The sequence below is a fragment of the Vigna unguiculata genome, chromosome 7 (genome assembly GCF_004118075.2).
Source record: "Vigna unguiculata cultivar IT97K-499-35 chromosome 7, ASM411807v1, whole genome shotgun sequence".
In the NCBI taxonomy this organism is placed as follows: Eukaryota; Viridiplantae; Streptophyta; class Magnoliopsida; order Fabales; family Fabaceae; genus Vigna; species Vigna unguiculata.
In genome coordinates, this window is record NC_040285.1 from 3,668,566 (window position 1) to 3,812,744 (window position 144,179).

The 144,179-nt window shown below is 30.8% G+C and overlaps 11 protein-coding genes and 1 long non-coding RNA gene across 14 annotated transcripts; 4 read left to right on the forward strand and 8 right to left on the reverse strand.

Moving 5' to 3' along the window:
• The first annotated feature begins 4,237 nt into the window (after positions 1–4,237).
• On the forward strand, positions 4,238–10,763 carry LOC114192471 (probable methyltransferase PMT6). Its single transcript, XM_028082204.1, has 7 exons — positions 4,238–4,619; positions 5,044–5,458; positions 6,563–6,852; positions 8,245–8,628; positions 9,480–9,726; positions 9,832–9,970; positions 10,286–10,763. Exons 1-7 carry the CDS (start codon positions 4,436–4,438, stop codon positions 10,442–10,444), a joined length of 1,818 nt encoding a protein of 605 aa, XP_027938005.1. The 5' UTR covers positions 4,238–4,435; the 3' UTR covers positions 10,445–10,763.
• A 13,161-nt stretch (positions 10,764–23,924) lies between these two features.
• Positions 23,925–28,611, reverse strand: LOC114190293 (BTB/POZ domain and ankyrin repeat-containing protein NOOT2-like). 2 transcript variants are annotated; one of them, XM_028079122.1, is made up of 3 exons: positions 27,768–28,611; positions 24,856–25,826; positions 23,925–24,487 (listed from the first exon to the last, which is right to left on the reverse strand). In XM_028079122.1, exons 1-3 carry the CDS (start codon positions 28,230–28,232, stop codon positions 24,472–24,474), a joined length of 1,452 nt encoding a protein of 483 aa, XP_027934923.1. In that variant the 5' UTR covers positions 28,233–28,611; the 3' UTR covers positions 23,925–24,471. The 2 variants fall into 2 exon arrangements, with proteins under 2 accessions (XP_027934923.1, XP_027934922.1); XM_028079121.1 differs by lacking the exon at positions 23,925–24,487 and having other exon boundaries at positions 24,494–25,826.
• Positions 28,612–43,913: 15,302 nt separating this feature from the next.
• LOC114191879 (L-galactono-1,4-lactone dehydrogenase, mitochondrial) lies at positions 43,914–49,430 on the reverse strand. Its single transcript, XM_028081324.1, has 8 exons — positions 49,353–49,430; positions 48,579–49,192; positions 47,655–47,905; positions 46,980–47,165; positions 46,054–46,468; positions 45,128–45,268; positions 44,605–44,770; positions 43,914–44,532 (listed from the first exon to the last, which is right to left on the reverse strand). Exons 2-7 carry the CDS (start codon positions 49,176–49,178, stop codon positions 44,612–44,614), a joined length of 1,752 nt encoding a protein of 583 aa, XP_027937125.1. The 5' UTR covers positions 49,179–49,192; positions 49,353–49,430; the 3' UTR covers positions 43,914–44,532; positions 44,605–44,611.
• Positions 49,431–51,357: 1,927 nt separating this feature from the next.
• LOC114189679 (condensin complex subunit 1) lies at positions 51,358–60,824 on the reverse strand. The gene is made up of 17 exons (XM_028078312.1): positions 60,607–60,824; positions 60,247–60,533; positions 59,509–59,672; positions 58,137–59,316; positions 57,691–57,882; positions 56,661–57,320; positions 56,387–56,563; positions 56,085–56,152; positions 55,775–55,997; positions 55,594–55,693; positions 55,367–55,482; positions 55,228–55,285; positions 54,476–54,627; positions 54,190–54,388; positions 53,616–53,786; positions 53,429–53,519; positions 51,358–51,765 (listed from the first exon to the last, which is right to left on the reverse strand). Exons 1-17 carry the CDS (start codon positions 60,743–60,745, stop codon positions 51,762–51,764), a joined length of 3,981 nt encoding a protein of 1,326 aa, XP_027934113.1. The 5' UTR covers positions 60,746–60,824; the 3' UTR covers positions 51,358–51,761.
• Positions 60,825–63,916: 3,092 nt separating this feature from the next.
• On the reverse strand, positions 63,917–66,425 carry LOC114190484. Its single transcript, XM_028079392.1, has 4 exons — positions 66,074–66,425; positions 65,756–65,967; positions 64,452–64,713; positions 63,917–64,369 (listed from the first exon to the last, which is right to left on the reverse strand). The coding sequence occupies exons 1-4, from the start codon at positions 66,332–66,334 to the stop codon at positions 64,079–64,081; spliced, it is 1,026 nt and encodes a 341-aa protein (XP_027935193.1). The 5' UTR covers positions 66,335–66,425; the 3' UTR covers positions 63,917–64,078.
• A 3,091-nt stretch (positions 66,426–69,516) lies between these two features.
• Positions 69,517–86,319, reverse strand: LOC114189811 (probable sodium/metabolite cotransporter BASS4, chloroplastic). The gene is made up of 14 exons (XM_028078511.1): positions 85,997–86,319; positions 85,503–85,590; positions 85,263–85,370; positions 85,098–85,165; positions 84,350–84,428; positions 82,034–82,092; positions 81,831–81,899; positions 78,223–78,336; positions 77,902–77,923; positions 75,035–75,102; positions 70,758–70,843; positions 70,075–70,204; positions 69,835–69,936; positions 69,517–69,761 (listed from the first exon to the last, which is right to left on the reverse strand). Exons 1-14 carry the CDS (start codon positions 86,207–86,209, stop codon positions 69,690–69,692), a joined length of 1,278 nt encoding a protein of 425 aa, XP_027934312.1. The 5' UTR covers positions 86,210–86,319; the 3' UTR covers positions 69,517–69,689.
• Positions 86,320–91,174: 4,855 nt separating this feature from the next.
• On the forward strand, positions 91,175–93,587 carry LOC114192602 (bZIP transcription factor 60). The gene is made up of 3 exons (XM_028082380.1): positions 91,175–91,604; positions 92,018–92,241; positions 93,110–93,587. Exons 1-3 carry the CDS (start codon positions 91,219–91,221, stop codon positions 93,352–93,354), a joined length of 855 nt encoding a protein of 284 aa, XP_027938181.1. The 5' UTR covers positions 91,175–91,218; the 3' UTR covers positions 93,355–93,587.
• A 7,166-nt stretch (positions 93,588–100,753) lies between these two features.
• Positions 100,754–103,477, forward strand: LOC114191917 (copper transport protein ATX1-like). The gene is made up of 3 exons (XM_028081372.1): positions 100,754–100,910; positions 102,218–102,293; positions 102,965–103,477. Exons 1-3 carry the CDS (start codon positions 100,899–100,901, stop codon positions 103,282–103,284), a joined length of 408 nt encoding a protein of 135 aa, XP_027937173.1. The 5' UTR covers positions 100,754–100,898; the 3' UTR covers positions 103,285–103,477.
• Positions 103,478–111,396: 7,919 nt separating this feature from the next.
• LOC114190647 lies at positions 111,397–113,160 on the reverse strand. The gene is made up of 3 exons (XR_003605835.1): positions 113,073–113,160; positions 112,888–112,983; positions 111,397–111,878 (listed from the first exon to the last, which is right to left on the reverse strand). It is a non-coding gene; the product is annotated as an uncharacterized LOC114190647 (long non-coding RNA).
• A 13,589-nt stretch (positions 113,161–126,749) lies between these two features.
• LOC114190308 (copper transport protein CCH-like) lies at positions 126,750–127,296 on the reverse strand. Its single transcript, XM_028079142.1, has one exon. The coding sequence runs from the start codon at positions 127,279–127,281 to the stop codon at positions 126,943–126,945; it is 339 nt and encodes a 112-aa protein (XP_027934943.1). The 5' UTR covers positions 127,282–127,296; the 3' UTR covers positions 126,750–126,942.
• Positions 127,297–131,268: 3,972 nt separating this feature from the next.
• Positions 131,269–135,221, reverse strand: LOC114190126. 2 transcript variants are annotated; one of them, XR_003605770.1, is made up of 7 exons: positions 135,153–135,221; positions 134,963–135,062; positions 133,988–134,035; positions 133,246–133,286; positions 133,036–133,161; positions 132,095–132,208; positions 131,269–131,531 (listed from the first exon to the last, which is right to left on the reverse strand). XR_003605770.1 is itself a non-coding variant. In XM_028078896.1 (6 exons), the coding sequence occupies exons 2-6, from the start codon at positions 135,037–135,039 to the stop codon at positions 131,416–131,418; spliced, it is 408 nt and encodes a 135-aa protein (XP_027934697.1). In that variant the 5' UTR covers positions 135,040–135,062; positions 135,153–135,221; the 3' UTR covers positions 131,269–131,415. The 2 variants fall into 2 exon arrangements, 1 of the variants encoding a protein (XP_027934697.1); XM_028078896.1 differs by lacking the exon at positions 132,095–132,208.
• A 5,091-nt stretch (positions 135,222–140,312) lies between these two features.
• Positions 140,313–144,016, forward strand: LOC114192101 (exocyst complex component SEC15A-like). Its single transcript, XM_028081684.1, has 2 exons — positions 140,313–140,540; positions 141,412–144,016. Exon 2 carries the CDS (start codon positions 141,426–141,428, stop codon positions 143,793–143,795), a length of 2,370 nt encoding a protein of 789 aa, XP_027937485.1. The 5' UTR covers positions 140,313–140,540; positions 141,412–141,425; the 3' UTR covers positions 143,796–144,016.
• The last annotated feature ends 163 nt before the right edge of the window (positions 144,017–144,179 follow it).

A 144,179-nucleotide genomic window follows, 5' to 3' on the forward strand; every position in this document is an offset into this window, starting at 1 on the left:
GTTTCTCTCATCACATATCACATTCTTCTCTACTTGATAATTGAATAGTTATTAGATCAGGATAACTTCCAATTAAATTTCTACATCGATGCATACACTATTACAATTCATCGCTAATTATTCTTGAATTAGTATCAGCAAATCTCAATTACATCTCATGTACAAATCATTTCTTAAGTAGTCATTCACAAAAATAAAATAAAAAAACATCTACAATCGACCATCTAACAACTACTTAGGTTCTCATTCACTTTCTCAGCAAATCATCTTCTCGCTAGGCGAAAAGTGCACAAATGTCCACTCGTCCAACGACTCGATGGCTCGCCCAACGAGTGTATCACTAGGATTCTAAGAGGGAAATCCCTCTAAAATTTGCTCAACGATGTGTTCTCAACCAACGACTACAAATTCAGAAAACTTTATGACTTTGGATTCGTTGAGCGAGTAAGTACTCGACTAGCAACTACTAAGTCAGTAAGCCCCTAACCTCTCAACGAATGGATTCTCGCTCAACGACTCCCAAGTCATTAAGCTTCTGACTTCAGATTCACAGAGCGAGCTCACCCTCAATCAACAAGTCTGTATAATTCTGCAGAACATGATTCAACTAGCGAGCTCACTTATTGTCTTGGTTTTTCAATCATAAAGCAAAGGAGAAGAACTTTTAAAAAGAAGTCAGAAAACTCTAGAAAAGTAGTATCTAGATAAATAATATGTTTTAAAATAATGAAACTTATTTATAACAATTATATTTATACTAAAACTTTTTAATATTAAAATAATTAAGTCTTATTATCTTTAAACCACTATCACTTCTAAAATATTTTTTAAGTCTTTACAATATTGGTTTAAACAAATATCTCCATAAGTTTTTTATTTAAAAAATAAAATAATTCTTTATATAAATTAAAATTGACTTGTATATAAATTAAAACTATTAACAAATATTTTGTCTCGTAAATAAACTTATATGAAAGTAAATATTATTTTTTTAAAATTTAACTTAAATTTCTTAAGTAGTTTGAACTTTGATCCCTCTTTTACTTGTCTTACACGCTGCAATTTCCATAAACATCTATTATAACAAAAAATTGTCCCAACACATAACGGAAAGGTAAACCTAAATCAGGGATTTGACGGAAAACTGTATTCTCTAAGTGAGAATAGGTGGATATTTTTAAGTAAAATTTATTTAGATACTAAAATATTTATAGATAATTGGATGAGTAGGATTTTACCAATTTTATTATCTAATTTATTTAAAAAAATTAGGTTGGGTTGGATTGATTTTTTTTATATTAAATTCTGTTAAACCTAATTCATTTTTAATAGGTTGGATTAAGTGAAAAATAAAAAAAAAATATTGAAATTATCATTTTTAAGTATCAACTGAATTAAAAAATATCATATTTATTAATTATAATTTAAGGTTTTAATTCGTCTATAACACAAAACATAAATATAAGAGTGAGTATCAAATTATATTAAACCTGATATCAAATACATGTAAGAGTGAGTTAGTTTGGGTTTAATACATTTTAATTCATTCATAAATGAAAGCCAATTCAATCTAATTGAATTAGATTGAGTTAGATGAATCACCATTCATGTATTACAATAGTTAATAAGTGATATTCGATTTATTAATTATATATTTATGTAAATATTTTTCTAAAAAACAATGGTAAAAATAGAGTAATTACCAAGTTTGAAATTTAATTTTATAAATTTATAAAATTAAAATTATTTTGAAAGAAAATAATTTTTTGAAATTTATATTTTATAATGTAACTTATTAAAGATTAGAAATTAAATTCATTAATACTAATATCTTATTGTTAAATTTTTATTTAAATTTATATTGTGAAAAAGTAACTCTGGAATAATTTATTCAATGTTAAAATATATTATTTATGGAGTTTTGTAAATACTCAAAAATATTTGTTTTCTAAACTAACAAAATGATAGACACGTGTTGTCATCCTGTAAGCGAACCAGGTAGACTGAAAAACGAAAGGTGTAGAGTGTAAGCATAGATCTCATCTCAACGGCCACCACCGTATACTTAAAGAATTCCAAGCTTTCACATATGTTTTAATAAATAATTTTAAAATTGAATAAAAAATAATATTGTATTTTAAAATAATTTACCAAGCCTTAAACTTAATTGTAATTATAATTAGTAGTTTTCCTTTATAATTCTTCTTTTACAAAACAAATTAAGTTATTCAAATTATTATGTTTAGCTCATCTTTTCGAACCTTTATTGCTATTAGGAAAATGTCTAATATTGGTATAAAAGAAAAACGTTTTTGGATAAAATTTCATTGTTCCTGTGAGTGCAAACTTACTCTCCTAAGTCCTCATTCCATTTAATGTCTCATTAATTCCTTGTACGTTTGAATTGGAACAAGTCTTTTTCAAACACATTTTCCCAATGTTTCTCCACCAACACTCCAGAACCCTCAATAATTAAATTCGATTATTGCTTTCCACACTCCAAAATTACTAACTGCATTTCTATCTATATTTACAAAACAGGAAAAAGACTAAAATGCCCTGTTTTACTGTACAGAAAGTTTGTTCCAAAAAAACATATTTTGTAAAACTTGTTTCAAAAGGTATTATATAAATTGTGGAAAATTTATTCCAGAAATCTGAATCTAAAAAGCTTTTTCCAAAATATTGAAAAAATTTAATTCAATAAATCATATTTCAAAATTTTTTGCAAAACTTATTCAATAAAATTTCCAAAAGATATCATCCAAAAACTACTTTTATTAAGAGTAACGTATCATTTTAAAATTGTCGAAGGTGCGTGAATAAATTATGGGAGTGCAAGAAACAAAAACCCGTATATTATTATACGTGTAAAACTCATTGTTGAGTGATGATACGACGAAGAACTTTAGATTTAAGGGTTTCTTCCTGTACCCCATTGTTTTCTTTCTGTTCCCCAACTTTACTTTTGTTGCCGTTTACATTTGACCCTACAAAATATATATTAAATAAATAAATTATTATTATATGTGTGATATGCCATGTATAAAATTCAGAATCCACACAGGATTTCAAATTCCGGTCAAACGTCAATTGTTTTTTCTATTGAATTTTAAAACCCGATTAAACTATACGCATTTATTCTCACCGTGCCGATTATAAATAAATATTAAAATATTTATTGTTGGTTACCCGTAAATAATAAATGTTATTGGATATTAATTATCTATATTAAATTTTATCTTCAAATATCTACGAAAAATCATCGTTAATATTTGTTTCATTCTTCTTCATTTACATCCCTCTCACCCATCCCTCACATCGTTTTCTTTTATTTTGTATTCTAAATTACATAGAATATGTTTTTTTTATTTTACATTTCAGATTAAACAATTCAAAATAAAAAATTTTTATTTTTAATTGTATAATTTAAAATATAAAATAAAAATGTATTTTGAATTACAAAATCTAAAATCTAAAATTTGTATTCTATATTATAGAATTGAAAATATAAAATTTATATTTCAGATTCTACTCGGAATGTAAATGAAAAATATATTCTAGATTTTATAATTTGAAATATAAAATTTATATTCTAAAATTCATAATGCAATTTTTTATGTTGTAATTCAGACTTTATCGATCTAGAATACAAATTTTATATTTTAATTATGTATTTTAGAATATTTTTGAATTGTGTATTATGAAATAGAAAATGAAAAGAAGATAAAATTAGAATTTTAAAGTGTATGAAATGTAAGAAGAAATTATGATTGTACAGAAAGAAATGTCCTTTAGAAAATATTTTTAATATTGAAAAAATATATATTTCTTATCAATTTTATTTTGAAAATTTTGGGTAAGAAATATTTACAAATTCTATTATTAAAAGTAATTTATAAGAAATTGTTATTAATTTTTTAAAATATATTTTGTATTATAGAAGATTATATAATGCACGTTTCAATATTTCCTTAATATCACAAACACATTATATTCAAATATTTTATACGATCCCAAAATTAGAGTATTAAGACAAAACTTAGAAGTATTAATGATAATAATGATATTATTATTATTATAATAATAATAATAATAATAATAATAATAATAATAATAATGTGAAACACTTTACACGATAAAAATAAACAAATTGCAAATTGCAGTACGTGGTTGTCTCGCGGCAACTGTTGTCACATAGTTAAAAATGATTAAGTGCCCACAACAAACCTTAATCAATGATTACCGAAAAATGCAAAATGAAATGAAGAAAAACAAAACAAAGCAAAGAATTTCATCCGATCTGAAGCTTCCAACAAAACAAAGTCTTTCTCTCTCCTTCTTTCATTCACCGTTTTCCATTTTCGCAAGCATTGCAAGGGAATCCAACTGAGAGGGTGAAGAAGAAGAAGGAGAAGGAGAAGGGGCAACAGCAATGGGGGGTCTTGCATTGGGTTCTGCCTTCGATTCCAAATCTGGGCAGATAATAATGGCTGCTTTGCTTTTGATGATTGTGTCCTTCTATACTGGCACGCTTTTTGGCAACAATGCTCCCCTTTACGTCTCTCAGCTTGATTCTAATTCTCCTTCTTCTTTTCCCAACAATGTCTCCTCTAACGGTAACCTCTTCAGCAACTCAACTCAGCTACGAAAATCGCTTTTCCAATGCTTCTTCTAAAGCCATATTGCCAAATTTTAAAGTTTTTCTATCTGGGTTTCTCTTGAACTTCCATTAATTTCATGTATCGGTTTTCTTTAAAATGCTTCTGTTTCGAAATTCCCAGATTTAGGAAGTTTTCAGTTCATTAATGTTGGAGCATATTTTAATAGTTATACATATACTCTAGTGAATGAGTGTTAACCCACAGTATGTTAGTTCCACATAGAATCATTTAGGTGCTATCAGATCCAAGTGGGTCCTCTACATATGGTTTGCTTTAAATGGGTGTATGAATTGAATGTACATTCGGCTTGATTGAGTTGCTTAAAGTTTTTAATTACATTTTTGTGGGGCATATCACTGAATGTTCTTAACTCTTGCAGGTACTACTAAATTCAGTAACAAAGTTGCTCTGACTTACAGGAAAACCCCTCTTGTAATTCCAGAAACCGGGGTGGATGTGTGCCCTTTGACGTTCAATGAGTATATTCCCTGCCATGATGTTTCCTATGTGGCAACTCTAGCCCCGAGCTTTGATTTTTCTAGAAAAGAAGAACTGGAGAGACACTGTCCTCCTCTTGAAAAGCGCTTATTCTGCTTGGTTCCTCCGCCAAAAGATTATAAAATACCTATCGAGTGGCCTCTTAGCAGGGATTATGTTTGGCGAAGCAATGTGAATCATACACATCTTGCAGAAGTCAAAGGAGGCCAAAATTGGGTCCATGAGAAGGACCAGCTCTGGTGGTTTCCTGGCGGTGGTACCCATTTCAAGCATGGGGCCTCTGAGTACATAGAGAGGTAGCTGCCATTGACTTATTTAAGTTCCTTGTGTTCTTTGTCTAAGAACCATATGCTGATCGTAGAAATGTTATTATGATGATTTTGTGGTTACATTGGCGACTGCTGTGATGACTTTATTTTTCTTCCACTATAGCAAATCCATGTGAGTAATTTTTTAAAATCAAATTGAGGATGACTATGTGAAGAGTACATAAAGATACATGTATTGTAATTTGATAAATTTCAAATTTATCTTAACACTGTCATGAAATATTTGACCATCATATATTGAGTATGTGGAGAGAAGAAGTAAAATATGATGTATTAATCTATAATAAAAAAAAATTCTCAACATTAATATGTATCTCATTTTATTACTGATGAATCTAGTGCTGTGATCTACAGAGAATTCTCATTTTTAACCCTTTGAAGTTCAGAAGACGATCTATCACGAATAACCATGAACTTTTGTCCTTGTGATTGTGAATTCTGATAAACAAATTTCATGTAGGCTGAAATTCTGAGACTTGTGAAAGAAATGACATTCTAATTTTGTAGTAGTAGACTGAAATTACTGGATTGAATGTCCCAACGAGGATGTGATCACTTTTGGAATGTTGTCCTAGGAGTCGATGAAATGACTAATACTTTAAAGAAACTTTCAGGCTTATGATCTTATATTGCAGATCATTCCACAAGTTAGTCTATGGTATGCAAATTGCAACATTTTCAATGCTGTAGACTTGTTAGAATTTGTGGTTCATTTGGTGTTAATGAAACCGGCAGAAACCAAATTCCTAGAAATTAGATTTAGACTTAACTCAATCCTACAAAATATATTATTGTATTTTAGTTATATCATATGGTTATATCTCTAGCATAATCAAGTCTATCTCTACAATTTAGTAATCTTCACTACCTATGGTTTGATTATGTTGGTTGATGCTCCAAAATAAATGAACATGAGTGGTTGTATGCTGTGAGTAGTTTAACAGTTTTCTGATGATAATTTTTACCACCTTTTTCTGGAACTTGTTCACTGAAGTTGGTGCTCCTGTGGAAAATTTTCTAGCTGAAAAGTGCATGACATAGTTGTTATACATTTAATTTTCATGAATGCAGGCTAGGACATATGATTACCAATGAGACTGGTGATCTGCGTTCTGCTGGGGTAGTTCAAGTTCTGGATGTGGGCTGTGGTGTGGCTAGTTTTTCAGCATATCTTCTTCCATTGGATATACGAACAATGTCCTTTGCCCCCAAGGATGGTCATGAAAATCAAATTCAATTTGCATTAGAACGAGGGATTGGTGCAATGATCGCTGCCATGTCCACAAAACAATTACCGTATCCTAGTGAGTCATTTGAAATGATTCACTGTTCACGGTGCAGAATAGACTTCCATGAAAATGGTAATTTGCTTTTGTTATTTATGATTTTACCTTTAATTCTGCAGATGATACAATAAATGAAGAAGATGCAATGTGTTGTTACCTATACTCCAATGTGAGTTCTATAGCCTTATTTGCAATTCTTCTACATGATCTGCCTCTTGCCAATAGCATAGATGGAGTGAGGTGTATGTATAAAGACCTTTAAATCTTTCAGTTGGCAAAAGGATTTGCAAGTGTCAATAAGTGAGAGGCTAGAATGAGATTATCATTCTTGGTAGGTTTGCTCCCCGTTCTATAGAGTGGAGTCGTCATAAAATAAGGAAAGTACAGTCCTACATGATTAATAAAATTGGTTCCTTTAATAACATAGGGAAAGTGGGATTTTGTATTTAGTTGATTCTCAAAAGGATTGAATCATTTAGTGTGTCTGGAAACAAGTTAAAAATGCAGTTTTCCAAGTCCAATAAAAAAAATGAATAAACAACAACTATCAACTTCTGTCAAGATGTGGCTTTTCACATCAAACATCCCATTTAAATTGTTTCCAAACATCTATATGCATAGACTATTAAAAGGCTTACCCAATGTTCTTATAAATTTGTATCGGAGCTTGCTGCAACTGTCTCAATAAAGAGCTAAGTATGAAGGGGCTGAGAGAAGTGATCTGGATATTGATTCTTAGAGGCAATTTTATGATAAGGACTTAGGTGTGATGGGGTGCCTAAGTCTATCATAATCATTGACATTGTCCTCACTTCTATTGAAGGTGCTGAAAACTTGCCCTATTAGAACTATCCAATACTTTTGTTATGAATTTAAAGTGGTTAACTAATAGAATAGTGATAAGTGCCCAAGCACTTGGGGAACCCACCCCTTAAAAGCTAGTTGTCAATGAGCTGGAATTAAACATTTAAATACTCCATTGAGCATCCCATACTGTTTATGTGGGACTTAAACTATAATATCCAATCCCCTATCACACCACTACCCTCTAGCCAAGTACCTTGTACTATTATGTAGGACTTTGGCATCCATAATACCCAAGTACTTGTCAAATAGATGCATTTAATACTTCTCAAAACTACGTAAGCTGGTGAGGTTAGCGTTATTTGAATGGACTTTGTCCAATTTAGAGGAAGAGAAATAGAGAGGGAGATAGGATGGAATTTCTCAAGTGAAAAGAATGAACTACACAGTAGTTATGTTTTGTGAAACATTTGCATTCTTCATAGACTAGGTGAGGTGGGAACTATTTCATTGACAGAGGAGTAAGTGAGTGGTATTTCCTAAACAATAATTCCTGTGGAAATTGAGTGCATTTAATGTTTGATCCATGAACTCATTTATCCGATGATTCATGAGGTGAATGTTATTCTGACTGACATTTTTTCTGTTGTGAATCTTCTGCAGATGGGATTTTACTGAATGAGTTGAACCGTCTTCTTCGCTTTAATGGGTACTTTGTTTATTCAGCTCCCCCGGCTTATAAAAAGGATAAAGAGTATCCTGTCATTTGGGATAAATTGATGAATTTGACTACAGCAATGTGTTGGAGACTCATTGCTCGAAAAGTCCAGACTGCAATATGGATTAAAGAAAATAATGAGTCATGCCTTTTGCACAATGCAGAGCAAAAGCTTATAAACATCTGTGACCCTGCTGATGATTTCAAACCTTCATGGAATATCCAGCTTAAGAATTGTGTACAAGTAAGAAATTCTAAAACAGATTCTTACAAGCTTCCTCCAAGTCATGAGCGCCATTCAGTGTTCTCTAACAACCTTAACATGATAGGTCTGTCCACTCTCTTTTGTACATGTGCAAGACTCTACTTTCTGGTTTCCATATTTAACATCTTCCTTAATCTTAAATTATACTTTCCTAACCTTTCTACTAGTGATTCCTTGTCTGTCTGCCTGTCCATGTCTCTCTCTTATACACACACACACACATGCATGTGCACTCTGAGAGCGTAGATATTCTGGCCACAGAATTTTAATAAAAGGACCTTACAGGAAGGTCCTGCTAGTTTCATGGTTTCAATATTCAGGCATATGATTTATTATCAAAAAAATTGCATTTTCAAATGGCTATTAGACTATATTCAGTCTTAGAAAGGCACAATCTGCAGCATATCAGAAATTAGCTTACTAACATCATTTTTGTTGCGTCATGAAAACTTGATCGGTTATACTATCTTAATGTTAGTATTTTGCTAGCTGTGAATAGTTCTGTTCTGGAACTTCAAGTTCAGTGGGAACATAATTAACTTGCATCAATGAAAAAAGGAAAAATAGATTTCAGGTGTAGGATCAACCTAACAAGGAGTGCACCTTACTTTTTCCTGAATAAATTTATTATATTATCAAACAGACATGTAGTTGAGCATTTTCCCAAATTATCTATAAATGAAAGTATTCTTGTAATCATTGATGTAAATATTAACAAACATAATAATGTAGACGGAAAACCTCTGGTCTGTGTGCCCTGTATTTGAATGAGATGGTTAATAGTTAATATGTTTGAAATAAAAGGACTAATATTCTTTTACCGTTCAATGGAAATTATATGTTAAAACAAGCATTGCTATGGTGCACTCAATAGCCTCTTTCGGTCTGATATCCCTTGAACCTTTTTAACAACAGGTATAAGTCAGAATGAATTTGGTTCAGATACTCTCTTCTGGCAAGAACAAATTGGTCATTACTGGAGACTGATGAATGTCAAGGAGACAGAAATTCGCAATGTGATGGATATGAATGCCTATTGTGGTGGATTTGCTGTTGCACTAAATAGCTTTCCGGTTTGGGTAATGAATGTAGTTCCTGCAAGCATGAAGAACACCTTATCTGGAATTTATGACCGAGGATTGATTGGAACTTTTCATGATTGGTAAGACTTTTGCTATTGATATCCTAAGTAGCAAACGCTTTCTCAACACCTGTGTTTAGAGACATTATTAGTTGACTGCAGCTAACATGGATTCTGAAACATTAGGTGTGAACCATTTTCAAGTTACCCTCGGACATATGATCTTTTGCATGCCAATTATCTCTTCTCGCACTACAAAACAAAAGGGGAAGGTTGTTTGTTGGAGGACATTATGCTGGAGATGGATCGACTTATACGCCCACTGGTAATCACAATTATTAACTCTCATCTTTCATGGTTGTATGCATATATGAGACCAAAGTAAAAATTCATGCAATGCATTAGTTTTGGTCAAATCTGGTTTTAGTACATATCCTAGTGTCCAAATGTGTGTTCAAGTGTTAGTAGTTCCACAATAAGTTGAACAAGCTACCTGAAACTTCAAGTTTAATTGAAAAGAATGATTGTGGTACTTTCTCTCTGAGGAGTTCCACCTCCACTACACTGAAATAAATTACTTTATGTCCATGTTTTCGTTTTGTTTTATTCCTAATTACTCGGTGCTACTTCTTATATGCAGGGATTTGTTATCATTAGGGATGAGGAAGACATTACCTCAAGAATCCAAGAGGTAGCCCCAAAATTCCTGTGGGATGTGGAATCAAAATTGTTAGAGAACAAAGAAAAGAAAATGGAAGCTGTTCTAATTTGTAGAAAAAAGTTTTGGGCAATCATCTAAAGTGACTTGATCTAGAAGTGTTTTCCACATAGAAAAGGTTCTTATAAAGCATACGGGTAATTTGTAATGTTAATGTGCTCACTGCTCCAATGCTCCCACGACCATGTTGTGTAGATGTCTAGAGAGCACTCATTTTGTATATGTTTTTGCTTTCAGCTTAGCAATTATGAATAGAAAGTAGTTGTTTTCCTTATACTTGTTAATCTAATTTATGTTATCTATTATGTTATCTGTGCTTGAATATCAGAAATAAGCATAACATATTCATCTTAGGTTTTCTTATGGCCTAATTGTTTTATTTATTTATTTATTTTGGTGATGCATTGGCTCTTATATTAGTAGTGTTTTGAAGAATGTTAAGGAATTGTAATTGGCAACTGCTACTCTATGAATACCCCTTTATTGTAAAATGAAGCATGAAGAAGAGTTATCATATCAGATTCATCTTTTATTTTTAAGTTGCATGTAACACTTCTTTCATTTCATTGTAATTGTTTTTTGCTTTTTATTCTGAGAAACTTAGGCAGTCTTTCCAATCGAACAATTTCGTTGTCATGATATGTGAGAATTTTAATCTAGTTAAACTAAATTCACAATTTGAATGAGAGTTCATTCACCATAAACATCGATCATGTTATGCATAATGTCCACATCATTCTAATATTTAAAAAATCAAGGATAGATCTAAACGAGTTAAAATATTTAGTTTGCTTCACACTTTCATGCAGGCTTACATATCGGCTATTCCCATATTGCATCAATATTTGAAATATATATTTTAGAAATTGAATTATACAATATAAAATCTATATTTTTAGATTGTTTCTACATTTTCAGACATGTAGTTCAAAACTCCATATTACAGATTAGATAATTTAAAATATTTTCTTAAAAATTTTGATTGCACAATGTATGATGTATGTTCAAATTATAATAGTCGATAATATATTTTTAGATTTTGAAACAGAATTTTAAATTACGCAATCCTTATGCATTTATGAATTTTCAAGTCATGGAAATTGAAATATACTTTTTAAGACTATATTTCTTTATTTTTGGATTACTGTTAAGAATACATTTCTATATTTCACAATTTACAAATATATTTATGTATTATACAATCTGAAATGCTATTAATTCAAGAATAATATGAAGATTCTAGAAGAAATCCACTATCACTTATATATCTCAGCCTCTATTTTATGTTCTTGCCATTGCCCACTGGGCCCATGACCCAATTTTTACACTTTTGCATGTTAAAGTAAAGGTAGTTGCTTTCTTCGTCTCAATATCTTTCTTCATAATTTTTTTTTGTTCATTTTGTCTTTTTGGATTATATAATTCGAAAACTATTTTTTAGTTTTTAAATCATGTAATTTAATTTTTTTTCGGAATTACACAATTTAAAAGTTATTTTTTTTTAATGATTTTCGGATTATAAGTTTGAAAGTTCTTTGATTTCCGAATTTCATATTCTCAAAATTTCAACTCTCAAATTATGTAATCTGAAAATGACTTCTAGCTTTTGAATTATACAACTTGAAAATCAAAAAAACAACTTTTGAATTTTATAATCCAAAAAGAATAAAATGGAAAAAAGTTTATGCGACAGAGAACAATTTATGGAGGTGTAATAAGAACTGCACAAGGTAAATTGTATTAGTATCTTGAATGAAGAGAAATTATTCACTTAATTATCTGTGTCAACGTTATATTAATACACTGGGATTACGTAAATACTACTAGAAGAGAAAATTAATCAGAAATAAAAATCAAATCAGTTTCTTTTATAAGTTAAAAGAATGTACCAAATAAAAATTATATTTTGAAGAAGTTAGTATGAAAGTTTGTACAATATTTTTTAAAGTTAAGTCAATATAATTATGGGTTTCTCATTTATTCTTTTGTAGAAGTGTTCATAGAGAAGTTCTTATAATTTATTTTTCTAAAATTTTTTATGGAGAAGTTCTTATAAAATAATGCCTTTAACATACTTTTAAGCTGGAGAAATTGATGTTATACCTAAATAAAAAATTATATTTTTAAAAATCAGTGTACAAACTCTACAAATGAGCTAATGTGAATTTTTAGTTTATGACAAAAAAGTTTCTTCCCACTTTCCTCTCATATAAGTATTTATATAAGAGAAAAATATATAATAAGTTCACAATTTATTTTAGCGTTGAATTTTCGAACAAAATTCACACAATAATTAGAAGTTGTAAGTAAAGATTTTAAAGGTAACTTTATCATATATTTTTTTTCACTTTATTAGATAGGGGTGGTCTTCTTGAGCTTAAATCCCTTCAACATTTTAAATTTGTTGAAAATATCATAATATACTCAAAGAATGTTAGAAATATACAGGCATACAAATATACATCACTCATCAAACAAAATCAATGTAGGTTCTATCTTAGATACTAGTATACTAAAGTTGGTAATACAAAATAATAATATAATAATTTTCATAACATAACAAAAATTAAATTATCTATTTTATTATATATAAAACAAAATAACATAATAAATTTTTGAAGTATAGGAATTCTTCAATAAAGTAAAGATTATATATATATGTTGACTATGAAACTAACGTTTATTATACCTACTGCTTTAGTGTACAGAGACAAAATTAAATATATTTTTAGTTTTTATATTTAGAGGTAAAATTTAAATTTTTTATTATTTTAAACTTTTATATATTTTAATTTTTAAATTTTAAAAATAAATGGATATAATTTTTTAGTTAAAGATATTAACTTTTATTAGATGTTAAATGATGTTTCATACTATAAGATGGCTTCTCTTTGGGTTAGGTTATGTTTCATTATACGAGTTTTATACATATAAAGTATTTGACATCACTTTTAATTTAAAACTTAGAGACAATTGAATTATGAGTCTTTTATTTGTAACTTTAATGTAGAACTTTAACTCACACTTGAACTATTCTCACCGTAATATTAGTGAGTTAAAAAGAATATATATATATATATATATATATATATATATATATATATTTATTTATTTATTTTTAAAATACATACGGTGAGACTCAAATATGGTGGTGATGAAGAAGTATTAAAAAAAGATGTAGTTTTTTGTGGTAAATGATGAGTGGTGAGAATTAAGAAGGGTTTGAAGGAGAAGAAGATTGAGAGAAGAGAATTATGGTGGTGTCATGTAATGTCAGCTTCATTCTACTCTCCATGTGATCTCTGCTCCCACACTTCATAACTCTTTCCCTCTTTCTTCATCATTTCACTTACCTTGTTACCCTCTATTTTCTTCTTTCTGCTTCAAATTTCTATTTAATTTTAAATTTTGTTCTCAATATTTTTCAAAATATATAATTTCAATCTTTCTTTTTTTTATTTCACGTCTTTTAATTCTTTATTATCCATACCTTTTTAGACATGATATGATGAAATTAGAAAATTACGAATTTTGTAAAATATAAGGTTAAAGTAATTTTGTTGTTGTTAACTTTGGATATTTTTAAATTTAATCTTTTAGTTTCCAAAGTTTGAAAAATGTTATTTTTGATCTCTCTTTGTAAACCATCTTAAAGGAAATGAGCATGTAACATCGTTACAATTTCACGAGCTTCTTTTACTCTTTTAAATTTAAGTCATGAAATTGAAGTAGTTCCTTCTCGGTTTTTTTATTCAATTTGGTCTCCCAATTTCATACATAAATGAATTTAGTAATTTCAACTAAATTTCGTTATATTTATTTGACATTTCAAACACATCTCACGATAGCATTTGAGTACATTTGAGTTGTTTACGTTAGTCGACACATTTTCATTTCAATGTTAGCTTGAAAACGTGTTTGAAAAAAAGACTAAATCCACACATTTCTAAAAATAAAAAATTAAATTAGTTCAAAATTTCAAATAGGGATTAATTTCAATTTTCAGTAAGAATTAGAATACCGAAAACATATTTAATCCTAAAATAAAATGTGAATTATTATTCAATACAAAAAATTAAAATCCGTGAAATTATAAAAATTAAAAATGATGAAATTATATTAAATTAAAATCGACGGAATTATTGTTATTATTATTATTATTTATTATTATTATTATCCAGTTAAACAATCTCTCGGTCCATTTATTTAGCATGTTAATTTGGGATACATCTAGTTGCAGAAAATATGTTGGATCCTTGTCCTGTAAAAGAGGATTCATTCTTTCTAATGGAGGGGAGAGAGAGGAGAATCGATTAATCCTTATAGCACATGAGAATTGATTATTCCTAATGGAGGAGAAAGGATAATCAATTTTCTTGCATTAATTTTTTTCAAAATTAGTGCAAGTGACAGATGAGAATTTATGAAGATACAAATCGATTCTCATCTACCTTTCAACTTTAAATTCTCTCATCCTCAAGCCACATTTGTTCATCTTATAGAGTATTTTAGTATTTTTCTAGTTTGATAAGTTGGCTTTCTCATATCATCTTCGTTTAATGCAAAGATTTAGAAATACATCGGAATAATACACGTTAAAAAAATAATATTTTAATTCATTTTTTTATTTACTTTTAATTTATTATTTTAATTATTACTAGATTATTTTTTTATTTTTTTTAATAATGTAATGTAGTAATGTAGTGGTAATTGAAATGGTGGATTAAAATAATCGAAAGAAATAGTCTGTGCATGCATGTATACATATTTATTTGATTTGACCTAATTTAACAGCATTGATCGATGTTTAACAGTAACAGTGGTGTGACTATTCCCTGTTCATTGGTATCATTTTTGTTGATGCGTGAGTCTGTTTCTTTGTCTCTATCTCACCGAGCCACGCGTGCACGTCCCTGACTCAATTTCAGAACCAGATCATCGCAGTGAATTGTCAATCAAATTATTGGATCCTACTACCTTCAACAATACACATTAATTCAATATCTTCAAAAACTACATCAACCCTTTTTGTCTATTTCTTTTCTCATAAATGATGCCATGTAAAGTTATCAACGTTGCTTTTGCTCAACAAATTTATTTTCACCAGATTAATGTAATAAAGCCATGAACTATGGGATTTTAGATTTGTCATGATTTTTTAACATTCTGCATACTGAAGTTTTGAAGAGATTTGAGAGAGTATGTTGCTATTTTACCACTTTGCTCCTTCTTAGTACTTCCTAAGTTTTGCATCATTTCCATTTTCATAGTTTTCTATTATTATTGTTCCCTCATGAAGATACCAATGTGATTACGAAGAAGTAATGGAATCAAATATATTGTACTTTGACGTGATTCCAACATTGACGTGATTCCTACATCGACGTGATTCCTACATTTTCAGTAGTTTTTGTTTAATGTACTCGGTTCCATTTGTTATGTATCCGATTTTAAAAGGTGTTTTAGTTCTTTATCCCATTCCGTTTTGGTGTATCTGATTCCACCATTACTATGTCCTCGATTTGTGATTTGTAATTGAAATCAAATATATTATAATATTTATTTTTTTAATTAATAAATATCATTACTATTTTTATTTATCAAGAAAAAAAATTTAAAATTAATTACAACTTATCTAATCATCATTTTATATTATTTTTAACAGGGCAATTTGATAATCTTACTTTTTTATAAATTAAATTTTATTTTTTATTAGCCACATTAGTCAAATCTTACACAAACTTTTACAAAATTTACTTTTAAATTCTTTTCACTATCAATTCTAAATCACAAATCACTTATAAAGAACAACATAAATTTCACCCTAAATCCACTCAAATCAATCATTTCTTTCTCTCTCAGATACTTTCACTCAAATGTACACACCTCGATAAGTTTCGTGTTTTACTTTTACTTTTAGTTTTAGTTACATAAGTATATTTTATTTCTTATTAATGAGAGTTCATGATAAAAGAAAAATGTTCTTATTTTTACACTTTCGGAAACAATTAAGTGTTTAAAAATAAGATGATATTTTATAGTACAAAAAATATTTTTAAAAATATACTTGCATGCACATGTCTCGTATATAAATCGCACTTAAGGGTCAGATTAGGAAATAAAACAAAAATGTGTAAATAAGGAAGTGTTTTTTTTTTAATGGAGTAATTTATGTCTCCTCAAATTTTTATAGTAATGGCTATTCCAAAAAAAAAAAAGTCAAGTTTTTCTATAATAACAGATATTGAATTTTAATGTATGAAAAATTTGCTAAAAGAGTATATTTGATTAAACTTTCAATCAGACAAAAGAAATAAGTGTATAGTCTTGAAAGTGCTTATTATGTTTTAAACGTTGGAGTCAAACGTGCTTAATTATTAAAAAAATCACTAACTAGATAATGAACACAATAAGCACTATAAGAGATGAAGGTGCGAAGAACAAAGTTCAACCTTTCTGTTATGTTAACATTGAAAAAGAAGTTAGGGAGATTCAGTTCCTCATGTTGAGCAACTAATGTGAATAACTACATGCACTGTCATCACTTACGCATTTTCTGGCTTTTCTAATAGCTATAATTATTTATATTCAATTTGATACTCTTATGTTTTTTTTAAGGTGGATCAATTTAGTACATTCTGTTATATTTCGGTCAATATTATTGATAGAGTGAAGAACTGTTACTTTGTAACAAATTAAATAATTAACTAAAATATAACGGAAGATGTTAAACCGAACCATTTTAAAAAGATACCAAATTATCCTTCCAAAAATTCGGAAATCAAATTGAACCTTTCAAATACTCGGAGACCAAATTAAATTAACTCAAAAGATCGGAAAACAAATCAATAATTATATCTTTTAATATTACGAGTGATTAATTTAATCAAAAATGCTATATCATCTTCCTATAAATGAAGGAGGCTCTTATAATATTATAATTTTAGAAAGTTCAGTTTATATTTTTAATGATTAATCGCTGAATTGTTAAAAAGAAAAGGAAAGATATTTGTCTGCAGAATATTTTTCAATGTTTAAGTAAAATAAATAAATAAAATGAGTACAAACATGAATAAGAGAATTTAGACAAAGCCCAAGAATCCCATTGGTCATATTCTTTAAAAGTTTGGTGATCAATCTTCAAATGTAGAAATTAGGTTTCTTAAAAATATCACACTTTTACCTCGCAATGGTCGCACTTGATAAGAAATTATATATTTTAACTATTTCTTGCTAATAAATAAAGAGCATTATTATATTTCATATTGCTATATAAAAAAATAGATTTACTAATCTACTCAAATTCGTTTATCAATCACAATTATCGATGATTTACCGATTTATCAATGAGTTTTATCGCATCATACTCAAAACTCAAAGCATAAATTTTTTACACTATTTTATCAATGAAATTTACGCACTAATACTTTTGTATATCTTACGACTTTTATTGACAGATATTTCTCTTGTTAGTTAAAATCCTAAAATCTATAATTTATCAATAAATTCTACTTTAATAACAAATTTTTACTCCTCAGCGAAATTTTATCAATAATATGGTATTTCTTATTATGTATACTTTTAATTATTTTCGTATAAATTGTTATTTTTAATTTATACATATCTTTTACAGCTCATAACTTGAATCGACGTAAATAATATTTTTAATTAATTCTAAAATTCATGACTAAAATATACTTTTTACTTTGGGGAATCGACATTAGTTATAACCACTATAGAATCCACTTTATAAAGAAAGTAAAAAAAAATGTAGATCTCAGTAATTTACGTACGTGTACATAAATTACATTTTTTTTTATCAGGAGTTTGTGTTTTACATGTCTAAACATCGTATTTGATTTACCAACACACAATTTGTTTAATAGTGTATTGTCGAGAATCCCATTATATATGTATGTACAATTGTTTGCATGCATGTCTTTGTGAAGGAAAAGTAAAATAAATAATGGACACCACTAACGTTGTGGAAGCTAACCATGGCATCACTTGCACTTACATAGATCATGCCCTATTCAAATTACAAAACATTTTCTAAGGAGAATAATTTAAAAATGGTGGGTGTTTGAGAGTGGGAAAACCACATATTTTTGCTTTGGAGAGAAGAAAAGTAAGATATTTTGATTATATGGCTTCAACTAGTGTTACTACTTTGGGTGACCAACCAAAGACAAGTTGTAAATAACAGACCAAAGATGTGGAAAATGCCTATGTAAGAGAGTTGTGTAATTAGGTCATTTCCTACCATGTCCACTTCATTATTATCTATAGCTATAATTAGAGATGTCAAAGTGAGTTAACCCGATTCATACGGGTTGAAAATGAGTGAACCTAATCTGACTCACTTTATGGTAAATCAAAAATTTTGCAACCCGACTCAATCCAACACAAGTTGGTGGATTAAGTGGGTTGACTCACCAACCCACATAGTAATACATGAAAGGACAATGATACTATGGCTCTCATTATTTGACTTTCATCCTTTATTTTCTGACGTGATTTAGTGTGGGTAATTGATTAATGTATCACTATCTTTTCCTTAAAAAAAAATCAATGGTCCACAATAAATCACATCATAAAATAAAAAATGAGAGTCAAAGTATAATTTTTCTACATGGAAACCACAATCATTTTTCTGTAATGAAAAGCCAGTTAAATAATTATTTAGTTTTAAAAAATTATTAAATGTTTTTTTTCCCTTTTTCTTTCTACTGAATAGACAAGACACAGAACATATCCAGTACAATTGCATGCATTAGTAGCTACATATTGTAAAAACCTAGCAGTTCATGCATCGTAGTGGGAATTATTGAATAGCAAGCATTATTGTAAATGTTTTATTTATAACCCATCTTTTTGGCTCTTTTTTATGCATTAAGAAAATTATGTTTGCAGATCTTGAAAACTTTTTTATACACGAATAAATAAACTTTAAATTCATATATCACTTGCCAGTATTTTCATTATGGTTAATAAAACTAATTTTAGCAATAATAGTGTAAAAAATTGAGTGTTTGTTGTTTATCTTTTACTAATAATTAGTGGTTTGCCACTCTAGTTGTATTATCACATGACTATTAAATATTATTTTTAATTAATTAATTTATTTATTGAAACAAACACTGCAACAAAATATATGTATTTAGTATTGGTCAAAAGTGGATACTAATAAGTAATGGTCAAAACCATAATTAACTAGTAGATCATATTTGTGTTGCATGTATGATTTTAAAAACATGGACACTAATAGGTTAATGTCAATTTTTGAAGGCTAACTCTAAATAGCATCGGATAAGTTAACACTAATTTGTTACTAGTTTTTAAATTAATTTTTAATTAAAGTATTTTATCTAATTTTTAATTAAAGTATTTTATCGTTGATCTAGGTGTCATTAATGTATACGCTAAATAAAATTCATTGTTAATATTAATCTAATTCATTGATTTGACCGATGCTAATGAAGGCAATTTAAAACAAGTTTCTTATACAACATCTCCATATTCAACAAAATAAAATACAAAAAAAAAGATAGAAAAAATAAATTATTGTAGATGAAGGAAATGAGAAAAGGTGTGTGGATGAAAGGAATAAGTGAGGATGAAGGAGATGTGTGGATATGAAAGAGTTGAATGTGAATGAAAGAAATGTGTGTAAGTGAAAGAAATAAGTATAGATGTGACAAAATTTATGAATTTGAATGAAGGAAATAAGTATAAGGAGATTTATATAAAACAATGAAAGAAAAATTGTAAGTGAAGTGATTGTTCATAGTCAAATTGAAGTCTTTAAATAAAAATTATCTAAAATTCATATTTATTCGCTCAAGACACACAAATTCATAATATAAATTAGTGTTGGGTTGTGAATACTAAAAAAATAATCTTTTTCTGGCACTGTAGTGTCATATAAGTGAACTCCATTAGCACCCAACATGAAGCGAACTCATCAACTAAGTCAACACAAGCATTTATCTATTAAAAAATTAAAATTAATTTTACAGTTTTTAGAAGAAAAAAAAATAACCTTTAGCATCACATAACATTCAATGGACTCTAATCGTATCAGTTAAGGAGACACTACAAATATTTATTTATTAAAATAATTCGCGACTAGAAAATCTTTAAACTAATTTAATAAGAAACCAAAATTAGTTAGTCACTATATTGACCAATTTAGATACCAATTTATAAAATTAAAAATTAAAATTTTTTGTTATTAAAATAGTCAAAATTGATCACTAATTAATTATAGACTAATTTAGAAACTAATTTATTTTGGTAGTCAAAACCTAAATACTAATTTGTAGTTATCAATTTTCTTTGGTAGCTAAAACAATGGTAGCTAGTTTTAATGAACAATTATAATTTTTTATTCATAATTGTGACTATTTTAGTATTCAACAACTTTTAGTTTTGTAAAATAAAATTTAAATTAATCATTGTAATTACTAATAATTATTGATCACTAAAATTAGTCACTATTTAAAAGTTTTCTTGATCGAAATTACTTTTACAATTTTTAACTTTTGTTTCAAAAAAATTAACCTGTTTTGCAAAGTTAGAATCAGTCAAGTCGCAACAAATAACAAGGCAGCTTGGTTGATAGAAATATTTTGGAAGCTATTTTTTTTTCTTGTAGAAAACTCTTTACATTTAAAAAGTATTCATGTCGTTGATGTGTATTCAATTTAGATGTAAATATCGATGTATATTCAATTTGATCATATTCAGAATTAAAAAAAAAAGACATGAAATAAACGAACATTAATTAACTAATATATAGCATCAAATTGTTGACGCACATGAAATAAACTCTAAAACTATAGACAGTAATTCACTGGGTTTTTTAAATTTCTTATAAATTACAATTAATTTATAAGATGTGTTAAGTGTTTCATATATACTATGAATTATTTTATACTTCATTCTTAATATAATATAATATATGAGCAAAGCATGTTGATATGTGACTTACTTACTAGAGAAAAAAGTTGCATTGAAGATCAAGAACAACTCTTAGTGGCAAAAGCAATATCCTTCTTAAATATAAGAGCTTTTATCTTGTGTAAATAATAATAAAAAAAAACTATGAGAAAAGTCTAATGTAAAGACATTAATATAAAAAAGTAAAAGAGAGAAATCATGAGCTCTCATTAATATAAACTAAGCTCATATGATTGAGTTTGTTAACTTGAATAAGTGTTAGCTTAATAAATGTTGACTTAAATAAATATTCATTTGTTTTTTTATAAAGTAAAACTTTATTTTAATTAAAAATTTTAAGTACAATCTCTAAATTTGACTACTAAAAATATCATATTACACAAATTTTCTTGCAAATTTGTTTAAAAAATTTGTAAGAAAAAGATTTTTCTTTTCAGTTATTGTTTCTAAGAATCTTAAATGGCAAGTAATTGCTTCGTGAATAATTATTTCATACAAAATTATAAAATTTGTAAGTATTTTTTATAAAATTTGTTGCTAAAAGTGTTTTATACACAATATTTTACAAAAACAATGACAGCAATTTCCTGCAAATTTCTTTTTTATAACAAAATTTATAAGTATTCCCTAAAAAAATTTCAAAAAAAAAATAACAGAAAATATAAGTTTTTTAGTAGTGTTTTATCAATTTAAATTGGTTAAATATATACTTAAAACATATAATAAGTTTTCTCTCAAGTTTAAATATACATCCTCACATTTTTATAAAAAATTATTGCTTTAATTTTCAATATTTTTTGAACTATATTATTGATATGAACCATTTATTTCATCATTTTTGGTGAAATCTCTTCTCCAAACTACAAATTTTCTTTTAATTTACAACATTTGAATAGGATAACTTATTTAAGGGAATTAAATCTAGTACTACTTCCCTCCCCATGAATCACTTATGAACCACCTTATCACAATGATTTCAATAAATCAAAATGAAAAAAAAAATGTATAAATTGAATTATTTAAAATTAAATCTAACTTAAAAATAATTCGAAAAAATTTCACCAAAATAATATAATAATAATAATAATGATAACATAAAAGAATTAAACTGAATTTTATCATAACAAATTAACTAAATTACTTTCACTATAATTGTTGACAAACATTTTATTTTAAAGACTATTTTTCAATCCCATAAATTATAATCCAATTTCTGATAACCCTACCATGTAAACAAACCCACCCATTCCCACCGTAATCACAACCTCCGTACCTTTCCTCTCTTCCAAACCTTCCACCTATTAACAGTGTGCATCTCACTGCATAGTTCTCTGTCACTGTTGTTCTGGAAACTCTTATATTCCAATCTCAAACTTGACTTTGGAGGACATGAAATTTGGTATTGGAGTTATTGGGTTCAATCAAAAGCCTTAACAGATGAAAAAGCATGTGACAACAGTGGTGATAGGTGGTTTTGACCATCACAATAAAGAGATAAGACTGAGATTTCAGATAAGGAAAAGATTGTACGGTAGGATGAACAAAAAGAAAACCTTATTGTTTAATTCAAACGTTAGCAGCATATGAATGACCCTTATGTTTTCTTGTTCAGTGGATACATACATGTCAAGGTTTTCCATGCTAGAAGATGCAAAAGGGTTAATTAATTTATTTACCTTTTGACATTAAAAAACACAAGCAACTAGCAGGTGAATCATGATTACACCAAAATCTCAGGCATACCAATGAGTAGTCACTTCTCTGCTTTTTTTATACAGTCCAAACTGCTAATATCAGTGATCCATTAATGCCCTAGTTTTAGTTAAAGTCATGTACTTTTCTGTCCTAGATCTCTGCCAAACCCTGTACAAGTACAGTTATACTGTTTTCCTCTCAACTCTCTAAACTATGAGTTTTATCAAACTCAAAAAAACATGTATAAACACTGGTTTTCATCAAAGTTCCCCCACTGATCATCACCAACATTACGTAAAAATAGACACACTGATGATAAATGCAACATATAAATAATGACACAGTTTATGTATAGTTAAGACTAGTATATGTTTGATAAAATTATTCTATGACCTTACCAAAGTAAATTGGACTAAGCATTTATGACGAGGAGATGCGTACACGTTTATACACTGAAGCAGTAACAGAAGTGATGGTTGAACTGTTCAAGTATATAAAATATTTTTCTAATAAGCAGAATTACTGGACAGTTGCATATAAGTTCATAGATGATCCGATATATATAAGTACAAGAAAAGTAAGTTTAGTTTTAGACATGCATCTGGTGCACAATTTTTCAAGTGTTAATTACCTGATAATTTGGGTTTGAAAAAGCTTTCAGAAGAACACGTACTAAAAACCCGGGATGCATAGGTTATTATCTATGTACATGCAGGAAATTAATTATGGAGTAAACTCAAGAATGTTCCCTGACCCACTACTAATTATGAAGTTGGACAAGGATTAGCAATGATAAAAGATATTACTACTAATGTAATTGCTTTTAGCTGTAAAGTGTTTATTTTATCCTGAAGAGGCTGCTACAAAAGGCAAGGGGACAAAAAGAGGATTACATGGAAGGAGATAGTGCCAATATTTTAACTTGACATGTGTGGTCACACTCATTGTAGCATTCATGCAAGACAACCAATCCATTTGTCCACAGCCACAACTTTTGCTCAAAAGAAAAACAATAAATCCCAATACTAATTATATACTAAAAACAAATTAAATGAATTGGTCCATAGGCCTAAATATCAGAAGAAAAGATGCCACTGCCATATGATTAATCTCTTAACTCTGATTCCATAAGCAGATAAACCTTAATTTGGAAAATAAACAAAAAGGAAATATGATGAGAGGTTGAAGCAGAAAATAGAGGAGTAAATGATTTGGGTTAGGAGAAAGTGGGACAAAGAATTGGAATCAGAAAAGCCAAATTAAAGAATTGGCCGTGATAAAAAAAAAAAGAAAAAACAAAGAGTTGACAGGTGAAGTGGGATTGAAAAGATTGACCTGCGTCTCCTCCATGCACCCTTTCGTTTTACAGCAAAATAAAATAAAATTACAGTGATTAGATTCTCCTTGTCGCGCTTATCCTCATATCTCCCATGAAATCGCACTTCACAATGCTACCATTTGAAAAGCCTACAAAAAGAAACACAGACAAACACAAGATAGGCCAGAGACCCAAAACAGAATTAAACCACCATATCAGATATCAGTGTGTAGTGAGTGAGGTGAATATTCAACACTATAACTATTTCCACTGACAACCCCAGAAAAACAAAAACCCAATCTACAGTGTCCACAGTCTCTTCTTCATTGCAGTTGAAATTAACTTCAATTATATTTCCATTTTAAGTTGAAATTTCAAGGTACCCACTAGCCAGACAGCTATATAACCAGCTACTCTAGCTCAAACATATTATATCTATATATATAAATAATAACAGTAATAGGTAGTAGTAGTAGTGGTCTAGAGCTAGAACTAGAAGTCATGAGAGTGATGGTACATTGATGGGTCACATCCACCACCTTGCGAGCCATGACGGTTCATGGCTTCCCTCTGGCTGCTGCTATCATCGTCACCTATTTGTGGCGTGGCGCCGAGGTTCAGATACACCAGTCTCGAGTCCAAATTGCTGCTGCTGCTGTGCGCTTCACTCATTGGTGGATAGATAGAAGTTGCAGAAGCAGAAGTGTTCGGGTTGTTAGTGTTGTCGTTGTTGCTGTTGTTAACGTTGTTGTTGTTGTTGTTTCCTTCTTCACGAGACAAAACGAGAGCTGCAGATTGCACCAGCTCCAAGCACAGCCTCAGCTTGTTGGGTTCAATGTGGGTGAGTCCAGGGACTGCCCCTTTGAAGAGGAAGTCCGAGGTTAGGGTTCTCAGGATGTCCAACGGGGTCACGCCGTCCACGGTTCGCACGTTCGGGTCAGCGTGGTGGTCCAGCAACACCGCCACCATCTCTGGGGATACCATCTCCGCCGCCACGTGCAGAGGAGTCTTCCCGGCCGGCCCCGCCGGGAAATTAACGTCCGCCGCGCCCAGCTCCAGCAGCGCCTTCACCACCTCCCTGCTGCAACTCTCCACGGCGTAGTGCAACGCCAGCGCCTCGTCCAGGTTCAGGCCCTCCCCCATCACCATGAGCTTCACGAGTTCCACGTCGGAGGAGTCCAGCGCGCGCCGCATCCGCCGGATTTTCTGGTCCTCCATGTCGGCGGCGCCCAGGTCGGGGTGCTGGTGCGGGTGGCGCAGCGGCAGCATGGAGCGGCGCGCGAGGGAGGATTTGAGGCGGAGCTCCTCGATCTTGGCCACCACGTCGATTGGGAGGTGCTTGGCCAGCACCTCCGGCGGAAGACCTGACTTTGCCACCAGGTGGGAGCACGTGCTCCACAGCTGCTGCATTTCCTGCTTTCGAGATGCTATCAACACTTTCATCACATCGTCGATCGAAGCTTTCTCCACCATGCTCGCAAGTTGTTTCTGTCCATCAACGAGTTCAAAGTAAGAGTTTTTATACCAAAGTTCAGATGCAAAAGTTTAACTCATTTTATTCTCAATAATTATTTAAACAAAAATTCTACTTCTCCAATTATTATGTTAATGCAAAAGTTTATTTCTTTAATCATTTTTAGATGAGAGAAACAAGAAAAATAAAAATAAATGAACTACCCTACCCGTTGAAATTAGCTTATATAAGCACAAGTTTAAAAAATAGAGAAATTGTGTGAAGAATTTCATTTCTACACATTAATTTTGTGAATACGTTAATTTCTACTTCTGAATAAATCAATTTAAATATTTGTTGCTATCTTTTAATCTAAAAATGTTTATTTAGAATTGCAGAAAATATATTATGCTAACATTAACCCATGTTTGGTAGAGTGGGGAAGATGAGAAATAATTACTTTTTGTTGTTTGTCTCAGGAAGAAGAGGAGGTTAAATGGCTGGATGCCTTCTATTGTTTATTTTAATCTTTATTTTCTCTATCAATTTTTGTTTACTCAACTTATTTCGTCCTTTATCTTCCGTCTAAATCAAACATATAATTAATGTTTATTTTATAATACAAATTATCCTCGAAGTTAACTTTAATGACATAACAATATGAAAAATATATAGTAAAAACTTTATCTGATTACTAAATCTGCCCTTAAAATGGTTGGCAGTGAAAAACTAAGAAACGAATGTCAAAGAAAATGAGGAAATCATATAATTTATTTTTTGTTTAGTTCCTTGCTTGCGAAAACTCTTGATTTAGCTAGAGCTTTAACTTGTTGAAACATTATGTAATTTGGTTCTAAAAGTAAGAAAAAATGCATTAGAACAAGTAATGTTTCAGGCATCAGGAACTAACTCGATCTATTTATAATGCCCATGCATTGAATGAATGGCAGTTATATCAGAGGAAAAATAGTGGGTTAGTGAGGTTTCTGTGAAGAGTTATGGAAATTTTCACACTGCTTTGGCTGCAAAATGAGAAAATAGAGGGAAGAGAACAAAATCCAATAATAGATATTATACTAAAGTCGTGTAGGAGCAGCAAACTCTTTTCTGTTTTAATTAGCTTGCTCTCTTTTCATCCAAATGAGGAAAGGAAATGATTTGGAGTGCTCGCTATGTGGAAGACAAGATTGATGTATATTTATTATCTTAATTTGGGAAATATTTTATATGCATCATAAAGGGTCAAGAGTGTCTCTCAAATATGCTACATGAAATCAAGAGTGTCAAGACATATCAACTCGTAAATATAACCATACATAAACCCATGTTTTTACCTTAACTTTCCCAAAAGATTTTCAGACCCTCAAACAAAAACCCAAAGAGAAAACACCATGCAATGAATTAATAAACCTTCGAATAAACAAACACACAGTCCCAGGAACAAGCAGAAGAAAAATTGATATCTATGCAGGTGCTGAATTACTCACATTTCAGAGAGGGAAGCTATCATCATGAGATCATAAAAAAAAAAAAAGCACAAATCTGACTCAAAAAATTTCACTCTCTCCATCAATCATTCATCATAAGGTAACAGTCTTGTAGAATCATCGAAAGGGGGTGTCAAAAATGAATGTGAATAAAATAAAATAAAGCAGGAAAATCAAATAAAATATAACAAAAATACCCCTTCCCAGTTTCCAAAGACCAGACGCAGTAACTGTCCGAATTCCCAAAACCCAGAAAGAGAAAAACGTAAGACTGGTATTAAAGAAGGAAACATGAACATGTTTATGGAAAGAAGCAATAATAAGAGAGAAAAAACTTTAATTTACAGATTATTTTTTTATTTTATTTTCGAAAATGTTTATACAGAAATTTCTTCTGAGGTAAACAACCTTTATTTTATCTCTATAGAAGTGTTTAGGGTGAAACATATCCTAAATCGCAGAAGCAGAGAGAGAGAGAAATGAATTAACCTGAGTGAGCAATGCAAGTTGTTCAACGCCGAAGTATCTGGCCGCGGCGAGGGTGTCGAGGGCGAGATCAACGGCGGAGGTGCAATGCGTGTGCCAGCACCCTCGCTCGCCGCAATTGGGTCTGGCCTCGTGCTTCTGCGGCACGATGGAGACTTGTCCACTGTACAGGAACTGCAGCAGCAGCAAGAAAACCTCGTAGCCGACGGAGTTCACCGGGATCACGCCGGGGGGACGCGCTGCGGAGGCGGCGCCGGCTCGCGAAGCGGCGGCGGGGTCGAGACCCGGTGGAGGGTCGGGGCCGCAGAAGAATTTGCGGAAGAAGAGGCTGCGCGCGGCCAAGATGCAGCGGTGGGCGTGAACGAGACGACCCTCGACTTGGAAAGTGACGTCGCTGAAGGCTTGGCCATTGATGAGAAGGTTGAGGTAGTCGAGAGAGAGAGATCTTAGAGAGTCTTCGAGGGACATGGCGATGGTGATGATGATGATGGTGACGATGATGGTACTGTGCGCGTGTGAGCGTGTTATGAGTAAGCAGCGTGAGTGAGTAGTGGTTGTACAGTTTAGGGTTGGTCCCTATCTATGATCTATGGCTATGAAAAGAAGTTGTGAGAGAAAAGGAGTTAGGGGAAGGAGTGATTGAGATGAAATAGTAGAGAAGAGAGTGAGGGTGTTGGGGTGTTTTGTTTGATGTTGGTGTTGTTTTTGTTGCGGTCGATGATGCTACTGTTCCAGTTGTTGTTGTTGATGTTGTTTTTATGGGATTCTCTGCTGCGGTGTTGAGTGTCTCTATTTTTCATAGATATTTCCCTTTTGGAGAGAGAGAGAGCAATTTGGGTGGCTGTTATGGGCGGCTGGGTTTTAAAAAGCATTTCCAAAATTAACTATAAATATTCTAAATTCTTTTTTTTTTATTTAATCTAATAATATGCCTAGCTACCTCCTTGTGTGCATGAATGTGTACTATGAATAAACAAAAACTAATGTGTATTATTACGTCTTCCGTATACGTACGTATCAAAGGAAATACGTACACGGGGTAGACAGGTTGCATACACTTGACTTCAAATTAAAATTAAAAATAATTTATATACACGTCCTTCCTTAAATCATTATTTAGAGAGCTAGTAGCATAATATAATCACAAAATTTAAAAACACTATATATTTATATGTAAAATAACAATTTAAAGGGACAAAGATATAAGTAGCATGAAATGATAGAAAAAGAAAAAAAGACGATCGATGCTGGTTAAGTGATTAAAAATAATGTTACTACTTCAGTTTGATAATTAAAAAAAAAACATTTGATGTCTTATTGACTGTATATATATGTATGCAGGGTTGTCAAATTTACGCTTATGCATCTTACCGCACCAAAACCAAGCACAAACTTCTAAGATAACTGCAAATTAACTTCGAGAACAAAGGTGTGTAAAAAAAATTAAAATTAAAAACATGGTCTTAGGGAACAAATGTTCATAGTTTGTATATACTTTTTTAATTGTCCAGCTTGATTTATAGAATTAGTCAACCCACTTTATCAATTGCCTACTTTATTTTTAATATTTTTATAAATAAATAGATTATATAAATTAACAAAATAAATAAATAAAAGCTTGAGACATACATGATACATTGATATTTTAATTTGGATCACGTATTAGTATCTGACACATATCTATGTCCGATACTTTATGATACTTTATCTATACTTATCAATGAAGTATCTAATTTATAAAATTATAATAGACTATAAGAAAATATTTGAACAATGACGAATTTTAGTGACAAAAAAAATTAGTCACTATATTAACTAAACATTATTGGCAACTAAAATAGTTCAAAAAATTATAATTGGTCTCTAAATTTATAACTAAAATAGTTTATAAATTGGTCACTAACATCAGCTATCAAAATTTTGACTACCAAAATAATTGGTCTTTAATTATGAAATTGGTCTCTAAAGTGGTCTGTAACATATTTTTTGTTCTTTAAATTGATCATTATTTAAGAGTTTTCTTGTAGTGATACTTTTGGGATGACAATAATTTGTATTTTTAATGTTGAAGACTTTAGTACACATGCTTTTAGTTTAGATTCACACAATAACAATCATATATTTATTATGTCTTTAAGAATTATTCTATACTTTTTACTTTTTAATATTCATATATCATGTATCTATCACGTATCGTATCCGTGCATCATAGTTTGAGAATAATTCAATTCTAAACCTATTAAAATAAAGTGAAAACCAAGCTTCTAAAAAGTCATATACATGTAATATCATTAAAAAAAATGTTTCTTTAGTAACAAATTTTAGTGATCAAAAGTTGTTAGTCATTATAGTGACTAACTTAAATACTAATTCATAAAATAAAAAAATTATTGGTTACTAAAATAGTTAATATTATGCATCATTTCTTCCTTATTATTTTTTAGTTTTATATTTTGCAACTTGTCTTATTTTCTATTGATCAAATTTTGCAAGCTTCCAAGTTCTATCAATGGAGATTTATTCTTCAACACCTCTTTAAATTGATACATATTCACCTTAAGGAGCACAAGGATTTGTGAGTCAATTGTCAATGACTCCTTACATAGTTTAACAAATTCAAAAGAGAATCCCATTTAGAGTTGTGTGTTTTCTTGTGGTGAGTTTATTGTGAGTGTTGTCTAGAAGTTGTATGAAGAGTAGACATTCCAAGACTTGATGGTTGTACAAAGACTAAACTTATTTTTTCCTTCATGATCTAATTTCTTATTTTTGTATTACACTTAGATAAAAATATTAAATATTAAAACATAATATTATTTGTTTTTATCAAAATTCTAAGGCATATTAAGACTATGTTGTCACTGAATAAATTATAGGGATCAGATTATCATCTAGGATCTTATTCAAACTTCTGGGTCTAATAATACAAACCTCCCATGTAATGGATTACCACTCAAAATAATAATTTAGATCGTCCTTGTGGACTTTCCAATTACAAACTAAAACAATATAATCAATTATCCTTAAATATAATTGATTAAACAAGTTTTATATTAATTCATATAATGGTTTCAACCACAATTTCAAAACTAACAATTTTAAATATTTTACAAACATTCTTCTAACTTTCAAGAATTCTTTAGTATTGTAAATCTAATTCTTTTCATAAATCTTTAAAGGGAGTTTATACTTAAAGACATTAGATAATGTTCATGTTTTAAATCCTCCTCTTGATCTTTTGGAATATCCATCACATCCAATTATATTTTTTCATATTTTTTTTTCTAAACTTTACTTTATGTAAATATAAGTTTGGTGTGTCCATGTAATAGGTTTCTCCGTTGTTTGGTCTGTACATGTTTTCTTGATAGATTTTCAAGAAATTTATATATTTTGTATGATTGCATTGTGGAATGTGATTGTAATAAAATTTTCAGGAGATACAAATATTGTTGGATGTTCCACGTTGACTAGAGATAAGATCAATTCATAATATATAAGTGGGTGCAATTTTCATCTTATAAGCCGATTTTGTGAGGTTAAGTTAGACTTAAAGCTCACTTCTAACATGGTATCAGAGCCAAGTTAGAGCTTATCTTAGCGAGCTTTGTTGGACATTCAGTTCTACCCGATATCGGATTGCTAACGGATCACTCATTAATTTCTAGTCCCACACGAGATGAATATACCTCGACTTAGGAATATGTTAAAAGTCGAGTTACGCTTAAAGTCTATTTCTAACAAATATTATACTATTATTATAAATTGAAATTAAGATGTTATAACTATACACTTTTATACTTAAAGAGTAGAGTGATCTAATTGCTTACAAGTGTACATACAAAAGTTAAACATTATTAAATGTACCTATTTCATCCAAAGGTGCACTAGTTTTAATGTAAGGTAAATTGGTATAAAGAGCTTCCTTCTAGGATGAACACTTTGTTTAAATTATTAAATAATTGGTGAGAGATGATAATGTGGTCTCCAACAACAACTTTCACCCGAAGAACAATCATAGTCTACAAATCTGACACATAAGATATGTCAACTTCCTTATAGTTTGAATATCACCATAGAAACTAAAATCTAAAAAAGGTAATGATAAATAGTTGATTCAATATAACAATTGATAAATTTTATTCTTAGCACAATAAAAAATTATTGTTTTAGTACAACAACTTTAACTCCAGTATTTTTGCTAATGCTAAAGGTACCTTAATATATTATTAACTTTGAAGAAACCACAGATGATTTTAAACTTATACAGTAGATAAAAAGTTGGTTAAATCATATCATTCATTTCTATTTTTGTAAAAAAAAAATTCAAATCAGTCTCTTATTTTATGTGTCTCAATTTGATTTGTATTTTAAAAAATTTGATGCAAGTTCTTTTTATTAATATTGTAATAATAACATTAAAGGTGACTCGGTTTATGATTTTTTTTAATTTTTTTATATAAATATGTTTATACATTTATTTAAATAGATTAAATATAAAATGTCTGAATTTAATTTTTTTTTACTATTTTTTTTTAAATTTGTTTGACATTTCAATTATGTTTTATGAATATTGAAGGTGAGATATGTTAAACGGTATAAAGAATATAAATTTTATATCAGATGTGTTTAAAACGTCAAATAAATTAAAAAACAAGACTAAATTTATGTTTAGGAACTAAATTGGATTAAAATTTAAAAAAAGAACGATTCTAATTTTCACTTAAATTTAAGAAAAAAAAATTTAACTCTATTTAAAATTATTACTAACAGAAAGATTTAATTTCATCAAATTTTAAAATAAAAATTAAATTGAGACATATAAAAAAATGAAACTGATTTAAAAGTTTTCTAAGAAAATAAAAACGAATGACATAATTTAGCTTAAAATATTTCAATTGAACATTAAATGATTTTTTGCAAGTTCTGATTGTGATTGAATGAAAACTTGATCACACATAATGAAGTAAAACAATTTAATAGAATGAATTTAGAATTTGAAATCTGAATAATGAATTTGACCTATTATTCTGTAAAAATGATAAGTAAATGTTGAATTCGATAATGAAATTGATATAAAAATAGTAAATAAATGTTTTTGAGTAAATGAAATTATATTTATTTAGGAATTTAAAATTATAAAATTAAATGGTTTGAATTGACCGCACATCCCAGTGGCACTGACTGTCTTATGATTTGGAAGAGCGTGGATTTGACGTTTGACTTGTCTTTTCCTTCCTTTCCTTCTCTCTTCCCAACCCACATTCACACCTTTTCCTATTCTTCCATACCCTTCATTTTTACCAACTTTTTTTGCTTTACCTTTTACAATAATTATTTAATATTTTTTCTTTAACTTTAACTAAATTTTATTAAATTAAAATTACTAATCAATTTATTTCAAAATACTTTTATTCCGATATTAGTAAATAGAATTATCAAAACTATTCCACCTCCCTAATTTAGATTTTATCAATGACAAAAATATGAATACGACAACAGACATAAACATAATCTTTGAGAAAATTAACTGAAGCTGAAAGTTTTACAAATTAAAAAACTAAGAATAAATTGAAAGCTAAACGAAATTTATCAAAAACCTCAAATTGCTGTAAGCGATACAAAATCAATACCGAATTAGTACAATATTAAACCGTTACAAAATAATTTAAAGAAAATAAATAATAAACTACAATTTTATTGTTCTTTAAAAAATAAAAATCAACCCAAAATATTAATATTTTTCTTATTCTACACATAAATTTGTTATTCTAGTAAATATTTATACATATGATTGAAATTTCATTTTAAGTACACATAATTATTTAAACTTTTATAAGCATTTGAATTATAAGAATCTATATATTTATGTTTTACTTTGTTATTTAATAAAAAATATGATATTATGCATTTTTAATATTATTTTGTATATTTTTATTTATAAAAGTAATTTTATCTTGATTTGATCTCAGTTGAAATCTATTAAATCTTGAATAGATTTGCATGCTTCCACTGCAATAAAACTTATAAACAGTGACCAATTTTAATAATTAATAATTATTAATAAACTATAATAATGATTTTAGATATAAATTTACAAAATTAAATTATTAGTTACCAAAAATAGTCACTATTATGAATAAAAATTTATAATTGGTAATTAAATTGATTTTTAAAATCAGCTACCATTGTTTTGATTAGTAAACAAAATTGGTCACTAAAAATTAACTACTAGGTTATACAACCAAAATGAAAATTAGTTTCTAATTTATTAGTGACCAATTATAATTTTTTATTTATAATGGTGACTATTTTAATAACTAATAATTTTTAATTTCATAAATCGATATCTAAATTGATTATTATAGTGACTAACTATTTTTAATTTTTAAAATTGATTTTTAATTGAGGATTTTGTTGTGTTCACTGATTTGTCTGATTATTGGTTAAAGTAGTTTATAAATATAAATGAAGAGACTGGATATGTTTATATAATATTTTTATATAAAATTCAGTTTTTTATAAATAAAATATATTTGAAAATACTTTTTAATTAATTTTAAAGTCTTATATTATTTTATTTGTGAATAAATTATATTTAATTATATTTGTTTTACTTCGGTCGTTAGTAGGAATGTCAAAAAAAATTCATACACGCGTGTATCCGTACCCATAGGTAATGGGTACGGATATTTTTTCTATCCGCATGTTAATGGGGCGAATATGAGTATCATATGGCTACCCGCACATATATGGATACGGATACATACGAATATTTATCTAGCGGGTAGGGTACGGAGAACTACTACCCGTACCCTATCCACCCATTGACATCCTTACTTGTTATATACTTTTTAGTGTATTTATTATTAATGTTTATAATATTTTTTAAAATTAGATAAAATTGAAAAACTGAAAAAAATGAAGGGTTAAATCATTTTAATTAATTACAATAGTTAAGAGAAGAGGTTCATTAATACAATGATTACTCAATAAGACTTTTCGAAAATATTAACTGTAAAAATGGAGAGGGAAAAAAATAGAATGGTGGGGAACATAGTCTCCTTCCAACCACCAATAGCACCACTATACCTTTGTATTTCAGAGCGATTTTGGAAACATTTTATGCAACTCTCCGACTAACTTTCCTAAACTTTTATTTAAATCATGCATTCTTAATTTTAAATGGAATTTTATCCTTTAAAAGAATATATAAATAAATATATATATATATATATATATATATATATATATATATAACATTTTATACACAAAGTATATGTGATTGACAAATAATCTTATTTCTTGTTTATGTGGTTAAAAATTAACCTTTGATCATATGAAAAAGAGATTACGTTCTAAATGAATGTTAATGTATAAAAATTTAGTATTTACTGATAATAAAAGGAATATTATGAATTTAAATATTATTATATTCTCACTTTTTACTATTTAATTAGTTAAATTAAAAATTATTTATTTTATCCACACAATATATATATATATATATATATTCTAAATAAATAAAGAATCATTTCATTTGTAATTAATATTCTATTTGTAGTAGGTGGTATTAAGAATTATAAGGAACGATTAATGAGGTGACAAAGTGAACTTATTACTCAAAATGTCCGTTGGTCCATTCAAAATAAGATAAGGCAAATAATCCGGTCTGTCAAATTGACAGGTCAAAAGAAGAACAGGTTAGACGAGTCTGCTTACTTTTTTTTTAAATTAAAAATTAAGATCATAATAACTTAAAAGATTATTTTTTAATGTTATATTATATTGTTTTAAGGATATAAATAGACAATTATATTGTAATTTAAATTATCAACACCTACAAATTAAGTTTCGATTATTAGTTATAAAAATAATTTAATATGTAGATGTAATAATTATTTTAATTTATATAATAAAAAACGTTAATTAATCAACTAAAATTTAAAAAATATTTATATAAATAAATATGCTTTTAATATTATATATACATATATAAATAAATTTTAAAATTAAAATATTTTAAAAAATGACCAATTAACCATTAGTCCACATTTTAACAAGATGACTTATAAATTTTGATCTGTTTTACTGTAACAAACCAGTTCGACTTTATTTTTTCTTTCAGATAAATATGTAATCTGGTTACAAAATTTCTAACTCATTAAATGATGAGTCAAGTTAAACTAATTAATTTTTAATTCAAATAGTGGGAAGCCAATCCTTACAAGTGAGGTTGACTTACTTTAAGTCTCAATCTCTAATATAAATATGTGATGAAAAATTTGACCTAATGTTTGAGTTGTGGAGGAGTGTTGAGGTGAAGAAAAAATGCAGGGACATGGAGGTAGGTATGATTGTTTTTTGAAGGAAGATGAAGTAAGGTTGAGGCAGTTTTGTGTTGTTTGTTAATGTCAAATTCCCCATCTTTTCAAGTGATGCAAAATCTTTCTCTCTTCATTCTCTTCTAACTTCTTCATCATCGACAAATCAAATTGGTAATACAGGTGGATATGCGTTCTTTGTCTCACTCTCCATGCATTTGGATGCTCATCAATCACACAATATTTATGCTCCACTCTTCACCGTCACTTCCAACAACCGTTGTCTTTTCTGCCTCAAACTAATGTCATTCACTACTTCTTCCTCATTACTTTTCTAATCAATCTTTTTTTCATCACAATTTGTTGACTCACAGAAGAGAATCATAAACAAAACACAACATTTCAGATCATAACTTTATACAAATATAAAGCAAATCTTTACTTTCTATATGAACAAGAAAAAAAACTTAGATATAAATTGTTCAGTATATATTTATTAATTCAGTATTTATTTGAATAGTCAAATACAATATGTTTTTAATGATGAAAAATATTTTAGTATTATTGTTTTGTTTGAATTGAAGGATGGAAAGTGATAGAATGAAAAAGGAAAAAAAAAAGTGCTAAGAAAGGAATGGAAATGAAAATTATTTGAATTAAAAAATAAAAAATGAGAAGAAAGTGTTTTTATTATAATATTATTTTATTTTACTTTTTACTATTTGTATATTATTATTTTATTTATCTATTATATTTTAAAAAAGTATAATTAAAATAAAAAAATTACTTTATATCAATTGATTCAGGTTTTACAGCATGTGCTCTTAACAATAAATTTCTAATATTTTACCCAAATGTATTGTAATTGAATATATATTTTATTTAGCTTCATTAAGGTTGTTGGTCCTTTGACAAATAGGGGTATCTTGATTTTAATGGTGAATATTCACGTTACAAAATATGTCATTCATTTGACGTCATTAGAAACTAAAATAGAAGAGAAATACATTGATAAGTTCCAGGGTTAAATATGTTTTTTGTCCTTAATTTTTAGTGAGAATTAGAATTAGTTTCTTTTGGTAATTTTGAATCAATTTAATTTCTTAATTTTAGAAATGTGTGAATTTAGTCTTTTAAATCAATTTTTTTTAAATTCATTTGATATTTCAAACGTGTTTCTCAGTTAACATTGAAACGAACATGTGTCAGACAGTATAAACAAACTAAAATACTATAATGAAATGTGTTTGAAACGTCACATAAGCTTAATAAAAATTTGGTTTAAAGAACTAAATTCACGTATTTACAGAATTAAAAAACTAAATTGTTGTTTCAAAGTTTTGAAAAAAAAATAATTTTAATTTTCACTAAAAATTAAAATATAAAAAATATATTTAACCTTTCAAAATATAAAATTGGCAACATATATGTAGAAAGTGAAAAAAAAATGTTATGTTAGATATTTGGTAGATGAGGATTAGATATGTACTGTGTTATTGGGAAACGATGGGAAATCCACATATGGGAAGTGGTTGAAAAATAGAAAGAAAGTTTGGTGGAGAAAAAAAGTCAAAAATATTATGGTATGTGCATGTAATGTTAGTGGTGGAATATTATTATGGTCAACTCAAAACCTTTTTACATTGACCCATTAACCAAATTCCCTCATTAATATCAGATTCCACTAATAAACTTTGTGACAGCATCACTTTCACAAAAACACCCAGATTTTAGATTTGAGGAGGAGAATTTGTGATTGGGTCAACCAGTTTTGACTTTGAAATGATGAATAATGGATGTGAGGAACAATAGGATTTGACAAGGTCACATGAACTACTCTAAGCCACAAGTTTTGTTAGTCTTTCATAAAATTATTGCCATTTCACTTATACCTAATTTCTAATGAGTTTAGTCCCATCGTCTTACTCTAAATTTTCAAACTCACATACTCATATAACAAATATCAACTAAAAATATATATACTTGATGCAAAAAATTTTAATATTGTCATCCCTTTTGAGGGCCACCATTCACTAATTTTTTATTTTGATTATTCACACTTTTCTTACTTTTTCTATACTATTTATGTGTCTTTTTTAACTCAAAAAAAATCATATTATCATAGAATTTTACTAATAAAAGAAAATATATCCATAAAATAATATTTAGTGATGAATTTTATTGACAAAAAAAATTCGTTGGTAAATATAATTTATCGAAATATTTTACCGATGAAGTTTGTGATTTTAATTATCAATGTAATATTTGCCGATAATGAATTTATTGATAAAATTTGTTGGTAAATTTTATCGATGAAATAGACACCAAAGTTTCTGTTTTAACTTTGGCCATGTCATTGTAAAATTTGTTTGTAAATTTGTTGGTAACAATTTATTTTAATATGTCGGTTAATCAATTGGTAATTGAATTCTGGGTTAAATATGTTTTTGGTTCCTAAAATTTAAGTGAAATTTGTAGTTAGTTTTTCTTTGAATCTTTTAACCAATTTAGTCATTCATCTTTAGAAATGCATGAAATAGTCATTTAACCAAAATTTGTTAAGTTTATCTGACGTTTCAAGCACAAATCATGATAGTATTTGAATTGTTTATACTGTGACACATCTTCGCTTCAATGTTAACTCAAATATTATCATAAAACGTGTTTGAAAGGTTAAATAAACTTAACAAAATTTGGTTAAAATGACTAAATTCACGCATCTCTAAAGATGAAGGACTAAATTCACACATCTCTAAAGATGAAGGACTAAATTGGTCAAAAGTTTCAAAGAGGGACTAAACATATTTAACACTTGAATCTTTTGAAATTTCGTTAGTAATTACTTTTTGAAAATCTATTGGTAAATTAGTTGGTAATTGTATTTTCTAAAATTCATCCATAATTTTGTCAATAAATTCATCTATAAAATGAGCTTCATTTTATTGTCAAATTTAACAAAATATTTATTATAAATTAAATGGATATAAGTGAGTGGAGAATCACACCAAGTTGAAATATTCACTACTAAAAATTCTCATATTACATGAGAATTTTCTTGCAAGTTTGCTAAAAAAATTTGTAAGAAAAATTTTTTTTCTGCTATTTTTTCTAAGAATTTTAATTGGCAGATAATTCTTTCGTGGGTAATTATTTCCTACAAAATTATAAAATTCACAAGTATTTCCTACAAAATTTGTTGTGAAAAGTGTTTTATACAAAATATTTTTTAAAAAAAATTGACAACAATTTTCTGTAATTTTTTTTATAACAAAATTTATAAGTATTTCTTAAAAAAATTTCAAAACAAAATTGGTAAAAAATATAAATTTTTTTATTAGTGATTATGTATAAATTGATTTTGGATATGAATATTGTTTAAGTCAAATTATTTAAGGAACTATTTAATTACTTAGCAATAAGAAAAACTAATGTGCTACCTATATACCACATAAGTTGTAATAAGAAGTGATGTTGAATATTGTAATTTAAAGCACTAAAATTTTATGTTTCTTGGCTTCTTTATTTTCATAAGTCAGCCTCCACAAGTCCCTCGTTCATCACCCCTTCCTTCGTCAACGTCACTTTTACTATCATTAATTAATAATTTATGTTTTCCTAATTATATTCCACTGTACTTTTAATTACTTTCGGATAAATTATAAAAGTTCCAACTTCAATGAATTTACAAGGATTAAATATCTTTTTTTCCTAAAAATTTAAAATTGGTTTCTTTTAAAATTTTTTAAGCAATTTAACTATTCATCTTTAAAAATATGTGAATTAACTTCGGGTTAAATTTTTTTTTGTCTCTCAAATTTCACTGAAATTTAGAATTAGTTCATTTTCACAAATTTTAACCAATTTAGTCATTTATCTTTAAAAACACGTGAATTTAGTTCTTTTAACCAAATTTTGTTAAATTTATATGATGTTTCAAACACATTTTATGATAGTATTTAAATTGTTTACTCTGTTTGACACATTTCCGTTTTAATGTTAACTCAAATATTATCATAAAATACGTTTAAAATATCAAATAAACATAACAAAATTTAATAAGAATACTAAATCCACATATTTCTAAATATAGAAGATTAAATTAGACTAATTTTAAAATTTACTAAAACTTATGAAAAAAAAAACATATTTAACCCGATTTATAACGGAGATAGTGTAAAGTGAATCTCTCTCACAAATTACCCCTTTGGAATTGTTTTGGTTTCTAACTTTTTTTCTTTAATAGTTTTGGTTTGTAGCCATTATATGAGTCAGAGCTGACAAAGAAGAACAAGAACAGTATTAGTTAAATATTTAGTTAAAGCGAGTAAATGAAGCTAAAATTTACAAAGTTAAAAGAACATGAACATCAACATCATGAAATAAAGAAAATGTGATATTTTGAGTTTGATTAAAATTTGTTGAATATGTGTGATGTGAGTGATGGTTGGTGGTAAGAAGAAGTTAGAAGTTACAGCAGTGAGTGAGAGAATGTAAAAATGATTTGACAAATGGAGAGAGAAACAAAGTTTGAAGTGACATTTTGGAAAAAGGCTAAGCCAAAGCCTTTTCACTCTCTCAAACGGTTAACAATAACCATTCCTTTCCTTCATTCTTTCTCTTTTTACCTTCCTTCCTACCATTTTCGAACCTAACATCTACAACCAAACAAAAATCATTGCCAACATCTTTTCTTAATTCGCACACATACTTCAAACAACTAAATGTCAACTTATTTTAACAATTATTTAGCCTCGAGATTAAGTAGTTGGTTTTGTGGTAAATTTATGTAAAATTTGTTAGAATTAATTTTTTAATGCATAATTAGTGTGTATTTGGCTTATAAGATCAATTAAAGATAATGATATTTTGACAACTAAATTTTAACAATTTTTTCTTACAATTTGATATGTTATTTTTTAAGTATTTTTGAAATATAGATAATTGAGAAAATAAAAAAAATGGAAGCCACTTGAAAGATAGTATGTCAAGTTGTTAAATAAAATTATCAAGATTTAGTTATTGAAAAATCATTTTTCATCACTTAAATGATAAAAAATTTATGTTGAATGAGAAACAATTAATTATTATTTTTGCGTTCGAAAATTGATTCAGACCAAATCAAACCCACAATGGCTTGATAAAAAGAGAACTCGAATAAATTTAGGTTATAATTTTTTCTACCACACATACTGTTATTTTGACATTCAACAGATTTTTACATCTATTTTATATTTATTATTTTATCTTTTAATATTTTTTTCTTTTTACAAATTAAAAAAATACTTTTTTAATAACTAAATTATTTTTTAAAGTGAGTTGTCAAGTAGATGTAAGAAAAAATCAAATGGTAAAATAGTAAATATAAAATAAATGGAAAATTTTGTTGAGTGTCAACTAATAATATCTTGTGTTTAACCTAATTCATACAGTAAAATTATCTATGATGTATTAAATTTGTTTGCTATTATATATACCTCACTTTAATTATTTATTGTAATTTATGACATTATTTTTTAAATAAAAAATATATGATATGTTTTGATCGAGTATTATTTTTAAGAGCTTACCTATCATATGTCGCATTAATCCTTTTAAGGATTTATAAAACTAATGAACGCATAAAAAAATAATTTAAGATAATAGAAAAAGAGTAAGTGAAGGTAAGATTGCATGTTGTGTTTAAATTGTTCTAAAGTATTGTTAAGAATACAAGAAAAATGCATCTTAGGATATGGTTGAACATTAATTACTTTTAAAGATTTATTTACATTGTGTTACATAAGTCTCTTACAATAACTTTTCAGATAGTATAATGATATTTTGATTAATTTTTTTTATCCATTTTTAATTCACTATTCAATCACTCTTAAATTATCATATCACATCATTAAACAAATTAAAATAAATAATTAAAAAATGATTTTGATGATGAATTAAAAATATGTCAAAATATCATTATCTTTTTAAATAATATATTGGGACTTTCAATACTAACAAGAACACAAAAAGAAATAACTCAAGATAAGATAAGAAGAACAAGTGAAGTAAATTTTAGATTAATGAAAAAATAAATAAAATATACATGAAAAAAAAAATCTAAACCTCCTTATCATACACATGACGAAAATTGACAACACTTTGAAATAAAACATATCCATAAAGTAGAAATAAAACTCAATCACATGCCTTAACTTTTTATACAAATCCATAATTCTTTAAGGTCCACTTTAAAGCTTTTAAAATATAAGATATATGCTGGTATATAAATGTTTTTTAATTATACAAAATAAAACTTTTATTCAAGAAGTTTCTCCTTTTAAGATATACTTTTTCATACATAAAAAGCTTTTTTTTTTTTTCTTTAAAGTTAACTTCTGTTATATAATAAAGTTCACCTTTTTAAATACGTTAAAGGCAAGAATAAAAGTAAGGAAAATTCTTTTTTATACTTTTTAAGACTTTGGTTGATATAACTCAAATTAGAAATTTGTATTAAGAAATGAAGCATTTATCATATAAATAATATAAAATTTATATTTCAGGTCATTAAAATTATTAATAGTGAATTTAAGTAAAAACCCTTACGTTTTTCAAGGTAATCCTCTTGTTCATATCTAATATTTATGACATTCAACTATTAAACTAAGAATTTCCATGTACTATGTTTAATGTATATGACTACGGTATAGAAGTACAGAATTTATTTTCTGATACATAAATAAAGGAAGAATTTAAGAAAAAATACTTTTTTTATACATAAACATGTACTAGTATTAATAACCAAAATCAATTTATATCCAACAAGTGAAGTAGAGATACAATTTTGTATTTCATGGAACAAAGATTCAAATATTCACTTGTCCCATGTAATTAAATAAAGACAACGTTAATGTGTTTCGAAAAAAAAAAATATTTTGACCTTTTTTTTTTAACTCACTTCTAATTTATTATTTAAATAACCCTTTAATTATTTATTATAATTTTTTTAGTGATGTGATATATTAATTTAAGAATGACTGGAGTTGTGGGTTAGAAGTGGTCAAAATTTCACAAAAATAATAAATTTTCTCATTTTAAATGTCTTTTAATATATTTGAACTCTTTTATATTAAAAATAACTTTGTTTGGGTCAATCGGCTCAGATTTCAAAACAGTTATTTTTTTGTATATAAATAATTTACTTTGTTACATATGTGGAGTTTAACTTATTGTGCAAATTGGACCACCTTCCTTTACTTCTAAAAATATAATAAACAAACTATCTATTTATTTGAGTAACATTAATAGTGATAAACAACTAGTACATATCCATGTATAAACTATTTTTTTTTATCCAGATAAGTATGATTATTTTGAATTTTTTTATTAACAAAATTACAAAAACCTATTTTGTCTTGAAAAAAGTTAGGAATACAATTTTCTTTCTAATGTACTTCTGATATAGGATTAATGAAATTCACAGGATTACAAGTTTTGATTAAGAAAGAAACCGACCAAGAGACTTACTTTCGTTTATATATATATATATATATATATATTATGAATTTAGTAATGATTCTTTTAATATTTAGTTATTGTTTTAATAATATTCTTTTATATTATGATAAATAATACATATGTTTAGAGATATCAGGGTTCACCTATCGTTTTCATCTATTTTCTGCCATTTCAAATATATTGCTTATTCTATATCTTGTGCACTGGTTTATACTTTTAGCCTTTCTTTTGTTGATTGTTGGGCTTTAGCCCTCTGATCTTTCAACTGTATCAAGACAACTGGGTGTAGAAATAAATATAGGAAGCTAGAAAAAGTAAAATCCAATCTTGGCACAGAAACCTATGGTTTTTGGGTTCTTTTTGTTGTTTTTTTTTTCCTTTCAAACATACCATAACCCTTGATGAGTGACATAAAAATATGTTTGAGAGCACTAAGTTAATAAACAGTATATGTTTGATACCTCGTTAAGGTACCAATATCTCGAGGAAAAAAATATAGACACCAATTGGAGCAATCCCCATTATTACTGCACTTTTCTAACAACCATTGCTGCTTTTTCTTCTTTGCCTTCGGTTTCTTTCGGAAGATCTTGCATCCGATATTTATCATGACAAGAAAAATGTTTTTAAAAATCTCAAACATGATGTGGCATAACAATTGAAAGCAAAAAAATGAAGTATGATGGACATGATTCATCCTTATCAGGCAGCCACTCATACAAATATATCAAAATATTTTTTTTCCCCCAGTTCCCCCCATCACCCTTTCTTTATGCTTCCTCTTTCAGATGAGATTAGTAAGAACGAAAAGCTCAATCCAGTTCCTCTATATGTACATACACCACAATTCTTTAAGCTTCCGAGTCTAATGCATCTGGCAGGCAGAATAGGCATAATAATCCATATTGTGCACCAGATATTTTGCATCTCGAAGTTCCAACATGTGACTGCAGACAAGAACTCAAGGTTGAATGTTTAATCAACGTAAAAAATATGGAGAAATTAGACAAATAACCAACCCAGAATTTATATGGTGTCTGATTGCGCGAAGAGCTTTTCCAACATGTTATTTGAAAGGATCCTATTGGGGTCCAGTTCCTTTCTTGCTTTATTGTATGAATCCACAGGAAACCTCTTTCTTAGCCTTGCTTGGAGAGCAGCAAGTTCCTCCTTATCCTTTGGAACCTAGATACAGATAATATGCACAAAAATTAAGTAGACTTCAGTGTTTAAACACTTCCCTTTCATTTTCCAAATGATAAATTTGGTGATTATCAGCTGGATGTACCTTTGCACCAAAGCTTTCAAGAATTAGGTTGTTCAATTTACAGTTCAGTAACAACCGAAACAAATATGACCAATGTTCATGTGTATGTTGAGAGGGAAGAGGGGAGGTGGGTGGGTTGGGTGGTGGTGAGAGACCTTTCTATCAGCCTAGGTTCAATGATAATGATTGAGGACAAATATCAAATTATTAAGGGTAATCATGTCCAAATACCATGTTCGATCACTTTTCATTATTTATTATGCTGAGAAGATTACCTCAATCTTAGCCCAGTGTTCAAATGCAGAGTAACGATCCCATAATTTCGCCTGAGTCAAATGCCTATAATGAAAGAATTCTTCTGTTATATCCTTCCTCTGCCGAGCATCCATGGTAGGGAGGTACATGATTATACCCACCTGAAACAACATAAAAACTATTAACAGTCAATACAATCTTTCGAACGGCATCACAATGTTGAAATTCATGGAAGGAACCACGGGGTTATGTTAGATTACAATTAATTAAGAAAGTGAAATTTAAGCATAACAACCTCGTAAACCTGATTTAGTAATATGAGGTTTGTATCATTCTATGTATTATAATTCGCAATATATCTAGTCATTGTAGGATATCCAACACATCCTCTTACGCTTAGAACTAGACATCTCGAGTGTGGAGCAAGGGAAAACCTGATTGCACATAACACAAGACCCAACAAATTTGACTAGAATAGGATCCGAATGATTTTGTTATCATTTTAGGAAAGTGAAATTTTAATTTAACTCAACCTCACAAAAGTAACTTAGTAAGGTGAGATTTGCAGCCAATAAATTCATAAACTTAAAATTAAAGATTATGAATGACATTACTGTGGGCACTTGACAAACTCAAGTAAACTATACTATATTTTCAGAAAAATAAATTCTCGTTCTCCACACCAAAAATACATATCTAGAGAAGCTGAAGTCTTTCATTTAAAAAACCTCATTTCATCTTTTCTCTAAAAGTTGCTAAAATTATTAAAATCCCAAATACACCGCCAAAAGTTTCATTATACAAAACATGAAAAGAAAGGATGTAGAATCATCGTGATAAACATGGAGCTATGATCACTTCATATGACCAAGTAATACAAGTTCACCCATCTAAAGAATTTGGAACTATCTGTATGAAACAATTATCCAGGAAAGAGATTTGTTACCCAAGAAAATATATCATCCTCAGAAGGGCTTGAAGCAGGACTCAAGGGACTCCTACTGCTCGCTGTCCAACGCTGCTCAATTGGAGCAGGTGCAGGTATCTCTTCATTCTCTATAAGTTGCTTCAGCTCTTCAATGTATTCAAGGTCTTTCATGCTTGGATTAGCTAGTTTTCCAGCAGGGAAACATGTCTCCGACACCCACTGTTGGCCTCCACAATCAAAGCCCAATATTTCATCACTCCATCCAACCCTGTAGCCTTCTGACTTTCGCCAAAACTCGGCCTCAGCTTGATTGATGCTGATGATGTGCTTTTTATTGAGAGGATCCAGGGCAATTAGTTTATCTCTTAATTCTGTGAAAGAAAGCTCATCTATATTTTGTTCTTCTGCTGATTTACCCCTAGATCCTTCTGCTCTGTATAAAATAACAAAAACTTATGCACATCTTGAAATAGAAAAGATCACAATATAGCACCAATTTCACACGGCAAATATAAAATGAAAACAGAAGTGTTTGGCAGCAAGCTATTAATAGAAAAAGTGATTAAAACGGTATCAAAATCACAAGAATACCAATTAGATCACAGCAATTTTTCAACAACTCAGATCAATATGCAAAATACATTAACATTTATCACTCCGTGCCTTACTAAATTACAATAATTAGTAGGAAATTCACAGGCCTACAAAATGGAAACAGTTCTAAATCATTGGTAATTCCTTCAATCTTCTACTTCTACCTCTGAATGTAAATTTAAATCATATTCAAGAGACAAAAATAAGAAATGCCATGTAACAGCGTCTGGTGGCTTTTATTAGGTGAAAAAAGACCCAGCAACACTTTCTTGCAATGGCTACTCCAGTACATCCAACAAACCAAAATCAATTGATTAATCTTACAATCAAAAGTGAAGGTGTAATTGTACCCATATTTCTGGAGGGACTCCCGGTAAAGGTCACGCACATGCTGTATGGCTTCATCTTGAGTATATTGTGGTTTAAACTTGGGAGGACCTTTCCACTTTGAAACAGGATTGCATCGCACAACCACAACAGTGTCGGTGTAAGGGATATAAAGGTACTTCACATGCTTATTATCAGACAGCAATTTCCTGCATAAGATAGAAAAGGGCTAACAATCAAAATCCTTGGAGGCAGATCCTTAACACCGAGTCACTCTTTTGTTCTTATTAAAATAAACATTACATTGGTCATCCCAAATTAGCTTTCATCACATCAATAATTCTGAGATTTTTTGTAAATAAATTAGTCCTTCAAAGATTGCACAAATAGTTATAAATCTGTCCTTTTATGTCACCACTATAGTGTGTAGCATTTTAGATTTTTCTGGAACTAATTTAGTGACAAAAATCTTTAAAGAATTAATATGATGACACTATAATTTATGGAGGACAAACCAAGAGATTTTCTCTCATTATCATTTTTATTATTGTTCGGAGTAAAGCAACTTTTAGATCTTAGTTCCATGTTACAGAAAGATAGCGTAACTAACGTGGTAATGATAAAATTCAACATATCCGTTATTTGATTGATGTACCAAAAATGAAAAAAATAAATAAATAAACACCAAAAATAATTACTTGTGATTTCTCTTTATCTCCTTCATGGTTGAGACAAATGTGTGCTCCACAAGCTCCTGTCGATCAACACACTGAAGGGTGACTTCAGCCACAACTCCAAGTCCTCCAAGACCACATCGAGCAAGATAAAACAGCTCAGGATCTTTATCTTTTGATATTTCTATAGTTCCTTTGGCAGGGGTGACCAATTTCATGGCAATCACTTGTTCATCAATAGGAGGCAACTTTGCACCGGTGCCATGTGCACCAACCTAAAACATGAATGCAAAGCATTTTACTTTATATGGAAGATGACAAGGTGGTCTAGTATTAAGCGACCCCAAACAGAAAAACTAAACCAGGCAGAAAACTCTGATACCCATTTTAATCACCTCTTGCATAATACACGGCACGACAAATACGTAAGAATCACATACTAAATTTGGCCTATGGGGAAAAATGTGGTAGGGTATATTTTGGTACACCATTTTTCTTAGGAAAATCTGATATGGGTTATCTTGGAATATGATGGAATTGCATCTAACTCAGTTCAACAAAATTGGCTTATAGGGTGAAGATTATTCCTATTTATGTACTATAATTTGGCCATAAAACTACTGAATCGATGTTTCTAATGCACCTCCTCACCGCCAACATTTTATATATTTGAGTATGAAGTTTATAGGATAAATTTCTGATACCATCTCACAATTCGACTTAACTCAACTTTCTAAAACTAATTTGTAAGATAAATGTGATCCAGCATATGTATTGATGTCAGAACTTCATCATTAAGCTATGTAAGATACTATTACTAATGATAGCAATTGCTTTGATAGGTCCAACAACAAACTATCTATGATACTATCTCAATTTGAGTTTATATTCTTAATTTGGTCTCAGAGCCGATCTCCGAAAAGTTGCTAAAGATAATAAAAGAAGAACCTGAATAATGCCACCAATTTGTTGCTCCCTAATGGAAGCAAAATTCTGCAAGGTAAGGCCATGGTCCTTGAGTCCATCCACGAGTCCCTGCACTCTGATCCCGGCCTGCACCCTCACAGTCTTCCTCTGCTTGTCCACTTCCAATATCCCATCCATCAGCGCCAAGTTCACCATTCCGGCCCTCGACAGCCCGATCCCGTTCGGCGACAGCCCCGACCCGACCGGCCGTATTCGGGTCCTCTTCTCGTTCGCCTCCCTCACCACGCTCTCCAGCTGCTCCACGTTCTCCGGCTGGAAGAAGTTGCGCGTCTGCACCTCGTGCGTCCCGCTCCAGTTCGACACTGTGTGCAAGTCCTCCGGCAGCGGCGCGTACCGGAAGATCTGCGCCTTCTTGTGCTTTGCATCGTCCGGCAGGGGGAAGGTGTAATAGGTGGCGGCACCGCAGAAGAGGAGCAGCGCCGCGTAGCCCGCGTACTTGCGGGTTTCTGCATCGGCGGAGGATGCGGGTTCCGGCGCCGCCGAGAATCGGCGGAGGAAGACGGAATGCGAGTGGTGGCGAGTGAGAGCGACGGTGCGCTTCAGAACTAGTGTCCTCAGCATGTCTGCGCTCAACTCTGAAGATCAAACAGAGAAGTGGTGGAATTTGAGTTAATTATCCATGTAACACTTCTACTAAAATTTTCAAAAAAAAAAAAAAGAAAATACGGCTAAAATGAAATTTCTCTTTTGTTTAGACTAAGCAATTTTACAATACAAATTGTATAATGAAAATACCTTATTATTGTGTAATTCTGTCAATTGAGTTCTATGGTGGCATAGAACGTAGTATTTGAACCCTAATTTTTTTTTAGTGTTGTTAGTGTTTTTGGTCACTATATCCTCTATGTGATTGTTTTCTTTTACCTGATTAGTTTCTTTTAACTCCAATGTCTCAAAAAATTTGACACCTTGCACTTTTTAAAGGTCTCAAACTTATTACAAATGGACATGGTTAGGGTCTCAATCTAAATTATTTGGTGTAACTTTTTTTTATCTCCTTTATTAAAGTGAGTTTATTTTTATTTTTACTGGTTTACTCTTTCTTCCTACTGTTACAAAAAAAATTATCAAGTTTTAGACTATTTGGCTAAGATAATTTCTATTTTTTGGTTTCATCATTCCTTTTGCTTGGCCAAATCTTAGGATATGAATTAAAATTAATCACGTCAATTAGTATTTATAAAAACATGATGAAAAAAAAGTACAATGACAATAAAAAGACTAAATGTGTTAAGTGATTAATAAGTCATTTTTTAACTAATATTTTTCATCTCTTTCTTAACCTAAAAGCATATACGTTTTTCTTACTTGTTGCTTATTTATTTTAGTATACTTTATGTAATGAAAAATTAAAATATTAGGATATATCATTTGTCATATTTTTTACTTTGTCTTGTTTATATAAAATTTTTCTTACAATTTTCTTTAACCAATATTTCAGTACATTTGGTAAGTTTCACGTTGTTTAGGAGTTGAGATTAAATACAGTGTAAATAATTTTTCCTCTTTACATTTATCCTGACACCCTCTAAAAATAAAATTGTGACAGAGTTACACACTGCCAATACTTCAAAAACACAATAATTATTCTTAACGATTCTGCCAAGCCAACATGGATCACGTCATAACATTAAATAATTAGAATATAATTTATTAAAAAGAATTCAACATGAAAATAAAATAGATTTTGTTTCTTACCTCATCGTTCCACAAACTCTTGGCAATGTAATCATCATAGTTTGCCAAAAAGTATATATCCACCCGTCCCCTTGAAATCCTTCATAACGAATAGGTCCTAAAAGTATATTCACCAATCAACCCATATCACACCGGCTTTGAGATAACCTTTTGTCCTAGTTATATTTTTCAAAATATCATTAAAATAAATCATTTGTTATTTTGGATTGCAGTAATAAACTAGATCATATATTCGTATTGCACAAATAAGGTTTTTCTCAGAAAAAATGTGAGAGCTTTTATAAATAAAACAACACCAATTTAACATCATATGATACAATTAGTTTAATACCAAAAAGGTATTCATTAACAAATACTTGTAAGCATTACTATTCTTCAATTTTTTTAACTTTGTAAACAAAGAATTGCATTTACTTTCAATTTATTTTAAAAAACAAATTCAATTTTCCAAATTTATTTCCTAAAAAGAAGAATATTAAACCAAATTTAAAATATAAAATTATGTTCTCAAACTAAATAGATCAATAATAGGTTTGCTTGTGATGCACTATAAACCAGTATTTTATATATAATTTGCAAAAGACAAACTTTGATTTAACAAGAAAAAAAAAATAGTTCTTAATTAAGTGTCTACATGTTCTTTGTCAAGATTGTTAGTATAACAATAAAACTAATGTATTGAAATATTTTTAATTTCCGTAGTTTATGTTGAAAAGTGAAAAAAAAAATTGAGTCAAAAATTCATTGACTCATTTCGAATTAAAATGAATAATTTTTTTTATCAAGGAGCTAATAAGTTGCTACAAGCTTTTACTTTCTTTGTTAATCATAATGCAACCTTTAAGCAAAAAATATAAATGGTTAGGAGTGCATATTTCGAATCCACATTTTCTTCTAGATTTTTTATGTTGTTCGAAAATTAAAAATACACTGTATTAATATTTTAAATATGTTTTTAATATATTTTAAAACGTTAAAATTAGTAATAATCAATATGTTTTATAAAAGTACAGCAGATAAACAACGTAAAATAATTCTGCAGGAATCCAAATTCACATATTTCCAATCATGCCTCTTAGGATAAACTGATATGTTACAAATCTGCAGTTTTACAAACTACACTTCCCTAAAATGATATATTTTAGGGATCAAACCCCTTAAATTACCACACTCCGTCATCCACACTTTAAATTGATATCGTAATACAGTATACACAATACGTCATTCTTTTGGGTATTCTACAAATTTGCCAATTGCAACAATAGTTGCATCTTCTAGAATCTGTTAAGCATGATGTATCCAAACCTTGAAAATGCAGTCATATATTGGCAGCTGGCAGAGTAGGTCTTCCAGATTCCATTGACATAAAGTTAGCTATTTGTCAATAACTACAAATCCCACGTAATACTCAAAAGTGTTTCTTCTCATCCAAAGGTGCCTCAGTATCTACCTGCAGCGAGGGACAAAGTTAATGGATAAACAACGGATTCACTGTGATATTTCCATAGAGCTATTTAGTGAACTTGCACTATTTGTGTACTAGCTATTCACACAAACATTATTCTACTAATATGCACTCCTGTCCAAAGAACATCCACCATTTACTTTATTGACAAAGTTAGGAGCCCACTCAAACTACCAGCTCCAGAGTTATTAGGATTACCGGAGCAACTTCAGCTCATTTTGGTGGCAGGTGAAAGGGCCAACTGACCAAGTTCATTAAAGTTGATAAAAAGGTTATTCCACCAAATCATAGAAGAGACAATTGGAAAATTTCATAAATACATTCAATAACATGGTTGTCCAATAAAAATGTGCAGATAAGCTATATTAATTCACTATAGATTTCGTGAATCAAGATAAAACTATAGATGTACTGAACTCGTGAAATAAGGTTATATTAGATGACGAAGATAAAGAAGGAAAATCACTAAAATTATGCCAGCGGTGAAGAGTTTGAAAACTTAAAATAGATTTCCATCTTTGACTCACTTATGCAAATCGTGAAAAGAACACTAATATGCAATCTTTACCAAGGCTTTACAGTAAAATTTTTGTCACTAATATTGACATTGGTGCAATTTATAACATGTACTAGAAACTTGGGTGTGACCATCTTTGGAAGAGTCCTCTCTCAACCACGTTTTTCATTCACATATTTACTGAAATCCAATCACATGTCGGTGCCTCCAGAATGTTTTGTTAATATGTATATTGGGGAAGCAAAAAATCGATGTCCATTGTCTTGAGAAATCATGGATGTGAGTAATTGCAACTCTTGCTTGAGAAATTAAAATCACGATGGATTTGAATGAAATATGTAACTGCCAGTTCTTTATGAATAGAGGAAAAGGAGAGACATGGGTAATAACTTGAAGTTAGTAAGGAACGACAAGGCAACATACTAGACAAGAGGACTAAGTGGCCCGAAATAGTAATGAAGAAACGGGTTAGATATTGATGTCACATTTGTGTTTCAGATTTCATATTAGAATTCAATTTTAACTAGTGTTATGTGTTTTACCATATCAACTAAACTATATAATTGCACAATACAATGCAAAACGACCCAAATTAGATGCCGTGCAAAAACATTTTCCACAGGTCTTTTATGGAGTTCTACTATAAATAGGTAGATCAATAAATAGAGGTCAAAGACAACCGATTAGCATACAGGTGACATTCGCACCACAGCCAATCAACACTGCATCTATTTGCATAATTACACTAAATAAAAATAATCAACAGGATTCAGACAAACAATTTTTGGTTTTAAAAACTAAATTGGCAAAAAAGTGAACCAATTCAATCCATTTACGGGACATAACGTGCAAGATCAGAAATGCTAGCAGTTATCTTATCACATAAATATATCGTTGAAAATAGCATATTATTAAGATAAAAATATTTTCAATATTCCATAGTAATTAGGAAAGAAATATCCATAGAATTTTTCTATTCATTTCAGCAAATCTTGATTTCCCTTTTTAAAGGATTTGGTTATTACAAACAGAGATGATAAAAATATAATTGATGTGATTGATATCAATAAAATAATTCTTTGTTTTCTTACTTAATTCAAGTTATACAAGCTAGAGAAGCATAAGATATACCTCCTTGACCGAGTATTTCTTCGGGTGACAGAGATATCATCGGCCTTTTCATCTTTAACACTGCTTTTACTAATTTTGGACCGACGAACGCCTATAATCAGCAACCTCTTGTAATTATAACAATAACAATAACAATAACAATAACAACAGAATCCAGCTGATTAGCAAAAGCTGTTTTTAAACTAACCTCTCGTCTTAACCTGGGAAGATTGGATTTCAGTATCCCCTTGATCTGACTCTGTCAACTCACTCGAAGCACCAGAATGTTCTTCTGGCACATGTTTAGATTCTGATTTCCCATTTGCTGGAAACGTTGCCTCTTCCGCGCAACCATCAATTACTTCACCTTCTGTTTCATCTGGCACAAAAATCAAGATTAAAAAAATCATACGCATAACATTCACTAAAAGTTCATCCAAACCAAGAAGCTACGTTAATGTTTTAAGAATCAGAATTTTTCCAGAGCAGACAATTGCTTATCTAGTAAAATCATATGGCGTAGTTATGCTTAAATGTTCATCCTTTTAGCCAACTTGTCAGGGGATTGACATTACCAATATATTATTAATACATCATTCCATACCATCATTCTGTAAAGATTGATCATATCAGAATAGGAGTAGGACAACATTTAACAATGAGCCTTCATGGGCTTTGAATAGTTCATTACCATCACATAATGTACATCAATAAATATACGACGTCATAAGGAAAACAACAGAAAGTAGAACACCAGGACATTATTTAGTTTAAAATTTAACCTGAAGCAGAATTAGACTCCAAGTAATCCTCAGACTTTGTAGCCACAGTAAAACCCTCCATACTGTCAATCTTCCGTTGATGGATTTCGGCATTTCGAGCAGTAACTTCCTGTTCCTTTCTATCCGAGTGAAACTTATTCAGTTTATCCTCAAACTCTTCAATGCAAGCTTTAAGTTCAACCTTCGCAAACTTCTTGCCCTGAACTCAATTAAATTATATAAAAAGAAAAACCTCAGCCATTCTTACATAAAGTATGCATGACAGCACGAGCAGAAAAATATTTACCTTGTTCAGTATGTTCCTGAAGTGGTCCATAACAGAATCCTCTGACAAGACATGCTCATATGACTTAAATAACTCTATGAGTTTTTTCATCCCTTTTTCCGTAAATGATAACTGAGAGAGACAATAAGATATATATTCCCATTGTCGGACATCTGCAGAGAAATAAACTCACGATCACAATCGGCAATAAACTACAAATAACTAACTTCTCTTAGTTTTGTAAATTATTCAAAACCCTTCACAATTACAAGAATAAAATTGAATGGGCGGGCAGTTTAAAAATTCATGTTTTAACTCATTGGCTAAACAAACGTGAAATCAGGAAATGTTTTGCGCATCCTAAATAAAGTTGGAAAACATTTTATCAGAATAGTCTGAATCATATTAGTATTTGTAAGATATAAGATATGCACAATCTTAGTGGATGTTTGATATCCCATCGCGTCAAATTGTATCCCCCTTGCAGAGAAGCTAGAATTGCTACTTAGTTCGTTTCCACTTGGCTTTTACCATTAACGCAATACGTAAAAGCAAACAGGCGGTAATCGTTTAAAAGCACAGACAAACTACCATGCTAATCAGAATTTCAAGCTGACGAAAGCAAGTGGTTCTGGATGAAAAAAAGTAATAACTATATAGGGATACACTATAAAGAACTCATTTAGACAATTTTTGGCATAAACTGGTGAAACTATTAGACTGAACTGGTTGTGTTCAGTATTTAAAAAGCTTCAAAGAATAAGAAGATATACCTGTAACACCACTAAACCGATGGCATAGCTTTTCCACCAGAGCTTCCATTTGTCTATCCTGGAGTAGTTAATGAAAACAAAGTGAGCATAGCAATCAGAATAAAATATAGAGCAATTTCAGTATTGTGATAAAACATACCTTTTTTATGGAAGTAATTAAAAATTGCATGATGTTGCAGAAAGAATCTTTGCTCAGATTTTGCTGAGATAATTTGCTTAGTATATCCGGAAGTAAGTTATATATTGGATTGTTTCCTGTAAAAATCCAGAAAACAATATCAAACAACTTTCTGCCCTTAAACATTCAAATATCAAATAATAGTAGATACTTTTCTACACAAGAAAACTCATAATACAAGTCAAAACCTTTCTTGGAAAGTTCAATAAAAAACAGCTTAGCTAGGTTTGAAATTCTCTCATCTTCATCTTCTAATCTTACAGCCATTTCATTGATGTACCCTTTCACCTGATCAAGAAATTATTGCATCAGTGTCTAAACTAAATCACTGCACAAACTGAAAAAAGAAATAATTTGAGCGACTTCTACCTTCATCATGTCATTTAGTATGAGATGTGAAAGTACCAATACAGCATTCTTCCTAACAGATATACAGGGATCCTTTAGGCGGGAATACATGTTTTCTGTCCATGGTTCTAAAAGATTGGGAAACCGTACTGCTAAATCTCCCAATGCTATTGTGCAATTAGAACGGACAGTTTCCGAATGTGCGCTTTCCACAACCGTAAAAAGGAGTTGGAGATTTGCATCACTGAAAACAATTCACTTTATTTTCACTCCGTAAATAATCAGGAATAAGTATGAGAGATAAGAGGTAAATATTTAACAAGGAACTCACCAAAAATCTGCATCAATTATCATCAATCGACACAAAGCAAGCATTGCAGATGCCTGTAATTCTGGATACTGAATAAATGGAAGTTACGTCAGCAACGATGCATCTGCTTTATGATGTTTAAAATTTTATTCAAGGCTCAGGATTAAATAATTTTAAAAATATAGTCTATTTTCACATTTCCACAATAACCGCTGGCTTCCATATATAGGCATTTAATTTGGTAGAATATAAAAAAGCTACCAAATAATGACTATAAAATGTAAAGACAGCTTAAATCTCTAGAAGTAAATTAAGGCAATCACCTTCTGCATTAGTCCAAAATTTCTACAAAGCTTTGACAAAAATGTTGCACAGACACCAATCAAATTCTTTTCATTTGAACCACCAGATATTATTTCTTTCTCTGCTTTTTCAAACAAAGCATCAAGTGCTGCATCCTCAGAGGCAGTAAATCCTAACTCTGCATTTATATCATTATCCTGCAACAGATTAACAAGCCAGACTTAAATGAGTTGATGACTGATAGTTGAAGCAATCAAGGACGGCAAGAAAGTAAGACAGAAACATTGATTGCACCTTCTGTGTAGCAGCTGACACTGTGTCATTACAGTCTTGGTTCTGATTCTCACTGTCCTTTTTCTCTTTAGCAAGCTTCTGCTTCTGAATTTTACGGGCACAGGACTCTATATATACCAGTTGATTCATGGCAATATGACTTACTATAAATAAACATCTGCTAAGTTTTGCTACTTCAACTGTGAGAGGCACACTGCCGCTAACTGTGTCAACGTCACTCTGCTCATTAACACCACCATCATTACAGACAGAACTGAGAGATTTTTTTATCATATCAACAGCTATGGTTTCTGGGGTAGGGTGAATGGCATAGATGGCAGCTATGGCTTTGTCAGCAGCAGCAAACCAAATATTTGCCGGAAGCCAAAAACCAGTGATTAAACTTTCTAAAATACCAAATATTCGAACACTACTACTAGCCAACAGTTTTTTCTTGTCTTCTTCAGACAGTCTTTGAATAGCAAGACAAGCTGTCCTTGCTAGCAAAGGATCAACTTTGGACCAACGACCGAACCCAATATCTATTATGTCCTGTAAGTGTGAGCCAAGCACACCAGGTGACTTCTTTGCAACCATGCAGAGGATTGATAAAGCACTACGGCTCTGCTCTGCCGTGGTTCCACCAATATTGAAGCAAAAGAAATCCCATAATGCTGATATCTACAGTAGCAATGACGAGATGAGGAAATCAATCAGTAGCGAGAACCAAATTTGGTATACAGGCAACAATAATTCTTGTCGGTGGGAGAAATAGAAGGAAACTACAATGCACTCCTACATGAGACTTCAAAACTTATTTATACTTATTTAAGGGCAGTGGTTATCGTCAAATGATATGCAAACATGGAAATGAAGTCAAACTCATTGTCGTCCCAAATTATGTTTAAATTTGTGAACACATACATGAACTGAAAAAGAAAGCCTTCCTTCAATATTTGGGGAATAATACATAGTTCTGGAGTCTAATCTGGAGGCATTCAAATAGTTTATGTAGCAAACATACTACTCAAGAAGGTGCATGAAAACATACCGTGCTGGAAGATATATCACCCTTAGAGACTAGGGCGCCAACTATGCACTCAAGGGCTGCTAGATCTCCTATATTGGAATCAGCGGCAAGACTCAAAAGGTTATTGGCAGTTTCGATTGGACTTTTCCTGATGTATATTGTATGGAAAGCGCTCTCCACTGCTTCAAAGATGGATTTATCCTGAGAAAATATCTACAAATGGAGCAGATGACAGAAATAAAGAATTAATTTTGTAAAAATCAAGGGTTTCATACAAATAAAATAGTACATAGCCCATAACACATAGAAATAATGTAATAAAACTATCCCAATATTTGAGATTGTGATCTGCAACTGCAACCGCAGTTGCAATCGCATTTGCCTATGATTTTTCCCCCTATTTCAACAACCACAACGAGACTGTGATTGCGACACAACATTTCATAATAAAAGAAGCAAGGACTTACAAGTGGTAACATCTTTCGGAGACATTCCTCGGAGCTGTCAATCTGAAACTGCTTACATCTCATCAATAAGAGAATTGTGTTCTCAACGTCAGTGGCAGAAGATGAAGCCATCAATTGGACAAGGGTTGGCATTGTGGCTCCTATGCATTTAGAGAACCGCAATCCAGCCTCAAGAGATGCAATCAATGCCCTAGTCTGTTCCAAGTTCCCAACATCCGGCACACTACTGTTCTGCAAAGCGATTGCATCTTCCGACTGGGACAAGCAACTATCAGTTAAACTGTCTTGTTGCTGCCCCTTCACAACAGTTTCACAATTTGAATTAACCACTTCTCCATCACCATTAAAATTATCAGCATCAGAGGAGGGTTCTGCTCCTTCTGAAGGCTCAAGCTCTTTCAACTTCATTTTGTACTGATCTAAGGTTGCTTCAAAGGAGGCTACTCGAAGCTGAGGACCAAAAGGGTTGTGCTGCAACATCATGATCAACAGATTCAGAGCAGATTTTCTGACCATTGCACTCTTGTCCTCCAACCTTCCAGCAGCAACTTCTGCAACCTCATTCCACATGCCAATTGAAATAGAGTGCTCTTCACATAACTCAGCCCACACCTGAAGAACTCGACTTCTGGTATAGGCAGAAACATCTCTACAACGCTCAAGCAAGATGTCCAACATAGCTTGTTTGGTACGCAAACGAATGGACTTTGAACTTGCTTCACTAACATCAACATCTTTAAATGCCTTGGCTATTAGCTTCCCCATCACCGCAACAAGTGCGTTCCGTATCTTATAGGACTCTCCACCAAAGTGAGGGACAAGAATGCCAATGTTAGTCGAAATCAATTTTGGCATGCGGTCAGCAAGCTCGACCAGAAAACGACCCACATTTTCAGCCCCAGCGGTGTCTTTCACGTAATCTTTGGGATTAGTCCTTCCAATCTCCCTAACAAGGGCCATAGCGAGGCTTCCATCTCCATACTTCTTCTCAGCACCAGCAACTGCATCAGCCAAGTGCGTGACCACAAAATCATACTTGTGAACCAGGTGCACGATGGATGCACACGACTGAGCGGTATAACGATACCTAGTAGAGCAGGCTCCAATTATACGGCACAGGGCCTCTTTCACATCGGAATCTTTTAAGAGCGCCGCATCCTCAAACATAGAGAAAGCATTTCTACAACAAGAGAGCGTCAGTTCAGAAAGCTTGTCAAAATACTGCTTCTAGGAATAAGGTCAGCTTACATTAATAACATCCACTTGCTTTTAAAAAAGAATTTTTTACGGCTTTGAGAATTCCATTGCCAGAGAGCAAGTGATTGTGCATTCCCAACGGTTAACAAAATGAGAAAAAACACAAACCACTCACTTTGTAATAAAAGACAAGTAGTTTTCATCCAGGTCCGGCGAACTGAAAATCAATTCAAGGTTTATCTCCAAAGAATTGGCTATGAGGTTGAGTATCCGAGCTCTCTGTGCCTCCCAATTCCATGAATTCACAGCATGTTTCTTCCTAGCACTTGGAGCGACAGCCTGAAACCAGATACAACAATACAGCACACTTGAGCAAAAATCAAACTAGGGTATGCTTGGAAAAACTATCATATAGTCTCTCTAAATCTTTATTTTTAAACTTGTAAATTGGCCAATTTTACTTTATAAAATAATTTATTTCCTTTTAGTCTTGTTTTTCTCTTCTACGAGTATTTACGAAAACACACCCTAATCCTTCATACACACACACAGACACAGATACAAAAATTGTCCCTAAACGATACATACTTTGAGCCATGAAATATATATTCAAGAGTAAATTATAGTGACATCCCTGTTTTTTCTCAGTTCGCATGCAATTCCCATCTGTTTTCTATTCCCACCCTAACTACCTTAGCTGTTTAAAGACAACACCTCAAGACTTCTCAAACATTACATCAATCAGTCCCTTAATTGTTTGAAAACCCTACATCTGAAGGAGAGACGGACGTAATTTACTCCAAATCTAAGTGTCATTTCCGCGATTGAGGAATTTCCTAGAAGGAATAATAATCCATTCGTCCGTCTTGCTGCGAAACGAAATGGAGCATTTGAAACGTGAGAGGGAACGAACCTTGGAGGTGTTGGAGTGTAGAGCGAGAAGAATGGAGAGGAGGAAGAAGGAGTATATTTTGAAAGCGTTGCGGTGCGAGGCGATGTGGACGTGGTCGTTGGAGGCTCTGGAGAGGGAATCGACGTTGGGGAGGAGGACGGCGAGGTTGGAGCGGAGAGTTTCGAGGAGGCTGAGCTTGGAGGAAGGGGAGAGAATGAGGAAGGCGCGAACCAAGGAGTAGACGCGGTCGAACACGTCCTGCTCCTCGATGCACAGAATCTCCCTGTCGGAGAGATCAAACGACACACCTGAAAGAAAACGTTGAAATTTGAATTTGAGAATGATGGAGAAGAATCGGAAGAGTGAGATTGATTGGATTACCTTTGACGAACTCTTCGAGTTTGGAGGAGACGAAGGAAGCGACATCGACAGGGTTCTGAACGCAGAGTCTGTTATCGTCTTCGAGCGCTTCGTGTTCCAGGTCTTCCAGCGCGCGAGGGAAGACGAATTGAGGAGCCATGGAAAGAGAGAGAGGTGGAAGAAAGGGGTTTTTCTCTGATCTCTGCACTCACTAATTTGAAATCAAACTGAAATTGGATAAAGGCGGCAAAATGCATCTTCGTCTAAACTTCTAACGTTACACTACAACTGTGTTTAATTTAATTTAAAAAATTGAAAAAGCAAATTAATATATATTTGAAGTTGATTTGTAAATATGTTTTTATACAAATTTGTGTGGGGTGTGATTTTAATTTTAACTAAAGGAGACTTGAATTTACAGGAACATTTATTAAGATTATTTTTCACACTTTTATTTCTATATATAAGGTATACTATATTATTGATTTAAATATATTTTTAATTCTTACATATATATATATATATATATATATATATATATTATTTCCCCTCTTTTAGTTACTATAGAAATATTTGTTCGATTTAAATTCATTGTGTTTTCTAACTTTTGTTTTTCAGTCGTTGTGATAAGATATTAAAAGTTGTTTTAAATTAAAGTAATTATATTTTTGTGTATATGTAATTTAAGTAAGTAACTATATATAGTATTTTTCATTCAATCATTTCCTTTTAATATCTAGTTTTTATTAAAAATAGTTCTACTGTCTTAATCAGGAATTGTACTTTTATATAACAAAAGTAAAAATATTTTATATTTTAGAATTATTAACTATAATATATTAAAGTTACATTACACGTAATAATATATAAATATAACCATCATCTTTTTACTTTTACACAATTTAAAACTGATACAAACTAATTTTATTCAAAATTAATATTCCTTGATAAATTAATACTGATAAACGATAAATTGTTTTCTTTTTTTCTTTTACTTCTTTCATATTACAAGGTGTGTTTTAACATTGTTTTTACTTTATTATTTTACATATTTCTTTAAAATATGTTGCCTTTTATTTCATTTTCTTTTAAATATGAACAAAAATATTGTAAAATATAGTACAAAATATATATAACTATTGAAAAAAACAAATATAATGAAAAACAAAATCCACAAATAAGAGATTATAAGAGTTATAAATTAATTGTAAGTTAAAATTAAAAATACATTTAAAATATATTTTCTCAATAAAAAAGACATTATTAATATTTGAGTTAAGACCCTTGTGTTGTGATTTGATGAATACTTATGTCAAAAATTAAACTATTACACTACTGGTATCAAAACTTAGTTTATGATATGTTCACCAAACAAATTATGGGTGTTAATGGAACGCTTTGGATAGGTGACACCCAACATAAAAAACCTTAACCCTCTGATAACTTTGTATCACATGGTCACAACCCATATGTTGAAACCATTTGTTAACATCTTATGCTAGAAACCAACATCATACTTAAACAAGTTAAGACAAAGTTTTAAAATTCATGTAATTTAAGGAAGCAAGATAAGAAATATTTTTATAAAGATCGAAAGCAATAAGAAGTAAACCATGGGATAACCTAAAGATCAATGAGGACCATAATTCTCCTGCTACACACCACTTAACACTTTTGCAATTCTGAGGGAGGTTTGCTTGAGATAAAAAAAAAAAAAAAAAAACACTTTTTGGAACTTTCTTGTCTAAATCTTAGATTCAAACTCTTTGGTTAGGAGTTTTAATACATGATCATCTTTCATTATTCAGTTTATTGTTGTGTTTAATTATTTCATTGCTTCTTTTTTCATATTTCTTCTATTACGAGTGTGTTTGATTAGAGGGATCAAGATGTTTTTATAGAGTTTCACAAGATACAATGATAAGATATTGTAGGATTCAAAATATTGAATTTACTTTTATCTGAGTGGCCAAGAAACTAGTTGTATCTCTTTTATAAGATGAAAGTTATATAAATTTTGTGGCTTTCTCTCTCTCTCTATCTCTCATTTGATATATTATTCATCATGTTCTTTTATAATTTTTTTTATATTTAAAGAATTTAACATTACATTTCAAATTGATGAAACTTATTTTACAGTCTTTATCAATTTCATTTAGTAAACATTATTTGTCTTTTTCAAAAATTATTCATAATATAATTCGATTATCTCAATCTCAAACTATAATTCTAAGAGAATACATTTTTTATTATAGGATAAGACTACTCCTTATTGCTCTCTAGAAATCTAAATCGATGGATATAGATGTTATTTAGTATGACATGTACATGTATGAGTGAAAGGTGAACACTTTGTCAATCTTTAAGGATAAGCGTGAGTGTATACTCCTCTCGTAAGACTCTTGGAGAGCAGTGGGGAGTGGTCTTTGCATGTAAGACTCCTGGAGAAAGTACAAAGGGTAACTTTACATAGTTGTACTAAGGGTTAACTTTGTCCAAACTTGCTAGGGAGTAGTAGAAAGTGGCACCTATGAGCTTTGTCCATAAGACTCCTAGGGAAAGAGGGGAAATGGAACAATTTTTGTTTGGTACGTTACGTGCTAGAGTTACAAACCTGGTGTTGAGATCACTTGCTTATACTATTGATGCGATAATATGTTCCTTTTACAGTTATGTGAGTCAAAAAAGTTTGGTGTTTGTTTGTATGATGTGTTGTTTGAGTTTATGATTTATATATATTATGATTGATATGTATGTTGGTTATGATGTTTTGATGTTTGTACGTTAGCTCGTCCTTTTACTTTGATGGTTGTAGTTTTCACTCGCGATGATCTCTTCTATATTACATGTAAATCTCTTACACAATATAGATGTCTTCTCTTCAAAGTATTTTCGAAGCATTTTCATATTCCTAGTATTCATCCTTACACATTTAACCTCTTAATTATTATTTTTTTCACTTGTAACTTAAAAAAACATTCCATATTTCTTTAGTATTTGAATATAAAGAAACATGATACAGTAAATAACCTGAAATGGGTAAAGAAATCATGCTTTTACCTCTCATACGATAATGTGCATGCTTGTTTTCATTTGCAATAACTAATTAAAATCTTTAGGAGCTTCAACATTATCCACAATTTTATTAGATAAAATCTTTAATACTAATTCGATTCTACCTTAATCTATATTCAATCAAGTAGGAGTATTTCACAATTCTTGAAAACAAATCAAGAAGAAACATACACAATTACAACAAATATTCATTAATAATTATCGATGAATAAAATGTAACGCGAAGTTTGGCTCAAAAAGTGAAATTGAGGAGATATTTAAATGAAAATAATTTTTTTATTATTAAATTTTTACAACTTTAGGTGTTTAGACGATAATACCTCATGTCGTAAATAAAAGTTGTCAAAATTTAATAATCAAAATATCATTGTCCATGTTTAGGCGAGTGTATCTCCCAGAAGAAAGATGGAATGAATTTTCATTGCTGCAATTGTGTTTTGATGATGTTGGCACTGATTTCATGCAGGTGTGGAAAGAGGTGTCCAGAACCAGGGATTTCATGGTACTGAATCCAAGGAATGTTTTGAGCAATGTAACGTTGGAGCTGAACAGGGATGAGCTTATCGTCATCACCTTGCCATAGATGAACATGGCCTGTGTTATCTGGGAAAGGATTATCAATATCAAGAGGATCAAAGTCCCATCTTCCAAACCCAACTATGGCGTCACGACAAATTGATTCAGCTTCACCTTGTTGCTGCACGTGTGACTGCATCATCCTTATATGGATTATTTACATGATTAAAGATAAAGAAAGTGAGGAGAAAATGATGATGATGATGAAGAGGTACCTGATGTTGTCGTGTTTTGATTTTGGAAAGTATTGATAAATCTTGATCGGAAAAAACCTTAGGGTTGCGATTTACAGCACTTGATGAAGGAAAGAATTTCTGAGTGAACCACCAGAATGTTAGCGATGGAAAGTAGTGAGCAACTCGCAATGCCCATTGGTCTCGTGTGGGTTGTTGGTAGTAGGACTTTGTGGTAATGTTGGAAGGAAGGTTATGCCACCAATAATTTACCACTGGTGTCAGCAGTGTTGCCCCAGCAAGTCTGATATTACAATCACAACCACACCAAATTCATTCATGGGTCTCACTTATAAAGAATATTAAAGGATTACTAGTCTGGATGATACATATTTTTTGTTCAGATTTATCAGATTGATATTTATTTTTAGAATGGTCAAAAATGGCTTGAAACTCATAAGTCAATTCGGCTCATTACCAGTTTGAATTAGATTGGGTTGAAATTTTTTTACAAATTTTAATACAGGTTGATTTTTTACCCGACTCACCTAGACCCCAGTTCACCCGGGTTGAACCCATGGTGAGCCGGGTTGGCTCATCAACCTGCAAATAAATGGTCGCATAGTATTTTTTATTAAGTTGGATTTTGCATTTGGGTTATGTTAGGTTATTTTTTTTAGTCAACACATAGATAATTTGTATTTTTGTGATTTTAGTTTGTATTTGGATTGTATTAAAATTTATTTAAATTTTAATTAGAATTATAATTTAGTTTTGACAAAAAAAAAGAAAAAAAATTATATTTTTTCTAATTAAATGAACTTGTAAGCCAACCCGTGTAGCCCACCAACCGTGGTGGACCGGACTGGGTTTGAATGTTTTTGGCTCACTCGTTAATAAGTGAGCCGGGTTGGATTGACTCACTAAGTGATCAATCCGTAGTGGGTCGAGTCGCATTAGACCGAGTTACCTGTTTTGACATCTCTATCCATTTTGTAAGGTGTTAATCGAATTTTAACTTTTGAAAAAATATTTCAATTAATAATTTATCTTGAAAGATACCTAATTTAGGTATCGTTTAAAAAATTGAGAGTCAATTGATATTCCGTTTTAAAAAGGTATATCAAACTGACAAAAAAAATATTATTCAACTAATTAAACCATTCTTGAAAGAAAAAAAAAAAAAAAACAATGATACTCTAACAAATTTGAACATCTTTCAAAATAAATTTCTATTTTTCTATTTTTTCACTCTGTATTCTAAAATTAATAAGATATCACCCTTAACCTATAAGAAAAAATTGTAAAAATATTTCTTAAAAAAAAAACAAGAAACAATAACTAACCTATGAGGAATGAACTTGAGGCAACCCCAGACAGCTTGTCCTCCCATGGAAAATCCCACAACATAGAACTTATCTCCCAATTCCAACTTATCTGCAAGCTCTTCAACATCAAGTGCCAAACTTTTCATCGTTCGATTTGGATCTGGGTCACTTTCTCCATACCCTGGTCTATCAAAAGACACAACACACACTCCAAGTTCCTCAAGAACTCCCTAATAATCATTAATTCATCATAACACACTACAATCAACCCAGATGAACACAAAACTGAAAACCAACATTGTATAAATTAACACTGATAACAGATAATGAACATACATTGGGAAGGCTTGTTGCAATAACAGCATCATGTCGACAGGAACCAAAGCCGTGTAAGTACACAATCTTGTTCTTGGCCAGTTGTGGAGGCACACCGTGTTCCTTGTAGGCTAAGTGCCTTCCATCTCTGAGCTTAATCCTTGAAGCTGTGATGGGTGGTCCATTTGGTGAACCACATGTTCTTGGGGGTGGAGGCTGAATGGCCTGATATGCCAAGGCCACAAGAACTACAAAGAACAATGCTGCAATTTTTATTGCCATTTTTCAGTGCAGAAAACCAGAAGGAAGAAGAGTTAAAAGAGAGAGCTTTCACTGATTATTTATGGTGACATTGATGACGGTGTTATGCGATTCGTTTAAGGAGAGACTTTGTTTTCAATGTTCATAGGTTGAATAGGATGACAACGTGGCTGGATACTGATCACATGTTTGTTAAAATATTGATAACAAAGAAATGATGAATGAGAGGTCAAATTTGTTTTGTTGTAATGATGTTAACATTAGTATTTTTTTAAAGCTTAATAATTGAGAATGATTACTTATTATAACTATTAACTTTTAAAAGCAATTTATTAGACAAATAATACTTTTTCAAATTATTTATGCAATAAACTTTAAATTGTGTTTTTTCATGAATTGAATACATAATTTTAACTTATTAAAAAATAAGTACAAAGGTGACATAATTAATCTAAATTAATTAATGTTATTTTAAACTTTAAAAACATTAAATAAATAGAAACAAAATAAAAATGGATCTCCCGGGTGAAAGGGAAGGTAGAAATTTTTTTATTTTTTAGAAATTTAAAGTTGAAAAACAATTATGTTTGATTTAGGTTTTGAAAAATAAAATTAATAAGAAACAATGTTTATTGGATGAATTTTGGTCAGGGGTTTTACGAAAACGTTCTAATGGAGAGGTAAAAATCTAACTTTCTCAAATTAAAAGAAATATTTTACAGAGGAAAAAAAATATACTGCATTATACCTTCCGTTCTACAATTATTGCAATTTTAATCATCTTAACAATGTTCAAAATTAAGTGGTGTTCTCACCCTCTAACGAAACATTATTACTTTTTAATTTATCCTTAAATTGATTACCCTTTGTAAGTTCAATTAATGCATTTACTAGAAAAGTATTTCAAAACAGTGATATATTTATTATTGTTTTTATTCTGTATTAAAAAACTTACATAGTCAAAAACAGAGGAAAATCTCTTACCAAATAATTTAGTGTGGTAATAAATTAAATACTTTAATAAAAATAACATATTCTTCTTTATTTTCTAGACTATCTAAATAAATACTTTTAGTTTTTAACAAACAAAACAAAATTTAGTCATTTTCGCAAATCATAATTCCCAATATTCATAATTTTAAGATTCTGTCTGGTATCAAATATCTATAACAATATATAAAGGGGATTCCACTTTTTGTGTCCACATTTCAAAATATCCATTTTACTCTTTAAATATAATAATTTATTAAATTTTTAAAAATTGACTATTACTTGTACAAGATTTTTATAAAATCGGATGTCTCTGCTTTTTCTCTTCATCTTTATTTATTAATGGTTATTCTTTCGTCTTTTTAAAATAATTTAACATGTAACTGTTATTCTACCGTTTGTTTTTCTCTGCAACAACATCATTTCATTACTGTTCGTTTCATGAAGTTGTCTTACCTTACTTATTGGTTTTGCTTTCACACTCACTTTGTTGATGCTATTTATCTTTATTGGACAAAACAAAAAAGGTATTTTCCATTGTTCCTTTTCATCTTTGATTATCTCTATTAAATCTTTATTGAATGCCCAATTATCCAATTTATGATTATTCGTTTTTCATGTTTTTTTATTGTTTCAATTTTTTTTCCTATCCTTTTTCAATTCATTATGGTGGAAAAGTAATTAACCAAGATATTCTGGGCAAGTCCAAGAAAATTCCTCTATCGCAGTGGAAACGATGACAACTTACTTAATAACCAAATATTCAGATATGTTCTTTATTCATTAAAGAGCGTCCTGCAAATCAACCATAGTATAATCTTCCAACTGCATCTTAAGTAGTAGCTGTATACGGATCCTAGACATCAATCTTTATTTGGCCTCCCAATTAAAGAAATGGTTAAGGATGTAAATATATGATACTTTCATTTACTAATTTTTTTCTACATCATGTATGTAGTAAATATATATTTCAGTTTTGTAACGAATGTATATTTATAGACACCTACTAAAATAGTTTGTATATTTATAGACAACTACCATTGACTCCATCACATATAGCTCATTAACCCAAATCTTGATCAAATGTATTAAATATTAGTTCATATGCAATCTTACGAATTAATAATTTACTGTTTTCTTATTCAACCAATTTATGTAGTATACCCATCATAAATTATCATTTATTATTCCTAATATTATACATATAGCTATATAAAAAAAAGCGAACAGGCTCGAAAGCGCCTGTGTTTTCGCTAGTTTTCTATAAAGTAAATACTCCTCCACTCTTTTTTTTTTCTCTTCTATATTTTAAACAGAAGACACGTCTTTTGCCTTTTCTTCTTAAAAATAACTATTTCTGACTAGAATTAATTGTCTTTTCAGAAATTAAAATTTCTCCCATTCCAAAATATGATTTAAAATACAACCTTATTATCAACTTTTAAAACATAACTCTATTAAAAAAAATCATATTTTAAAGCAAAACTTCAATATTATTTTAAAATATATATAAAATAAAATTGTACTTTTTTTTCCAGCATAAAACAATACAACTTGTTCACTTGAAATCATATTTTCAAACGTCACTTACTCATACTTAGTAATTTAAGAAAACTATCTAGAAGGATAGAAGAAATTAATTATGTGATTATATCTTATTTTAAGAACAATAATTTTTGTAATTTTCTCTCTTTTTTTTTGGTACAATATGAAAAAAAAACTTTTCAGCAAAATTTATCTAATAATAAAAGTAAAATGTTAAAAAATAATATTCTTAAAAATGTATAACAATCATCTCATAAAATCAAAGGAACCAACAATTAAAAATTAAGTAGACACCTAAAATTAATTTACATATCAAGTCATTATTTTACATAAACCAATAAGGGTTGTTAGCCGTAACTTCCAACATTTCATTTTTTTTCTTATAATTTACGTCAATTTGACATATTTGTATGATTATGCAATATTATCTTTTAGTAAATCAATAAGGAAAAGATATCATATATAATATATAATAACAGTATTAAAATTGTGAATATTATTTTAATTTTTTTCTTTTGTATCGAGTGTGAGACAAAAACATGTTTCATAAAGTGAATGATTGTTTTTAAGTGATCTAGATTTTCTTAATCAGTTTGAAAGTAATTCAGTTTGATAAGTTGATTTCTTTTTATTACGATAGTCATTCATTGAGTTTGACCCTATCCTTATTTTCTTTATGAAAATTATCTTTATTAAACAATGAAATTAACATAAATCAGTATAAAATTGAAAAATGTAAACAAATAATCTATGATTAAATAAATCTACCAGCAAGTGATTTCGTCTTCGATATGCTTCACGATATGCCACAAACATGGATGATGACCCACATTTCCTCTGTTTAAGCCACCTTGACATTGTTGGAATTGTCTCGGGAACGCAAGAAGTTAACGATAAAAGAGTCAACAATAATCTACAAGGATTTATAGATCAGTGTGAGGAAGGAATATTAGAAACGGGAAAAAAGAATAAAAATATCAAGTGACCTGGTTGAGGTGTGCTGCAACACAAGGAAGAACAAGTAACCCAGATTCTCCAAATGCACCTTGAAGTGGCTCTATCACTGCTACCATCACTGGTAATGTTTTCTGAAAAGGAATGAAAACTTGTTTGACAGCAAATCATAATGATAACTATTTGACAACTAACTTGTGTGAAAGTGCCTCCGAGTTGATATACTCATTTCATGGGAGATCTGAAAGAGTAAAAAGTGATGGGGTTATTACCTGGCTTGCAACAAGTACGACTGCACTGGCATTTTCTTCTCGAGAAAAAATTGAGTTTCTACCACCAGAGATAACCGAGAGACTCGAGACAGCAATGATATTGAAAACCAATAAAGACAGATGAAGAAGTCTGCAATATATCATGAAGGACAATTTTAGTTACCACATTGCCAAGAAAAAGTTAATAGTGAATAATCCTATTAAATGCACACTATTGCTCTCATACGAAGAGAGTGCCAGAAAGTATCTCTATGTTGAACAAGACTTGAAATGAACAGAAGAAGACTATATAATTTTCTATAAGGTAAAACCATGATACCGATAATATAATTTTCTAATGACAATATGCTTTTTACCAATTCAATGGATCTGGTGTTATCCATGAAATACGGACTTAAAAACAGAATCAAGATATATGGGCACTCAAAACAAAGTGTTGTATGTAAATGCTAAAAGAACGTGTCACCTAGGGATACAATACTAAATATCTACAACTTCTTGACATAGGAACTCTTTTGTTTTAACTTTTCATTTTAGAATGATATACAGAATAAGTGTTAAATTTTGACTATATATTTATGTTACAAAACAAAAACTAGTAAAGAGAAAACTACCGGTAACAGGTTCCAATTATGTCATGATAAGTACACACAAATGTAAACTAACTCATGTGCCAAACATACGTTCCCAGTCCAATAGCCATGAGAAACACATTGGGCTTCACCATTAACAGCAGTGGCCTTGACCTACTGACCTGTATCCAAGGTACCTGTATGGCAATATTCTATTAGACTAAAATTGGCTTGTAATAATAACTTGATGAATAAATAACAAACCAAATGTAATATCTCATACAAGAGAAGGAAATCAATTCCAGAGAAACCTCTAGGACAAAAGCTTCATACATGATTTGTTTGGTTGGATAACTGACCATGTATGTAAAGCCTTCATATCAAAATAAAATGCAATGAACAAAGATAAAAGTTTAGCATATGGATGCAGAATTGGAAATATTTTAGTTTTGATCAAAGGTGTTCGGTTACAGGTATTACACTTCATAAACACAAACATAACGATTCATCAGCACAATTATTTTCTGGCCCTGAATGCAAAAAGTAGGTCCCTTGACTTTATGGCTTCAATGGGAAGCACAAAAACAATTTTTCCCAGTAAACTATTCTTGTTCACAGGGAGAAAAGACAAGGGGACAAAATGACTAGAAGGACTAGTAAGTCATTAATCAACAGTCCAGTGGTCATTAACTCGACTCGTATGAGTCAAATTGAATATAATTAGAGAAGTAGAAAAATTTTATTTTTTCCCATACAAAAGAATGTCGATTGCTGACTACTGGTTTTCAAAGATGAAGATGAAGGGAAGGAAGAGTATGCATTGTGAGAAAAGAAGTCCCACATCGATGGGAACTTACTTAGGAACTTACTTTTAATGTTATAAAAGGAGTTCAATGTTTCCTTAGGAAATCATCCCAAAAGTCTTTCCTTTCTATTCCTTTTACTTTACTTGCTTGAGAGAAGAATTAAGAGAGAAGGTTAGTTTCTCCTTTAAGGTTCTCCTTGTATTAGTTTTTCCTATTTCCAAGAGAGGGGTTGTCATTGTTTTTTCCTTGGGATTAGAGAGAATGGTATGTAATTTTTCCTTTTCTTGAATAAATTATATTCATTGCCTAGTATCTATTTTTGTTCCTTTATTTTCATCTTGTATTTTAGTTGTGAGTACTTGTGCTGGTACTCTGATACCCAACAGTGGTATCAGAGCTGTTGGTTCGTTTGTGTGATTATCTTCCGCTGCTATTGTCATTAGAATAGTGCTGTGATAGTGGATAAAGTGTGGTAGTGTGAAAGTGCATGTCTAGGAAAGTTCTGGCTAGGAAAGACTTGGTACTTAAGCGTGTCCATTAGTGACCCACCTCTCTTTCCTGGGAATTACCTGGTGCACTGGTTCACGGTCTGCTTCCATTGTTCCAGTAGACAGTACTATTCATAGTGAGAAGTGCATAAGTCGGTTTTAAGGCCATGACAGTAAGATACGAGATAGAGAGGTTCAATGGGAAAAATTTCTCATTGTGGAAACTGAAGATGAAGGCAATTTTGAGAAAGGACAATTGTTTAGAAGCAATTGAAGAAAAACCTGTCGGCATTACAGATAAAAAGTGGAAGGAAATAGATAACAATGCTATAGCAAATTTGCACTTAGCATTGGCAGATGCGGTTTTATCCAGCATTGCGGAGAAGACTACAACAAAGGAGATTTGGGATACTCTCACAAGCTTGTACGAGGTTAAGTCACTTCACACAAGAATATTCTTGAAGAGAAAACTCTATACTCTTCGAATGAGTGAGTCTACATCGATGACAGACCACATCAACAATCTAAATACGTTGTTTGCCCAACTTTCAGCGGCAGATTTCAACATAATTGAAAATGAACGTGCGGAGCTTCTACTACAAAGTTTACCTGATTCATATGATCAGTTTGTCATCAACATTACAAATTACAACGTTGCTGACCTCCTGCACTTTGAGGATGTTGCCGGAGCTCTTCTTGAAGAAGAATCCAGGCGAAAGAACAAAGAGGATATGGTGGAAAGTGCAAGGCAAATAGAAGCTTTGGTGATGACGAGAGGTAGATCAACAGAACGTGGATCTAGTGGGAGTCAGTCTCATGATAGATATCAAAGTAAGAAGCATCTCAAATGCTACCATTGTGGCAAAAGAGAGCATGTGAAGAAAGATTGTTGGCATTTGAAGAATGGAGGAAAGAACTCTGAGGCATCAACCTCACAAGGTTGTATGGCAAATACCTCGGAGGACGAAGATATTCTGTGATGAAGAGGAGAGATTTGGTAAGTCATGAAAGCTCAGAAGATCATGGCAGATGTGTATGTGCTTTTGGAGATACGTTGCAGGATGCTAATGCAATGGTTGCATCGACAAGTCAAGAAGAAGCGGTGTTGACGTGACATCATAAACTTGGGTATAAGTTAGAGCGAAGTTTGCAAATCCAGGCAGAACGTAATCTCTTACTCGGGCTCAAGAAGGTTGTTTTACCTCTACGTGAGCACTGTGTGGTAAGTCAACAAACATAGTCATAGATCGCAGATGGTTAGTTTGACTACCAGGAAAAAAGAAAACACAAGAAGACTTGATTTATTATGATGTAAGGGAATCACCAGAGTTATCACTAGGAGAATCAAAGTTTACTTCAGGAGATTGTGGGTGTACTACATCAAGAGGAAGTCAAATGTGTTGTTGCCAGTTCAAGGAATCCAAAACACGAGTAGAGCTTGAAACTGGGGAAAATTAAGTGCTTGGGCTATGCTAACAATGTGAAGGGGTACCACCTGTGGGTCCCACTACCCACAAGGTTATTGTTAAGCAGAAATGAAATGATGCTCCAACCAGAAGGCGTTAAAGAACAAGAAAACTTGGTTTGCATGGTTGAACAAATCTCAGTACGGTTTAAAGAGGGCGCTCAGGTGTTTGTACCAGAGATTTGATTCCTTCATAAGCCTCAGTTACAACAGACTGGGTGTTTAGACCATTGATGTTGTATGTGGATGACATGTTGGAGGTAGGCCCCAACAAAGTTCAAATTCAGGAATTGAAGGCAAAATTGGCTAGGAAGTATGAGAAGAAGGACTTGGAACTAGCAAACAAGGATTTCAGGGATGCAAATACACCAAGACAAAAAAGATAGGAAGGTTTGGCTTTCTCAGAAGAAATACTTACTGATAATCTTGCGACGCTTCAACATGCAAGATTGCAAGCCAATTTCGGCCCCACTTTCTATCAATTGTTCCTCACGTATGAGTCCTAGTAGTGAAGCGAAGAGGATGGAGAAGTCTAGAGTACCGAGTGCATCGGTGTTGGACAACCTTATGTATGCTATGATGTGTACAAGGCCAGACATTGCACAAGCAGTGGAAGTGGTTAGTAGGTTCATGGCGGGTTTGGTGGAGAGCAGTGAAGTATTGACAAGAGGTCCTTAGAAGGAACCTCGGGTGTTGCATTACGTTTTGGAGGATCAGAATTATGTGTCAATGAAGTCTACGTGGATTCAATCCTACTGAAGTCTACCATATGAACAAGCAACATGAAGACAGAGAATAAATCATGGTGTGAAGATTTGATTAATTTCATCAAAATCTTCAAGTGGGAGATTGTGAGAAAAGAAGTCCCACATCGATGGGAACTTACTTAGGGACTTACTTTTAATGTTATAAAAGGAGTTCAATGTTTCCTTAGGAAATCATCCCAAAAGTCTTTCCTTTCTATTCCTTTTACTTTACTTGCTTGAGAGAAGAATTAAGAGAGAATGTTAGTTTCTCCTTTAAGGTTCTCCTTGTATTAGTTTTTCCTATTTCCAAGAGAGGGGTTGTCATTGTTTTCTCCTTGGGATTAGAGAGAATGGTATGTAATTTTTCCTTTTCTTGAATAAATTATATTCATTGCCTATTATCTATTTTTGTTCCTTTATTTTCATCTTGTATTTTAGTTGTGAGTACTTGTGCTGGTACTCTGATACCCAACATGCATCACAACAAATGTAAACATGTTATCAAAGGAGTCATGAGAACTCAATTGATATGTGAAGTGAACCGTGACAACATTCTAAAGGCTATATTAAGCCAAGAACAATACTACCTTGTTCAGAAACTGATGGTTATAATTGAGTTATTTATATTTAGGATGGCTCACTAGTGAACAATGATTAAATTTAATGAGCTGATTCTACTACATAGAATGCACCACTGGTCTGGTCCAACAATATAAACAATTAAAAGAAACAGCATAATGCATTTCATCATTCTTACAACTTAATATTCTGAACATGTTAAAAAGACAAGTCAAAACATATGCAATCTTTCCATCAACTTGGTGCAAGGAAAACCACCAACACAGAAAGGAAACAGGGAACACTGCAAAGGGATTGTTCTTACAATGCTAAGGAAAAGCGCACTGATTAGTGAGAAAAGCTTGCGGTTTTTGTCGACAAAGTCAGCCACACCTGTATGTTACATATAAAAATAAAAATAAAAAAATATTATTAATATATGATAATGTTATGGTGAGAAAAAAATAAGGAGAAAGTATGGAAAGGGAGAATAGCATATCCTTAAATGTGCAACAACTAAGGGCCTGATTGTTCAAGCAAAGAAAAATATATGATATGATTGCAACCAGAGATAAAACTAGGTTAGAGCATATGAAAGTGATCATAAGAAGAAAAAATGATAATAAGATAGGGTTTTGACTTTTGAAAAAGGCACTAAAACAGCCTTTTTAATTTCTATTTTTTAAAAGCTTAATTATTATAAATTTCTACAAACACATCATTTAACTTATAAAAGAAAAGTTTTATTATAAAAAGAAGCACAAATAATCATGCCCAACAGAGTTCTCCTATGCTTCTTCCTATCCACTAAAGAAAAGACAGACAGACAACAAAGGTGTACCCATAACATAAGATTGACAAAGACATTTTTTCTTAAAAGACAATATTTCTCATTTGCTCTTTTGGTTACTACAGGTCGCATTTTAGTGAAGCATGAAACTAACTAATGCTAATTAAAATTAAAACAAAGAAACTAAACCTGACCGAACAACTGCTTGACACAATACATCAAATTAATAAACTCAACAAAGCTACAATGTAGCTTATATTTGTCATATCTGTAATCAATGTGACATCCCATTGCACTCGCTCACAAAACTCATGGTTAGACATGGAGTGTGTAGATTGTAGAACTGAGCCCTTTTTAATATTGACATGGGAAGTCACAAGACTGGGTAAATTAGACTGGAGAGTGATAGACTCCTGGGAAGGCAAGGTAAGGAAGGTCTTGAAGATGAACTTATAAATTTATTGAAAGATCTTGTAATGGCATTAATAAGGGCAGCTAAATCCAAGAATTTGCATGAAATAGATAGCGAACTTGCACGTAAAGATGAAGCAAGAAGAATCAAGACTCGTCAATTGGAGAAGATTGGGGAATAAATTGAATCTGGGAAGATTTACTGTCTTTTGGGTTCCTGGGCAAAATTGGTAACATGCAGCCAGTGAAACACAGACTAGCGTGTGAGCAATGCTCAGTTTCATGGCCAAAACTACAGAAAACAGGGCAATAGAGGAGGCATTGGGCATTCATATGTTTGTGGTTACCCAGCTTCAATTAGTTGGAATGTTGGTAGGAGGACCTCATTTCAGAAGCCATAAGTCATTCACCATTACTTTGCTCTTTGTGAACTCAACTTGAACCAATCTGTAACAACTGGATTGATAAACACCTAAGAACTTAAGGAACTCAACCTCAAAAGTTAGTTACTAAAGAGGAAGAATTAAACACTTAAATATTCCAGTGAGTACTTAATACAACTCAATGTGAGATTTAGGCCCCATAATACCAGGTATCTATCAATTGACAGCCATGACTCCTCTGCTTCCTTGCACATTGTTGGTGCACTTGGGCCTCTTAGGTCTCAAGATATGACTTTCTAGGTAATTAGACTCTTAGGTTGAATCATGGGATCAGGTAGTTTTTAATATTGCACAAGGAAATCCATGGACCAATAGCTTTTTCTTTGAGACAGAGGAGGCCTTGAGGGTGACCCAATATTGAATCTGTGATACGCTATGAATAATCTTGAATTTGTTATAAACATTAGATATTCCAAATTTTTTCCTTATCATCCTATGTTCTGGACAGTTTTAGTTTTAATTCAGTATTCTACAACTCTTCCCTTAGTGATACTTAACTTTTTTGTTGGTCCAAACCTTTCACAACTTAGAAACCTCCATAGGTAACCCTTTCCAAGACACTGACAAAAACTAGCTATTGAAGGGGAGAACCAAATACTTAATTACTCCACCTGAGTATCCCATACTTCTTGATGTGAGACTTGCGCACTCTACAATACCCAAGTCTCTATTATATATATAAATCTATTGTCATTTTGTCCAAGGAAAATTTCCTTGCAAGGAAATTATCATTGAATATGCTAGCTTCAATGTTTGATAACCATCAGATTTCTTAACAAAGCCTCTTAGCCTACTTATTCACTATATTTTTCACAAAGTTGGTACATAATATTTTCTATGATTGGGGTGGAGTTCTGGTAATCACAAAGGTAATTATTAAAACTTTGGAAACAATAAACTTTATGAAACATTGGGAAATTATGAACTTTGAAGATAATTCAATCCTTTATGATTCTAGTATATACAAGTTGTATCTATTTACATATATCATATCATAATCTCAATGAAAAATTCTCCAGAAATTCACAAAAAGTATCTCCTGAAACTTCTCAGTCACTAATTTTAAGGAAGATTCCGTCGTCTTAATATTTAATTTAGGATAAGATTAGGCACGTTTCTTTACTTCGTACAACCTTTTAAGCACCAGGCTTTATCTAAAAGTTGTTGAAGAAATAGCCATTGCTGCTACTTTGACTTTGTTTTTTTGTTTTTTTTGTACCTTTTTATTTTGCTTTACATTATTTTATAGTGGATTTCTGTAAGAACAACATTTTGAAAATATTAAGTTGACCAGCCTTATCTTGACATAAAGAAATGACAAATGCGTAGAGATGATGACAAATGACATGCAAGTAAATAATCTAATAAGAAATTATCTACCCTATAACTATTAGATACCACTTTGCAACTATGACCTCCAAAGAAACTCTGCATTACAATTTCGTTCAATTGTCAGTTATTATTTCATTTAATAATGTCAATAGTTATTTTATCCATCAAAACATGTGAAAACAAGCTACTTGAATAAGCATAAACAGATGGACACACCTTTGAAAGATTCACGTAGAACCTGCCCATTCAAAGCAACAAAGAAGATTAAAATACTTTTAAGAAACTGATGTAATAAGAATTTGGGCAATCAGCTCGAAAGACCAAATAGCAAACGCCAAAAAATGTATTATACCGTCAGTAAAGTGTACATAAAGAACTAAATTCGAAGATATTTACTTCACAACCTTTTGAACATAAAGAACCCAGCAGTAAGCCCACACAGAGAAGACACGTTTTTGGTGTCCAGAATCAGATCACCTTGGAATTATTCAAACAGCATCTACAGTATCAGGTATGTGAAAAAGAAAACCCAATTACCTTTCCCAAGATAAGGGGGATTAATATGGTCAGAACTAGACTTTTAAATAATTGCTTGATAGGTAGAGCTACTCCAACTCCAGCAGCTACAAATTTTGTGATGGAAAGTGGAATCTAAAAGATAAAATATTATCATAAATATAACAAAAACTATAATTAAATTAGATGGAGAAAATGTAACAACAAAAATATTGAAATAATATGGACTTGATATGATGAAAAGCAACAAGAGATAAAATATTAATTTTATTACTTTTTGTGAGATGTGATATATGAGGCTGATGCATAATGATAATTTAATCGTGTTATTAATTGTTAGAAAAATCAAGAGAATAAAAGTAAAAAAAAATGTTGTTAATCTCCCTTGTGTCTATATTTACATTGACAAAAGTCGGTACAAGAAAGATAGACCCAGCCCATTAATACAAGATAACAAGTACAACAAAACTTATGTTAAGTGCTAATTTAATACAACCAGTACAAGTCCCGTCCAATACTACTAATATAATATGTGGGCCAACAGTATAAGAATCCCAATATTCTAACAAAACATTAAATGTGAGAAAATAGAGGATTATAGAGGGCTGGAGGATGGCCCCATTATCAAAATTGATGCTTCTCAATATGACATTTTGTTACTCTAGCTTAATATGCAATTTCCTTCAGTGTGTATTCAATTTGTTAAGATATCTTCACATATCTCTATTCCAATAATATCTCAATAAAATCTTGTAGGACCTTCAGAATATATTGTTTATAATGGAATGGCATGAAGGAAATACAACAAAATGTCATCAGGAATTTGCATATTAAAAATTGTTAATAACAAAATTACAAATAAGAATTGTTTCCAAATTATTGAAACAAAAAATTCAATAAAAACTTAATCAAGTGATATATTAATAAGTAAATTAAAATAATTTCATTTTTCAGTATTTAATTCTTAAAAGTCAACTTTCTAAAAAAGTAGTTGTATTCGATCTTTGTAAGGCCCATTAAAAATGTTTCATTTCTACCTGCCCTAAATTTAAGGGGTTGCCCTTGTGAGTGGGCCTAAGGGCTGGCCCAGTAGATAAAACCATCCTTCGTTGCCCTAAGTCACACTTTTCACTCATTTTCATAGAACCTAAGACTGCAGCCGTCAACCCCCTGCTAGAGTTTGCTTTCACTGTCACGTTGAGCTAAGAGAGCTTGTTACCCCATGTAAGTATTCCTTCTTGTTCGTGCTGGTTCCTCTTCACCTTTTCGTAATTTCAGGTAAGAGCTTCTGTTAACTCCATTTCCTGGTTCTGTTCCACCCTGTTTTCAGCCCCATAGTTCATCCTTAGAGTTGTTGTGCTCGTTGTCGTGCCGTCTGGGCCTCTACTAATCTTTTCCAGGTACGGGGAAGTTAGAGTCAGTGTCTTGATTGTTTTCTGAATGAGTTAGAGTTTGTTGGATGATTGTATGCACTGTATGATTGTGTTGAATGCGTGAACGACCATGTACTGTCTTTTGGGTGCGAGCATGTGATTGTTGCAAGAGAAGCAGTGGCGAGATCTGTCAATCTCGTCCAGGCGCGAGGAACTCGCCCAGGCGAGACTTGCAGGTGCAAACCAAGGGTTTCGCGAACCCTTGCCCAGGCGGAGGACTCTGGTTTTGAGCGAGGCCAGTCTCGCTCAGGCGAGAGCCACTCGCCTAAGCGAGGAGGAGTGAAGGCCTGGAATGCTGCTGTGGTTTAGCCCAGGTGAGAGACCTCGCTGTTGGGCGAGAGGTTGTCTCGCTCAGGCGAGCCAAGACTCGCCTGAGAGAGCCTGCGCAAAAGTCCCAGCACTAGTCGTGATCTCGCCTAAGCGAGAGTCTATGGCCTAAGCGAGAGTACCCCTCTCGCCTGAGCGAGGGCTCTTGGCTTGAGCGAGATACACTGCAGGTTGGAGGACTTTGTTAAATTGGTAATTGCATTGCTGGTTTATGATGTGTCTTGTATGATGTATGAAGTCTGTGAAATGAAAGGCATGGTATGTTCTGTATTATAAATTGGTTAAATGTGATTGAGGGATCTTGGCATGTGAAATTAATGAATGGGTTGGAATTAAAGAGGCATGATATTGTTATGAGATGAGGCCCTATACTCATGGAGTGGTAATGACCGGTGGCATGGGTTCAACACGTGATACGAATGAGGATTCATTTTCAGAGGTTGGTATGAAATTGTAACCATGATTAGTGTTCTTTGATTGTTGACGTATGATTTTTGGTCCGTGTCATTGTGTAATTCCTTGGAGCCTCTAGGTGAGTCCTCCGGAGTTGCGCTTCAGTGGTCGGGACGTAATTCCATGACCCCTGTTAGTGGGTGTTCATGGTGGTGCCCCATCTGTATAGTCTAATAAGGATTCAAGGTAAGGTTGCATCCTGACACTCTAAGGAGTCAGTTAGTCTCACTTAGAGCGGACTAACTCCTGTGGTGAGAGTAGCAGGAGGCCCGAAATTCATTAAGGACTAACCTTGTCGTGAGGGAAATGGATTCATTGTAACACTTGTAACATATAGCTCGGGGGTGAGCAGAGGTATCCACCACAAGTGCAAGCATCCGCTGAATCCGACCAGACTATATGTATCCGGATGAGTCGAGTCAGGGTCTAGTGTATTGTTTGAGAAGTCAAAACATGTTTGGATGATATATGAAATGCTTGGATTGTGTGATGATATGTATCTACTTGATGAACTGTTTTACTCTAGCTTACCCTGTTTGTTGTATGGTTGTCTTGTATGTGACTCTTCTTCTTGCAATGATCATCAATGTAATTGATGGGGAGCAGATGGACGAGGTTCTCGCGGTCAACAAGGCAATGGCGATTCCACTGCTTAGCCATCTGGGGTGGACTTTATTTTCTTTATGGGTTTTCTTTAGGGCTATGGCCCATGTATTGCTTTATGCCTTACTACTCTACTCCCATCTGTTAGACTATTATCTGGTTTTCCGTTGGCATCGTGGTGTGCCCAGTTTGTAGGGGTTGTGTTAAGGATCCCAGGACTACGCTATAGTACTATCTTTGCGTGACGTTTCTTTTAATTTTCGCTTAATAATTAAATGGGATGTTACAATCTTATTAATAAGTCATGTGATTATGTTTTTATTAGATTTTTAATTACAAAAATTTAAAATAATCTTTCTAATTTCAATATGAAATTTTAATGTATTTATCTATTTTATGTTATTTAATGTTATTTTAAAACTTTTGTCACATAAGTGTTCAACAATTTCAAATTTTTACTATAACAGAGGGATTTGGTTGTAATGTATTTACCCAAGAGGTTAAATGTAATCTTTAACAAATAAAGGAGGGTCTATATCATGAGGAAAAATCTATAATAAGGATATTTTTGCCAGTTATATACAAAAATAGAGATTTTGGGTTTAAATGTATGCAGCATATTCACAAAACAGGAGAGGTTTGTTCAGATTTTAGGAAGATGTTTTGCATTTCTTATGCAAAATACACAGTTTAGGAGTTACTCATCCCTAAATTTCAATACAGCCATATAATTATTCTGCAATAAACTTAAAAAGATGAAAAACCGAGATTTAATTGAGGATAATGTTAAATATGTAACTCTTTATGACTCACAATCATTATTCCTAACAAGTTGGATATTACGGTCATTGCAAGAGCAAGCGCAGAATTTCCCCCAGCAAGCTGCAGAATCAAAGTGAGAAAACTCAAGCAAAACTCAACTTGTTTACGGGTACTAGATACAAGGTATATAAAATTTATAAGAAAAGAAAGTCAAAAGGAAAGCAAGAAAGGAAACAGAATATAACCATATATACCTGGGTAAGTGCGACACCACTTGATAATGTAGTTGGCATACAGCTAAATATAGCCAGCCCTGTAGAGACCCAGAAATTCATATCTCAAATTGAAAATATTGATGACTAAGAAAGCCAACCGTCAACAGCTAGTACAGACATTACTGGGAATCAATTGTTGGAAATGTGCAATATATGATACCAAAATGGAAGAGTGAAGTACCTGCAAGTGTTGATCAACAAATAGAAACAAGGTAGAGTTTTATAATCATTTTATAAAGCACAATCACAAAGTATTTGGAAAGCAAAGAAACAAAAAGGCTAAAATAAGATAAAATTAGAAAACCTTGCTATGAATAAACAAAAGCATATGTCCATCCATCCTCCAATCAAACAAAAGTTCAAAAAATTGTTCATTTGATGAGCAATACCTATAGTTTGTTTTGCATGACTTATTATATTGTCTAGATATATGTCAAGCTCAAAACAAGGTTTGCCTCTTTGATGGTTTGTTGCATTCATCTTCTTCTCTAATAGAGGTAGCTCCTTCAATATATCACCTTCCAATGGCGCCTTTTTCAATATATGGAGCAGAAACGTAACTTCAACAACTGTACAAAATTCAAGATATATCCAACCATGTCCCCAAGCATTTTCTTTACTTTCTCAGATTGTTGTATATAAGCCAGTTTCCAAAATTATAAGTATCTAAATCAAATTATTTTCTATCATTTGTAAATAGTCCATTTGCATATTCTTTACAAAAAATGTTTGTCGTCTTCAACAAGGAAAACACTCACAAAGCTCTCAGAAACTCCAACATGGCAACTTCAATGAAGTCGCAGCGTATAGTTTTAGGTATTAGTCTCCATATAGTTTAATCTCAACACATGATTTATGTATTCACGTAATAGAAGTTCAGGAACCACACACCATAACACCTTTGCAAGTTGATACAACCAGTACCAAGAATTAAAAGAATCATTTTAGGAGTCCCACATTTGATTAAGGCTTAAACTCAACTTTTTAACACTAACAATACCTGTCCCCAGCAAAAGATCCACCACTTCCTTAGGCAGAGAATAGAGAGAGAATGAGGAAAGGCTTGTTGAAGAGCAAATGTTGGCTCCTAAATATCTGCACGAGGAGGGAAGTTGTGCCACCTAAGCAAAACTTATAAATCATCTAATCCTACCCAGCTGATATCTGACACATTTTGCTGGTTGAACTTGGAGCTCTATGTCATCTGCCAAGGCCAAGGGCAGAGATCAAACAAACTGTGGTGTACTAACTACCTTCTTGAGGGGGACCCATGAAAAATTGGGTGGATCTTGCTATCCTCTGGTAAATCCAGCTTGTGGGTTATCTGACCTATATGGGCCATTAAAATGAGGAGTGAGCTAATGGTTAGGTCTTTCAGCCAACGAGTACATCTTGTAGGGTTAAAATTTAAGAAAAACTTAATCTTTCACAACATAATACACACCTCTCTTATGCTTATTATCTTGTATTCTCATTCTATTCTAGGCCTTTAAAAAGTCCTGCCTTAAGTCATCAAACAGCTCATCACATTGTCATTTAACTGATGACCTCTTCCACTATTGAAGGAATGATTGCCCCTTTCAACAATAAGGGTGGATTGCATCCATACAAAATCTTGAAAGATGTCATTTAACTAGATGCATTATATGTAGTGTTGAACCAAAATTCTACCTACATAACACATCTAGCCAAGACTCTGGTTTAGTTATCACATACACTGTAAATAAGTATCTACTGACAGTCTAAGGGCATGCCTACATAACCTATAGTCTGACATAGGCCTAAGTTCTGTATTTTATAGAGGTGCGCATTTTTTTTCTGACATGAGCCTACTAGTATATCAATATATTGTGCTAAAATTCGATAAAATAATAATAGAGCTAGTCATTGAACACATGGTCAAAGAAGCACCCTTTAAGGAAAATAAACCACCTAAAATTTAACCATCAACTTAAAGCAGAGACAAGTTTCAATGAATCAATGCATATCAAAGAAAACACAATCTTTCCAATAATGTGGAATTATTTGAGTTACTATACAGTATGTTATATCTGCAAACATGAAGTAGTTCTTCAACATAGAAATTTGAGTGTCTTAAATATGGAAAAGAAGTCTATAAGGTAACACAATGCAGTCAAAATTTAACTAGCAGTTATTCAACGTTTGACAAGATCTCAGCCCAGTAAGATACAAATGTGGTGACACTAGCTTAAACAATAAAACTACTATAAAAGTATCTTGGAAATGGCTAAAACCGACTTATGCTTAAGGTAGAATAGAAATAAATCGTTAAACCTGTAATAAATTCCTGGGGTTGGAGCTGAATTTGCAATATTATCCTGGAAAAATATGGTGTAAGAAATAAAATAGACACCTGCAAGAAGAACCAAAGAACACATTACACATTGGAAAATACATAAAAAATAACCTTTAAAATTTTGTAAGAAATAAAATTCATTTTTCAAAGAGTTCAATGGTGTCAATTGATCCATGTAGTCAAACCCATCTAACAATATGCTCAATCGCTGCTATCGTACAAACAATATGACATTTAGTTTTTCAAGTTAAAACTGCTATTCTTGATCACGAAATTAGAAAGCTGAGACATATTACATTCTTTTTCCTTGCTAGGAAAAAGGACATAACGTTGACGATTGTTTCAACAGGTTCAAAATTTTTGTCTCGTATCAACAACACACACATATATAAACCACTTATCAGAGTAGACAAAAGGAAAAATGAAACAAGTTTCTCCGATGAGATAATATTATCCCATGCATAAGTTAAAAACAGATTTTGGAGAAATTAATATAAGAGAAATTTTACAAATTAACTTACAAAATTTTAAATATTATATATTATATACAACTTCATAATAAATTTGCAGCATGATCAGTTATATTCCAATTAGGAAAAGTGAGCCCAGAAAAAGGCCCTCCAATCAAATATAGATAAGATTTTAATCAAAAATAGGATGACCGGTCGAAACAGGTTGCGGTGAACCAGCCTGTAAAATTCATTCATAAAAATTTTATGTTCATACAAGCCCAAAGAGTCCAGCAGGCCATGCTTCTACAGCTGCACCAATTTCTTCACTACGCAACATCAATCCTATACGATAAACCATAATAACACCTTGAGATAAGGGTATTATAAAATCAAAAAAAAAAAAAAAAAAAGATGCAAAAGACTATCCACGAAAACTAACCTGAGATCACAAAAATTCCAAACGGACCAATTTTTGACACATTAAATTTATCAGCAGCACAACCAAGACTAGGATATGTTAATCCTAATGTCACTGCACTAATCAGAGCTACACGTTGCCTCAAAAACACAACCAAATTTGTTATCCATTAGAACATAATCAAAATGAAGTAAACCATAAACAAAATCACCAAAAAAAAAAACACGAAATCTGAAGGGACATGATAGAAAGTAGAGCCACCTAAAGGTAGAACGTTGCTCCTAGCAAATTTCAAAATGGGTTCCAGCCAACTCAATCCTCCCGCCGCTTTACTTCCATTGCCACCAATCTGAATTTCCAAAATTAAATTAATTAAAAAAAAAACTCAAAAGCTCAATATTACATCACCACAACAACTCCATTAAATTACAGGATGAATCAAAATGTAGGTCTAAATAAATTCAATTCAGGGTCACATTTAGTATACCAAAACCTTCAAATCTGAATTTACTGCCAAAATCTTTCCAAAGCGTCAGCCACCTCATTCATAGCCTCCTAGTCCACTCCACAACAACAATTGGGTCCAACATAAACTTTATTCTAAAAAAACCTTCATTTTTTTTTCACCACATTGAGAAAAGGAAAAAAAAAAAGAATTCGCTTTTTTTTCTCCCTAAACTTGGGAACTAACAGATTAACATTTTTATTAATTTTTGTTTTCTCAGCCGATAGCATAGGTAATGGAAAGAGAGAACCTGCTGCGAGCGATCACAGGCTCTGATGAGTGCGGGTTTTAAACGGCGAGCGACGGAGCGAAGAGTTAGGGGTTTAACGGCATGGTGGTGGCGGTGAAAGGAGGAGGAAGTGGTGGCGGGAAAGCGCGAGAGGGTGAGTGAGTGCGCCATTGGCTCCGTGGAATGCAGTGACTGGACTCTTAACAGTAATTGGGAGGAAGCTGATGCGAACATTTTTCCCTCTGGATTGTGTCGAGAACGAGTGAAGGAGTGAGTGAGTGAGTGAGAAAGTTGAGGAATGGTGGTGGTGGAAACAACGTGCAGACTCTTCTTTTGTGGTCACTTGAAAGTGGACTTTGTAGTCTATCAAATTAATAAACTTTTTAAATATTCTTCAACTGTAATTTATTATTTGTTTTTTTTTAGAGGAATGATTGCAATATTTCTCCAAGTTTCTTTCTTTTGCAACTCTTTATTAATTTCAACCTTTTAAAATTAATTTTATAATGTACTCATCTAATTTTTTTTTGTCAAAGAGAAATTTTATGTAGGTTTATAATTATTGTCAGGTCATATAATTACTTTTTTATTTTATTATTATAATTTTTTTTATAATTTTTTATTATAAATAATTATCTAAATTCAAAAAATAGTTATCAAAAGAATTAAATAATTAAATAATTAAATTTAGATTGGGGTAAAAATAAAAATATAACTATTTTAACTTAAAATAATAATTAATAAAAAATAAAATTAATATATATAACGATTTTTTATACATATATTTAGATTTCAAATTTTTCAAAATTTATTTTTTAGTTTAAATGAATTAGATTGAGATGATATTCTTGTAAAGAGGATGATAGGGAAAAATGATTAATTTTATATAAAATTGAATATTTGTAATGCATTTAAAGTGTTTTATGCATGAAATAACCTTCATGTTTTTGATAAATAATGGTTATTGAATTCATTTATTTGCCAGTATTCATAATTACTCAAGTTAGGATGAAATATAGGAAAGCCTAAATGGTTAAGAGTTTATTTTGGATGGGTTCGAAACCTATTTATTTAGTTATAAAGTTCCAATTCTTTCATGAGAAAAATGATTTTATTTAAAATATGAGTTCAAAACGTGATCAATTATTCTTCACCTCTATAAAAAAAAATTCTATATATTTTTTAAAATTTTCATTTTATCCTTTATTATTTAAATAGAAATATTTAAGAATTACAAAACTTGATTACTACCAAGATACATCGTAATTTATTTTAGTTAACTATTTATATATCATGTTTTGTTTTAACTAATAATTTAAATTTAGAATTTGTTTGATAATATTTGACGTGTTAAGTGTTACAACTAGGACAAGAGTATCTTAAGGTGATTATCATAATAACAGAAATAGTGTTTATAGTCATAGCGCAATTATATATACTTCGGAGTATGCAAGTAATGAATCATGTAATATGAAATTATCAAACTCCATCTTGTAATTGTTTATTCCAAATGGTTAACATTTACAATACCATGATATTACTTTGAAGTTGTTTCTCCTAAACAATAAACAATATTGTTGAATTTGAAGATGAATTTGAAATGGAAGATTTAAGAAGAAAAATAGATGAATATGGGAATATTTGAATTAAGTGAAAGATTATGTGATTTAAGTACATTTAAGATGAAAGTTTGTATATAATGTGATGCATGTAATAGATTAAAAAATGTTTTAATAAATAAAATTATATGATTATTATTTTAGCCTCGTGGATAAATGTGATATAAATTTAAATATAAACAATAAAAATTATGTTAAAATGAAATTGAAATTATTATTTAAAATTATTATTACTAACGTAAACACAGATGATGATATTATAATAATTAAGTTAATATATAAAATAAAATTATATTTATTAAAAACAAAGTGGAATAAATTGAAGAAAAAAATTGTTAATGAATGAAAAAAAAATATTGTTAAAATAGTTTTATAGAAAACATAAAAAACTAACTAAGTAAATTATTATATTGTAAAAAGTAAATTAGAATAAGTAATTATGGATTCAAAAGATAAAATCCTTTATATACGTAGTAATAAAAGTTATAAATTATTATTATTATAATAGATTTAAAAAATAATGGAATAGAATAAAAAAACTAAGAGAATAAAAACTACACGAGCAATAGCATAAAAGAATAAAATAATAGGGCTTGAAAAGGGAGAATCGATTTCTTGAAAGAGGGAGAATCAATTATGTTTTCTAAATCGATTCTATAACTTCAAAAGGGGTTCTCCTTAACTAGGATCGATTCTTCTCTCCCTAAGTTGCTTTCCTTTTCAATTACATTTTATGTGAATGGAATGTGAAATTGTCACGCTTGAAAATCCAACAAAAGCAAAAGGTGATTAAAATACTTAGAAAAATGATTACACATTTTCAAAATAAAGACTTAATTAAGACAACTTACTTCTATTTTTGAACAGATACGAGGCTTAAATTATTATTTTAACATAAATTTATTTTATTTCACTTCAATTCTCCTCATCTGATAGAGGATCAAAATCTGAGCCTCTCCTTCAAGTTTGTGTAAGATCATTTTATGACTACACCTTAACAAATCTAAAACAAAAAGTTAAAAAGTTCATAACTTGTGGTCATTGTATTTAAAAGTTTCCCATTATTGAATTATATGATGTATTTAAAAGCTTGTTAAATAAATTAGTTTTAACATGTCAATCTCAAACAAAGGAGAGTACTAACTTAAAGTCATTGTTTAAAAAGGTAGATTAGCAGTTTCAATCTATCAATATAGTGTAATTTATCTTACTTAACTTATTAACTCATAAAAAAAGAAATGAAATTGACTAACCTATTTCAGTACCGGTTTAAAGGTAAAATACTTAAAGCATTAAGGTTTCTGAAAAAAAAAAACTTAAAAAATTGATGATACTAATATTTTTCTATTAAATTAATTATAAAATTATATTTAAAAAAAAATAAAATTTTCTTTAATACTAATATAACTCTAAAAAAATTAATTATAAAACAATGTTTAAGGCAGAAAAGGACAAAAAAAAATGACACAAATATCTCTCTATTAAAGTAATTATAACTTTATGTTTGGAAATACAATTTAATTAAATTACTATTAGTGTCAACTAGTTTTTATTTATGTTTAAACTGATATTCAATGGGTTAATTTTTTTAATAAAATTATAAATTTGTTTAGGAAAAGAGAAAATTTTTTCTTATATTTCTTCCCTTCTAATAATTTTGATTTCATTTTTTTCTTTTATCTTTTGGAAACTTCAATTTTGATTATATTTTCTTCTTTTCTCATTATATGATTTTAATTTTTATTATATTTTTTTCATATATTAATTTCACCCTGTTTCTTGCTTTCTTTTATAATAATGTTTTTTAGTGTTTTGACATATTTCATTAATTCTTTGAATCTCATATGTTCATATGTACCTTCATTGATGGTTAGTATATTTTTTTTTCTAAGTTGATCTGGTTATATTGATATTATTTTTATTTTATTTATTAAATTTGTATTAAAATTAAAAATATGTTTTTTTTGTCCGTTTTATTTAGGATTAGAGTTTAAAGTTCTAATTGAGAAAGAATATTTTTTTGATTAATGATTAATATTTAGTTGAGACTTGAAGAAAATAAAAAGAATTGAGACCTCAAGTAAAAGTCTATGACGAAGTTTACTTTTTTAACAACAGTAACTAGGTTTTATTATTTTAAATTTTAACTTATTCTTTTTATATATTTATTTTTAATAGTATTTTACACATTATAATTTGTTTGCTTCGTATAAAAATATATAAATATGTCAATTAAAAATTTGAACCAAACTATCCATAAATTCAGAATAAACGAAAATTGAGACTTTAATTTTATCACAAAAAAGAACTATAAATAAATTTATAAAAATACATAAAAAATTGAATTAAAAAATACAAGTGAGTGTTGTTTAAATGAACAAAATAATAACTATATATAAAATAAACAACAAAAAAAACTAGTCACTTGTAATAATGGATCTGATTCTCAAACTTTTATGATAACAATTGAAAATATGTAAAAAAAGTTAAACATGTTAACATTATTATCTATTTAAAAAATATTAAATAAATTAATTTGAAAATTTTTTAAAATAATTTTTGCATAAAAAAATTTAAAAAATAAATTTTAAATAAAATGTCTTTTCTCAAATTTATTTTAGTCTTTCAAAACTTTGAATCGTCCCTGTGTTTTTTAAATACGAATTAAGATAAAAAATAATTTAGAAAAATAACTTTTATATTGTATTATTTGAATGATGTAAACAAAAGTAATATTATAATTTAAAATCATTAAAAATAATAAATTAAGTTTTTAAGGAGATAAATAATAAAAAATATACAATAACTAAAAGGTAATCTTAAATAAATTATAAACATGCATCCAAATTAATTAAAAATGGGTTAAATATGTTTTTGGTCCCTCAAGTTTTAGTGAATTTTGAAATTAGTCTCTTATCAAAACTTTATACCAATTTAGTTCTTCATCTTTCAAAATGTGTAAATTTAGTCATTTTAACTAAATTTTGTTAAGTTTATCTGACATTTCAAGCACATTTCAAAATGAGTGTAAATAATTTAAATACTATGCGCTTGAAACGTCAGATAAACTTAACAAAATTTGGTTAAAAGGACTAGATTCATGCATTTTGAAAGATAAAAGACTAAATTGATCAAAAATTTTGATGAGGGACTAATTCTAAATTTCGCTGAAACTTGAGGGACAAAAAACATATTTAACCCATTAAAAAATAGAGAGTTAAATATTTAAAAATGTTATAATAAAAAATTAAGGATCTACACCTCACACTTTAATTCTTCCACACGTTTTGTTAAAAGAAAAACCCATTTTAAATTTTAACCGACCTTTTCACCTTCTAAACTTTTCATTTTAAAATCCAATATGGAAGTTTCCCCCCACTTTCTTCAAACGACAAAGAAAAAAAAATTGTAAAAAATAAAAAACAAGAACAACTCTTGGTGATTCACACGAGCCACGTGTAAAAGGATGCCACTATACGCGATTCTATTGGTCCAGTGACGCCACAAACAAATCCACGCGGTTCCACGCTTTTCTTCTTTTCCTTGGTTCCCAAGTTACATATACACACACAAATTCCCAATAAATATATTTTTCTCCCATTTTCAGTTCAATTTTTAATTCCTATGGACACTCAAGAAGAAACCCTACTCACCCAATTCGATTGGGATTCGTTCTTCGACCAGGTGCCGGAATTCGACGCCCATGATTTTTTGCAGGATGACACCGCTCCTGTTAGCGTCGCCGGCGACAATCCCTCCCCGAACGACCCCGTTTTGTCCCAGATAGAGAACCTGCTCATGGCCCACCCCGAAAACGACGTCGTCTTCCCCGAAACGCCGTTGTCAGAGTCGTCTGAGTCCGAGTTCTACAGGCTTCTCGAGGAGATTCTGGTGGAGCCCGATGAGGGGCCGGAAAGTGAGCGTTCCAAGGCAGAGTCCGAGGAAGGCTCCGAAAAAGATAGAACCGATGATGCAGTTCCCGATGAACCCACCTCCAAGAAGTTAAAAAGGTAAAAGGAGACTTTTTTTTTTTTGCAGACGGTGTAAATTTCTTAGTCATTTGAAGACAGTTTGTAATATAATGAAAGGGTGTGTTTGGATGAGTTTATACAGAAGAAAAACATGAAATTAACTCTTTAGTAAGTTGAAATTAGCTTATGTTTGATGTAGTTGGTTACATACTTGAATTGTGGTGGATGTTGCACTTTGCTATATAATTTTGTATCAATGGAATATAATGAATGTCAATGTGTTTTATTTGCGCGAAAAGAATTGTGTTTTGAGAATTTCGATGTTGATGGTATGGTTGTATCGTGATTGTTGGTTCATGAACAAATAGAGTTCGCTGGAAACAAAAACCGATGGGGGTGTTTTATGATGTTTGTTATGGTCTTGAGGGTTGTGTTCAACGTGTGTTTTTCAGGCAGTTGAGGAATAGGGATGCTGCTGTGAGATCGAGGGAGAGGAAGAAGGCTTATGTGAAAGACCTGGAGATGAAGAGTAGGTATTTAGAAGGGGAATGCAGAAGACTGGGGCATTTGCTTCAGTGCTGCTATGCTGAGAACAATGCTTTGCGGCTTTGCTTGCAATCGCGTGGTGCATATGCTGCTTCCATGACCTCGCAGGAGTCTGCTGTGCTCTTGTTGGGTAAGGCTTGCTATGCCAAGTCAAATTACTATTCTTCTATTGCTATTGCTGTTTTGTATTCGGCATTCATCTGGGTGACAATAGCAATTTTGCTTGATTATTTTTGGTTTCATGACATGGCCTTCCTCTCTGGTGATTTTCATAAATGAATTTTATGCTGACGGTTCATGTTTTAGCATCGTCGAAGCATTAATAAGTTATATAACGTTGTCTTGGATGACCAAAATTTTCGTAAACATATCTACAATCCATGCTAACATTATATTAAAAGCTGTCTTAATATTTTGAGGGGAGGATCGTTCGTATTTTCTTTAGGTGTTTTATTGTTGGTGACCAAGTAAGGTAATGCTATGATTAGTCTGTTCGTGTTTGAATTAAAAGTCATTACGGTTAGTTTAATCCTGTCATATAAATGTTCAAGTATTTAATATTTAATAATTCATGAAGTCTTTATAGGTAATTCCTTTATTTGGCCCCTACGCATCATTCTATTTTCTTTTAATCCTATGGCGAAAACTAAAACGGATTAGAAATTGTATATGTAGAGATATTACTAAAAATGAGATGAGGGACTGAAAAATCATTAAACGGCCTTTGGGTTTTTTCAGAGCAAAAGTCTCCCTCCTTTTTCTAAAATATAAATGTTCTGCTTATGCCAAAATCAGAATAAATTTATAACATGGAAATTCTTACCACTCACCAAGCAAGAAGATTCACTTTTATGCATGCTGCTAGACTGGAAGTGATTCTTTGATTTAATAAAAAAAATCGACAAGTCTATTGTGGACATCATCAATGAATATGAAATTTGATGCAGATCATGTTAATAGATGTCATTTTAAAGGTTTTGTTCATGTTAATGTTGCAGAACCTCTGCTGTTGGGTTCCCTGCTGTGGGTCATGGGCATCATGTGCCATCTCAGTCTGCCCCTAATGCTGTGTCTAACAGCAGTACTTCCAAGAGAAAACATCGAACAGAAGGGCTTAAGAAGAGTAACTCAAAAAGGTCCAGAAAGTAATATCTCCAAGTGTTTCCAGATGGAATCATTTGTAAAGAGTAGAAGATGCCGAGCTTCAAGAACAAAGATGAAATTCATTTTTATGATGTTCTAATGTTCTATAAATTCTGAAACATGGCCTATAAGGCTTTCTATACTCCTAGCTTCCTTGTTTCTTTCTTTCATTCTCTTTTTTGGTTTATATGTATTCTACATATAGGGTTCTGTGATATAGTTTGTCAGATGCTATGTTCATCACAGGACCATAACATGCTGCGTTCTAATATTTAACATGAAGGCTGTTTGTGGTTTTGGCAGTTTAGGTCGCATTGAAACTTGTTTGCACCATTTGATCCTATTTTTTTGGTTAGGTTGTTTTGGTTAATTGACCTGAATAGCTTGATTGTAAGTTTTCAAGTACAGACAGAAGTAGTATCTACACAAGGAGAATCTGAGCTTAACTAGGTAATGATATTTTGCGTATTAAAAGAATGAAGTATGTGGAAATAATATTTCTCAGGTTTTGTGTTGTTCAATTCAACCTTCTAGCAGATTCAGTAATGGGCGCATTTTTCCCACAGTTCCCTCCTTTTGTGGTATTCTATTATCACCCTTTACAAAGTGGAAACTAAGATCTTGGTTGTTCACTGGATTGGATAAACGTAATGATTTCATGAGTCAATGAAAAGTTTAAAATTACAATTTCAATGACATCAATTGAGATATTAGATTTGAGCATTTAGAAACAGAACCAATCTAAATTTATATATAATTTTAGATTACATTTTACTTCTTTTATCTTTAGTTTTTAATCCATTGTTTTTTTAAGTCCTTCTAAACTTTTAAAGCAATTAATTTTAGTCCTTTTAAAAATAAAACTATCGGAAAATATAAATAGAATTTGATGTAATTGTTATGTATGAAACGGAGTTGGCCTTACACCAGCGTAGGAGGAATTAAAAGGGAGTTTTTATTGCCTAATTAAAAAAATTAAAGTTAATATTATTTAGTTGAACTTATTATATATATATATATATATATATATATATATATATATATATATATATATATAATTTTAGTGTAAAAAAACTTTATTTTAATTAAATATGTAATTATATATAAAAATATTCTCTTTTTGTATTTGTATCTACAATTAGTTATTCTTAATTTATCTTTTAAAATATAATTATTTAATTAATTTTTAAAGACTATAAGTCAGTTTTATATATTGTCTATATAAATATTTTAACAGTTATCCTCATTTTATTTTTCATTCATCAATCATTATTTTTTTTCGTTGACTTCATTCTTTTCTTAATAAATATAAATTCGCTTTATATATTAACTTAGTAATATTATAATATCATCATATTATATATATATATATATATATAATATCAAATTTTTTCATAATTTTAACATGTACATTACTAATTACAACTAAAACATTGTTACTGAAATATAAAAATTACATTTTCATAATAATGTATCTTGTTTTTATAATATTTATATTAAGCGTATTATGCGATTCATCAAATGAATCTTAGAAATCTATCATCATCTTTCAATGTCAAAGTATCATAAATTACAATCAAAATATTGTTACTGAGATGCAAGAATTACATTTTCATAATAGTGTATCTTGTTTTCAAAATATATTTATTAAACCTATTATGTGATTCATTAAATGAATCTTAAAAATCTATCATCATCTTCCAATGTCAAAGAATCATAAATTACAACCAAAACATTGTTACCTAGATACAAGAATTACATTTTCATAATAATGTATCTTGTTTTAAGAATATTTATATTAAGCATATAATGCGATTCATTAAATGAATCTTGGAAATCTATCATCATCTTCCAAAGAATCATAAATTACAATCAAAACATTGTTACCTAGATACAAGAATTACATTTTCATAATAGTGTATCTTGTTTTCAGAATATTTGTATTAAACCTATTATGTGATTCATTAAATGAATCTTGGAAATCTATCACCATTTTCCAATGTCAAAATATCATAAATTACAATCAAAACATTGTTACCGAGATAAAAAAATTATATTTTCATAATAATGTATCTTATTTTCAGAATATTTATATTAAACCTATTATGTGATTCGTTAAAAATGTCAAAGTAGTTCATGCACCTATTTATAATAATATAATGTACAAACTTCTTTCAGCTTCTCACCAATGTTTTGATAAACATTATTTGATAATTAGTAATATTTAAGTTATAATGTTATTTTAATTTTTAATGTAATGAGAAAAAAATGTTGACACTCCGATGGATCGCGTGGTAAAATTTATTTTGTGATACTTAGTTTTCACTCCAAATCAAGTTAAATGTGGTATGTGTTTCAACATATTAAATTGATTTATCTGGAAACTAAAATTCACTTATACACAAATTAGAAATTTTTAAAAATGTATAATCTTTTTACAAATTAATTTATATATAATTTAATCGTACCTGCAATCTCTCTCTCTCTCTCACACCTACTATTAGTTGTATAACTCTGTCTATTTCTGAATTTCTTAAACTTAATTGTTTTGTTAGCAACTACTCCTTAATTATTGCACATTTTTAGGTTATCTACTTTCTCTCTGTCTTCGTTTCTTGGTCTTGTTCTAAGTTGAATAAAAGTACTGGAAAAGATTGGTACTTTGTACTACACTATTTCATTTGGAATCCAACTCCATTGCCAAGTACAACCCAGTTTTTGAAACCAAAGAAAAGTACAATCCATTGGTGTTGGTGTTGGATACTACACACAACGCCACAATTGTGCTTTAAGGAATGAATTCCACTCAATAATGGACATCATTTCACATTATTGCATGCAAAAAGCATCCATTAGAATAAGATAATATAATTTTCATTTGAATTTCATCTTTTATTTTATGACGTAATTTAATATGCGTCATTGATAATAATTAATACTGAATTATGTCAAAAAAGTAAAAAATGAGAATACAAATATAATTTTTTATTATAAAAATATACCTAGAAAATGTTTTATTCAGTTATATAAATGTTAATTTATGGATTGAAATTTAGCCACTAACATAATCTAAAATCAAAATTTGTTATTGTGGAATATAAAAGAGGTGTTGTCATGTGTTATATTTTAAAACATTAGTGGTGTCTGGTTTGTCTGCTTCAATAACATGTTATGTTTTTAAAATTAAAATTGAGTCAGATTCAACTTTTAGAAAGAAAAAAAAAAATGAAAAGAAAGTTTGTGAAAACAAGAGTATTATAGATGTGAGATGTTAACAACTATGATCACTTTTGACTGAGATGTGCTTGCAACTCACTCATCTAACATTGTGGATTTTAATGTCACTCCTCATCATCGACCTTTGAATGGTCTAGAATAAAAACATTTAAATAAATAATAATATTGTTTGGATTTAGAAAGTATTTAAAATTAGGAATTAAATATTCAACTTTTTGGAAAACTTATAACGAATAATTAGCTTACAATAACCAGTTCTTACAACTTATACACACAACCAAAAACTCTCGTTATAGTCACTAATTAAACATAATAACATGGTAATGATGCAGTACTACCAGCTGTTACACATTTATATGTAGTACAAAATATATACATATTAGTAGAAACTGGAGAATATTTTATGAGCATTTATTACTCGCACCAGTTAGATCAGGAGAGAATTGAAGAGAAGAAAAGCAAAAGGATGTAAAAAATAAATAAAAAATTTTGCTGATACACATTTAAAGTAGTGTCAATGTTTTATGTGATTGAATTCAGATTTTATTTGTGTTGTATCTCTCCAGCAAAATCCCCTCGTAAACCTAATGATGTCTGAATATTATAATTTTACACTTCTAGATCATATAAAAACATCTGAACTATTAATTTTATTATTTAGATTACACTAATAATTAATATAATTTACAATTATTTTCACCATATTTAAGACTTAAAATGAATTATTTGAGGAGTAGTTTGTTTATTTAAGTAATTCAATCATAATAATCAATTTTATGTTTTGGTTTTATTTATTGCTTTATAAACCCAACAATGTTATAAAAAATATAATACAAATGTCATTATCTGCTGAAACTTTATTTACATTTTCTATAATTGGTCTTCAATGACATCATTATTTTATATTTTTTACTTGTGACCAAATATTTATAAGGCTACAAAAGAAAGCAAACTCGAAAACAACAACACTAAGAAATGTATATACTATTATTTATATAATTATAAACTTAATTTATATATTTTAAACAATAATTTAACATAAAAGTTGTTTTTAGTATAACAAACAAAATATATATCACGCACTCATAATAATATTAAGCAATTTAATTTGTTTTAAAGTTTGTATAATTTAATTTTACTATTTATTTATGTTTTGATGTTTGTTTAAAATTTTAAATTATATTTTGTGAGATTCAGAATACTCCAAAATCAAATAGAACATCGAAAAACGATACTTTCTATACTAACTATTAATAATAATATAAAATATGAATTTTCTATATCGATTATATTTACAATAAATTAAAACATGAACATTCTTATATATTTTAATATGATAAATTGTGTTCTTATAAGAGAATATTTTCTAGATCGGTTTATATATAAAAAAAGTATAGACATTAAATAAAGATATGGATTGCAAATCAAATATCTAGAATTAACTTCTTTTTTCACTTTATGATTGTGGATTCAATTTTTCTTAGCACCACTAAAATTCTTCATAATGGACAACCTTCTTCAAACAAATCGTATGTATCTAACGTTACTTCCTTCGTTATCCACTAGGCGTACAACATTATCTTTTCAAAGTTTTTCATATTTTCATCTAAGCATTATCTCTTAAAAGTTGTACCTTAAAAACGTTGCTATCGTATGAGAGAATAAACATTTTTACCACATTTTTGTTTATTCAAATGATATTCATAATACTATTTTGGCTTAAATACCTTTTTGTCCTCCTTTTCGTAGTGTTTGTTGCGAATGATCCTCATTTTCACAGAATGTTTAAAATGATTCATTTTTACCGAATGTTTAGAATGGTTCTCATTTTCGCAATTTGTGTTTTATTTGGTCATTTTATGTAACGCCGTTTAAATCATTAACGAAGCATTGTACATGTGACACGATTTGTATTAGGGTGTATTACGTGTACTGTATTAGTTTCCACTTCAATTTCACCTTCCACTTCAACATCACTATTCAGACCACTGGCATCCCCAATCTCTACTTCAGCAGGCTCTTCATGGGCCTCTACTTGACCATCGTGGTGGACAATAACATTGAACCTATCATCACTCATTGCCCTAAAGTACATTAAACAGATAAAAAAGATGTATTAAGCCTACTTTAACGCAATGGGGGACCACTGCTACAATCAATTACAAATAAAATAATGGGAACCATTACACTAACATCGACCAACCGACAAACAAACCAACTAAAATAATACCCCACTGAACCCCATCTACAGACACAAACTACACAAAATCATGGAAGTAATTTAGAAACCATGCAGAACATCACAACAATCGAAAGACAAACAAACCCAAAAATAAAATTACGAAAACCCTAACCCACGAGCAAACACACCCAGAAAACCTGAACCCACTTACCTCGTTGATGATGATTAACTAGAAAATTGAAATGAAGAGTGTAACTGCAATCCAATGATAAAATGACAAGTATTAGTTACTTCCTCTGCAAATCTGAACTCAAGAAAGACGAAGATAAAGAAATTTTCCTAATTGTAAAATTTCCCCTAAATTGAGAAATTAACGTTAATTAGCCATCTGTACCGTACACGTAACACATCCTAATACAAACTGTGCCACCTCTACAATGTCCCGTTAATGAGGACCATTTTAAACATTACGTAAAAATGAGGACCATTTTAAACATTCTGTGAAAATGAGGACCATCCGCAACAAACACTACGAAGATGAGAACCAAAAAGTAATTTAAGCCTACTATTTTTATATAAATTACAAGACTTATGTTAATAATTTTAAGGACTTTATTATTAATTTTTCTTTTACATCAAATCTCTTAGTTGATTGGTAGAAGAGTTTTCGGTAGTTCTTTTACAATAATAGATCAATTTACTAATTAATTATATTTACTAAGGATTTGATAAATTATTGGATCAATCAAACACTTATTTCTAAATCAAAAGTTATAGTCAATAGTCAGAATACTTTAAATATAAGGTAAACTAAGATCAATGTTATAATCAAGTCAAATACTATTGTTTTAGTCAATAGCCACATTTAATATGTTATCAGTTTTGGAACTTAAAATTTCTATCACAATTTTTCTTTTTTAAATATTGAAGAGTTAATAAAAAAATATTTAAATTATTCTTATTCTCCTCTCGAAACATTATTTAATGTAAAAGTTAATTATTTTTATGTCTTTATAAGATGACATTAAGTTTATTTCAATCTATCACGTGAATTCTCCGGTTAATCGAGATTTAAAATTAAAGAAACCTTTTTTAGACTACGAGTTTAATATGATATCCTCAATTCTTTTTATACAAACATCAATTTGTTATAAAATTTTAATTGGAATGCAATGGTACAGAAAATCCTCCATCAATCTTAGGGTTGATGAAACGGTTTCAAAGAAATTGACAAAAGGAAACTGTAACGTTCCTTGGGTTTTAAGTTTTTATAATTTTAAATATTTCTGTAGCAGTTTAAAACCGTTACTTCTGTTTTAAAATAAAAAGTATTTTAATTACTGTTTTTCTTTACAAAATGAAGTATTGTTTTTCTGACGTTTCTTCAATGATTAAAAGTACTAATTCTAAACAGCGAAAAAATCAAATTTGATCTTAATAAAATGTATACGATTAAATCACATATTTTAATTAAACAGTAATGAAATTGAATATAAACTAAAAGATAAAAGTCTAATTTAGTCAATTATAAAAACCTTTTAATAAATCATAAATAGAAGTACGAGACGCTAGAGAATAGTTTATCCGAAATTCCTTTCATACATACTTTATTTTTAAAGTGGTGTCGCATATATGCATCAAAATAAAGCAAATTAGGGAAAGAAAAAAAAAAAAACCTTAAGCAAGTTGAAAAATAATAAAATGTTGATTAAAGGTTTATTATGCACCCAAAAAGAAAAAAAAAACATCTTTATATAAAATTACAAACTTAAAACTTGAGTTTTATAAAATCATTCTATTAAAACATATAAAAAATCAATAGTTTATGTCATAACAATACTTTTTTTTTTCTGTTTTAGAAACGTATATTCATTTAACAACTAAAAAGGTATCAATTAAAAAAAAACATTAGAATAAATGTTCAAAAAAAAAAAAATCAACTATCCAAAAACTAGATTAAAACATTTGTAATTACTCTTGTAATGCACGTATAAAATAAAAGCAAGAATAATTACCAAACTGCAATGGCCCACCAAATTGGGTTGTGATGCGTGATAGTAGTGTTATGTCTTGCATTACACGCACTCTCATTGTGGGAAGTTTTTGGTTTTTTTGGCTATAAAGGCACCACTCTCCACAAACCTCTATATTCCATTACCACCCAGTTTTTGAATCTATTATTATTATTCCTTCTCTGTTTCTTCACTTTCTTCCATACAAAAACAATGTCTTCTCAGGTCCTCAACCCACTTCCTGTTTTTTCTTTTCTTTCCCTTTTCTATTTACTCAGTTTTCTTCTGCTTGATCATTATGATTCTTTTTTTATTTTATCTTTTTTGTTTCTGTTTGTCATATTTTTTCTTTGCATGGCTCTTTGTTCTTGGTGTTTGTGCTGAACTTGACGAGTTTCTGAGTTGGGAGATTATGTTTATGTTGATACCTTTTGTGTTTTGTTTATATAGTGATTGCTAACTTAGCAAGATTGGGTGGGGAGAGTGATTTTATTGCTTTATATTTAGGTAAAGCTGGAATCTTTTGTTTGAAATGTGATTGCCCATGAAATTTAATTCTAAAAAAGATATGATTTTGCTTCAAAGCTTTTGTTTTTCCTTCAGGTCAAGAATCCTAATAAGTATTGCAGTTTATTGGGTTTGCAATTTTGAGTTTCAATTTAGAGAAAGTTCAACATCTGCTCATAAGAATCCTTCTGACAAGTTGCAGATACATGCTTTTGTTGGTGAAGGGTGGTTAAAGTTGAAAGTGGTTTTGGTTGTTTTGTTCAGTTTAATTTAGTTTTCATGGATCTTCGGTTTCTCCTCAAATAGTTGCAGAACTTGTCCTCAGCGGTTGTATCTAACATATCTGATGTTCTCTTAACTTTTTATGATTTATTTTCTACAACTATTTGCTCCAATAAAGAATATAACTGCTAGATATAACTGCTAAAATTATAACGTTATCTCTTGCAATTTGCAAACAAACTGATTAAAATATAACTTCAAATCTAGTTTAAGAAAGTAACAATGGTTGGTTTTTCCTTGTTTGTTTAAAGTCTTAGTTTCTGGCCCCATTATATTAAAAATCTATTGCAAACATATTAAAAGCTGTGATTTTGTTTTTTGCTTAGTTTACACGATTGACTTTTAGTTGATTCTGACCGGCTTTGAATATGACTCCACTTTGGGAGTTCCTGTTGTTTATATTATTATATCTGAACCTTCAAACTCTAGTTTTATATCAGATCACATGTAATAAGATCACTGGCATCTCACTTTTACAGCATCAGTTAAAGGGATCATTCTTTTATGTGTTCACAGCACAAATTATAGTATATTAATCTCTTGTTCCTACCTTTGTGTTTGATGCCATTATATGCACAATTCCTCTGCATGTTCCATTTCTTTCCCTTTCTTAAATTGATCCAAGTTCATATTAGATTTAAGTTATGAGTTTGTTTCTTTCATATATGGTTGTTGGGGTTAAGATGAGATTAATTATTCTTTTATCTGCTCCTCCAATCTTAATTCTCTCATTATGGTTGCAGACTGTTGTCCTCAAAGTTGGTATGTCATGTCAGGGGTGTGCTGGAGCAGTGAATAGGGTTTTGGGAAAAATGGAAGGTATTTCTCATTCCTGCTAACTATTTGGTATTATCTGATACAAAATAAAAATGATCTAGTAGTTCTAACAGTGTAATATCTTGCATGTCTATTTTTTATGGCAGGGGATTGCCCTTTTCAATTTTTCATTCAAAATATCCTGCATGATTCGCAATCTAATTACCATAAGTATTTGTTTTAAAGTGTTTGTCAGCTGCTTTCTTTTATTCAGAAGCCCTGTTCTATTTCAGTCCTCTGTAAAATACTTCAAATGAGTGTAGTCATTTTTAATGGTAAGGACCTGAACTTCTGGTCAATCTCTGTCTTTCTAAAACTTGGCTTTCACTGTATGGCTGTAATTATATGATTGTTTTATTTTCCTGTTCACAATTGATATAAGACATCATTATCAATGCGAATCAGTTTCTTATCTGTATTTTAATATCTAATATGATGATTTCATTGATGCTTGAGACATGTTTGATGGAGTTTCAAAAGCTTTTTATTTTCCTAACTATCGTGTGACACTCAATGTGATGGAAATAACCCTTTTTTGGTACTTACATTATTCTGAGATGGATATGACAAGCAAAAGTTTTGTTCCATTCCATGTCCATTATTAGCTTTACCCTTCAAAATTTCTGCAATGTTATTATATCAAAATATAAAAATAATGGTGTTTATATGTATAGGTGTTGAGTCATTTGACATTGATATGAAGGAGCAGAAGGTGACAGTGAAGGGAAATGTACAACCAGATGAAGTTCTGCAAGCTGTTTCCAAAACTGGAAAGAAGACTGCATTCTGGGTGGATGAAGCACCACCTGAAAACAAACCTTCAGAAACTGCACCTGTTGCATCCTCAGCTGAAAATGATACCAAACCTTCAGAAACTGCACCTGTTGCATCCTCGGCTGAAAATGATACCAAACCTTCAGAACCTGCACCTGTTGCCTCAGCTGAGACTGAAAACAAGCCTTCAGAAACTGCTGCTATAGAAACTGTTGCCTAAGGCCTTTGTCCTTCTAGTTTTCTATGTGAAAGTAGGTCTGTTTTCAAATGCTACTTTTCATGCTTTCTGCTATATCAGCTGTTATATTTTGTGTGATGTTACTGATATATAATCTGCAATAACTCTTGGCCTGTGTTTCACATATCAGATACTTTTCAACCATCTTATAACTAAGGATTTCAACTTGTATTTCTCTTGGACTCTTCTTACTGTCTTCATTTTTTAATATAAAGAAAATGTATGTCACAGATAATTTTATCTCATTACTATTTTAAATTGTTTTATAAATGTCAATTTTAGTAAGTTTTATTATGATTATAAGGATATTATTTTTTATTAGATGATTTGAAATAGCAAGTCGAGAAATAATTTGAAATAGCAAGTGGATTCGTAAAAGAGTTGAATAGAGTTCACAACCAAACTTTTTAATAGATGATTTGGAAAAACAAATATAAATGAGCAGACAATCTTACAAACTAAGGTTTATGTTTAAAAGACATTTTATATAAAAGGAATTTTCGTATAATTATTTAATAGGTTGACAATCTACAAATATAATAGACGTATATAAAGAAAAGGTCATCTTTATTTAGTTATTTTTATGAAAATTTTAAAATGTTTCAATATAAAAAAAAAGAAATTATAAATAAGTAAAAAAAAATATTAGAAATTTAAGGCTTAAAAATTGAATTTATACAAGTTACTGTATTATAGAAAATATTTTTTAACTTTTGATAATTTTTTTATAATATGAGATAACACTTTTAAAATAACTTTCTATTTTTTATTATTTTATATTTCAAAATTACTTAAAAATATCACCTCAAATTATTATAAATCTTAAAAAAAATTATCAAAATTTAATTATAAAATTATCATCATCCATTGTCTTTGATTCTTTAAAATTTGCATATGAATTTCATTAGATATTTCTTGCGAGTATTAAATACAAGTCACAAGAAGGAATGAACTCTGTGTTTGGAGGAAACATTTCGATAATGCTTAAAAATTAAAATGTATTGTATTTGAAGGAATGAATTCTGTGTTTGGAGGAAACATTTCGATAATGCTTAAAAATTAAAATATTTTGTATTTGAATTGTTTGCAATTAAATTTTCTTTATTTTCTAAATAACTTGTTTAGATAAAGAAATTAAAATAACTTATATTTCAATTTCTTTTTTAGATAAAATAATTGAATTTTTTATGGGATAAAATTTCATTTTAAAAATATTTATTTTAGGCTTAATTATGTTTTGAGTTCATGATAAATTTGGAAACGGACTCGACGACCCAGATGGGTCGGGCCGACCCAACGACTTAGTCGGGTCGAGAAACCCAGAAGAGTTAGGTTGGGTCGGTTCGACGATCCAGACAAGCATGATCAACCTGACGGCCCATACGGGCAGATCATGCTCGTCAAATTCGTCAACCCAGCCCGACCCAGCCCGTCTAGGTCGTTGGCCCGACTTGGACCCACTAGATCATCGGACTTGCCCGACCTATCTGGGTTGTCGGGCCTATTTGTGTCATTGGGCACACCAGACAAGTTTTTCATTGGGCCAGCCAGTATCGCCCAAGTCGTCGGACCGATCGAGCTCGTTTAAGTTGTCGGGTCGATCAGGCTTGTCGGTGAATGGGTTCGTTGGGTCGTTGGGCCTGTCCGACAGGTCTGGGTTGTCAAGCCCGCCCGACACCTCTAGGGCATTTGGCTCACCAAACCCGTGTGTGTCACTAGGCTCATCGGTCTTACTTGGGCCATCAGACTCACTGGCTTGTTTGAGTTGTCAAGCCCACCTGCCTCGTTTGTGTCATCAGGTCACCCCGGTCTGTTTGGGTCATCGGGTCTGTTTGTGTTGTCCGGTCGGTCTGATTCGTCTGGAGTGTTTGGCCAGCCCAACCTGTCATGGTTGTCGGGTTTACCGGGTCCGTTTGGGGTTGAGTCCTGAGTGTGAGGTTGGGTGAGAAGAATTTCCAATTCCACCTTTTTTTTAGGTTGTGTTTGGACGAGGTAATTCAAGAGGGTGATTCATTTTTTTGAAGAATTTAGATTTCTTTGTAATGAAATGCTTTTTTTGGATAGAGAAATTAAAAAGCATTTCAAAGGCAAATACTTTTTTTGAAGGATTTCAATTAGCTAAATTAGTAGAAATTCAATACCCTCACCTTGTGTTTGGATGGAGCATTTCAACAATGCGTAAAAATTGAAATGCTTTGCATTTGAATTGCTTGCAATTAAATTTCATTTATTTTTTAAATAATTTGTTTGGATAAGGAAATTAAAATACCTTACATATCAATTTCTTGTTTGAAAAAAAATTGAATTTATTGTGAGATAAAATTTAATTTTAACAATATTTATTTTATGTTTTATGATAAATTTGGAAACTCGACGATCAAGAAGGACCCGACGACCTAGACGGGCCAACGACCTGGACGGGTCCGACAACTCAGACGAGCCTTCCAAACCGTCGGGCCCGTCTGGGTCGTCGGGCTCGTATCGATAGTTTGACCCGTCTGAGTCGTCGGGCCCATCTGTGTCGTTGGGACTGTCCATGTCGTCGGGACCGTCTAGATCGTCAGGTTTGACGGTTTGGAAGAGTTCATCCGGGTTGTCGGGCCCGTCGGGCCCGTTCGGGTCGTCAGGCTTGAAGGTTTGGAAGGGCCCCTTCGGGTCGTCAGACCCGTTTGGATTATCGAGCTCGTTAAATCATTGGTCTTCTCTGGATAGTCTGCGTCGTCCGAGTCGTCGGGCCTGTTCGGGTCAACAGACGAGCCTGTCTGGATCATCGAGCCCATTCAGGTCGTCAAACCCATTTGGGTCGTCGGGCTCGTTTGGGTTGTCGGGCCCGTCTGGGTCGTCGGACCCGTCTGGATCGTCGAGCCCATTCGGGTTGTTGGACCCGTCTGGATCGTTGAGCCCATTCAGGTCGTCGGAACCGTTTGAATCGTCGGCCCCGTTTGTGTCATCGGGCCTACCAAAGAGTCTAGAATGTGAGGTTGAGTGAGAAAAATTTCAAATTCCACCTATTTTGAGGGTATTTGAATTTCTACTTATTTAGCTTATTGAAATCCCTCAAAAAAATGCTTGCATTTGAAATGTTTTTTAATTTCTGTATCCAAACAAAGTATTTCATTACAAAGCAATCTAAATTCTTCAAAAAAATGAATTACTTCATTAAAATACTCTATTCAAACACACTCTCAAAGTAGGTGGAATTTGAAATTCTTCTCACTCAGCCTCACATTCTAGACTCTATGGTGGAGTTGTCAAACGGGTATGACAACTCATACGGGTCGGACGAGCCCGAGGGTGTCAATTTGACCTGGACATGCAGGACGATGCAGACAGGCTTGACTACCCGGACAGGCCCAACTCAGATGGACCTGATGACCCGAACGTGCCCGATGACTCAGACGGGAACAATGACCCGGACGAGCGCTTCCAAACCGTCAGGCCCGACGATCCATACGGGCCAAACGACCAGGACGGTCATGAGGATCCATACGAGCCTGACGACTCGTACATGCCAGATTATCTGAACGGTCTCGACAACCGGGTTGGACCCGACGATTTGAAAGAGCTCGTCCGGTCGTCGGGCCCCTCCGAGTTGTCGGGCCCGTCTAGGTCATCGAGCCTGTCCAGGTCGTCAGACATGTCCAACTCGTTAGGCTCGTCTGGGTCCTCGGCCTCGTCCGAGTCGTCGGACCCGTCCGAGTCTTTGGGCCTGGTTGGGTCATCGGGTCTGTCTAGGTTGTCGAGCTCGTCTGAGTCATCGGGCTCGTCCGGGTCGTCGGGCCCGTCTGGATCGTCAGGCCCGTTTGGGTCGTCGGACATGTCTAGATCGTCGGGTCCGTTCGGATCATTGGGCTCGTCTGGATAGTCTGCTTCGCCTTAGTCAATTGGCCTGTCCAGGTCTTTGGGCAGCTGCGGGTCGTCGGACCCGTCTGGTTATTCAGACCTATCCGAATATTCGGCTATGTCTGGGTATCCGACCCTGTCCGGATCGTCGGGCTCGTCTAGGTCATCGGGCTCGTCCAGGTCATCTGGTCCGTTCGGGTTAGGGATGTCAAAAAAATCCGTACCCGCGGGTATCCGTGGATAAAACCCGCAACGGATAAGAAACAGATATTAAAAATGGATACCAGCTACCCGCGGGTACGGGTATTTTTGATACCCGCATGTTAACGGGGCGGGTACGGGTATCATAGTATCCGTACCCGTGGATACCCGTACCCGCTAAACTTTAATTCAGAAAAATACCCTTATATATATATATATATATATATATATATATATATATATTAGTAAAAAACATTATGAGTCTTCATTCAATAATGGTGATCGGATTCTTACCCCACAACGGAGTATATTACTTCTAGATACTGTGGAGGCATTGATGTGTTTCCAATACTGGTTATGGACCAACATGGAAGGAAATGAAATTAATACTTGTACTTAGATATTTTAATTAAGTGATTGTTATAAATTTTTAATGAACTTCTTATGTTTTCAGGCTCTTCTAGATTAAAATTGGACAACACGAAACTTTAGACAATGTTGCAAGAGATGTACATTGATGAAGTTAGTAATTTATTTAATATTTCATTCAAAAATAAACTACAATATAAATTGTTAGTGATTTTTTATTTGTTTGTTTTTCAATAATCAATCGGAGAAAGGAGACTTGTTGATCCAAACACTAGTTATGGTTAAATTTTTTTTTTAAATATTTTTGTAAATACCTGCGGGTACCCATGGATACCCGTGAATATAAAAAAAATAGGCGGGTACCCGCATAACGGATACCCGACGGATATGGGTACGGGTACGGGGCAAATATTTATCAAGCGGGTAGGGTACGGGCCCCGTACCCTACCCGCCTCGTTGACATCCCTAGTTCGGGTCGTCGGACCCGTCTAGAGCATGGAGCCAATGACCGAAATGGGCTGAATCGAGCCATAATGACGAACTTGACGACACAATCGTCCAGGTTAGGCCGTTAGGCCTCTATATCATCGGGCCTACCCAACCTGTCTAGGTTTCCCAGTCGGTCCAGCTCGGGTGGGTCGTCGTTTCTAACCAATCTGATTGGGTAGTTCGGTCATGTTTCCAAATTTATCATGAACTCAAAACATAATTAAGCCTAAAATAAATATTGTTAAAATTAAATTTTATCTCACAATAAATTCATTTTTTTTTTCAAACAAGAAATTGAAATGTAAGGTATTTTAATTTTCTTATCCAAATAAATTATTTAAAATTGAATGGAATTTAATTACAAACAATTCAAATATAAAACATTTTAATTTTTAAGCATTATTGGAATGCTTTTTAATTTCTCTATTCAAATAAAATATTTTATTATAAAAAATTTTAAATTCTCTAAATAAATGAATCCTCGTTCCATTGTACTCCGAGAGAATATAAAGTTTCCATCTTCCACCTTGTAACCACCTGCTATAAATAAATGAAATGAAAGGTGAAAAGTGAGAATTGAATGGATGAAAACACCAAAGAAAGAGAGAGAAAGAAACTTTGTTAATATCACTTGAAGTAAGTATATATATTATTCTCTGTTATCATATGAGGTGTCCTAACTCATCTTTTAAATTATCACAAATTATTTCTAAATATTATTATTAATTTTAAATTATAGATATTTGTGAATATAAATGTGCTAATATCATGTATACGGTACTGTTTATATGTATACTTATATTATTATAAATAATATCATATAATGAATACATAATATATATATATATATATATATATATATATATATATATATTTTGTTGTATCGATATAAATTAATATATTATTTATCTTATATGAGTATATAAATACATATATATCCTGTGGGAATTAATGCATACTTGTTATGATTTTATGTGTTTTTACGTTATTTAACGATCATAACATCAGATATAATAATAAAATCATCTAAGTGTTAATTAATTTATACTTAGAGTTTTTATTTTGAAGATTGAAATAAGTAAATTTTATTTAAGATATTTTTGAATTATTGTTATTGACTATGATATAATTCATTTATCCCAATTAATCCCCGAAAGATAATGTACACTTGTTTATTAAAAATAATAATAAAATAAAAACAAAAGTTTATGTTCAAGTATATAAATATTAGAATTTATTTCATATTATTTTCTATGTATTTTGTGTTTTCTTTTCTATTTGATTATAACAAAATAAATAAATATATATATATATATATATATATATATATATATATATATATATATATATATATATATATATATATATATATATAACAAATGGGTAGATGACATCTCTTATATCGGTTGGTTTAATGCAATGTAACCTTTTTTGCAATGCAATGGATCATTGATGTGTAAAATAATACAATAACTTTTAACTTTAAAGGCCAAGGAATACTAATGTTGTCCTTTTTTACGGTCACCTTCTATCAACTTGATAGGATTCATTATCTTTTTACACCGATGAACTAGTCTACTGTGGAAAAGAATAAAAATAAAATTATTAAATTATTAAAAAAAGGAAAAGTAAGATGATGTAATATAAGTCTATGTTGCATAATTATAGTGTATTTATGTAAAATATCAGCATAAGTATAAACAAAAATAAACTGTGAAATATTTTGTCAAAATGAAGGTGTTGTAATATTCTCTAATAAAGAAAGAAAAATTAATTAGGATGTCACAATTTTATTATATGGGATGTCCATAACCCTATCTTCTTTTATTGCAAAAAATGTTCCTAATCCTATCATTTTAAATAATCATATACTATCTCTAAACTTTATTATTCATAAATACATAATATATATATATATATATATAAATAATATTTGTATATATATTATATTTAGATGATGTTTTAATCTTTTCAAAAAATACTACTGAACATATAAAATTTTTGTATGTATATGATGATGTAGTTGTTACAAAAATTTTAAGATGATTTATGTAACAACCCAATTTAGCTCATTATTGATTAACAGTAATCCGTACATAACTTTAAATATATATATATCATGTATTCATAGTCCTTCAAAAATTTAAGGTATAGATTTTTTCTTTAACACTACAAAAAATTATGTAAGTTACGGCGGTTTTTTTTTGTTAAATACGGCATTTTGAACCGCCATAATTTACGCTAGTGGCGGTTCCAAAAATCGCCGTACATGTTGTCGCCACAAAGTAAATTGTGGCGGTTTGTACTGAACCGCCGTAACAACCGCCATGTGATGCATTGTATAAAATGGAGTTTTGTAGACATAAATAACGGCATTTAAAACTGTCGCAATTTGCTCATTGAAAGCACAGTCTCAATGTAAATTGTGGTGCCTTATTTTTCTAAACTTACCAAAACCTAAGACCAACAACTTCCCGCGTAGAACAGTGTTGACGACGAGCTTCGCAAACGAACAGAACGAACGAACTTCAGAAATTGAAGAATGAAACGAGTTATGGCGCCGCGACAACGAACAAAACAGTGAGCTCCATAAACGAACAATTTTCTGCAAAACGAACCGAACAGTGAGCTCCAAAAATTGAAGAGCGAAAGGCGACGACAACCTTTCAGATCTGCGAGGGAAATGGTTTCGAAGGCTTCAAATCTATGTGCAGTGTGCTCAAAGGCTTCAATACGGTCAATGTGCAAACTGATTTGCTCGAAGGCTTCAATAGTCAATATTCACTAATCTAATAACTCGAACATGAAAATGTTTATGATGGGATTTATTAAAATATGACAGTTAAAATTGACATATTTTACATATAAAATATGGCAGTTTTCCACTATTAATAAATGGCGGTTAAAACCGTCGTATATCACAGGTAAAATATGGTAGTTCAAAAAATGTCATATTATGTTGTAAAAAATGGCTGTTTTAAATAATCGCCATATTTAAACTGCCATAATTTTCAAGATTTTTTGTAGTGTATATACTTAGTATTTAGTAGTGCTTCATTGATATAAAAGTTAAAGAATACTTTTGTATACATAATCTCGTTGTCAATCCTCGATAGTACCGGTAAATATATACTTTTGTATACATAAATATACATATATGATTATCACATACGAAAATCACAATTACAAACATGCAAGGAAAAACTAATGAACATAGTAATTCAAGAAAACCTATGATAACAATCATACTAAGTATGAGAGGGATATATGAAATAAATACAAAAATGAAATGAGGGAATCAGATTCACATGGCAATAATTCGCACAATACCGATGTAACATTATGTAACATTATGTAACAATGTGTTTTCCTCACTAAAATGATCAACTGTGACCTTCCTCACACTCCTTCTGCTGGTAGGGGAATCCAGACTTGCCCATCACAAGAGTGAGGTTCAACTGTTGTCACCATGCAGGTTTTTTTCTTGTCCCTGTTTACAAGGCTTTTATTGAGGAGGAGAATTCCCAACCTCATTACAATCATTTCCTTCATGATCAAGAGGATCAGCATCCACATGTACAAAGTACTCAACCTGTAAGTTCTTGAACACAGAATGGACTTGCAATAATTGGATTCTTCTTGTCATCCTCACTTAGGGACCAATCACACACAACCTAGGATAAATACAATCCAAAACATACATATTCAAAGCAATTTTAAGAACTCATACACGCCATAAAATATCAAAATATGAAAGAACATTGTTTGTTTATAGTTGTCTTTTAAAAAAATGGACTCAATGTTAATCATCCTAATATCCTAATCTTTACCAATGGCTACCACAAAATTTGTGAAAAATGATTTTTCCCATATACATCTCCTAACCCAAGTCGACGAACAACTTATAGCTATGTGAATGAAAAAATTTGTGAAAAATGATTTTTTCCATATACATTTTCTCATATACAAATTATTAACAAACAAAAAATACAGATTTTGAAATTATTAATTACCTGTACAATTACAACACAATCCACATATTAAGACTATAAGAAATTTTGCTTTTTCCGTACTACCTTATATCCACGATTCAAAGCACAGATAAAAAAGTATGAACACAATCACGGCAATTAAAGTCACTCAATTGTTCATTGTACTAGAGATCCTAGAAAAATAAAAGACACAAAACCAGAGTTTACTACTAAATTATCCAAATTTGTTTAAACAATATTTTTCAAAAATTAATGGCAACGCTACCGGAGTGACACATTTTGTCAAGCAGCTCCTACACCGCATCCTCATAAAAAGAGTTCAAAGCTAGCAGTGATTTGGTCTCCTATTTTAAACCATTTTCTACTCCTCCATCTAAAACCAATTTCTCATATCTCAATCTTATTCTTAAGTCTTCCTCGAGTAATTATGTGTGTGACTGCACCCCTTCACCTTTCTTCAATATAATCTTTTTTATTCTTTATTTGCTTGGCATCAATGTTCTAAAAATGTTCTAAAGATAAAAATTTCCCATTATTAAAAATATCAGTTACCTTTTTGATATAAACGAAACAAACTTTTACAAACAGAAATCATTTAAAATTTTGTTATAATACAAACATATATATAAATATATTCATTTCAGATTTATTTTTCTGTTCAACGTCTTTGAAATTGAAATAACATGAGTACCTGTTCTAATCAAGGAAATCACAGCAGAGACTAAAATGAAGCAGATGAAAGCCATTCTTTCAGAGGCTTCCATAAGATCAGATCTTCAAGAAAAACCTGACCGAAAGGAATTAGGTTAAAAAGATGAAGAAATAGTGAACTACGAGAGAATGAAATTAAGTGAAGAAGGAAGTAATGAAACTTACCTCAAAGTCTCAAATCAGGCGGCTAGGGTTAGAAAGTGAGAGAGTTTGGGTTCTAACTTTTCTGTGAGTGTAAATATGGTATGTTATGGTGTCTAAAACCATCTTTTTAAGATAGTTTAAAGTATGTATGGAATTATAAATATGAAAATCAGATAATTAAATTTTGGTCTTGTTAACTAGTGTCATCAACATATTAATTAAGAATAATTAATAATTACTTTCATCAAGACACTAATTAAAAATAATTAATATATATTAGATTTTATAAAGGTATATAAATAAATATAATATTAAATAAAATTTGATTTAATAATCATTAATGTAATTTTATTTTCTTAAAAAATAAAAATATTCATAAATATTATATATATATATATATATATATATTTAATGTTCATAAATAAAAGTTAAAAACTAATTAAATAATAAAATAACTATATTTTAATGTTATAAAAAATTAAATAAAATTAAATATAAGAAAGTTTAAATTAACAGAAAAATCAACAAAAAAAAATAATGTTAAACATCTAAAAAAAACAACATAAAAAAGTATAAATTAATAAAAAAATCAACAAAAAAAAATTAGTGTTAAACATCTAAAAATGTTAAAAAAAAAGAATAATTAAAGTGTCAATTTGAGATTTAATTGACTTTTTTTTTCTTTTTAGTAGAAACCTTAAAAATTCTGAAGTACTAATTTTGTAATATTAAGTTATTGTAAGGCCCATTAATTTTTTGTTCCATTTTTCTGCCCTAAAGTGAAGGGTTGTCCTTTTGAAAGTGGGTCTAGAGCTGGCCCAAGTAATATAACAGAACCCCAGGTCTGCCCTAACTCACCTTGCTTACTCTTTTTCAGACAAACCCTTAGAGCCGCAGCTGTCTCCCGCTCCGTTAGGGTTTGGTGTTACTGTGACCCAGAGAGCTCGAACCAGCATTTTTCTCCTCACGTAAGTATTTATTTCTCCGTGCTTGAAACTCCTACTACTATTACTCTGAGTAGCTCATGCCTCTACTGCCATTCTTTTCCCAGTTTGCTAAGTCGTCCCTGAGCTAGCATCGGAGCTACTATACTAATCAAGTTTGGTCTCAGAGCCTTCTGCTGAACCCTTCCAGGTAAGGGAAGCTAGACCTTACCATATTTTCGGTAGACTCTGCTTGTTTGACGAGTATATGATGATTGAACGGCTTATGTGTGAATATAATCGTTTGAAATGCCTGTGTGGGTGTGTGTGGGTGACTGTCACTCGAAAGAACAGCGGTGGGCACTGGTTTTCTCGCCCAAGCAAGCATGCCTCGCCTAGACGAGACTAACAGAGGCTCGCCCAAGTTTTCTTGCACAAACGGTCGCCCAGGCGACCTGGCTTCATTTTTGAGCGAGGTACAATCTCGCTTAGGCGAGAAGGGGCTCGCCTGAGCGAGACCCCGCAGAGGTGACTGTTCCCTAGTCGCGCCCTCGCCTAGGCGAGATGGGATTCGCCTGAGCTAGAGGATCCCACCCGCCTGAGCGAGCCATACTTGCTTGAGCGAGGGAGCGGGTAGGTTTGGGTGTTTTGTTGAGTGGTTCACTGATGTGTGGCTTGTTTGTCTGATCCAAATGCTTTACTAGAAGGTTTATATGATGATGGTGATTAATATACGAGTTTGAGATGGGAATGGCATGATATTTTATTGGGTACGAATTGGAAAGCATGAGTTGTATGATTTGTTAAATTTACATGATATTGATGCTTTGGGAATTTCTTGGTTAGTGGGTGGAACATGTATAAAGTGTGGGTAAGGCATAATTCCATGACTCTTGTAGTGAGGGATCTTAGTGGCGTCTCATCTGTTGGACGTAATTCCATGGACCCTCTTAAGGGGAGTTCATGGTGGTGCCTCGACAAAAGGACGTAATTCCACGGGGGGTCGTGGTGGTGCCTCAGGGCCAGGGCGTAATTCCACGAAGACCACGTGGTGGTGTCTCCTATAAGGGTATAATTATGTGAAGGCCTCACGGTGACGCCTCATTGCTAGGACATAATTCCACTGCCACGTGGTGGTGCCTCAGCCACATATCCGGATAGTCAAGTCTTGGAGTCTCATATATTTTGATAGCTTTGGTGTGATGCTTGTTATTTATGCTTGGCTTTGAAATTACCTATGAACTGTTATAAAATGAGATTCCTTTACACTAGCTTACCCTTTGCTTGCTTGTATGTTGTGTGTGGTTTTCTCTATTGCGATGATCATCAACCTTGTTGATGTGAGCAGATGTGAGAACCCCTGGCAGTGATAATGTTGATAGGGATGCAATGAAGTTCCACTTTGCACTTATCATAATTGTGCTTTGCACTTAATTTGGGACCTTGTCAATTTCGAAAAATTAACAAGGTCGAAAACTTATCCTAATTTTTACTCCTTCTGAATTCGTTTGACTGTAAAGGGAGTCCATAATTTACTCACCCCACCAAAGTGGATACTTATCATCCAACCCAACAACTCTTAAACATTTTGTTCAAATCATATGACTCAAGTTAGCAGAAGAGGAAACTATACTTCGCACTTATATCATGAATAAGTTCAACCCACACATTTTGAGGTTCGCATTTACCAACCACATGTTACACACATAAACTGGAGCCTCTCAATACTCGAAATTATATTTATGACAATGATGTGAAAAAGCAAACCAAAGTTTACCATTTATTTTGTCATGGGTTTCAACAACATTCAAAACATTTGTACAACAAAATATATCTGTTCATATTTATATTGAATGCCCTATACAGAAACTAATTAAGTTCAGGCTTATAAACCACCCTGTCGTTTACAAAATCTGAAATCCTAAACCTATCAATCAACTGATGGGAAAGCATATGTATTGTATTGAATTAAAGAACAACATCTCGGTGAATATTGTGGGGATCCATGACCCAATCAATTATGTAGTCTTGCCGAAACTGCTGCAGCTCTATCTGCAATAAAAAATTAACAACTCAATACATTGAACTTAACTTTTCAATTCATGTAGTGAATGAACAATTTTCCTCCTTGCACATTAAACTTACCCCACTTTAAGTTGGCATGCTTTGGCCATTGTACTTTTTGTTAGCTTCCCAATGCTCCATGTATTTCAGTACCATAATACCACAGTCAAATCTGAAAGTTAAAACCAAATTCAGTAACATCAGCTATCACATAACTCATCAGGTACAACATTGAACAACAGTTTGAAGTCAGGAACACAACAACTTACAAATTTGGTTGTTGTGGCAGGTCTTCAATGATTACTTTCAAAGATGTTGGCTCTTTCAGGTTGGGACCCATCAGCATTGAGAACAACAACTCCAGATTTTGTACCTTTAAACATACGAATTCAAATAACATGTCATATTACTTAATAGGCTAAAGAAATTATAAATGAATTATGCAAAGTCAACAACATAACAGTACTTACAATGTGTTTGTCAATTTGTTTTCTTCTAGGACACTTGTGTCCTAGGGAGTCAAGCACATACAATTTTTTGGATTCCCAATCAAGGGCATAACACCACTAATGGTTGTCATGAAGCACAGGTGCCATTACCTGAAACAATTAAATGAACTTAGAAGCACATAATTAGTACACACAACCTGAACATAGCCACAAGAAAGATAAATTAAAATAACAACACTAACATATTTTGCTCTCAAAATATCATGTATAGATAGAAGACGATTTGAAAAAAATTTGTTGTAGTCCGATAAAGACCACACCCGTTTGTTCACCTTCCTCTTGGCACAATCACAGATAACCTTATCCTGCATAAAATATTAATACAATTAAGTCTTGCTAACAAATTAAAATTGTATACAAAAAAAAATGATAACACATACCGTGTACATTGGACTAAATATGACTATACTAATACTCTCAGTTTTACATTTTTCCTTGAACATAAATGTCGTTGCTGCAAAGAAAATGGACTACATACACACACAACAAAAAAGTTATCACCAAACTTATCATGTCAAAATAACATAAATCACCAATCTTACCATATTGTCAATCCATTCACGAGGCACAAAGTTTCTACTTTCTTTACTTGTCAAGATCTAGTCATTGATCTCCATAAATAAACATCTGTCATGTCAACAAGGTTATATTAAAGTCATTAAAATATGAAAAACAATAACAAAACATAATTTGAATACCATTACCCTTTTTCTTTGGAAGTTACAATTTGATACAAAAAGAACTTGTCCACTTTGGGAGCAGGTACTTCAGAAAGAGGAGTAACTGCTTCACCAATATGACTACTTTGTTGATGAAGAGGGCAACTGGGATTGACGAAAGGCACCATTGCTAGTAGATTCGGGTTGTCATCACATTCTTCAGTCTCCATCACCTTCTTTTCATTCAACATAGCAGTTGCCACCTCCTCAAGGGAATCATGGTCTTCTTCATCACACATATGCACAAATTTCAGCATGTTAGAACCTTCCTACTATAATTATATATTATTAGTTTAACACACCTATCTATCACTTGTGCTGCCAGCTTCTACATCCCCTATCTGCTGAGAAACAAAGGTCAATGCCTCAACAATTATCATATCATCCTCACTTAAACTGCAATCCACAGCAACCTTGGGCTCTTCAGCAATTTTCTCTTCTTCAACACTTGGCCCACCTTCAGCAGATTTTTCAGGTTCCTCAATGCCAAAATGTCCTGCATCAGGACTTCCTTCACCTGCACCAGTCTTACATCGAGATGTTACGGCAATGTCACAAGATTCCATTTTGGATGGTACAACAACTTCAACACCTACATCAATTTCATTTGTTGCATTACCCAATATCTCCTCACTGTCAATTACTTTTGTTGGGGCCTCTACACCACCTGTCTTCTCAGCCTCAATCTCGTCCTCTTCAGCTTCAACATCTGAAGCAGCATCTCTGCCACCACTCAAGTCCACTACATCAGAACAACCAGCCTGCTCCTCATGAAATCCTTGTGCTGGAGCCCTGCTGTAAAAATCTGTCTTCATCCTCTCCAAATCTGCTTTCATTTCCAGCAAGAGTTTGGTGTTTGCATTCAGCTTCTCCACCAATTCACTTTTCTTCTTCTTCAATGGAGGTACCTCATCGCAAAAGATTAGAAGGTTACTCTCCTCCTGGGTCAATGCCCAATCCATTCAAACCTGCATGAATAAACAGATTGGATCCAAATGGGAAGTCACAAAACGCAACAAACAAAAACAAATAAAACACTTGTTCATATCACATTTCATGGATTTGCAGTTCCACAAACACAGGTTTGCAGTTAAATTCATTCGGCCTCATGATGTCAAAATCAAATTCAACTAAATTCTGCAAAAAATATTGCATGGCTTCGCAAATAGGTACTGCTCTACAAAAACATCATTCATCTTGTACATGCAGTAATTATATTACAGTAATGCAGTGTCGCATTATGGTAACTGCTACATTTCAAAATCATTATAAAAAAACACAATTTCTTTTATCCAAATACCAATGACTTCGCACTTATACACTGCTGACTTAGCATTAAAAGTTCTAAAACACAGCCACTCAGCAAATAACTACATATAGGTTGGCAGTTCTACACTTACAATTACATGCACAACTATAACGCACCTAGTTCACTTCAAAACTTTTTTATTCTTTCACCCCGCATTCTTACAAGCGACCATGACAAATATCTGAGAAAGACAATTATACCACTTATTTCTCCCAAACCAAGCCTTTGACACGTCCACACCTTTATCAAATTCGGCATTATTAATGCACCTCACATAACAAACACATTAACTAAATATTACAATTTAAAGAAATATGTACCTGAACAACGGCCACTGAGCCAGACACAAATATGGTGTGATAATTTGTCTTCTCTCTATAAAGGAAATAGCAAACCAACTTCCCCCCACAAATCAGTATCAAAAACAACATCATCACCCCCAACACTTAAGCTCAAACATATGCTCACGTCTAAACTACTTAACTTAACCAACTACTGTCTAACTTGGATGAATTCCCCAGTAGGAACCCACCGACTCAAAACCTCTCTAAGCAAAGCACAATTGATATTCAACTCTTTCTTTATCCTTAGGCATGATGAAAAAGGGGTCAATTCAATAAGGCCACGGTGACTACTGCTGAGTAAAGCATTTGCTTCAACAATGTATCTGGTTTGGCAGCGGTGCTCAATGCGGACCTAAATAAAATATATTTCAACCTCAAATTAACACAATCTTTAGCAATGTAACAAATATACCAACTTTAATGCATATATACATTAATCATTTAAAATATCATTACTGTTTTTAAAATTAACAAACCTTCTTTTCATAAGCTTTAGAGCTTATATCTCATCTTTCTTTCATTTTTCGTATTTTACTCATCAATAAGTCCAACAACTTTTTTTTTCTCATTATATCACCCTCCCCTCTTGTCTTCACTATTTCTCTCCTTTCATAGGATAATGGCTATACTGTAAAGTGCCTCTTCACAGAATGAAAAATTTGGATGTCTAAGGAAGGGTGAGATCAGAAATATTATAGAGAATGCATATCATAGATTGAATAAATAATATTTTATAGATGAATACAGTATCAACCCAAATATAAAGGGGCAAAAATAAAAACGGGAAAAACAGAAAAAAAAAAAAAGAAAAAAACTTAAATGGAAGTCCATTATACAAACTGCAACGATATAACATTACAGAGAATGCACTTAATAGATTGAATGAATAATATCTTATACATGAAAACAATACAAGCCCAAATAGGAAGAGCAACATAAAGAAAAACGGGAAAAAACAGAATAAAAAAAGGGAGCTTCTCGCTGCATCCCCAAAAATTCCTCCGATACCCACAAAAAAATTTTAAATTCCCTCTTTACTCTCAATAAAAGTAAAAATTGAAAGAGTAAAACATATAATTTACTCTAACACACTTGAAAAAGTGAAATTAATAGATTATAAGAGACATGTTCACTATTTATAGGACTAAGAGAAATGAACTTGGTAAAATCCATATCACTAACGGCATTCTGGTATTCTCAACATGATCCACTATTATTATATAAAGGGCAATGTATTTTGTTTTAGGTTGTATGATAAAACCATTGGGACTGAGATGTTCGGATTGAGATGTGTGAATCTATAGATATATCTGAATTGTATGAATCTATTGAAATTTCTGAGTCTGATCAAAGCACATCTTCCATTGGGATGGACCCTCTGACATTTGATTTCTTCATTGACAAGGACAAGGAGTCACTGGTTTTTTCTAACCAATCTGTTATTGGCTTATTCTTTAATTGTTTGATTAAATTTTTATGAAAACTAGCCATATTTAAAATTATCAGTATATTTCTTCAGAGTTTTCCTCAAATGCACTGAAAAGGCATTGTAGCTCCTACTCTTTGGTCAATAATGATGGTTGGAGTGAAAGTGCAAATTAAGATGGCCGCTCAGAATACCAACAGAATGCTACATAACATATATGAATATATAGATTAAATGTATGTTACCTTGTTCATGGTACGGGCAAAGAAAACTAATCTTCTAAAGTTAAATAATCGGTGTGTTGAGGAAGACAAAGAAAATAAAAAACAGTCAAACTCAGAGGAGCAAAACAACACCTATACAGACTCAATTCGAATTTATCACAAATTTAGTGTTTGTATTAAGATTAGGAAGGTGGGGATTCAATAAAACCGTCCAAAAAAACCCAAAATGTAAAATCATAAACCTATAGGTCAACAAAAAAAACCTAATTCGCGAAGGGTTCATGCCCTGTCCTCAAATTAGGGTTTTCACCTTGACTCTCTCGAGGTGGAACACAATCGTGAGCTGGGAGACTCTTTTCTCACGTCACCGTCAACACAACACAGAGACGAGACAGACAGGGTTGAAACATTACTATGTTGAAGTGTTAAATAGGTTGAAAGTTCATAAGGAAATCAAAATTGAATGAATCAAGTGAAAACTAGATAGAGCACGTCCACTTAAAGAAATTATTAGAACAATATGACTGCAAAAAAATTGCATTCTATCAAACAAAAGTAAAGTTGTAAGGATATTTCAGAAGTCACCACATACTTGGAATAACAAGTCAAAATATTCTCTATATCAAGAAAAATATGATTTACAGCTAAACTAAACAATTTTTTGCAAACAAAGAAAGCATTTAAATTTTTTGTTATAATACAAATATATATATATTCATTTCATATTTTTCTGTCCAGTGGCTTTGATATTGAAATAAAATCAGTACCTATCAGATTTAATCAAGGAAATCACAGCAGAGACTAAAATGAAGCACAGATGAAAGCCACTCTTTCAGAGGCTTCCATAAGATCAGATCTTCCAGAAAAACCTGACAGAAAGGAATTAGGTTAAAATATGAAGAAATAATGAACTACAAAGAGAACGAAATTAAGTGAAGACGGAAGTAATGAAACTTACCTCAAACTTTGAGTCCATTTTTTGAAAAGACAACGATAAACAAACAATGTTCTTTCATATTTTGATATTTTTCAGCGTGTACGAGTTCTTAAAATTGCTTTGAATATGTTTTGTATTTATCCTGGGCTGTGTGTGATTGGTCCCTAAGTGAGGATGATAAGAAGAATACAATTGTTGCAAGTGCATTCCGTATTCAAGAACTTGCGGGTTGAGTACTTTGTACATGCGGATGCTGACCCTCTTGATCATGAAGGAAATAATTTTAATGAGGATGGGATTCTCCTACTCGAAAACAGTGTGAACAGGGATAAGAAAAAAACTTACATTACAATAATTTTAATGAAGAAGGTCACAGTTGATCATTTTAGTGAGGAAAACACGCGGTTACATTACGCTAATACATTCAGTTGTAACATAATGTTATATTCACTTGTAACATTCATTTGTAACATTCACTACAACGGACGACGAAAATAAACGTTTTAAAATATAAATTTAATAAAGGAGGGGTCTTTAATTATTTACTTATTTTAATTAATGAGATGTTGTTAATTTTATTTGTTAATTATATTTATTTTATTAAGTGAGGTGTCTACAACCTTCAGGTGTTTTTAATTTCATTTCTATTTTTGTATTTATTTTGTATATTTCTTCTCCTAATCGGTATTGTGCGAATTATTGCCATGTGAATTTCATTCCCTCATTTCATTTTTGTATTTATTTCATATATCCTTTCATAATTAGTATCGTGCGAATTATCGTTGTGTAAATCTTAGTTTACTCAATTTACTTTTGAATTTTATTTCATATATCCCTTTCATAGTCAATATTGTGTGAATTATTGCCATGTAAATCTGATTTCTCTCCTATGATTTGATTGTACTTATTTCATATATTATTTTCCTTATCTAGTATTGTGCAAATTATTGTCGTATAAATCTGGTTTCCTTTAGGTAGTTTGATTTCAAGAGCACCGTTTTATTTTATCTTGTTTTCTTGTTTCTGGATGTTTTATGATGATGTTTTTCTATTTTATTTTCTTGGTCGTTTTTGGTAAAATGATCATATCTTCTTAATTAATTGTTGGATTTTATTGAAATTTTAATATGTGGTCGAACACATAATTTTTAACTTTGACCGTTGAGATCTTGGAATAGAAAATTGTAATTCGACTTTTTCACGTAAGATTTCTATAATGTAGGATCTTTACTGCTTTGACCTTTGTTGTTTGTTAAATGTATAATTTTTTCTACTGTCATCCAATTAAATTGATTCTTTTTTATTGATTTTTTATCTAATTATCTTTAATTTGAATATACGAACATAATTTTTAGAGATTTGCATAAGCTATAATTTTATTTATAAAATCTGGAACAGTTTAAAAGCTATCGTATATAATCATAGTGTGGTGCATAAATGACAGTATAGTTGTGCTTGAAATTATCCTGACTAAGTTAGTCAAGAGAGGTTAGAAGGTTGGTAATAACCGCTCTCAGTAGGATATGAATTTGCCATACCATTTCATGTGGATCGTGTATGACTTTCTAAATGGTTGTTATCATAGGCTTTCTTGAATTACTATGTTCATTAGTTTTCTTTTGCATGTTTGTAGTTGTGATTTTCGCATGTAATAATTATGTATGTATGTTTATATATATATATATATAGTATTTAGTAGTGCCTCATTTATATAAAAGTTAAAGAAAAAATCTATACTTTAAATTTTCAAAGGACTATGAATACATGGTATATATATTTAAAGTTATATACGGAATACTATTAATCAATAATGACCTAAATTGGATTGTTACATAAATCATCTTAAAATTTTTGTAACAACTACATCATCATATACATACACAAATTTTATATGTTCAGTAATATTTTTTGAAAAGATTAAAACATCGTCTAAATATAATATATATACAAATATTATATATATATATATATATATATATATATATAATGTATTTATGAATAATAAAATTTAGAGATAGTATATGATTATTTAAAATATAAGATTAGGGACATTTTTTACAATAAAATAGCATGAAATATGTAAGAAAAAGAAGTAAGATGAGGTTATCGACATCCCACATGATAAAATTGTGACATCCTAATTAATTTTTCTTTCTTTATTAGAAAATATTACAACACCTACATTATTTGACAAAATATTTCACAGTTTATTTTTATTTATACTTATGCTGATATTTTACATAAATACACTATAATTATGCAACATAGACTTACATTACATACATCTTACTTTTCCTTTTTTTAATAATTTAATATTTTTATTTTTATTCTTTTTCATAGTAGACTAGTCCATGGGTGTAAAAAGATAATAAATCCTATCAAGTTAATAGAAGGTGACCCGTCAAAAAGGGACAACACTAGTATTTCTTGGCCTTTAAAGTTAAAAGTTATTGTATTATTTTACACATCAATGGTCCATTGCATTGTAAAAAAAGTTACTTGGATGATTGCATTAAACCGACCGATATAAGAGATGTCATCTACCCATTTATTATATGTATATTTATTTTGTTATAATCAAATAGAAAAATAGAAAAGAAACACAAAATACATAGAAAATAATATGAAAATATTTATATACTTGAACATAAATTTTTGTTTTTATTTTATTATTATTTTTAATAAACAAGTGTACATTATTGTTTAGGAATTAATTGAGATAAATGAGTTACATCATAGTCGATAACAATAATTAAAAAATATTTTATCTTAAATAAAATTTACTTATTTCAATCTCCAAAATAAAAACTCTAAGTATAAATTAATTAAAAATTAGATGATTTTATTATTATATCTAATGTGATGATCTTTAAATAACGTAAAAACATATAAAATCATAACAAGTATGCATTAATTCCCAGAGGATTTATATGTATTTATATACTCATATAAGATAAATAATATATTAATTTATGTCGATAAAATATATATATATATATATATATATATATATATTATTTATTCATTATATGATATTATTTATAATAATATAAGTATACATATAAACAGTACCGTATACATGATATTAGCACATTTATATTCACAAATATCTATAATTTAAAAATAATAATATTTAGAAATAATATGTGATAATTTAAAAGATGAGTTAGGACACCTCATATGATAACATAGAATAAGTATATATATATGCTTTCTTGTCTAAGTGATATTAACAAAGTTTATCGGTCACGATCTTTTTTCCTTTTTTCCTTAATCAGCCTTCTTTTCTTTTTCTCTCTTTCTTTTCGTTTTCTCACCCATTCAATTCTCATTTTTCACCTTTCATTTCATCTATTTATAGCAGGTGGTTACAAGGTGGAAGAAGTAAACTTTATGGAGGATTCGGATCGGACAATTTAAAGATGATTTATTTATTCAGAGAATTTGAAATTTTTTTAATGAAATATTTTGTTTAGATAGAAAAATTTAAAAACATCTAAAATGTATTTTTTTTTTGAAGTATTTTAATCAGCTAAATTACAAAGAATTCAAATATCATAAAAAAAGGTAAAATTGGAAATTCTTCTCACTCAACCTCACACTCTGGACTCAACCCCAAACGGACCCGGCAAATCCGACAACCATGTTAGGCTGGCTAGACACTCCAAACGGATTAGACCGACCTGACAACACAAACGGATCGAGCAGGCCCGATGACCCAGACGAACTGGGTGACCTGATAACAAACGGATTGGGCGAGTTTGACAACTCAAACAGGTCAGTGAGTCTGATGGCCCAAGCAAGACCGGCGACATGTCGGACAGGCCCAATGGCCCAACCAACTCGTTCACCGACAAGCGTGAGCAACCAGACAACCTAGACAGGACCGATGGTCCGACGACTCGGGCGATACCGGTTGGCTCAACGACAAACTTGTCGGGTGTGTCCAATGACACAAATAGGCCTGACAACCCAGATGGGTCAGGCGCGATCAATGATCCAGTGGGTCCAAGTTGGGCCAACGACTTAGACGGGCTGGGTCGGGCTGGGTTGACAAATTTGACGAGCATGATCTGCCCGTATGGGCCGTCAAGTTGATCATGCTTGTCTAGATCATTGAACCGACCCAACCTAACTCTTCTGGGTCGTCGAGTCCGTTTCCAAATTTATCATGAACTCAAAACATAATTAAGCCTAAAATAAATATTTTTAAAATGAAATTTTATCCCATAAAAAATTCAATAATTTTATCTAAAAAAGAAATTGAAATATAAGTTATTTTAATTTCTTTATCTAAACAAGTTATTTAGAAAATAAAGAAAATTTAATTGCAAACAATTCAAATACAAAATATTTTAATTTTTAAGCATTATCGAAATGTTTCCTCCAAACACAGAATTCATTCCTTCAAATACAATACATTTTAATTTTTAAGCATTATCGAAATGTTTCCTACAAACACAGAGTTCATTCCTTCTTGTGACTTGTATTTAATACTCGCAAGAAATATCTAATGAAATTCATATGCAAATTTTAAAGAATCAAAGACAATGGATGATGATAATTTTATAATTAAATTTTGATAATTTTTTTTAAGATTTATAATAATTTGAGGTGATATTTTTAAGTAATTTTGAAATATAAAATAATAAAAAATAGAAAGTTATTTTAAAAGTGTTATCTCATATTATAAAAAAATTATCAAAAGTTAAAAAATATTTTCTATAATACAGTAACTTGTATAAATTCAATTTTTAAGCCTTAAATTTCTAATATTTTTTTTTACTTATTTATAATTTCTTTTTTTTTATATTGAAACATTTTAAAATTTTCATAAAAATAACTAAATAAAGATGACCTTTTCTTTATATACGTCTATTATATTTGTAGATTGTCAACCTATTAAATAATTATACGAAAATTCCTTTTATATAAAATGTCTTTTAAACATAAACCTTAGTTTGTAAGATTGTCTGCTCATTTATATTTGTTTTTCCAAATCATCTATTAAAAAGTTTGGTTGTGAACTCTATTCAACTCTTTTACGAATCCACTTGCTATTTCAAATTATTTCTCGACTTGCTATTTCAAATCATCTAATAAAAAATAATATCCTTATAATCATAATAAAACTTACTAAAATTGACATTTATAAAACAATTTAAAATAGTAATGAGATAAAATTATCTGTGACATACATTTTCTTTATATTAAAAAATGAAGACAGTAAGAAGAGTCCAAGAGAAATACAAGTTGAAATCCTTAGTTATAAGATGGTTGAAAAGTATCTGATATGTGAAACACAGGCCAAGAGTTATTGCAGATTATATATCAGTAACATCACACAAAATATAACAGCTGATATAGCAGAAAGCATGAAAAGTAGCATTTGAAAACAGACCTACTTTCACATAGAAAACTAGAAGGACAAAGGCCTTAGGCAACAGTTTCTATAGCAGCAGTTTCTGAAGGCTTGTTTTCAGTCTCAGCTGAGGCAACAGGTGCAGGTTCTGAAGGTTTGGTATCATTTTCAGCCGAGGATGCAACAGGTGCAGTTTCTGAAGGTTTGGTATCATTTTCAGCTGAGGATGCAACAGGTGCAGTTTCTGAAGGTTTGTTTTCAGGTGGTGCTTCATCCACCCAGAATGCAGTCTTCTTTCCAGTTTTGGAAACAGCTTGCAGAACTTCATCTGGTTGTACATTTCCCTTCACTGTCACCTTCTGCTCCTTCATATCAATGTCAAATGACTCAACACCTATACATATAAACACCATTATTTTTATATTTTGATATAATAACATTGCAGAAATTTTGAAGGGTAAAGCTAATAATGGACATGGAATGGAACAAAACTTTTGCTTGTCATATCCCTCTTAGAATAATGTATGTACCAAAAAAGGGTTATTTCCATCACATTGAGTGTCACACGATAGTTAGGAAAATAAAAAGCTTTTGAAACTCCATCAAACATGTCTCAAGCATCAATGAAATCATCATATTAGATATTAAAATACAGATAAGAAACTGATTCGCATGTATTACATGCAAAGAATATGAGTAAATTCGTAAAATCAATTGAAAATCATAAAGGGGTTATTCACAATACCCAACAACAAAAGATCATGGATTCAAAGTGGAATGTTAGCTTACACTAATACACGTATGAAGCTCCGACACGGTGTTGGAGCCGCGCTTCCCCGAGTCGGAAGCGCACCGAACACGGACATCGTCGGAAGCGCGTACGACGCGGTGTCGGACACGATATTTGGGTCGGACACGGTCTTCCTTCTGGACGTGTGGAGAAGAGTGGATGTTGATCTTATCGTTGCGGTTGCCATTGTAGAAAATAGGGTTATCAGAGAAAAGAAAAGCCACCGAGAGAAGAAGGAGCTGGAAAGAAAACATAATATAAATTTAGGTTTAATTAATCATAAGGTACCCAGTTTGGTATTAGCCTGTCAAATTGATACCCACTTTTAAAAAAATGTCAATTGCATCCCAATTTTTGAAAATTGCTTCAATTAGGTACCTTTCAGACAGAGTTGACTAACGCCGTTAGTCAATGTGCCACGTGTCAATCTGTGGTTTTTTTGATTTTTTTTTAAAAAAAATTATTTTTTTTTTAATTTTTTAATTTTTTTTAAAAAATAAAAAATAAAAATGTCACGTGTCAAGTCACTGTGTGTGACACGTGGCATTGTCAGTGCCACGTGACATTGTAATGCCACGTGTCAGTGTCACTATTAGATGTCATTGTGTTGATTTCGATTTAGTCCCCACATATGTCTTTTTGTTTCAATTTAGTACCTAAGTATGTGTATCTGATTCAATTTTGTCCCAATTTTTTTTTAATAATTAAAATATTTTTGTAATCCATTTTTTATAAGATTAAAAATAATTAAGTATAAATATTTTTACAAAATTAAGTACTAATATTTATAATGTTTCTCTTAATTTCAGACCAAATTTATTATTTGTATGAATGTTATGCTATTTCTTTTTTATTAAAAATGACTTAATAAAATGACTTTTACCACTAAGTTTTAATATAAATATCAAATACTTAATTTTTTTAATTATTAAAAATTATTAGGTCAAAATTGAATCAAATACACATAAGTAAGTACTAAATTGAAACGAAAAAACATAAATGGGGACTAAATCGAAATCATCACAATAACATCTGATAGTGACACTGACACGTGGCATTACAATGTCACGTGGCACTGACAATGCCACGAGTCACACACAGGGACTTGACACGTGGCATTTTTAATTTTTTTTAAAAAAAATTTAAAAAAAAATTAAAAAAAAAAAACAAAAAAACCACAGATTGACACGTGGCACGTTGACTAACGGCGTTAGTCAACTCTGTCTGAAAGGTACCTAATTGAAGCAATTTTCAAAAGTTGGGATGCAATTGACATTTTTCTAAAAGCGGGTACCAATTTGACACGCTAGTACCAAACTGGGTACCTTACGATTAATTAAACCTATAAATTTAATAATAGTTATTTTATTTAATCAATTTGTTTTGATTTCACGGATTACAAAGAATTATCTCCCCTCACTTCCTCATCATTTAACTTTTTTCTCAATATAATTATTTTATTTAAAGAAATTTTAATATGTTTAATTAGTATATAATATATTATATTATAATTAATTTTAATTTATGATATCTTTTATTTTTTATATTTAAATAATTTAATTTCTATTACATTAATTTATATATAATTATATAATTAATATATTTTATAATATATATGTGTCTCGTATTTTAAAGAGGATAATGTTGATAATGCATGAACAGTCAAATAAATTTTATTAAATGATAATTGATGAATGAAGGTTGATTATATACTTGCTTTTACTGTTTTTATTTATGATGTTCTTAGAAAAACAAATATGGATATGGCTACTCTTCATTTAGTGTATGAGACGTGGGATTCAATGATTGAAGATGTGAGGAAAATCATATACCAACATGAAGGAAAGGAAAGGCACAAATTGAACATTCATCTTTACGGATATGGCTACTCTTCATTTAGTGTATGAGATGTGGGATTCACTGATTGAAGATGTGAGGAACATCATATACCAACATTAAGGAAAGGAAAGGCACAAATTGAACATTAATCTTTTTTTTTTTTTTGAGACAGTAAACTCAGTATTAATTGATCGTTGAACTAAAAGTATGTATATATATATATATATATATATATATATATATATATATATATATATATTATAAAAAAATTACTCAAATAATACTAATAATAATAAAAATATAAAATGATATAATAATTATTAAATCAATAATAATATTAAGACAATATATAAAACAATTAAATTAATAGAGATCACCAATTATAATAACAATAATAAATAAAAGATAAAAGGTAATGAGTAGAAATATGTTGGGTTGAGACACACATAGCACTAGAGAGAAAACGCTCCTACTACATAGGGCTAAACAAATACACACTCATATGTGTTTCAAATCATATGCGTTCCTCTCCCAAGATACAACAACCTGTCAGATCGAACGAATTTCTGAACCTTATGAACACTACTGTCTTAAAGATAATATAGAGAAGAAAGAATAAGATTTCTAATTTCTAAGAAAAACTCTAGTGTTTGTTGTCTCTGTTGTTGTCTTTTCCCATGCACCTAGGTAGTATTTATAGGTAGCAAAAGGATACAAAGAAGTAAAATATAATAAGAATATAGCCGTTAGCCATAAAACACATTAACCCATAAATTAAAAATCTATAAAAACATAAGTAACAATAGAATTTTTTTTTAATTATTTATTTTTTAAATTATATTAAAATATTTTTAACAATATATATCGCCGTGTTCGTATCCTACACTTTTTCAATTTGGATGTTTCCCATATTTGTGTCGTGTCCATATCCGTGTCTGAGCTTCGTAGCCTCAAAGTCTCAAATCAGGTGCTAGGGTTTGGATTCTATCTTTACAGTGAGTGTAAGGAGTGGAGGCATGTAATGATAGAATTTAAAGTGAGGCCGTTGACACGTGTAATATGGTATGCTATGGTGTCTAAAACTATCTTTTTATGTATTGGAGTTATTCTATTTCATCCCTGATATTTGTATTTTTTTCTAATAGAGATATGATAATGCAATTTAATTTTGTTTGTCATTTTTTTATGTCATGATGTACTATTTTTTATTCTCTCCAACTCTTAAATTAAGTTTATGAAAGATAAAGAGCAAGTAATTATGGTTAGTTTTTAAAAAATTGTACACATTTTTCAATATACATAATATATGATATTTTATTATTTTTAAAATAAAATAAATGTACTTTTTATTGTTTCTGTGCCTAATACATCTTCATAATTATCTGATTTTTATGTTAATTATATTTGTGTTGTATCTTATTGTTATAATTATTTCATTATAACACTACTCAATCCTCTTTTTGTGGTTCCTTCATTCGACAAGAACATGAAAATTATAAAATTCAAAAATATTTATCTTATTATAAATATTTATATTAATTTTTTTTTATCAATAAATATTAGTAGTTAGTATTTTGTTATTAAAAAAATAAATATTTATCAGATACATAACCTTTTACTTCTGTCTTCATAATCGAAAGATGTAAAATTAGGCCGGTCATTAGTGGTATATAATGTAAATTTTATTTTCTATTATAAAGTGGGGGCCTTAAATAGACGTAAACTCAACATTACGAATATAAAGTCTTCCGTGTATTGTCCATAATCCAAATTAATTTCAAACATAATCTATTACCACATTAGGCATTGCAACTATAATATTTATTATAACCATCAGACTTCATCAAATATAATGAATCAGTTCTAAAACTAATTTCACTCATGTCAATCATAATTAAATTGAAAACAGAATATAACTTTACTTATTCGTGTTTGTTAAATACTCAAGAAAATCTTTTTCCTCAAAAATGACAACCTCTTCATCTACTACAAAATCTGCAATGGCATCTTCGATAGTTTCACCAAAGATCGATCCTGAAAATAAAGAATTCTTAATCAGTTTAGAAACGATAATACACCATAGGAATATCACACACTGCAACTATCATACATTATTTTTAGTACCTGGATAATAGAGAAATGTGAAGACAATAAAACTATGAGCATTATAACTCACCTCGCCTTTTGGAATATGTCTTTATCAAATTTCAGAGATTGAAATATAGGTGAATATCAATTTAGTAGATTGAAATAAAAATGAATTTCATACATCAAAATTTAAGAAATAAAAATATATTTAACTTTTAATTAATGTATGAATTTCACTAAATAATACGTTAAATTGAAGTGGAGTTAAAAAAATAAATAAAACAATCATAAGTGAATTTGAATTTTACTTTTAACTCTATCTATACAAAGTCTCAGGTAGGTTGAAAGTTATCGTTTAAGTAAAATATAAACAAAGCAGGTTCACGAAAAGGTAGAACAAAACTATACTTTTATAAAAGATATTTAAACTTTTTTATTACTAATAATATACATTCATTTGATATTTTCATGTTGAGCCTCTTGAAATCAAATTAAAATAAAATAAGTACCTGTCTTTTTTAATCATTTTAATCAAGAAAATCATAGTGGTGATTGATATGGTGTAGATCAAAATCATCCTGTTTGGATTTCCAAACGATCATATCATCATCAAGAGAAAGAACCTAACATAAAGAAATTATATTTAAAAAATGAAAAAATAAAAAATAACGAACAAAGAAATTAAAATTAGGTGAAGGTGCGAAAAGAGAAGAAATTTACATGAGTCTTTGAGTATCAAGTGTAACAAATGATTAGACGACTCATTAAATAGGCAAGTCAGTAATACAATTAATAATCATTTTATATTTTTTAAATAATATTTGTATATATTACAAAGAGAATAATAAGGTATTTGAATAATAATCAATTTTGTTGATAAAAGTCATTTATAATGAAGTGATTGAATAAATAATTGTATATATATTTCGAATAAATACCATCCAGCAAAAAAGTTATTTCATCGTAAAAATGCTTAAGCACACACAGACAGTACAACATGCTTCTATTCATCCTCCTAATACTCTAATATTCACATGTTCCTATTGTATTTTACATACAAAACGCATAACAAGTTATCAAATTATAATTTAAGTAGAGATTGCATGAATATAAGATAGTCCCTCCACACCCATTAAAATTAAACATTACAATAGCTTTTCAGAAAGCCCACTAACCCCAACTAAGAAAAGAATCCTCTCAAGAGAGTCAAAAGATTGTTGAATTAATGTGATAGAGCCCAACTAAAAAGGCACAGTATGAAAGTAGTTGAAACACATTTAGGAATCTGTTTTTCATTAAGGAAGTTGTCATCTATTGCTATGTGATTTTAAGTTTCTCATCATCAGAGAATTCTGTTATACTTAACATCTAACCAACAAATCATGCAAAAATTGCAATGTACTACAAATCTCAGACCCCAAATCAATATATGATCACCAAACCAACTCACCTGATAGTTCAGAAGTAATGTTGATAGTTCGGACAGTTTTCATCTGATCACATAGTTCCATCTGAATATGGAGATGTTCATTCTCAATCCACGAAGAATAATATCTCCCTATATTCTCGTGAAAACCTATAAAAGCAATGAGTTAAATCTGATTAAAGAAACAATATGAAAGTTATTATAGACTAAAATGAGAGTTCAAGGCCAAGAAACCTATGACAGCCAAAACTTGCATTTCAGTATCAACGTTAGACCTACAAGGATAAAGGAGTAATGTAAATACCTAAAACACATTGCCAAAGTTTTTCCTCTACTAATTTTATGATAATGCAAAGAAAAGTTACAAGTACTATGAAGAAAAGCAAAATCATCACAGCAGCCAGTTAATAACAATTCATGTCAAAATTTCTTTTTCAATCACAATATCTCATTCTCATGATATTGATATGTGGTAGGATGAAAGACCATTACCACCACCAACCAGGGAAAGGAAGAGACTTGCATTGCGTGCATGTTAATAATTATACACAGTAGTAAACAGTCAACTCAGATAAAACAATGAATAAATTGATATCATTCAAAAATCTATCCGTACTAGCACATTTTTATCTTTGGTATCTAAAAGGGTCCATTTCCTCTGCTGAGAGGTTTTTCAAATAATGGTTTGTGATACAAGGAGGAGGCATAACCCTACACTTGCAACTGAAGATTGCATATCACCATCATCTATGGCAATGGCAAATAGAAGGTAAATGTATTAATGTGTTAGTATATATATATATATATATATATATATATATATATATATATATATATACAAAATAACACTCGTATAGGTTTTTGTGATTATTTTCTAAATTAACAACCAAAAATAATAATTAAACACTATTTTTTTTCAAGTCATTGCAATTAAGATTATTCTAAAATGGAAAAAGTATCAAACACTTATTCTTACCCATTCGGCATATTGATTTTGGGAGTGCACGGTTTCTCTTCATGGTTCCTAAAAGGAAAAAAAAAATGAATACAAAAACATAAGAATATATAGAATGAAATGTATGTTACCTTGTCCATGTTACGAGCAAAGAAAACTAATCTTTTTCTAAAGTTAAATAATAGGTGTGTTGAAGAAGACAAAGACACAAAAAACAGTCAAACTCAGAGGAACAAAACAACACCTATACAAACACAATTCGAATTTATCACAAATTTGGTATTTGTACTAAGATTGGGAAGGTGGAGATTCAATAAAACCATCCAAAAAAACCCATGATGTAAAACCATAAACCTATAGGTCAACCAAAAAAGCCTAATTGGCGAAGGGTTTATGCCCTGTTCTCAAATTAGGGTTTTCACCGCTTGACTCTCTCGAGCTGGAACACAATCGTGAGTTGGGATACTCTTTCTTCTCACGTCACCGTCAACACAACACAGAGACGAGACAGACAGCGTTGAAACATCACTATGTTTGCAGTGACTGTCGCGGCTGGTGTTGGAAATATAGTAAATCATTATCGGTCAATTAAATTTTACTTTTGAAGTGTTAAATAGGTTGAAAGTTCATAAGGAAATCAAAATTGAGCGCTGGTTTGACCGACTCAAGTGATAACTACACAGAGCACGTCCACTTAAAGAAATTAGAACAATATGACTGCAAAAAAAATTGCATTCTATCAAACAAAAGTCAAGTTGTAAAGATATTTCAGAAGTCACCACATACTTGGAATAACAAGTCAAAATATCAGTTAACTTCTCTTTTATCAAGAAAAATATGATTTACAGCTAAACTAAACAAAACAATTTTTTACAAACAAAGAAAGCATTTAAATTTTTTGTTATAATACAGATATATATATATATATATATATATATATATATATATATCATATTTTTCTGTCCAGTGGCTTTGATATTGAAATAAGATCAGTACCTGTCAATTTTAATCAAAGAAATCACAGTAGAGACTGAAGTGAAGCGGATCAAAGTCATTCTTTCAGAGGCTTCCATAAGATCAGATCTTAACGAAAAAACTGACAAAAAGGAATTAGGTTAAAAAGCGGAAGAAACAGTGAACTATGGAGAGAATGAAATTATGTGAAGACGGAAGCAATGAAACTTACCTCAGAGTTTCAAATCAGGCTGCTAGGGTTAGAAAGTGACAAAGTTTAGGTTCTAACTTTTCAGTGAGTGTGAGGAGTGGAGGCATGTGATAGTATTTATAGTGAACCAGTTGACACGTGTAATCAATCGTATGCTATGGTGTCTAAAACCATTTTATTTTATAATTAATTTAAATTATATATGTAAATATAAATATGGAAAGAAGATAATTAAATTTCATGTTTTTCTTAGGATAAAATATTTTTAGTTAAACTTTTTACTAGTAAATTATTTTTAATTTAGCTGGTTATTGTTTTATTTTTCTCTATGGAAAATAAAAAATAGTGAAGTCCTTCTAAATTTATATATTTTTAATTAATTTTTTCAAATTTAATATTTTTTAATTAATTTGGATGATGAATGTGATTGTTTAACTTTTTACTCTCAAGTATAATACTAAAATTTAAATGATAGAAAAAGAAATCTTAACTATATTTGTGCTACATATCAACATAATTATTTTATTTCTATTTTTATTTTTATTTAAAAAAATAAATAAATGATAACATTTATAGAAAAATAATTAGAATTTTAAAAACTTATTTTTATTAATTTTTAAATTAGTGATATTATAAAAATAAATACAGGAAAATTAAATACTAAAATAAAAATTCGATAATTATAATGAGATACTACACAAATATAATTATAATTATAATTCTATTTATTTTACTATTTAATTTTTTAGTGTTGTATTTCAAAATATAAAATTAAAAGAAACAGTAAAGGTCAGTAACCGTAGAATATTAAGAGTATAATATCAATCTGAAACCTCCATAACAGTAATATCATCATCATTATTGTGGTCGATTTAATATTGTTTTACTCAACCAAAAAATTCTCAATTATTTTTTTATTAATATTATTTTTTTATAAAATTACATTTAAAAAAATCTCAATTTTTTTATTAATATATTTTTATTAAATTAATTTTAAAAAATCTTAAAAAGATATTTTTATTACTAAAACAGTTCTATTAAATTAATCATAATTTTTTGTTTAAAATAAAATTTAATAAATAATTATTAGTGTACGTTAATTGTAATTTATATTAAAAAACAATTAATAAGTTAAAATCTTTATTTACTAAATTATAATTTTTGTTTACAAATAAAACAATAATTAACTATTTTTTTTCTTTTATAATTATTCTGAATTTTATTTTATTTTTTTGTCTTTTTATCTCTATATGAGTTTCTCTTTACTTTCTTTTATTTTAAGAGCTTTTTTTCAAATTATATTCATTGAATCTCATATTACTAGTTATACCAAATTTTTCATCATCGTCTTAGTATGGTTGTCCTTTCTATTTGTGTTATTGTTACTTTTATTCTGTTTTGGGTTTGTATTAGAATATGGAAAACGTTTATTTTGTCCAATTTTTTTTTACGACACTTTCAAATTACGAGTTTTGAGAGATTTTTTGTTTCATATATTTTGACGAGAAACTGTAATTTTTTACAAAATTATTAATTAGATTGGGATTTAGTCTCTTAGTGGATAATAAATTAATTGAAGCATAATTCGAAGTTGAATTTTTTGTAAAAAGATAATTCAAATTTAGAAGAAAAAAAAACTTACTATCGTGTAAGTTTGTAAAAAAGTTGAAACCGAAAAGAAAGAGACTTGAGATTTCTATAAACTACAAGTATATTATGAAGTTTACTTTCTTGACGATCAGAACCATATTTTATTGTTTTAAACTCATTCATTTTATATATTTAGTTTTAGTAATGTTTTATATATTCTAATTTTTTATTTAATATAAAAATATACATATATATCAACTAGAAAATTTGAATCAAATTATTCAAGAATTGATGCGTTAATTGGATCACAAAAATGAACTATAAATAAAATTGTAATAATAGATAAAAAAAATTAAAAAATACAGTTTGGTCAATTATGTATTAAAAAAGATTATATTAATTAACCTCATTATCTATTAAAAAAATGTTAAATAAAATTAATTATAATAACTTAATAAATAATTTTTATAAAACAAAATTTAAAAAATAAATTTTAAGTAAAAGACTATTTTCCCTATGTTAACAACCTCCATGACATGAATTCACCTTCTTGTCTCTCATTTCGATATGAGCTTGGAACATAACAATGTCGGCCTCTCCAAACCATTCATATCGCAGAATTGTTTCAAATCTTGGTTCACTTTTTTTGGATAATTCCTTGTCAAGACCTTGCATTTGATGCCAATCCAAGGTCCACGAAGCCACAAACTATATTAAATCTATGTTTCCGAACAATTTTTTCAAACTCTGCAAATAAGTCCTGTGCAAATTTACATTCTTTTAACAATGAGAAAATTTTATTTGAAGAAAGATTAAGAAATTAATGCAAAAAACCCGATTACCAGATCACTTGCTTTGGTATTTAGTCAACATTACTCGAAAAATAACATTTCTATGTTCCTTAACTAATTTAATTTGTGAAAGAACATCGTCCTTAACTAAATAATACTTTTCAAATTTAATTATTTTTTAATTTGATATTTTTTATTGACAAATGAAATAGTTAATGACAAGTGGTTAATTAAGTTAATTGATAAGTCTTGATTGATTAATCACTTGCCAATAAAACATATTCCTTATCAGAAAAAGAATTTAATTTGGAATATATTGGAAATCACTATCACCAAGAGGTGATTATGCAAACTACATCTTTAAGTTTAATTTGCAAGACAGTGAAAATTGAGTTGTGTAAACCTAAAGGGAAAACAATTAGCCAACAATAAGTTTGTTACATGCTCTTTATCTTATGAACATTGCTTCATATTGTTCCAATGTCCAAGATTTTTTACTTTGGTCTTTCATTGCTTTTGGGAACCGATTTAGTTCGTTAATCATAAATATTTAATTTAAAAGAGATTCAATGTATTTTTAAAATAAAATAAATTTATGGATAATTGAAAGTTAAAGGATCACAATTGCCTAAATAAATCAGGATAATAATAACCAGAAATCAAGGAAGTAAAATTGTGATGAAAAAAGTTAGGGATCAAACTTAAGATTTTATAGAATGTACAATCCAAAGTATAATTGAAACAACACCTAAGAGAACAGCATCATTCCCACTATTTTAAAAAAATTAAAAAATATTTATAAATTCAGAAAGCATTTTTTTTTTTAAATTTAAGCCGTCTAGATAAAATTAATTTAGTTTTTAAATTTAGGCTTAAATACCTTTTTGTTCTTCATTTTCGTAGTGTTTGTTGTGGATGATCCTCATTTTGACACAATGTTTAAAATGGTCATCATTTTTACCGAATGTTTAAAATGGTCTTCATTTTCGCAATTCGTGTTTTACTTGGTCCTTTTCTGAAACGCCGTTTAAATCATTAATGGAGCATTGTAGAGGTGTACATGTATGGTAATTAGATATTTGGGGATAAATAAATGAGCTAGGGTTTTGGTAAGGAATGTTTGGGCAGTTGGTGAGTTTTGACAATCTTGTTCCTCCATTCCCAATTGGCGTTGCTGCAATATTCTTCTTCCTGCAATCTCATTATATAGGTGTGTTGCGGTCCCAATCTTCGTGCACTGTTGGTGGTTCAACGAGAAATTAATTAATTCCGAGTTGTAGCTGCGGAGAGATGGCAACTTTGAGGATGTCAAGAACACCAAAGAATATTGGTAAAAAATTTTGGGTACAATCTGTTTTTATTTTTGTGTTAATAATAAAATGGTTTTAATTTTTAGTTTATTGATTTACAGAGTGGTGGTTCCAATAATGTGGGCTGCAACTTTTTCAAATGGTGGTGTTGATGAAAAGGATGTCATCAACATGACACAAATGAGATAAATTAATGATTTGGAGAAGTCAGGTTGCTGAGAAGAGGCTGCAATTAGTAATAGGATTCACTTGTGTTGTTATTGTATTATTCATACATATTGTTATTGTGTGTAATCTTTTAAAGTTCAATCTATTTATCTATTTTGTACTATTGTTAAATGAATAAATGAATTAGTTTGATTATGTTAATATTAGTCCCACCATGTTCAAGATGAGATCTTAATCTGAGCATTGAAGTAAGTGATATTGATCTAAGCTTGGGAAAAATTAAATTGATCTAAGTCTAGAAGAAGTTAAATTCATAACGTTAATTCATCCTCATCAAAATGCACTACATCAATGTTTGACAAGAGTGAAATTGAACGAAATTTAAGAGAAGTCAAAATGCAGTACATCAATAATGAATTCTACATCAGAAATTCCAAAAAATAATTAAGATGTTTGTAGTTGTTATCATGGTCTCCTCCTAATCTGTAATTTCATCCTAAACTGCTTAGATGGTTCTTCTGGTGTTGGTAGTGGTGTTGCTTGACTCTCCACTTCATTCCTTGGTGGTTGAGTTGTTTGAGTTTCAACAGTTGGTGCATTCTCAGCAGTTTGGGCATCTGGTGCAATCTCAACAGGTAATTTAGAAATACAAATACAAAATACAAATAAACCCAAAAATAGAATTACGAAAACCCTAACCCACGAGCAAACACAACCCCAAAAACCTTACACTCATTTAACTCGTTGATGATGATTAATTAGAAAATTGAAATGAAGAGCGCAACTGCAATCCAATTATGAAATGACAAGTATTAGCTGCTTCCTCTGCAAATTCGAGTTCAAGAAAGACGAAGATGAAGAAATTTCCCTAATTGCAAAATTTCCCCTAAATTAAAAAATTAACGTTGATTAGCCACCTGTACAGTACACGTAACACACCCACCCTAATACAAATTGTGCCACCTGTACAATGCTCCGTTAACTTCTGTACAAATAAAACATTCTGTACAAATGAGGATCATTTTAAACATTCTGTCAAAATAAAGACCATCCACAACACACTACGAAAATAAGGACCAAAAAGGTATTTAACCCTTAAATTTAATAATAAATTACCATAATTTAAATTTTTTTAAAATCATATACGGTAGCTTTATAATCCATTTGAATCCTATAACCCTAACCCTGATGAAACAACCCATTTGAATCAGAAAATTAAACAAGTGGAGACAAAATTGTTTTGCTCACTATTTTTACAGGGGTGATATAGTAAAATTACCTCTTACTGCCAATTTTTATGTACTTGTTTTATAATTTTTATAATTTGAAGACATTTTATTCCATAAAGAAAAAAGTGCCGGCGAATTTGATTCAGGCGAGTGTAGCCAAAGCGGTGAAGTGGTGTCACCACGCTGGCTCTGTCTCACTGCTACCTGGGAATTGTCGTCCCCTTTTTCAACCCAAACAAAACACTCTCAAAACTTCTTCCTTTTTTTTTTTTTTTCTTCACATTCCTAAGTTAACAGCCACCCTTTTCATAGCTTGACCAGGTACAGTCTTTTCCTTACTTCGATTCTCTTTCTACTTTACTTCCATACTCTTCTTCTTCTTTTTTCATTTGGGTCTTCTAATCTATTCACAAATCATGTTTTTTAGTCTTTTCTTTCTTAAAATGTTACCTTTAAGTTCCCTTTCTGCTGTTGTTAATCTGTTCTTCTAGCTTCTTTCTGGGTTTTTTTATTTTGGATATTTTTTATGACATTTGTATCTTCTGCATTCGCTGTTATGAAGTATATTTGGAAGCTTAGTAACCTGCTCTGCTGAATTACTGATGTCTGCTATTTTCTTTGACTTTTGTGTTTTATGTTTTGTAAATGTAAAATAATTTGTTTGTTTGTTTGTTTGTTGATCTCCGGATTAATTGGTTTTTGCTTACTATCAAGCTTGATTTAGGGTGTGTTTGATTTTTATTTTCAAAACTGTTTTTTGTTTTTGAAATACAACTGCACAGCTGGCGGAGAATGGTGCAAGGCATAGGGAGGGTGGAGAATTGAGCGAATGGTTGAGCAAGATGAAAACATCTCACTTGTAAAGAATTCTCAAAACTTACTAGATTTTGGATGAAAAGTTGATTAGTGGCTGCGGAATATTACTTTAGCCAACAGTTTTAAAACTACAATGTGAGAAGAGAATCAAACAAACCCTAATTGTTTTTTTTTCAACCTTGTACAAAGTAAACCTGCAGAGTGAATTACTTGTGTCAGTGGTGTGTGACTGATGGCTATTGTTATTGATTGTTTATATTTGATAAGTTATATGAGTTTTGTGGTAGGAAAAGTTGTGAATTTCTGGAATAGTTCATTGTTTCTAAGCTTGATATTTCTTTGGTTTCTATTGAGAATTGTGTTGTCGAAATTCCAGGGATTCATGTTATCATGGATATGAAAACAAAGAGGAGAGGTGTTATTGAGAACGGTAATGGAGGGGAGGACATGGTTATGGCGAATTTGATTGCAAATGGAGATGATGTTGGTCCTCTTGTGAGGCTCTCTTTCGAAATGGGGCGGCCTGAGGGGCTTCTTCACCAACTGACATATGTGGTTAAGCAAAAGGAAGCAGAAATTGAGGAGATGTGCAAGACTCACTACGATGAATTCATCCTTGCAGTTGATGAGCTTCGTGGTGTGTTAGTTGATGCTGAGAAGCTGAAGAGTGAGCTCCAAAGTGACAATTTTAAGTTGCAGCAGGTTGGCAGCACCCTTCTTGCCAAACTTGAAGGGCTTCTTGAGTTGTATTCTATTAGGAAAAACATGACTGAAGCTATAGAAGTATCGAAGAGTTGTATACAGGTGCTGGAGCTTTGTATAAAGTGTAACAGCCACATTTCAGAAGGTCAGTTTTATTCTGCATTGAAAACTTTGGATTTAGTTGAGAAAAGTTGCAAACAGAATATTCCTGCAAAAGCTCTCAAAGAGGTCATAGAGAAGAGAATTCCTGTTATAAAGTTGCACATTGAGAAGAAAATGTGTATTCAAGTTAATGAGTGGATGGTTGATATAAGGGGTTCTGCTAAAAATATTGGGGAAACAGCAATTGGTCATGCTGTGACAGTTCGTCAAAAGGATCAGGAAATGCTAGAACAACAGAGGAAGGTTGAGGAGCAAAGTATTTCAGGACTAGGGGATCTAGGTTATGCTTTAGATGCAGAAGAAGTTGAAGAAGATTCAGTTTTACAGTTTGATCTTACACCACTTTATCGTGCTTATCATATTCATGAGTGCCTGGGTATCCTAAAGAAGTTTCGTGAATATTACTATACTAATAGGTTGTTACAACTGAATTCAGACCTTGAGATAACTTCAGCACAGCCTTTTGTTGAATCATACCAGACATATTTTGCTCAAATTGCTGGATTCTTTATAGTGGAGGATAGAGTCCTTAGAACGACTGGAGGCCTCCTTGAAGCTGATCAGGCTGAAACAATGTGGCAGACTGCTGCAGCTAAAATGACATCACTGTTGGAGGAGCAGTTTTCTTCTATGGAATCTGCCCCTCATCTTCTCTTGGTAAAGGATTATGTCACTCTGTTTGCGTCTACTCTTAGACAATATGGATATGAAATAGGCACATTTCTTGATGTTCTTGATAGCAGTTGTGACAAATACCACATGCTTCTTTTGGAAGAATGCCGCCAGCAAACTGTTGATGTCTTTGGGAATGATCCATATGACCAAATGGAGATAAAAAAGGAAACTGACTATGAGAATATTGTGCTGTCATTTAATCTTCAAACATCTGATATCATGCCTGAATTTCCTTACATTGCACCATTCTCCTCCATGGTACCCGATATTTGTCGCATTGTGAGATCATTCATCAAAGGCTCTGTTGATTACTTATCTTATGGCATACAAGTGAATTTCTTTGATGTTGTGAAAAAGTATTTAGACAAGTTCCTGATTGATGTACTAAATGTAACATTACTTGAGAAAATCAACAGTGGCAATATCACTGTACCTCAACTAATGCAGATTGCTACAAACATAACTGTTCTTGAAAGAGCCTGTGATTTTTTCCTTCGACATGCTGCCCAACTGTGTGGCATCCCAGTACGATCAGTTGGAAGGCCTCAAGCTACTTTAACTGCAAAGGTGATCTTGAAGACATCCAGGGAAGCAGCTTTCATTGCCCTACAGAGTCTGGTGAATACAAAGATAAGCGAGTTTATGAATCTTTCTGATAGTGTTAATTGGACTCCTGAGGAGACAAATGAGAATGGAAATGATTACATACATGAAGTGATCATTTACCTTGACTCTTTCATGTCCCCAGCGCAACAAATTCTACCCTTGGATTCTGTGTACAGAGTTGGGAGTGGTGCTTTTGAGCACATTTCAAATTCAATTGTGGCAGCTTTCTCTAGTGATAGTGTTAAAAGATTTAATGTAAATGCAGTTATAAATATTGAATATGACCTTCAGATCATAGAGAATTTTGCAGAGGAGAGGTTCTATTCTGCTGGTTTGGGAGAAACGTACAATGAAGTTAGTTTTAAGAACTGCTTGGTAGAAGCACGTCAATTAGTCAATCTTTTGCTAAGTAGTCAACCAGAGAGCTTCCTGAATCCTGATGTATGGGAGAAAAACTATTATGCACTTGAAATTAAGAAGGTGGCTGCCATCCTTGATAAGTTCAAGGATTCTCCAGATGGGATCTTTGGAAGCCTTGCTAATAAAAATGCAAAGCAAAGTGCTAGGAAGAAATCAATGGACGTGCTCAAAAAGCGACTTAAGGATTTCAGTTAATAAGATTTGGAAACATTCATGATTCATGGGAAGTGGGGTATAGTTGAAGTATTTTTCTTGTTCTTTTGTGGATGTTTTAACTTCATAATGAACATGTTTTTTATATTGTTCTGATTATCTTCTCTCTATATTTCTGATTGTGTGCTTCATTTGAATGAATTTGTCATGAAACGTTGCTTATTACTGCTTGGATGAAGCACTTTTGGAGTTGTCATTGTCAAGTAGATTTGCTGGAATCATAGTCAAACTTTAGTATTTGTTTGGTCTGATTCATCAGGATTTGCCGCTAATAATTAGCATGATTTGGTATAAGAGGATATTTGTCTAATATCACAAATTCAACACTGTTAGTTGTTTTCTTTTGTATTTACTAATTCTCAGGCA

Coding starts and splice junctions, on each gene's coding strand:
- LOC114192471 (XM_028082204.1), top strand. CDS start 4,436: ATGGGGGGTCTTGCATTGGGTTCTGCCTTCGATTCCAAATCTGGGCAG. Junction 6,853..8,244: donor AATAGACTTCCATGAAAATG/GTAATTTGCTTT, acceptor AATCTTCTGCAG/ATGGGATTTTACTGAATGAG. Junction 8,629..9,479: donor TAACAACCTTAACATGATAG/GTCTGTCCACTC, acceptor TTTTAACAACAG/GTATAAGTCAGAATGAATTT.
- LOC114190293 (XM_028079121.1), bottom strand. CDS start 28,232: ATGTCCCTCGAAGACTCTCTAAGATCTCTCTCTCTCGACTACCTCAAC. Junction 25,827..27,767: donor AACTTGCATTGCTCACTCAG/GTTAATTCATTT, acceptor GTTGATGGACAG/AAACAACTTGCGAGCATGGT.
- LOC114191879 (XM_028081324.1), bottom strand. CDS start 49,178: ATGCTGAGGACACTAGTTCTGAAGCGCACCGTCGCTCTCACTCGCCAC. Junction 47,906..48,578: donor AAATTGGTGGCATTATTCAG/GTTCTTCTTTTA, acceptor TTCATGTTTTAG/GTTGGTGCACATGGCACCGG. Junction 47,166..47,654: donor GAGATAAAGAGAAATCACAA/GTAATTATTTTT, acceptor TATCTTATGCAG/GAAATTGCTGTCTGATAATA.
- LOC114189679 (XM_028078312.1), bottom strand. CDS start 60,745: ATGGCTCCTCAATTCGTCTTCCCTCGCGCGCTGGAAGACCTGGAACAC. Junction 60,534..60,606: donor ACTCGAAGAGTTCGTCAAAG/GTAATCCAATCA, acceptor GTTTTCTTTCAG/GTGTGTCGTTTGATCTCTCC. Junction 53,787..54,189: donor GGAGTCTAATTCTGCTTCAG/GTTAAATTTTAA, acceptor TTTTTGTGCCAG/ATGAAACAGAAGGTGAAGTA.
- LOC114190484 (XM_028079392.1), bottom strand. CDS start 66,334: ATGGCAATAAAAATTGCAGCATTGTTCTTTGTAGTTCTTGTGGCCTTG. Junction 65,968..66,073: donor TTGCAACAAGCCTTCCCAAT/GTATGTTCATTA, acceptor AATGATTATTAG/GGAGTTCTTGAGGAACTTGG. Junction 64,714..65,755: donor CTCAAGTTCATTCCTCATAG/GTTAGTTATTGT, acceptor TTGTAATATCAG/ACTTGCTGGGGCAACACTGC.
- LOC114189811 (XM_028078511.1), bottom strand. CDS start 86,209: ATGTTCGCATCAGCTTCCTCCCAATTACTGTTAAGAGTCCAGTCACTG. Junction 85,166..85,262: donor TGGAATTTTTGTGATCTCAG/GTTAGTTTTCGT, acceptor TTTATCGTATAG/GATTGATGTTGCGTAGTGAA. Junction 69,937..70,074: donor TCGTACTTGTTGCAAGCCAG/GTAATAACCCCA, acceptor ATTCCTTTTCAG/AAAACATTACCAGTGATGGT.
- LOC114192602 (XM_028082380.1), top strand. CDS start 91,219: ATGGACACTCAAGAAGAAACCCTACTCACCCAATTCGATTGGGATTCG. Junction 91,605..92,017: donor ACCTCCAAGAAGTTAAAAAG/GTAAAAGGAGAC, acceptor TGTGTTTTTCAG/GCAGTTGAGGAATAGGGATG. Junction 92,242..93,109: donor GTCTGCTGTGCTCTTGTTGG/GTAAGGCTTGCT, acceptor TTAATGTTGCAG/AACCTCTGCTGTTGGGTTCC.
- LOC114191917 (XM_028081372.1), top strand. Junction 102,294..102,964: donor GGTTTTGGGAAAAATGGAAG/GTATTTCTCATT, acceptor TTATATGTATAG/GTGTTGAGTCATTTGACATT.
- LOC114190308 (XM_028079142.1), bottom strand. CDS start 127,281: ATGGTGTTTATATGTATAGGTGTTGAGTCATTTGACATTGATATGAAG.
- LOC114190126 (XM_028078896.1), bottom strand. CDS start 135,039: ATGGAAGCCTCTGAAAGAATGACTTTGATCCGCTTCACTTCAGTCTCT. Junction 133,287..133,987: donor AAAATCAATATGCCGAATGG/GTAAGAATAAGT, acceptor TTATCCTTGTAG/GTCTAACGTTGATACTGAAA. Junction 133,162..133,245: donor GCAAGTTTTGGCTGTCATAG/GTTTCTTGGCCT, acceptor TTGCTTTTATAG/GTTTTCACGAGAATATAGGG.
- LOC114192101 (XM_028081684.1), top strand. CDS start 141,426: ATGGATATGAAAACAAAGAGGAGAGGTGTTATTGAGAACGGTAATGGA.